The sequence below is a fragment of the Oncorhynchus mykiss genome, chromosome 25 (assembly GCF_013265735.2).
Source record: "Oncorhynchus mykiss isolate Arlee chromosome 25, USDA_OmykA_1.1, whole genome shotgun sequence".
In the NCBI taxonomy this organism is placed as follows: domain Eukaryota; kingdom Metazoa; phylum Chordata; class Actinopteri; order Salmoniformes; family Salmonidae; genus Oncorhynchus; species Oncorhynchus mykiss.
The window spans coordinates 36,015,744-36,159,922 of record NC_048589.1 but is presented as its reverse complement, the minus strand read 5'-3'; the positions used below and the strand labels follow the sequence as shown (position 1 = coordinate 36,159,922).

The following is a 144,179-nucleotide window of genomic DNA, read 5'->3' as shown; positions in this document are numbered from 1 at the left end:
AAGCTTTTCTGTTTTAAAGCTAATACCATGCAATTCTACACATTTTGCCATGAGGCAGAAAGAAAGCTTTTCCATTTTAAAGCTAATACCCTGCAATTCTACACATTTTGCCATGAGGCAGAAAGAAAGCTTTTCTGTTTTAAAGCTAATACCCTGCAATTCTACACATTTTGCCATGAGGCAGAAAGAAAGCTTTTCTGTTTTAAAGCTTAAATTACAGTGCATTTACAGTTGAAGTCGGAAGTTTACATACACCTTAGCCAAATACATTTAAACTCCGTAGTCTGGCTTTTTATGGCGGTTTTGGAGCATTGGCTTCTTCCTTGCTGAGCAGCCTTTCAGGTTATGTCAATATAGGACTCGTTTTACTGTGGATATAGATACTTTTGTACCTCTTGTACCTTTGCTGTTGTTCTGGGATTGATTTGCACTTTTCGCACCAAAGAACTTTCATCTCTAGGAGGCAGAACGCGTCTCCTTCCTGAGAGGTATGACGGCTGAGTGGTCCCATGGTATTTATACTTGTGTACTATTGTTTGTACAGATGAACATGGTACTTTCAGGGGTTTGAAAATTGCTCCCAAGGATGAACCAGACTTCCCATGATGTTAAGCAAAGAGGCACTGGGTTTGAAGGTAGGCCTTGAAATACATCCACAGGTACACCCCAGTTGACTCAAATGATGTCAATTAGCCTATCAGACGCTTCTAAAGCCATGACATCATTTTCTGGAATTTTCGAAGCTGTTTAAAGGCACAGTCAACTTAGTGTATGTAAACTTCTGACACACTGGAATTGTGATACAGGGAAATCTGTCTGTAAACAATTGTTGGAAAAATGACTTAAAGTAGATGTCCTAACTGACTTGCCAAAACTATAGTTTGTTAACAAGACATTTGTGGAGTGGTTGAAAAACGAGGTTTAATGACTTCAGCCTAAGTGTACGTAAACTTCCGACTTGAGCTGTATGTGAAAATAAAATCATTTTGGGGGAATACAAGAACTATTAAGTTGAAAAATGTATAAATGGTGGAGTAACTGTGGATACCAATATCCCTGTGAGCCTCCCAGGCCCATGTTGCCCAGGGTTAAGAACATACATTGTAGATGAATAATATGACATTGTATTGTATTACACCCTGTAAACTTATTCCACGGATCCCTTAGCCAAGATTTGTTTAATCTGCTGTTGCTAATGTAAAAACAAACATATTAATATATGCATTTGGAGATCTGGCCTCGGACCCCCTGCAGTACCTCTGCAGACCCCCTTTGAGGAATCCCTGATGTAAAGGGGAATGTACAGTATAATGCTTTACTGTGCACAGCAGATTATAACAGTGTGTAAATGAATAGTAATAGTTTGGCCCTGGAGCTCTGTCTACTCACTCATCTCCATGAAGAGTTGTCTCCTCTCCACCATGGCCTTGCCTCGTTTACTGCGTTCTTCTATCATTCTGGGGGGGGGGGGGATACCACAACAGGCAATAAGCACACATTACCTTCTCACTATGTAATTACATCATCATTGTAGATACTATACATTATCAGTCTTCTCTGCCCTCTATCATTCTGGGGAAATAAACCAGCAAGCATTACTACCTTCTCACTCAGTAATTGCATAATTATTGTATACATTAGACATATTACTATTTTTTAGGGAAATAAACCAGCAAGCATGCATTACCTACTCATTACATACCTGTAATGACTATACATCATTGAAACCATTGTATACATTATCAAGGTCCATTATAGCCTTTGTACATTCAAGTTAAAGCAGTAGTGTAAAATATGAATCTAACTGATCCTGTATACTCTATACACTCATCACTCTAAGTATGTATGTATCATATATGGAATGTTCCATAATGTACAACACATACACTCTTAGAGAAAAAGGGTTCTTTGGATGTCCCCATAGGAGAACTCTTTGAAAAACCTGTTTTGGTTCCAGGTAGAACCCTTTCTGTGGAAAGGTTCCTACATGGAACCCAAAGAGTTCTACCTGGAACCAAAATGGTTCTACCTGGACCCAAAAAGGGTTATTCAAAGGATTTTCCTCAAAAAGAGTTATAGATCTGTAATTTTTCCATTGAAAGCAAGTCTAAGAAGCGGTAGAGCTGTTCTATGTGCGCTATTTCGATGTTTCCAGTTCTTAAGTTCTGTTTTTGCATCCTATACTTTCGGTTTTGTACACCAGCTACAAATACAATATTTTGGGTTGTTGAAAAATATATTTCACAGCAGTTTAGATGGTACAATGATTCTCAACACATTGGGAATACATTGTCACAAAGTGAAATTAGGCAAACCTTTAAGATATTTAGTAACCAGGAAATGGAGCGATTTCTCCATATTGCACCTTTCAGAAAAAGTGAACTTAATCTACTGATGATTTTATCAGATAAAACTCCCAGAGGTCTTTATTTACCTGTCGCTGTCTGAATATTAAACAAAGTGAAGCATTAACTGCTGCTTCCCCTGTGGAGAGAAGAACCATCAGAGAGAGTTAGCTAGTTGGTTCCTTAATATTCTGTGTCTGTTATGCTCTGTAGTAGGATAAGCAATCCTTCCAGACAAAATGGGTTTGACTTTTAACACCCTCCCTTCAAGGACTAAATGAGGGGGGGGGGGGGGGGGGGGGGGGTTCTTCCTGCGAAGGGGAACACACTTGAGTTATCCTGCTCTGTCTCTTTATAGTACACTACAGGGCCCATAGGGCACTGGTCAAAGGTAGTGCACTTTATAGTGAATAGGGTGCCATTTGGGGGACACACGTCCTGTCTGTACTCTACAAATGATAATTCTCCTTGACATCGCCCCTCAGCTAAAACCTGTGGATTAATGGTCCCGAAAGGCAGCCGGGGGTACAGACAGAGGAGACACTTAATGATGATAGACACAGAACACATTACAACTATTCAATGATTGGTTCTGAAACCCGGGAAATGACACGATAGGCTTGGATGGGACCAGACCTGGGTTCAAATACTTGCAGTGTTTCATCTAGCTTGCCTGGAGTGACAGGTGGATGAGGCTTGCACTGTTGGAACTTTTCTATTGGTTCAATTCAGCAAGGTAAGCTCAATGAAACCCAGAAAGTATCGAAAATGATTTCAAATAGTATTTGAACCCAGGGTTTGCTTGGCTGGCAGAGGGCTCTATTCAAATACAGTACCGTATCAACATCCCATCAGACCAGCCAGAGATCTTCATCAGCTGAACAGTTGAACGTAAGCAGTCAGTGCTTGCATATCCAATGGCACCCTATTCCCTTTATAGTGCACTACTTTAGACCAGAGCTCTATGGGGATAGCGTGCCACTTCGGGCACAGTCAGTGAAGCCAAGCCAAGGTTGAACCCTCAGGAACTCTGTTGACAGGGCCTTTATATGCCTCTCTTCTCACTCGTGTAGCTGGACAGCCATAGTTTCCAGTCCCATAAAGATATTAATATACAGATTAAATATAATAATAATAATCATAATAAATTGTTGTCCACATAATGTGCAAGAAATGGTTGTTAGATAATAGATTATGACATGTAGTAGATAGTATGTAGAATGGAAGTAAACACCAGCTGTCAGCAGTAATTGTACAATGGCCCTCTGTAATATTAAAATACGCAGTAGACCTACTGAAGACTAAGCTTGTCTGAGCGTTTCATATATAGGCAACTAAGACTCTGAATGAGAAAGTGGCTACCAAAACAAATAACTTCTGTTGATATTGAGGAAAATGTCAAACCTTGATTGGCCATTGTGAAATGTAATATACCTTAATAGGATATCAGAGCCTGACTGAACTCTTGTGGGCAGACAAGACATAACATTATACACAATATTTGGTTTTGGGAGGATGACAATATAGTTTGATAAATCATTGAAAGGCTTCTTAAAAATTGCACCTGTAGGCATTAAAAGTCAAGTAGCCTAATGAAGTTTAGATACTATATGTTGGATCATTAGTCACTTCTGAGTACAGTGGTGACAGGCCTGCAGGTGCACAATCATCAAATACCATGAAATTACCGAGGTAAAGACAGATTCAGATTGGACATTCGACTGTAGTTTTCCTTACGTCCACCAACCACAGTTAGGGACCGTCAACATAGTGACAAATCATTATTTTCACATTTCAAAAGCTCTTTAACCATTACGCCTAAAAACTTTAAAAACTGGTTCTAGCTAACCCGATGGCATAGACACACATTTCACCCACTTTTTTTTGTTGATTTACATCTCGCACTATTTAAAATGAATTATTTTAATTTAAACAAGGTTCAGAATGTCCACTGCACTATCCTTGTATATTGCACACCCTTTAGGTTTGTCTATTTTTCATCTCACATGATTTTACATAAATGTTTCAAACTGTATCATTTCAATAGCTCCTTGGTAATATGACCTACTGACCTCAAACTACTTTCCAAATGTCCACTCACTGGCGGAAACGGCCACTGCTAGGCATCGAGTGCGGTAACGTCTACTAAGCCATCATAAGGGTAAAGCCGTGGTTATTATGAAATTGATCGTAGTAATGGTTAGAGGTCGACCGATTAATCGGAATGGGCGATTAATTAGGGCTGATTTTCAAGTTTTCATAACAATCGTAAATCGGTAATTTTGGGCGCCGATTTTGCAGATTTTTTTTTTTTTTTACACCTTTATTTAATCTTTATTTAACGAGGCAAGTCAGTTAAGAACACATTCTTATTTTCAATGACGGCCTAGAAACGGTGGGTTTAACTGCCTTGTTCAGGGGCAGGACGACAGATTTGTACCTTGTCAGCTCAGGGATTCAATCTTGCAACCTTACGGTTAACTAGTCCAACGCTATAACCACCTGCCTCACGAGGAGCCCGCCTGTTACGTGAATGCAATAAGAAGCCAAGGTAAGTTGCTAGCTAGAATTAAACTTAATCAATCATAATCACTAGTTATAACTACACATGGTTGATGATATTACAAGTTTATGTAGCGTGTCCTGCGTTGTATATAATCGATGCAGTGCGCATTCGCGAAAAAGGGCTGTCGTTGCTCCAATGTGTACCTAACCATAAATACCAATGCCTTTCTTAAAATCAATACACAAGTATATATTTTTTTACCTGCATATTTAGCTAAAAGAAATCCAGGTTAGCAGGCAATATTAACCAGGTGAAATTGTGTCACTTCTCTTGCGTTCATTGCAGGCAGAGTCAGGGTATATGCAACAGTTTGGGCCGCCTGGCTCATTGCGAACTAATTTGCCAGAATTTTACGTAATTATAACATTGAAGGTTGTGCAATGTAACAGGAATATTTAGACTTATGGATGCCACCCATTAGATAAAATACGGAACGGTTCCGTATTTCACTGAAAGAATAAACATCTTGTTTTCGAGATGATAGTTTCCGGATTCGACCATATTAATGACCTACGGCTCGTATTTCTGTGTGTTATTATATTATAATTAAGTCTATGATTTGATAGAGCAGTCTGACTGAGCGATGGTAGGCACCAGCAGGCTCATAAGCATTCATTCAAACAGCACTTTTGTGCGTTTTGCCAGCAGTTCTGCTGTTTATGACTTCAAGCCTATCAACTCCCGAGATTAGGCTGGTGTAACGATGTGATGTGAAATGGCTAGCTAGTTAGTAGGGTGCGCAATAATAGCATTTCAAACGTCACTCGCTCTGAGACTTGGGGTAGTTATTCATCTTGCTCTGCATGGGTAACACTGCTTTGAGGGTGGCTGTTGTCGATGTGTTCCTGGTTCGAGCCCAGGTAGGAGCGAGGAGAGGGACGGAAGCTATACTGTTAAACTGGCAATACTAAAGTGCCTATAAGAACATCCAATAGTCAAAGGTATAAGGAATACAAATGGTATAGAGAGAAATAGTCCTAGAATTCCTATAATAACTACAACCTAAAACATCTTACCTGTGAATATTGAAGACTCATGTTAAAAGGAACCACCAGCTTTCATATGTTCTCATGTTCTGAGCAAGGAACTTAAACGTTAGCTTTCTTACATGGCACATATTGCACTTTTACTATCTTCTCCAACACTTTGTTTTTGCATTATTTAAACCAAATTGAACATGTTTCATGGCTCTCAAGAGAAGACAGGCTATGTGCTCACTGCCCACAAAATGAGGTGGAAACTGAGCTGTACTTCCTAACCTCCTGCCCAATGTATGACCATTTAGAGAGACATATTTCCCTCAGATTACACAGATCCACAAAGAATTCGAAAACAAATCCAATTTTGATAAACTCCCATATCTCCTGGGTGAAATTCCACTGTGTGCCATCACAGCAGCAAGATTTGTGACCTGTTTTATTGTTTATTTCACTTTTGTATATTATCTACCTCACTTGCTTTGACAATGTTAACACATGTTTCCCAAGCCAATAAAGCCCTTGAATTGAATGGAGATCCCATTGGCCAATGAACCTGCAAAACGTTTAACGCCCCACTCAGTATACTGTCGACCAATCGCGTTCACGTTGTCATGCCAGGTACCACGGTTGCTAAGCCTATCGTCATTCAACCCCCTACTCAGAGTCGAGGTATGAGTCGATTAATGTGCATATTTTCCTCGAACGTACGTAATGTCAGGATTACAAAGCTATACGATATTACAAAGAACAAGAAAATGATCTCAAATCTCGGAAAATATTTGTAATGTTATACTTTTTGTTGGGTTTTTGAGCTAGTGCCCAAATGACTCCCATTCAATCCTTGGACACTCCTTGTCCCAGAATGCAACGCGCGACCCATTGACGACGTCTGGGCAACGTACACAATGGACGTGAATACAATTCCAACGGAGTGTCCTATCTCCTCAAAGTATCTGTGGCTCGGGGCAAAAGGCCTACTATCTAGCTGCTTTAGTTCGTTAACTAGCTAGTTATTTTCATGAATGGAAGTTCGATTTTAATAGGAGAACAACACGCCTAAGTAATACCATTGCTAAGAATATTGACAATTATTGTAGTTTCTGCTCATTGTTTTCAGGCTGTTTACATTGAGTGTTAACTAGGTACCCCCAATAAGTTGCTAAAAACATCTGCATCAAAGATATGTGAGTGACTTTGTCATACTGCAAACCGAAGTCAACGCAGCAGAGAAATAGCCTACCTCCAGTTTCCAAACGGTCATCAATGTTGACAAAATCCTTATTTATTCTGCATTTTGACTAGCTAGGATTAATTATATGCAACGGTTTGAGATATGGCTGGCAGAAGCTGCAGGATCAATCTTTTCTCCCCGTGTCTGGTTGCATGTCGGGGAGAATGTTGCACTACTTGGCTAACATTTCAGATGCTCACACAGACGTTGTCCCATTCGATCGAACAAATAATGGTTTATTACCAACACCGTACTGTAAACACATCGTGGCCTGCGTGTGCTTGTTTGCAGACTTTTTGTTTCACTTTGACAGTGCTACAGACCACAGTGCTTGCGCATGCAAATTCAGCGCACAAGACAGTCTAAAATATAATTTTGTTATTTGACTCTTCAAAATAAAAGCTTATTTGACACGTCAATTAGTGTTATTTGAGGTATATATTTTTTGTCCAACCCAAACTGCGCTCCATAGATGACGGTGATGATCACGTACCATCAAATGCCAAACGGCCTGGGCTATATCATCTGCATTATTAGGCATATCAGCGTTTTTAATATAATAAGGTCAACCTAAACGAAATGCAAATACATAGGTGATATTAGGCCTATCGCCAAGCATTACGTCATTCCACGGGTTTCATTTGCAATGAATTAACTCAGGTGCATCAGCCTCTATAGGAGCATCACAGCACACACTAAAATAATACGTGTCAGTTGAATAACGCAGTGATATATCTATCGCACCTTGCCGAGTAGGTAGCCTAGCTAATGACAACATCATTTTAAGTGAGTCAACATACGGAGGACTAGGGCTTATAGGGCTCGAAAGGCGAAAACATCATCCACGCTCTCGGTGACGAATCATTAGCTTTACAAAACTTTATGCGTCTCAGATCTGGAAGGAACCGAACGACCTACGCGGCCATATTGCTGTTTTAACTCTCTATTTACATTGTTTCCGCAATATGAGTTTGTCGTGTGAAGCATCTTAAAGGAATATGCGAAATGATAATGTACCCTAAATATCTACCCTAATAAATGTGTAGTAGCCTAATTTAGATGTGCCTTCTCCACTCTATAGGCTATTTAAATGATAATTGTACATACAATTAGCCTTACCAGTTTGAAAATCACGCCAGTGACGTTAATAGCATCAACATCAGATGAAGAGGATATAAGTAGTCAGGATATTTCCTTCGTGAATCATCGCTGCACTCAGTCTCACTTGTCTGTCCGCATTCGTTCGTTATTGCTGTCCGAGCAATGCAAAACGATTGATATTATACAAACACTGTACCATATCCAGTGCGTTTCCTGTTTCATAGCCTACGACTCAGAATTACGGTGGTGGCACAGATAGAACAATGAGACACATATTTCACCGGATGTATAAATGTGAAGCATCCGGTTGGCGTTACCAAATATGGTGATGAGAGGAATCCCGGTGGTTGGCAGTAGGAGCCTTTGCCAAAGTCTCTAAGAATGCCGCTGTTTAGGTCGAATTTAGTTACTGCACACGCGCACTTCACACAGTATGAACAGTCTAGAACGCACAAATAGAATCTCACTAGCTCGTGCTTAGCTCTGCCCACTATGATTCATTGGAAACGACAGGCTCTGGTCTATCTTGTGTTAGTTGTAAACATCTTCGGTGATGGCGTCTCATAAAAATGTACGAGCGCCGCGCTCTCTCCTCAGCATCATGAACAACCGAACACCCGAATAATTGTATGATATATGGGATAGTCAGCAGGTATGCTACAACATTCTAATCAACAATATACTTTCTCTGTAGCATATTTTTATCATGTGTAATATGGAAACAACATGCATCTGAACTGGGGATTGTATCTCTTCTTAGTGGAGTGTGAAAAAGATGAGGCAAGTGTAAAAGCCTACTGTCATAATGTGATGTGGTACTGATAGTATGCCTATCGTGTAAGTTGTACTAGTATTAGAGTAGAGTCACATTACAGATATAGCCAGAAGAGTATGCTCCACCCATGAGTCTGGTTCCTCTCTTGGTTTCCTCCTCGATCCCTTCCACCTAGGGAGTTCTTCCTGGCCACTGTGCTTCTGCACTGCTTTCTCTTCGGGGTCTAGACCGGGTCTCTGTCAAGCACTTTGTGACAACTGTTGATGTAAAAAGGGCTTTATAAAATATGTTTGATTGAATTTGATTGACATACACAAAATGTTTTCTCATTGTTATTTATTCTTTGTTGACAAGTGCTGATTACTATATTACATTCACCTGCATTTAAAAATGGAGAGTTTAAAATCTAAAAACCGCAAAAATGACACAGACTGATGGGACTGCACCCTTCACAAGACAAACAGACAGATATTTTCAAACCATTATTGATTGCCCGATGACACTTAGAAAACACTTTTCCTCCAAATCTATCCTCAACCTTTATTTGTTGTCCTTAGGTTTCAAAATTAATCTAATCAATATATCCCTCTGAATTTAGGCTATCAATTGCTTTAAAAAAAAGTCAATCAAGGTTTGAGAAAAAGGACAAAGTTGAGTAGGCTACTAAACCAATTATTCATCAATAAAGACGTTAGCTGCCTGTTTACAAAATGTACTGTAGGTAAAAACAACTTTCTCTTTGCAATCCAGTCACCATCACAAGTCAGTCAACAGAACTTTTGTTGTTTTTAAAACCATTTTTACTCAATACTAAACTTAATTAAAAAGTTTGCAACGATAAGAGGGGAAATCATAAATATAAGGTCTCTTTTATATCCTTACAAAATATGAACCCTCCATTTATGAATCATTTGGTTGCTTCCCAATTGGCGCCCTATTCCCAACATTATAAAGGAATAGGGTGCTATTTGAGACGTAGACTTCGAACCTTTTGAGAATCATGTGACACACACGCACACACAGGGCCTGGATCCAATCCACCGACCACTTACAAACGGTGCCATGAAATTGTATTGTTAATTTACAGGCATTAATTTTTCCCTAAATAAAGCACATAGTTAATGCAGAAAATATGTGTAAGACATAAAACAAAGACCCTTATTAACCAAAGTCATTACAAGAGCATTCAGTTCAGAGGGTTAAATTATTCCAGGCAGGACTTCAGTGGAAAAGGCCATACAGAATCAGAAAACCGGGGGATTTTTTTTGTTACAAAAGTAATTGGTCTGTCCACTCAAACAAAAACGTTTAAAAAAAATACCCTGTTCTTAAAAAAAAAAAGATTTGTAAATAGATTTTTTATATTAAAATATATGACTTAAAATATATTAATTTCTTTAACTAGTCAGACATTTTAAAAAACGAGATCTGATCTTTTAGTTTTCATGAGGTGACTTTGGCATGTTACCATGGAAATTATTTCTATAAAATATACGGTACTCAGCAACTATCTTTAGTTTTAGTCAGATCATTCAAAAATGTGATTGATACATTTAGATTTTATAATTGCAATCACCATGCATACCAATATTATGTGCCTTTGCTTTATATGTAGTAAACTGTACCTCTCTATCACCTATACTTTGAATGGTTTCTTGATAGTACAGCATTTAGCGTTTAAATACACATTTTTGCGTAGTTTCTTTTAGAGATATAAACTGTTTTGCAATAAAAACATATAACATTGGATATAATGTTGGATATGCTTAAGCAACGTACATAAAGCTTAGATAGAGAATTCATTTCTAAATATAGCTTAAAGACAATATTTACAAAGCAAAATAATAATACATTTTACTCCCTTCTTTCTCTGAGTGTTTTAACTGTACAGCAGGGCTAATGGTTACGTTGCTATCCACAAACAAGCATCCACGTATGAAACATAATGAGACAGAATATCTTTCAGTTCGAGGTTTAATGAAGGTTCACGGTGTCGGTAAAACTTCACCAATGACCTTAGACTGAAATGGGAAAGATCTTAGTTCGTAGCCTTGCCGCAGATCTGTTAGTACTGTTAGTACTCCTATGGCCACTGTCATAAAACAATACAAACAGATCTGGAACCAGGCTACTCAGCTTGCTCCTCGAAGGGCACTATTTATCAGTGAAGTGCTTTAACTTTTCAACACCATGTTAGAGTACGAAGGCTGTACACTACTTGTATAGTGTGCACTACATGTACAGTGTACACTACATGTATAGTGTACAGTATACAAACAGTAGAGCTGTCATTCAAGTCCTTTGCCCAGTAAGTGTTAGTACTTAGAAAAGCTAAGTGCAATAATTGTGACATGTTTTTTATAATCAAAATAATAATTTCAAATATCTATTCTCTTGTTATATATCTGTAAGACTGTTTCTAGTACTGTAAATATGTAAATGATTGATTGCAACCTTTAAAATCGATATAAATCAGTATATTTGTACTCCCTCAACTACACGCAAACCCCATTGAACTCCCTTCTTCACCTTTTAAAACATCATAACGTAAACTCCACAACAAGGAGTGGCCGTCTTTAACATAACAACAGTGTTATTACGTTCTACAAAAATAGCAACATTCATTTTTTTCTTTCCTTTTAAAAATCTAAACTATCTTTACAAAAATATAGAACAATAACATGTCCAAGTGCAAAGTATTGCCAAGATTCAACATGTCTCCTAGTCTGAAAGGTGCAGATTTGATTTGCATTGCCCAAAACAAACCAGCCTTTTTCAAATGGAACAGATTAAACAAGACTATGATCGTCTAGCGTAAATGCTTTGCCTCCCCACTGAAAACCATGGGTTGGGTTTAGTATGGCCACTGTGCATTTTACCCTGGTAACCATGGTTCGGGTCAATTCCACTTCAATTTAATCAATTCAAGAAATAAACTGACTTTGCAATTCCCCCTTTTTTCTGTGAGAAAATTAGAATCGGAAATCAAATCAGTTTACTTCCTGAATTGAAATCGAATTGACCCCAACCCTGCTGGTAACTACTTCTTGACAATGGTAGATTACTTGATGCTGACTTGTTCCTTGGTGCAACAATAAAGATTTGAAACAAATCATTTCTACATTTCTAACATTCGTTTTATCGTACCACTAGACATGAGACACAGAGTTTCGAAGGGCCAATGCAATCGTCATGGCAGAAGGCCCCACACCCTTTACACATGATCATAGCTTTGAGTCGGCAGTAGCATTTCGACTGAACGTCCTCTATACCAGATCCCTCCATACACCCCTGCTCTGGAGACCCCTCCCCCTGGTTTATGTGGTCCAAAGGGCGACCGGCAGGTATGGTAGTGACGGTCACTGAGAAAGACATGACACTGCCGGTGCCACTGCCGCTGTCCCCACCACTACCTGACACAGAGAGGGAGGTGCTGGAAGCGCTACCTGAAACAGCAGCACTGTGGTTCAGACTCAGAGTGTGAGGTACAGACATGCTGATGGTGCCACTGTAGCAGGACCCCACCATGGATTCCTGATTATTGATTGGAGGTCTCTGGGTTTGAAAGGCAGACGGATGCTGGTAAGTACTGGTGTGACTGGGGTCCACGGTCCCCATGTGGGGAGATACAGATACCCGATATGGCTCAGAATGACCACCCTGTTTACTATTGCAAAGTTCCAGGTGCCTCCTGTGCTGTGATTGGGTGAAAAGGTTGGTTTCTTTGGCTCTTGCAGAAGTGCCACTGTCTCTCTCTGTACTGGCTAAACTGTAGTCCTTCCGTTCCGGTAGACAGCCCTCCACCGATGGAGACTCAGACTTTATCCTGGAACAGCGCTGAAAGCCCAGAGCTTCACCCATTTTTGTGATTGAGAAGCCCTGCTGTTCCATCTTGACTCCTCCGGCTGAGTTAGAATGAGAATGAGGCTTATTCTCCACGGACTCCTCCCCATCGTTAGCCAGCTCCTCTCCCTCTGTGTGTTCTCTCTTCAGATTGGCCAGAGGGGTCAGTGAGGTGTTGGCGGTAGCCAATGGGTGGGAGCGTTTACTGCTCTCTGAGCCTCGCCCGTACGTGGAAACATTGAGGAGATAGTGCCCTGACATGGCAGGCCTGGACATCCTCTTCCTTCCAGGGAACCCCGCGGAGAACCGGGGATGGTCCCCACACTCCTCCTGGTGCCCTAGATTGCAGGCTCCAAACTGGGCACGCTGAGCCTCGCTTGAGACCCCATACAGCTGGTTCTGGTGCTGCTGGGTGGCCCTCTGCATCAGAGCCCTGAGGATCTGCTCCTGGATGTCTTTGTTAGGTGTTTCTCTTTGATGGTGCTGGAGCTCTGCCAACTTACCTGCCCTTGTTCCAGGTATGGTGGAGGGGGAGGGGCCTATAGATCCTTGCTGTTTGGATCTACTGTTGTCCTCCACACCACCAGAGTGCAGGTACTGACTCTGGCTTTCACCACTGGCTGTCCCAGCTGTGCTGTGGGACTTTATCTTCCATTTGTCATCATGGGAGGGTTTGGCCTGGGTCAGCTGGACCTCTGCCTTGTCCAGCGGCTTGGGGAGGATCTGTTCCAGAGGGACCTCTTTCCCCTGGAGGAGAGACGTGACCAGGGGGTTGTTGGCTGGGATGAAGTGGCTAGCCCTGGCTGCCATGGAGCCTCCAGATACATACTGGCTCTTCACATCACACACAGATGAAGTGAGGCTAGAGGTTGACTGGGGACCTGATGGGTGTGATATAAGTTGAGTGTTCCCATGTTGAGGCCTCATCAGAAAACCTGGGCTCATGTTACCAGCAGAGTAGCCTCTCTGTCGGTCATCAGTGAGAGACGCTCTGCTGGTGTTGGAGCATCTTTGAGACAGGCTAAGGTCAAAGGGCACAGAGGAGCCTGATTGGACAGAACTGGAGTGGGCTGGTGTGGTGACTGCATCGGGTGATTGACAGGTAGATTGACCAATGGTGCTGCTTGCTGGCAACTTGGTGGTTGACTGAGATTGGGTGGAGCTTTGGGTGGAGGAGGAGGGTCTGGAGTGGAGGGTCTGGGCTGAAGCTCTATGGTTTCCTTGCTCTCCACTGCCTCCTCCTGGTCCTGGGCCTGGTACTGCACCTTTAGAGAAGGAGCTCGCTGCAGCTGCTGCTGCACGTTGGGTCCGGGCTAGCTGGGCTTTAGCCTTGATGTCAGCCAGAGTGCGAGCACCAATGCGTCCAGGGCTAGGACCAGGGCTAGGACTAGGACTGAGGGAGACAGGGAGAGGAGTCCTAGGGGACACCTGGGTTGGAGACGCAATGGCTGGGACTGATAGGATTTGCGACACAGTAATCTGAAAAACAAAGTGAACAAGACATTTTAAAAAAAATGTGTGGGCCTTCCTGGTGTTAGTAGACACATTTGGTCTAAATTTACCTGACGCTTTTATTCACCACAAATACATTCCAATATACAATATTAAATTGTTACCTGAAGCGGAGGCACTCTCTGTGCTGTTGTTACTGTGGCTGCTGGAGAGGTTACCACAGATACTGCTGGTGGAGTGATGCGGGCTCTCTTCTCTGGAGTCAGCTCTACTTCCTGTTCACTGGACGAGGACTTCCTTTTCAACGGCTCCGGGGATGGTGTGGTGGGTACAGGTGTGGTTCCAGGGGTGGATACAGGGGCGGATACAGAGGTGACTGACACAGGGGCTGAGGCTCCTCTCTCTGGTGTAACGTCAACATCTTCCCTCCTCTCCCCACTATGCTTGTCCACGCCCAGAGGCTCTGGAAGGTCGATAGGCAGTGATGAACTGAGCTTAATCTGGGGGCAGACCTCTGGAGGACTCTCCTGGGCAGGGGATGGTGGGATCTCAGGGGACGGGGGGATCTCAGGGGACGGGGGGATCTCAGGGGACGGGGGGATCTCAGGGGACGGGGGGATCTCAGGGTACTGGGGGGTGTCTGGCTGGGCTTCTTTCAAATCCTGCTCCTCATCTTCCTCCTTCTGCTTCTCTCCAAGTGGAGTAACCGTTGAGGTTGAATCCACCACATCATGTCTCCGCACAAGAGCTGCCTCCACTGCCACTATAGGTAGGGATAAACCTCTACTACGAGTCCTGTGTCTGGGGTACTCAACCTCCAGTGTCTTCTGAACGATCTTTGCTGGCAGCACCGGTAGTACAACAGGTGGGACTGCTACTGTTTCCTCTTGAACAGGCTCTGGCCTTGACTTGGTAGGTTCTATGGGTTTAAATGTCGGGTTTATGGGCAGTGATGATGATCGGAGCCTCCTCTCTGAAGAGCGAGTCTGGCAGCTGTTCGATGGGATCTTGGTGTCTTGCAGTACTTGGCCAGCAGGACGTGGCTGTGATGGAGGAGACGACTGGGCTTTGGTGGCTGAGAGCTCCAAACTGAGACCAGACTCAAGCAGCTCTTTGGATTCCTCTAAGCTGAGTCCAGAGCTGGATAGAAAGAGAGGGAGGGAGACAGAGAGTGAGAGATCAGCCAACTGCATAAAGAAAGGATAACTCAAGAATGTTTAAAGTATATAAATTACAAGTAGCAAGTTTGGTCTCTGAGGAATAAAGCTTGATATAACAATAATTGCTTTATATTTTAAAGATTCCAGCCCTGAAAAAAATGACTTACTTTTCACCATAGTAGTTCTCAAAGAAGCTCTCCTTCCAATGCTCCACCTTCTTCCCCTTCTCAATCTCCTGACGCATTCTCAGCTGCAACTCAGGAGTGAACTCACCTGGGTGGTTTGGAAAATATAAAAAGGTTTACGAGACATTTTTTTTTAAAGTTACTAGAAATATGAAAAATAGCAATTTTAATGAAAACTTTAAAAGTTGAGTATTAACACATTTTATCCATGTTCTATTTTGAAGCAGAAACACAATCACCTGGTCCAAGATCTGTTTGTGCGCTCTTGCCAATGGTCATTATCAAGCCAAAGACCATCAAGCAAGAGAGCACAAACAGATCTCGGATCAGGTTAGAAGCACTGACCTTCAGCCAGTCGTTCCTTCCAGGACTGAGCTGCTGATGTGAAAAACTCATTGTTTAAGGCAGAACTGGTTACCTTCAACAGACCATCCATACAGGCCTAGAGATACAGACAGAGACGCATTATGTACATCATCATCATGACAAACTGCATCATCATAATCATTACTATAATCCTCATTATCACTATCATCATCACAATCATCATTATCACTAATCAACATCATTATCACTATAATCATCATCATCACTATCATCATCATCACTAATCATCATCATCACTATCATCATCATTATCACTAATCATTATCACTACAATCATCATCACAATCATCATTATCACTAATCAACATCATTATCACTATAATCATCATCATCACTATCATCATCATCATCACTAATCATCATCATCATCACTATCATCATTATCAGTATCACTATAATATCATCACTGTCATCATTATCACTATAATCATCAACACAATCATCATTATCACTAATCAACATCATTATCACTATAATCATCATTATCACTAATCATCATCATCACCACTAATCATCATCATCACCATCATTATCACTACAATCATCATCATCACTATCATCATTATCACTATAATCACCATCACTATCATCATCATCACTATAATCACCATCATCAGTACATAAAGAGAGACTCACCATGCGATTATGTCCTGCAAATACCTGGGGTGTATTCATTAGTCGGATCCTGTTGCAAAATGTTTTGTCTGTTGCAAAACGCTTTGCAACAGAAATCATTTACCGTTTACCCCAGGAACCAAACAGAGCAAACGGAAGGAAACGGGGAGGAACCTACCTGAAAGTGTCCACCATAAACTTTAGTTTTCTTTGCAAAACATTTTCCATTTGGAGTAAACGGTTTCCATTGCAAAATGTTTCGCAACAGACTAAACATTTTGCAACGGAATCCGAATAATGAAAACAGGAATTATACAGATGGACGATTACAGGAATTAATCGCATGTTGAGTCTCTTGGTTTTAAACCTCTCTGTCGCTAGAGACCTGATGATATCTAGTATGGCCCCACCTGTTGGTCGACCTCAGGCAGTAGCGTCAGTAGCCTCTCTTGGCACTCTGTGGGCAGAACAGAGAAGGTGTGTTTGTTGATCAGGGCACGCAGATTGGTGTTAACCAGGATAGAGTCTGGTGTCTCAACGTCTATCTCTGCACACTTGGTACGCTTCAGTTGCCCTGGAGACAACAACACAAGAGAAGAGTAAAATCATACAAAACAACAAGAGAGGATACAGAGACTTGGTACTATACTGAGCCTGGTCCCAGATCTGTTTGTGCTGTAGACAACTCCTATGGTTGTTGCTATGTTTGACGTGTCATTAACCATAGGAGTTGGCACGACAGCACAAATAGATCTGGGACCAGTCCAACAGACTGGCATGTATACTGGCCTGCTATATGTAAATGACAAAGACGAGCTGGATGAGTCTACTACTGACGTGCACTGAGTCGACTGGACCTCTGGGACATCTTCCTGGTACCAGCAGCAGGACAGGAGTCTGCTTGGTCAGACAGAGAGAGAGGAACACGATTCGATTTAAACACAATTTAGCCACACAAGTGGATACACTGCATTTAAAATGTTTCCCACCCTTTTTTAGAACTTGGATAAGAAAGCCATAACCACACTGCTTTGTATAAGGGTAGAGACTAGTGTTAGACTTGAGATGACCACTGATCATCATCGACAGTGATTGTTTGTGTTTCCTGTAGGCTTCTACTAAGGATGTATATCAACAACGTAGTGTACTGGAGATGTGAAAGTCTGTCACCTACCGGACTTAGTGGCAATGGTGTCAGTCTTAAGCAGTAGTCTAGGGCTGGAGGTTGTGGGCATGCCCCCTTGTCTCCGCTGGTTCCTCTGCTGCTGCTGCTTCAGGGCCTGGGGGACAGAGAAGAGGAAGAAGGAAAATTATAGATTATTTACCAGTGCCAAGATGAATGTCAGCTCCTGTCTTAGACTCTACGTGGCATAATTAAGCATTAAGGCCCAAGTGGGTGTGGTATATGGCCAATATACCACAGCTAAGGACTGTTCTTAGGCAAGACGCAACGCGGATACAGTCCTTAGCTGTGGTATATTGGCCATATACCACAAACCCCCAAGGTGCCTTATTACTATTATAAATGGGTTACTAACATAATTAGAGCGGTAAAAATAAATGTTTTGTCATACTCGTGATATACAGTCTGATATACCACGGTTGTCAGCCAATCAGCATTCAGGGCTCGAACCACCCAGTTTATAATTAACATTTTGAACCAAATGTGTAGTGTATATCATGTGATGTATTCTAAACTCAACAAAAAAATAAACGTCCTCTCACTGTCAACTGCGTTTATTTTCAGCAAACTTAACAACGAGCAGTATGTCTGGTGGCATTGTCATGCTGGAGGGTCATGTCAGGATGAGCCTGCAGGAAGGGTACCACATGAGGGAGAAGGATGTCTTCCCTGTAACGCACAGCTTTGAGATTGCCTGCAATGACAACAAGCTCAGTCCGATGATGCTGTGACACACCACCCCAGACCATGACGCCACAGACCATCCACCTCCAAATCGATCCGGCTCCAGAGTACAGGCCTCGGTGTAACGCTCCATCCTTCGACGATAAATACGAATCCGACCATCACCCTTGGTGAGACAAAGCCGTGATTCGTCAGTGAATAGCACTTTTTGCCAGTCCTCTCTGGTCCAGCGACGGTGGTTTGTGCCCATAGGCGACGTTGTTGCCGGTGATGTCTGGTGAGGACCTGCCTTACAACAGGCCTACAAGCCCTCAGTCTAGCCTCTCTCAGCCTATTGCGGACAGTCTGAGCACTGATGGAGGGATTGTGCATTCCTGGTGTAACTCGGGCAATTGTTGTTGCCATCCTGTACCTGTCCCGCAGGTGTGATGTTCGGATGTACCGATCCTGTGCAGGTGTTGTTACATGTGGTCTGCCACTGCGAGAACGATCAGCTGTCTGTCCTGTCTCCCTGTAGCACTCTTAGGCGTCTCACAGTACAGAATTGCAATTTATTTCCCTGGCCACATCAGCAGTCCTCATGCCTCCTTGCAGCATGCCTAAGGCATCTTCATGCAGATGAGCAGGGACCCTGGGCATCTTTCTTTTGGTGTTTTTCAGAGTCAGTAGAAAGGCCTCTTTAGTGTCCTACGTTTTCATAACTGTGACCTTAATTGCCTACCGTCTGTAAGCTGTTAGTGTCAAAATGACCGTTCCACAGGTGCATGTTCATTAATTGTTTATGGTTCATCGAAAAAGCATGGGAAACAGTGTTTAAACCCTTTACAATGAAGATCTGTGAAGTTATTTGGATTTTTATGAATTATCTTTGAAAGACAAGGTCCTGAAAGAGGGACGTTTCTTATTTTGATGAGTTTAGAATCATCACTATCGCAAATTAGTCGTACTGTCTATCAGGTAAATGATTTAAAAAAATTACACAATGAAATAAGTTGCATTAGCCTAAATTTTCACGAGACCAAATCATTCACTATTCTTCATTCTTTCTATTTTTACAGTATTTATTATTTTATTTATTTATGTATTTATTTAACCTTTATTTAACTACGCAATTCAGTTAAAAACTTTTACGGCTAGGGGTTCCGCAAGCGGAACGTTTCGACAACATCTGGTGAAATGGCAGAGCGCGAAATTCAAAAAAAAATATTAGAAATATTTAACTTTCATACATTCACAAGTGCAATACACCAAATGAAAGCTTAACTTCTTGTTAATCTAGCCATTGTTAATCTAGCCATCAGATTCCAAAAAGGCTTTACGACAAAAGCACACCATGCGATTATGTTAGGACAGCGCCTAGCCACAAAAACCATACAGATATTTTCCAGCCAAGGAGAGTCCTCACAAAAGTCAGAAAAGGCGATTAAATTAATCACTAACCTTTGATGATCTTCATCTGGTGGCACTCCCAGGACTCCATGTTACACAATACATGTTTGTTTTGTTCAATAAAGTCCCTCTTTATGTCCAAAAACCTCAGTTTAAATTGGCGTGTTATGTTCAGTAATGCATTCTCAAATAACATCTGGTGAAATTGCAGAGAGCCAAATCAAATTACAGAAATAATCATCATAAACATTGATGAAAGATACAAGTGTTATACATAGGATTAAAGATAAACTTCTTGTTAATCCAGTCGCTGTGTCAGATTTCAAAAAGGCTTTACGGCGAAAGCAAACCATGCTATTATCTGAGGACAGCACCCCATCAAACAAAGACAGACAATCATAATTCAACCCGCCAGGCATGACACGAAACTCAGAAATAAAGATATAATTCATGCCTTACCTTTGACGAGCTTCTTCTGTTGGCACTCCAATATGTCCCATAAATATCACAAATGGTCCTTTTGTTCGATTAATTCCGTCGTTATATATCCAAAATATCAATTTATTTGGCGAGTTTGATCCAGAAAAACACAGGTTCCAACTCGCGCCACATGACTACAAAATATCTCATAGGTTACCTATAATCGTTGTCCAAACATTTCAAACAAAGACGGGATAAACTGTGTTCAATACCGGAGGAAAACAAAGTGGAGCGTGCTTTTCAGGTCACGAGCCTCTATCAAACAGTACACTTCACTCGACCCTCGTCCTGAAAAGGGCTACTTCTTCATTACACAAAGGAAAAACATCAACCAATTTCTAAAGACTGTTGACATCCAGTGGAAGCGATAGGAACTGCAAGCAACTGCCTCAGAATTCTAGATTCCCAATGAAACCCCATTGAAAAGAGAGTGACCTAAAAATAATATTTCCTGGATGGTTTGTCCTCGGGTTTTCGCCTGCCAAATAAGTTCTGTTATACTCACAGACATCATTCAAACAGTTTTAGAAACTTCAGAGTGTTTTCTATCCAGATCAGATCAGAGTGTTTTCTATCCAGATCTACTAATAATATGCATATCCTAGCTTCTGGGCTTGACTAGCAGGCAGTTTACTTTGGGCATGGTTTTCATCCGGACGTGAAAATACTGCCCCCTAGCCCGAAAAGGTTAACAAATTCTTATTTTCAATGACGGCCTAGGAACAGTGGGTTAACTGCCTCGTTCAGGGGCAGATCGACAGATTTTTACCTTGTCAGCTCAGGGATTTGATCTTGCAACCAGCGCTCTAACGACTAGTATACCTGCCGTCCCAGTATATAACAGTTACAGATGGAAAATAAACCCAATGTCTACTCTGTATGCCTCACCTTGGAGCCAAATCTTCATCTGACTAGGGTTTCTTTTTGTCTAATAAACCCCTAAAACTGTTCTTACACACACAGCTGAAAATTCCACAGCATTGCAGATGGAACTCATTACAATCTGCAATCAACTGAAATCTAATTATGCAGAGCACAAAAGGCTAATGGTGCGACCAAAATGGCACCCAATATGGTGCGCTACTTTTAACCAGGGCCAGCAGGGCTCTGGTAAAAAGTTGTGCACTATATAGGGAATAGGTTGCCATTTCAGATGCAAGCTAAGGAAGACCAATGGGAAGGTTTGTGAGGAAATTAATACAACTCAGAAAAAGGTGTTTATTTTTCCCTCTCACCCACATCCCATTGTGTTTTTCAAATAACTTACACAATATGTTTTTGTAACAAAGAAGCGGTTAAATTTAACAAGCACCGTGAACGTCATGTCTGCATTTATTTGACAAAACTGGTATTTTATTAGCCACATTACAGAAATTAGAGCTATATTAGCACAGGGAGCATCACTGAGACACTGATAGGCACTCAGGAGGCAACAGGTCAGCAGCAGTACCTTGTTTAACCTTTATTAGGTTAGTCTTTTTGAGAAAATATCTCTTTTACATCTCTATTAATCAGTGAAATTGAGACCGAAGACGATGGAGCATCAGCACACTAGCCTACTGTACCTGTTTGAGGGCCTTCTTGCAGTGTTTCTGTGAAGGAGAGATGAGCTTGCTGCTGGGGACAGAGGGAGATGAACAGCGTGGCTGAGGAGACAACGGATCGGGCGGCAGCTTGGAAGGCCCTGGGAAGGAAACACAACATAGCACAACTTAGATAGACAGTCAACAACACATTATTAGGCTTAGAAATGTTCACATCCAAAAAGCCCGATTTCCTCAACATGAAATTGATGTTATTTTAGTGTTTCAGTTCATCTTTAAGATGGATACACCAAAGTAGATGTTTTTTTGAAATCATACACTATCAAATATGTTGCATCTAGTTAATGAATTCATCAAAAAATGGATGAAAACATACACAACAGTTTGCCTTTTTAAATGAAGAATTGTCTTTTCAACCACCAAAAACCCACCTGCTAGTAGCAATATTACTTAAAACAACAGCTATTTCCTGTTTTTTTTTTTTACAAGGCTTGCATGTTCATTTCTCACTCACCGTAGCTGTAACCCTTTGACTTGTGTCTCTGTGGTTCTTTTGATAGCATTTGCTCTGATTGATTTTTTTTGTTGCAATGGTTTTAAAAACAATAACAATAGAAAACAAAAACAGAAAACAAGATGTCCTTGTGTTCAGAAGATAAGCTATTACTTCCTTAACTCATTCATATGTGTACATGAGGAAGTGTGGCTCAAACGTAATTTAAAAAAAAACTATTTCCTGTTATAACAGGAAAGAAATAATGACAGAAATGGCCGAAACTTACAACTCCTTCTAAAGTGTTACTAAGATGGGAAACAGTCTGATGTATGTACAGTATTTATCACAAGATGTAAAGCTGCAAACTCAATAGGGAAAATAGAAACACCACAATAACTTCATATTTGGGTGGGCCTGGCACCCAAAAAGAGTAACGGTCTGCACCCAAATGAGCATCAGCACCCATTTCAGTCAATTTCAAGTAGTGCAATTATATAGCCTAGTCATCATGGGAAAAGGTGAAGCTGACATATAGGCAACTGCCAAAATAATGGAAACACTTGAGAAAACGACAGATACAAAGTATATTGAAAGAAGATGCTTTCCACACAGGTGTGGTTCCTGAGTTAATTAAGCTTAACATCCCATCATGCTTAGGGTCATGTATAAAAATGCTGGGCAGGACAAGTTTGTCTATTATATTGACAAGATATTAGAGTGACCACTCTAATAATGTAAATACATGTCCTCAAAGATGAAAGAGGCGAGATCAGGTGGGACCACTCTAGCCAATGAGAGGGCAGATACATGTGTACACACCAGGCCATAGAGATAGACAGAGGAATCATCTTTGTATCTGTGCCATTATAGCTATAACAGTTGAGGATGCCTGGTTGTTCTTTAAAAGTAATTTCCCCCCCCATCTTAAATAAGCATGCCCCTTTCAAAAAATGTAGATCTAAGAACAGATATAGCCCTTGGTTCACTCCAGACCTGACTGCCCTCGACCAGACAAAAGCATCCTATGGCGTACTGCACTAGTATCAAATAGTCCCTGCGATATGCAACTTTTCAGGGAAGTACGGAACCAATACACACAGTCAGTTAGGAAAGCAAAGGCTAGCTTTTTCAAAAAGAAATTTGCATCCTGTAGCTAACTTCAAAAAGTTCTGGGACACTGTAAAGTCCATGGAGAATAAGAACACCTCCTCCCAGCTGCCCACTGCACCGAGGCTAGGAAAAACTGTCACCACCGATAAATCCACGATAATCGAGAATTTCAAAAAGCATTTCTCTACAGCTGGCCATGCTTTCCTCCTGGCAACCCCAACCCCAGCCAACAGCTCCACACCCCGCACAGCTACTTGCCCAAGCCTCCCCAGCTTCTCTTTCACCCAAATCCAGATAGCAGATGTTCTGAAAGAGCTGCAAAACCTGGACCTGTACAAATCAGCTGGGCTAGACAATCTGGACCCTCTCTTTCTAAAATTATCCGCCGCCATTGTTGCAACCCCTATTACTAGTCTGTTCAACCTCTCTTTCGTATCGTCTAAGATTCCTAAAGACTGGAAAGCTGCCGAGGTCATCCCCCTCTCCAAAAAGGGGGAGACACTCTAGACCCAAACTGTAACATCCTACCCTGCCTTTCTAAAGTCTTCGAAAGCCAAGTTAATAAACAGATCACCGACCATTTTGAAACTCACTGTACCTTCTCCGCTGTACAATCCGGTTTCCGAGCTGGTCACGGGTGCACCTCAGCCACGCTCAAGGTACTAAACGATATCATAACCACCATCGATAAAAGACAGTACTGTGCAGCCGTCTTCATCGACCTAGCCAAGGCTTTCGACTCTGTCAATCACCGTAATCTTATCGGCAGACTCAACAGCCTTGGTTTCTCAAATGACTGTCTCACCTGGTTCACCTCAGATAGAGTTCAGTGTGTCAAATCGGAGGGCCTGTTGTCCGGACCTCTGGCAGTATCTATGGAGGTACCAGAGGGTTCAATTCTCAGGCTGACTCTTTTTTCTGTATATATCAATGATGTCTCTCTTGCTGCGGGTGATTCCCTGATCCACCTCTACGCAGACGACACCATTCTGTATACATCTGGCCCTTCTTTGGACACTGTGTTAACAAACATCCAAACGAGCTTCAATGCCATACAACACTCCTTCCGGGGCCTCCAACTGCTCTTAAACGTTAGTAAAAACTAAATGCATGCTCTTCAACTGATCGCTGCCCGCACCCGCCCACCCGACTAGCATCACTACTCTGGACGGTTCTGACTTATATGTGGACAACTACAAATATATAGGTGTCTGGCTGGACTGTAAACTCTCCTTCCAGACTCATATTAAGCATCTCCAATCCAAAATTAAATCTAGAATCAGCTTCCTATTTTGCAACAAAGCCTCCTTCACTCACACTGCCAAACACGCCCTCGTAAAACTGACTATCCTACCGATCCTCGACTTCCGCGATGTCATCTACAAAATAGCCTCCAACACTACTCAGCAAACTGGATGCAGTCTATCACAGTGCCATCCGTTTTGTCACCAAAGCCCCAAATACTACCCACCACTGCGACCTGTATGCTCTCGTCGCCAGACCCACTGGCTCCAGGTCATCTATAAGTCTTTGCTAGGTAAAGCTCTGCCTAATCTCTGTTCACTGGTCACCATAACAACACCCACTTTGGCCGCCTTTCCTTCCAGTTCTCTGCTGCCAATGACTGGAACGAATTGCAAAAATCACTGAAGTTGGAGACATATCTCCCTCACTAACTTTAAGCATCAGCTATCTGAGCAGCTTACCAATCATTGCAGCTGTACATAGCCCATCTGTAAATAGCACACCCAACTACCTACCTCATCCCCATATTGTAATGCGGTGCGTGCTGGTGGCAGGGAAGTCAGGCGCAGGAGAATGAACTTGGCAAAAATGGAGCTGTTTAATAAACATTTTTAAAAAACTCAGAAAACCAAAGTATACAAAATAACATAATAGGGTGCAAAACCCGTCTCACACCAGAACAAATAACACACCTACATACAACAAACAATCTCTGACAAGGACATGAGGGGAAACAGAGGGTTAAATACACAACATGTAATGAATGTGATTGGAACCAGGTATGTAGGAAGTCCAAGACAAAACCAATGGAAAATGAAAAATGGATCAATCAATGATGGCTAGAAGGTCGGTGACGTCGACCGCCCGAACACCACCCGAACAAGGAGCGGGACCGACTTCAGCGGAAGTCGGGACAGTACCCCCCCCCCCCCCCCCCCCCCCCGATCGAACACCGGGGCTTCACTGCGGTGACGGTCTGCGCCCACTTTCTGGCTCCTCCGCGCGCCGGAACCAGTCGTCCACCGCAGGAGCCTCGGTCTGACTCTGATGCCAAGGAAGGGAGTGAGGTTTGTGGAGGAGTCACGGAGCGAGTTCTGGGCCATCTCGGCCCAGGGCATGAACGCTGCCCATTCCCCCGGCCGGTCCTGGCAATAGGACCTCAGAAACCTACCACAACCTGGTTTACTCTCTCCACCTGCCCGTTACTCTCGGGGTGAATACCTGAGGTAAGGCTAACCGAAACCCCAGACCCCTTCCAGACCCTTGAAGTGAACTGGGGACCTCGATCAGACACTATATCCTTAGGCACCCCGTAGTGCCGGAAGATGTGTGTAAACAAGGCCTCCGCAGTCTGTAGGGCCATAGGGAGACCGGGCAGAGGGAGGCCGCGGCAGGACTTAGAGAAATGAACCACAACGACCAGGATAGTGGTGTTTCCCTGTGAAGGAGGAAGATCAGTCAGGAAATCCACTGACAGGTGCGACCATGGCCGTTGTGGAAAGGGTAAGGGTTGTAACTTACCTCTGGGCAGGTGTCTAGGAGCCTTGCACTGAGCGCACACTGAGCAGGGGGTAACATAAACCCTCACGTCCTTAGCTAAAGTGGGCCACCAGTACTTCTCACTCAGAAAGCGAACCGTCCGACCGATACCAGAATGACCAGAGGAGGGTGACGTATGGGCCCAATAGATTAGCCGGTCGCGGACAGCAGACAGAACGTACATACGCCCAGCCGGACACTGAAGGGGAGCGGGCTCTGTACGTAACGCCTGCTCAATTTCCGCGTTCAGCTCCCACACTACCGGTGCTACCAGGCAAGAGGCGGGGAGTATGGGAGTGGGATCCATGGGCAGCTCCTCTGTGTCATACAGCCGGGACAATGCATCTGCCTTCGCGTTCTGGGAGCCTGGTCTGTATGAGGTCTGTATGAGGGTTCAGTCTCCTCGCCGCCCAGATGTACTCCAGATTACGGTGGTCAGTCCAGATGACAAAAGGGTGTCTAGCCCCCTCAAGCCAATGTCTCCAAATGCCTTGACGACAGCCAACAGCTCCCAGTCCCCCACATCATAGTTTCGCTCCACCGGGCTGAGTTTCTTCGAGAAGAAGGCACAGGTGCGGAGCTTCGGTGGCGTACCCGAGCGCTGAGAGAGCACAGCTCCTATCCCAGCCTCAGACGCGTACACCTCCACTATGAACGCCAAAGAGGGATCCGGATGGGCCAGCACGGGAGCCGAGGTAAACAGAGCCCTTAGGTGACCAAAAGCCCTGTCCGCTTCAACTGACCACTGCAAGCGCACCGGGCCCCCCTTCAGCAGTGAGGTAATGGGAGCTGCCACCTGACCAAAACCCTGGATAAACCTCCGGTAGTAATTGGCAAACCCTAAGAACCGCTGCACCTCCTTTACCATGGTGCGAGTCGGCCAATTACACACGGCTGCAATGCGGTCACTCTCCATCTCCACCCCTGAAGTGGAAATGGGATACCCTAGGAAGGAGACGGCCTGCTGGAAAAACAGGCATTTCTCAGCCTTGACGGTCATGCTCCAGCAGGCGACCAAGCACTCTGCGCACCAGGGACACATGCTCAGCGCGTGTAGCGGAGTATATCAAGATGTCATCAATATACATCACTACACCCTGCCCGTGCAGGTCCCTGAAAATCTCGTCTACAAAGGCTTGGAAGACTGATGGCGCATTCATCAACCCGTACGGCATGATGAGATACTCATAGTGCCCTGAGGTGGTACTGAAAGCCGCCTTCCACTCATCTCCCTCTCAGATACGCACCAGGATGTAAGCGAAGTGAAGTGAAGAAGTGCGCCTGTGCATTGACTCTATCACTGTAGCTATGAGCGGTAGCGGGTAACTATACCTCACAGTGATCTGATTCAGACCCCGATAGTCAATACACGGGCGCAGACCCCCATCCTTCTTCTTCACAAAAAATTAACTCTGAGGCGGGTGAAGTGGAGGACCGAATGTACCCCTGACGCAGGGATTCGGTTTCCATAGCCTCCGTCTCCGCCTGTGAGAGGGGATACATGTGACTCCTGGGAAGTGCAGCATCTACCAGGAGGTCTATCGCACAATCGCACCGTAGATGAGGTGGTAATCGAGAGGCGAGAGTCAAATCGTCATATTCAGGGGGAATGTGCACGGTGGAGACCTGGTCTGGACTCTCCACCGTTGTAGCACCTACGGAAACCCCTAAACACCTACCTGAGCACTCTCGCGACCACCCCGTGAGAGCCCTCTGTGGCCAAGAAACTGTGGGGTTATGACAGCACCACGGGAAACGCAGGAGAGTCAATAAGAAAGAGACTAATTCTCTCCGTATGACCCCCCTGCGTCACCATACCCAATGGCGCGGTGACCTCCTTAATCACCCCTGACCCTAATGGTCAACTCTCTAAGGCGTGAACGGGGAAGGGCACATCCACGGGAAAAATGGGGTCCCTATCAATAAAATTCCAGCCGCGCCTGAATCTATGAGCGCCTTATGCTGGGAATATGGGGAAAACTCAGGAAAAGCGACAGACAAACATATGTGCAACAGAGGGCTCTGGGTGAGAATGGTGCCGGCTCACCTAGGGTGACGCCAGAGCGCCCTGCCTGCTGCCTCGATTCCCAGAGGAACCAACCCGGCACCGACAGGCAGTGTGACAGATGGTGCACGAGCGGGATCCCCCTCCGGTCTCCCTGCGTACCGCCCCTCCCAGCTCCATAGGTATCGGAGAGGGTGTGCGGGAGGATGGAACTACCAAACCCCGATCTGGACGTCTGCGAGTAGCCAGCAGGTTGTCCAGCCGGATGGACAGATCCACCAGCTGGTCGAAAGTGAGGGTGGTGTCTCTGCAGACCGTTATCGCCGGACTTCCTCGCGCAGACTGCAACGATAATGGTCGGTCAGGGCCCTGTCATTCCATCCCGCGCTGGCAGCCAGTGTCCTAAACTCCTGGGCGCTCCTCGTATCCTGCCTCAGATGGTAGAGGTGCTCCCCCGCCGCTCAACCCTCGGGCGGGTGGTCGAGAACTGACCGGAAACGGCGGGTGACCTCCTCAAACTGGTCCAACGCCACATCTCCCTCTCTCCACACAGCATTGGCCCATTCCAGGGCTGTCCCGGTGAGGCAGGAGACGAGGGCCGACACCCTCTCCCGGTCCGATGGAGCCGGGTGGACAGTGGCCAGATAAAGGTTCAACTGCAACAAAAACCCCTGGCAGTTCGCAGCCCTCCCATCGTACTCCTGGGGTAAGGAGAGACGGATTCCACTTGGATCAGGCGGGAAAGGGGCGCTCAAGAGAGACCCCGGTTGGGGTGGTGGAGGCGAGGAAAAACTCCCTGTCTCTCCCAGCGGTCCATAGTCTGGATAACGCGATCCATGGCGGTGCTAAGTTGGTAAAGCATTGCTGCATGCTCCTGAATGCGCTCCTCCACCTCAATGGCCGGGGTATCCTCTCCTGCTGACTCCATAGTGTGGTCAGAGATTCTGTAATGCGGTGCGTGCTGGTGGCAGGGAAGTCAGGCGCAGGAGAATGAACTTGGTAAAAACGGAGCTGTTTAATAAACATTCAAAAAAACTCAGAAAACCAAAGTATACAAAAATAACATAATAGGGTGCAAAACCCGTCTCACACCAGAACAAATAACAAACCTACATACAACAAACCATCTCTGACAAGGACATGAGGGGAAACAAAGAGTTAAATACACAACATGTAATGAATGGGATTGGAACCAGGTGTGTAGGAAGACAAGACAAAACCAATGGAAAATGAAAAATGGATCAATGATGGCTAGAAGGCCGGTGACGTCGACCGCCGAACACCACCCGAACAAGGAGAGGGACCGACTTCGGCGGAAGTCGTGACACATATTGTTTTTATTTACTTTTTTGCCCTTTTGCACACCAGTATTTCTACTTGCACATCATCATCTGCACATCTATCACTCCAGTGTTAATTTGCTAAATTGTAATTACTTCGCTACTACGGCCTATTTTATTGCCTTACCTCATTACTCCATTTACACACACTGTATATACATTTTTCTATTGTGTTATTGACAGTACTTTTGTTTATCCCATGTGTAACTCTGTGTTGTTTTTGTCGCACTGCTTTCCTTTATCTTGGCCAGGTCGCAGATGTAATTGAGAACTTGTTCTCAACTGGCCTACCTGGTTAAATAAAGGTTGAAATTGAATTATTTTTAAAATAAAAATTGCATCTGTGACAGCATGGGCAGCACCATGATGTCACGTATTCTTCTTCATTGGCTGATTGCTCCCAACTCATAGGAATCCCCACCCTAGTTGACTACTTTAAAATGGTGGAAGCCCTCATTGGCAATGCCCATGCTAAAACGGGTTATATCCATGAAGAGTCCTCTATCTATCTCTACGACAACAGGCACAACTCCGATTATAAAGCCGTTTTTTTTTTGTCAAGTTGCTGAAATGCCACGTGCGTCCACTTATGTCAGTGCATTCGTAACAACCTAACCATTTCAAAACTTTTATTTGACCAAATAAGCGTCACGTAGCAAATTAGCATTTTTTTTAAATACCAAATTCCACTCTCTATCATTGACCTCCATACAAAGACTCTTCATTTTGTGGGCTTCTTTTCATGGACAGATTTTTGGTGGAGTAAAACCTCTCGCTTCGCCACTTCCTCTCTGGGGCAGGCTATGCCCACATAGGATGACCATGCCCCGTTCCACAGGACACGAGTGGTCACAGAATAGTTTGATGAGCATGAAAACAATTTAAACAATATGCCATTTCCATCTCAGTCACCAGATTCTGGAGCTGTGCCTAAGACAGTGTTTTCCACCACCATCAGCAAAACACGTAATTATGGAATTTCTCATGGAAGAATATTTTCGCATCCCTCCAATGGAATTCCAGGAACCTGTACAGTATAATCTATGCCAAGGTGCATTGAAGCTGTTCTAGCTCGTGTTGGCCCAACTGTATGTTGGTGTTTCCTCTGTTTTGTCAGGTATCTGTATATCCTAACTATCCTCCTCCCCATTGCCTCATTAAAAGGAGAGTGATGTTGTAAATATATTGTGACATAGTAGCATACCTCTCCTCCTCCACCTTCCCCTCCTGCCCTCCTGGTTGTTAGCGTTGTAGTTGTTGTTCTCTGTGCTTCTCTGGGAATCAGACAGATTATCACTACCGCCCTCCTCCGACCCCTCCTCAGACAGCTCCTTCACCTCCGACCCCTCCTCAGACAGCTCCTCTGACCCCTCAGACAGCTCATTCACATCCGACCCCTCCTCAGACAGTTCCTTCACCACGTCCCCAATGTCCTTCTATTCACAGACACACAACATACACATATACAGTTGAAGTCAGAAGTTTACATACACATAGGTTGGAGTCATTAAAACTCGTAAAACCACTCCACAAATTTCTTGTTAACAAACTATTGTTTTAGCAAGTCGGTTAGGACATCTGCCATTTTGCCACAAGTAATTTCTCTGAACAATTCTTTACAGAAAGATTATTTCACGTATAATTCACTGTATCACAATTCCAGTGGGTCAGAGGTTTACATGCACTAAGTTGACTGTGCCTTTAAACTGCTTGGAAAATTCCAGAAAATGATGTCATGGCTTAAAAAGCTTCTGATAGGCTAATTGACATCACTTGAGTCAATTGGAGGTGTACCCGTGGATGTATTTCAAGGCCTACCTTCAAACTCAGTGCCTCTTTGCTTGACATCATTGGAAAATCAAAAGAAATCAGCCAAGACCTCAGAATTGTTTTTTTGTAGACCTCCACAAGTCTGGTTCATCCTTGGGAGCAATTTCCAAATGCCTGAAAGTACCACGTTCATCTGTACAAACAATAGTACGCAAGTATAAACACCATGCGACCATGCAACCGTCATACCGCTCGGGAAGGAGACGCTTTCTGTCTCCTAGAGATGAACGTACTTTGGTGCGAAAAGTGCAAATCACTCCCAGAACAACAGCAAAGGACCTTGTGAAGATGCTGGAGGAAACAGGTACAAAAGTATCGATATCCACAGTAAAACGAGTCCTATATCGACATAACCTGAAAGGCCGCTCAGCAAGGAAGAAGCCACTGCTCCAAAACCGCCATAAAAAAGCCAGACTAAGGTTTGCAACTGCATATAGGGACAAAGATCATACTTTTTGGAGAAATGTTCTCTGGTCTGATGAAACAAAAATAGAACTGTTTAGCCATCATGACCATCGTTAAGTTTGGAGGAAAAAGGGGGAGGCTTGCAAGCCGAAGAACACCATTCCAACCATGGAGAACGAGGGTGGCAGCATCATGTTGTGGGGGTACTTTGCTACAGGAGGGACTGGTGCACTTCACAAAATAGATGGCATCATAAGGCAGGAAAATTATGTGGATACTATATTGAAGCAACATCTCAAGACATCAGTCAGGAAGTAAAGCTTGGTCGCAAATGGGTCTTCCAAATGGACAATGACCCCAAGCATACTTCCAAAGTTGTGGCAAAATGGCTAAAGGACAACAAAGTCAAGGTATTGGAGTGGCCATCACAAAGCCCTGACCTCAATCCTATAGAAAATGTGTGGGCAGAACTGAAAAAGTGTGTGTGAGCAAGGAGGCCTACAAACCTTACACCAGCTCTGTCAGGAGGAATTGGCCAAAATTCACCCAACATATTGTGGGAAGCTTGTGGAAGGCTACCTGAAACGTTTGACCCAAGTTAAACAATTTAAAGGCAATGCTACCAAATACTAATTGAGTGTATGTAAACTTCTGACCCACTGGGAATGTGATGAAAGAAATAAAAGCTGAAATAAATAATTCTCTCTACAATTATTCAATTATTCTGACATTTCACATTCTTAAAATAAAGTGGTGATCTTAACTGACTTAAGACAGAAAATTCTAACTAGGATTAAATGTCAGGAATTGTGAAAAACTCAGTTTAAATGTATTTGGCTAAGGCGTATGTAAACTTGCGACTTCAACTGTACATATGCCACTTTAATGACTCCAACCTAAGTGTATGTAAACTTCCGACTTCAACTGTACAGTGGGGCAAAAAAGTATTTAGTCAGCCACCAATTGTGCAAGTTCTCCCAGTTAAAAAGATGAGAGAGGCCTGTAATTTTCATCATAGGTACACTTCACCTATGACAGACAAAATGAGAAAAAAAAATCCAGAAAATCACATTGTAGGATTTTTAATGAATTGTTTTGCAAATTATGGTGGAAAATAAGTATTTGGTCACTTACAAACAAGCAAGATTTCTGGCTCTCACAGACCTGTAACTTCTTCTTTAAGAGGCTCCTCTGTCCTCCACTTGTTACCTGTATTAATGGCACCTGTTTGAACTTGTTATCAGTATAAAAGACACCTGTCCACAACCTCAAATAGTCACACTCCAAACTCCACTATGGCCAAGACCAAAGAGCTGTCAAAGGACACCAGAAACAAAATTGTAGACCTGCACCAGGCTGGGAAGACTGAATCTGCAATAGGTAAGCAGCTTGGTTTGAAGAAATCAACTGTGGGAGCAATTATTAGGAAATGGAAGACATACAAGACCACTGATAATCTCCCTCGATCTGGGGCTCCACGCAAGATCTCACCCCGTGGGGTCAAAATGATCACAAGAACGGTGAGCAAAAATCCCAGAACCACACGGGGGGACCTAGTGAATGACCTGCAGAGAGCTGGGACCAAAGTAACAAAGCCTACCATCAGTAACACACTACGCCGCCAGGGACTCAAATCCTGCAGTGCCAGACGTCTCCCCCTGCTTAAGCCAGTACATGTCCAGGCCTGTCTGAAGTTTGCTAGAGAGCATTTGGATGATCCAGAAGAAGATTGGGAGAATGTCATATGGTCAGATGAAACCAAAATATAACTTTTTGGTAAAAACTCAACTCGTTGTGTTTGGAGGACAAAGAATGCTGAGTTGCATCCAAAGAACACCATACCTACTGTGAAGCATGGGGGTGGAAACATCATGCTTTGGGGCTGTTTTTCTGCAAAGGGACCAGGACGACTGATCCGTGTAAAGGAAAGAATGAATGGGGCCATGTATTGTGAGATTTTGAGTTAAAACCTCCTTCCATCAGCAAGGGCATTGAAGATGAAACGTGGCTGGGTCTTTCAGCATGACAATGATCCCAAACACACCGCCCGGGCAACGAAGTAGTGGCTTCGTAAGAAGCATTTCAAGGTCCTGGAGTGGCCTAGTCAGTCTCCAGATCTCAACCCCATAGAAAATCTTTGGAGGGAGTTGAAAGTCTGTGTTGCCCAGCAACAGCCCCAAAACATCACTGCTCTAGAGGAGATCTGCATGGGGGAATGGGCCAAAATACCAGCAACGGTATGTGAAAACCTTGTGAAGACTTACAGAAAACGTTTGACCTCTGTCATTGCCAACAAAGGGTATATAACAAAGTATTGAGATAAACTTTTGTTATTGACCAAATACTTATTTTCCACCATAATTTGCAAATAAATTCATAAAAAATCCTACAATGTGATTTTCTGGATTTTTTCCCCTCATTTTGTCTGTCATAGTTGAAGTGCACCTATGATGAAAATTACAGGCCTCTCTCATCTTTTTAACTGGGAGAACTTGCACAATTGGTGGCTGACTAAATACTTTTTTGCCCCACTGTATATATATATACGTGTATATACAGTACACACCACCATAAGATAGTACACACTCCCATAACACGGACTGCTTTGAGTGCCTCCTAACATTCAGAGCAATGAACAATGATTCATGTGAATGTCTAATTGTCTGATAAGCTCGCTGTGTGAGTCATAATGTTGCTCTACTTTTAAAATGTCTTTCCAAAGAGAAGCAGTGTCATCATAAATGATTTTAACATATCATTTTGTACAATGTAGCACTGACTATTAGTAAAAAATCTAGGGCATATCTGAAAACTCTATGTAAATCTCACTTGTCAGCATTCATTTGTTACATGCGTTTGATTCATAGAAATTACAAACTGACCTTCAGTGTGTAGACCCCCATTCGTCCAGGTACTTTGTAAAAGATCCCTTCTTCACTGCGAGAGTTGGTGTGGAGCATAGCATTAAGACATGCCAGCGGGGAAGTACCACTAGGTAACAGGGGAAAAGGGAACACAGCCAGTTACACTCAATGAAGCAGACAGCTGACTGGCCACCGGATGGAGGAACAGTAATGCCTGATTCACAATAAAGAGATGACTTGAACTGTACTGTGCTCGCTCTGACCTTTTGATTTCACATTGCCCTTTCCAGCATAGTTTCAGCAACTATGGTGGAACCATAGCCAGGCCAAGCAGGTCAACCCAGTACAGCTCGGCTTGGCCTGGCTCAGTTTGGCCCTATAGTGTGAATCAAGCACCAATGTACTGTATTCTGAGTATAACAGCAACTGATGAAATTATTAGGCTGTGTTGGCTGAAATAACAATACCTAACATGCAATAACATGTTCGTAATGCCATGCTGAAACTTGGTTGTTACAAGTTGTAAATAACATTCAATAACATGTTCGTAATGCCATGCTGAAACTTGTTGTTACAAGTTGTAAATAACATGCAATAACATGTTCGTAATGCCATGCTGAAACTTGTTGTTACAAGTTGTAAATAACATGCAATAACATGTTCGTAATGCCATGTTGAAACTTGTTGTTACAAGTTGCAAATAACATGCAATAGGAAAAATAAAACAACATTTTAGTGAGTTTGTCAAGGGACGGGGGTTGGGCACAACTAGCTTTCTCTTACCTTCTGGATGACAAGAATGAAAAAAATTCAGCAAAAAAAGAAATTAAATAATTAGAATTATGTGAATGTAATAATTACCAACAAGAAAATAAACATAAAAAGAGAAAGAACATGAGCAATCAATCATACAATAGGAAATGATTCATAAAACGTCTCAGAGTAGGAATGCTTATCTAGGATCAGGTCCCACCCTGTACATGTAATCTTACTCATTGTGATCTAAAAGAACAAAACTGATCCTAGATCAGCACTCGTACTCAATACACTTTATGAATACGGGGCCCCGATCCTGTGTATCAAAACTGAAGTCCAAACAGAGATGGGGACTAAAGGAAGCTAAAGAAGGCATCTAAGAAGTAGTCTAAGGTACCTTTCCCTTTGAGAACACACAGAAAACATGAGAACCGGTTCATTTACCTGATCTCTTTCAGTCTCTCCCTCTGGATCACCTGTAGGATCTCTTTGTGGCTCATGGGTGTGTTCGGGTACTTTTCCAATACCTGAAAAAATACAGCACAAAATCTATCAATGGATTGCAGTGTAATACATGCTTAAAACCACTTGAGGAATGTAAACAACATCTAGCCTATAGACAACAACATACTTCCACCTGTCCTAGTATTCACATTGCTTACGGTGTTACTACACATTATCATCAACCCACGATTCTATAGTTGTACCTAGGAGTATGAAATTGCTCTGACGTATGAGGTCAAATGAAAAACGCTACAGCATGCCCAAATGAGCAAGCTTCTACTGAGCTGTTCTATAGTTTCACTGCTGTCATGTTATAGCTCTGACTATGAATACAAGTACTGATTTAGAATCAGTTTAGCCTTTTAGATCACAAGGAATAATATTAGGCAGAGAGGGAGGGCCTGATCCTAGATAAGCACTCCTTCGGATACGACCCATGAGTTTTTAAGTCATTAGTGGTGTGGTTGATTTAGACAAAAAGTCAACCTCTGGGACTGAGCCTGTCGACAACTCCCGCCCAATGATGTAGCTATGTACTGCATGCCTTTGCCCAGTGTCGAAAGAATAGATGTCTTGCTGGGAATAAGACAGAGCTAAATGACCTCATCAAAACATGATTCACTTCCTTTGTGTGTGTATTTGTGTAAGAAGTGAAAGACTAAGCACGACCATCACACCACCCACCACCATCATAGCCATGAGATGTCACAAAGATTTTCATATGAATAGTAGTCATGTCAGCTACCTAGCAAGTAGCCTGAAACCAGACGTTGAATTGCATTGAATTGTATGTCAGCAGAAATGAGTGTTTGAATCAGGAAAGTGTCCTCTCATGACATCTACATGTCAACATGTTGAATAAAATAATATTTTAAAAGCACTTTACCGGTTGTTGGTGCGGTTGGTTCTTTTGGGGGGGGTTGGAATGTGAGAAAAGGAATCCACAGGAAAGTATAATTACATAAAGTTCATGTAATCATACTTTCTTGTTGATATTGTCTCACATTCCTACCAGCAAAAGGAACAACAGCAAGGACAACCAATAAATTACTTTAAAATATCATTTTATTAAACATTCTGGCTTGTAGAGGTCATGAAAGGAAAGTTTAATGGTTCAAACACAAATTTCTACCCAATGTAGAATTCAATCCAATTCAACGTCGGGTTTCCAGACAACTAGCTAGTAGAAGTAGCTACACTACATGACCAAGAGTATGTGGACACCCGTTCGTTGAACATCTCATTCCAAAATCATGGACATTAATATGGAGTTGGTCCCCCTTTCACTGCTATAACAGCATCCACTTTTCTGGGAAGGCTTTCCACTAGATGTTGGAACAGTGCTAGGGGACTTGCTTCCAATCAGCCACAAGAGCATTAGTGAGGTCGAGCACTGATGTTGAGCGATTAGGCCTGGCTCACAGTCGGCGTTCCAATTCATCCCAAAGGTGTTCGATGTGGTTGAGGTCAGGGCTCTGTGCAGGCCAGTAATGGTCTTCCCCACTGATCTGGACAAACCATTTCTGTATGGACTTTGCTTTGTGCACAGCTGAAAAGGGCCTTCCCCAAACAGTTGCCTCAAAGTTGGAAGTACAGAATCGTCTAGAATGTCATTGTATGCTGCAGCGATAAGATTTCCCTTCACTGGAAATAATCCATGATAATTCATGATCCATGAAAAACAGCCCCAGACCTTTAATCCTCATCCACCAAACTTTACAGTTGGCACTATAAATTGGGGCAGGTAGCGTTTTACTGGCATCCACCAAACCCAGATGGTGAAGCCTGATTCATCACTCCAGAAAACGCATTTCCACTGCTCCAGAGTCCAATGGCGACAAGCTTTACACCACTCCAGCTGATGCCTGGCATTGCGAATGGTGATCTTAGGCTCCCGATGAACAATTCTTGTTCTGACATTGCTTCCAGAGGCAGTTTGGAACTCGTTCGTGAGTGTTGCAACCGAGGCAGATGATTTTTACGCGCTATGTGCTTCAGCACTCGGCGGTCCCGTTCTGTGAGCTTGTGTGGCCTACCACTTCGCGGCTGAGCCGTTGTTGCTCCTAGACGTTTCCACTTCACAATAACAGCACTTACAGTTGACTGGGGCAGCTCTAGCAGGGGAGAAATTTGACAAACTGACTTGTTGGAAAGGTGGCATCCTATGATACCACGTTGAAAGTCACTAAGCTCTTCAGTAAGGACATTCTACTGCCAATGTTTGTCTATGGAGATTGCATGGCGTTGTGCTCGATTTTATACACCTGTCAGCAACGGGTGGGGTTGAAATAACCGAATGCAGGGCTGTCCACATACTTTTGTATATATAGTGTGTGTCAGTGTGTTTTGCTTACAATGTAACAGCAATGATTTGCTAATACATGTAGCTATAGCTAAGCATTTTACTATTACTGAATGGCCAATACAGTGACCAGGTAGCTAAAACACCTTTATAAATTGTTTAGAAACACTACTGATGTACTAACGTTAGCTAGCTAGCTAGAGTTAAGTTACTAGCTAGCCAACTACTGTAGCTTAGCAATGCTGGCTACCATGCTAGCTGTCTTTCATCGGTCATTATTCAACATTAGAGCTTGTGTCCACCAACATAGGGCGATTAGAGCTAAGCTGGAGATCTAACTTGGACACTTGACAACGGGCATGTTTCAATATATTTTATTAATTCTGAACAAGCTGTCAAATTGAATTTCAGAGCTAACATAGCTTGCTAACTGGCTAGCTCTACGCTAGCGCAACACTTTGGTGTTTACTTTACAGCGCAAGACAGACGTTATTTTCTCAATAATACGTAGGTATGCGGTCGAAACAAGAATTATGTCTCTTCGCAATTTCCTATCTACAATTGTAAGCTACATGGACACATTGATATAGCTATTTGCTGTAAATGAAGCCACAAGACTATCAAGCAAATCTTTATGGACTTCCAGTGCTTATCTAGCCGACAAGAAGGCCTTGCATTGCATAAGCAACATTTCGTCTGCACCAGTGGGTCATGAACTCATAAACACAGTTGTACTAGTGGGAGCGAAGGGAAAACAAGCACAACACACGTTGAATAGAACGAGAGTAAATACCGTTTTAGCAGCTTCTGCCCATGTCCTCCCCTTCTTTTTCTTCTGTCTCTCCCTCATCGCTGCGGTCTTGTACTGATTAGTGTTGAATTTGACAGTGTGCTCCTGTGTTATGTTGCTTTAGTTACCGCGCAAGACCCACCGCTTCTGCCATATTGGTATTTTACTGTAAGGAGAGTGTCATGTGACCCCGAGAGAGATGTCATCTTACTGTACAAATGGAGCTGTCACTAAACACTGGAATTTTGATAGAATACACATTTGTTTTACATCTTAAAGATGATCTTTGTTATATAAAAAATAATACCGTTATTTTCTCACAATAATTAATAGTGTAATTACTGTGAGAAAATTAGAACATTTTGGGGAGATTGGGTGCTCAGACTCAAATATAATATAATAAAATAGAATTTTACCGAGTAAATCCTCAACAAAAGAAAAACGTTAAGGCAGGTGTTTTTCCCTTTCTCCCTATTTGTTGTGGCCAATGGTAGTTCATTCAATTTGAAAGACAGGTATTTTCTCTATTCCCTAAACAATGTAGGCTCATACAAGTTATGTTATGTAACAGTTTGTACCATTTATTCTGATGTTTCTGTACATCAAAAGCTAAACATTACTTTAGTCATATACTTTAGTCAAAGTTCAGCGGTGCAATATTTTCCACAAATGCTAATTACTTTTGGTTACAGACCAATTGTGTTTGGTGAAATAATACACTATGAAATTGTTGATAATGCAGACAGGTCAGATATACAGGTTAGGACAAGAGGATTCTAAAATCCCATGAATGTCTCTATAAATGCAAAAGGATTATAAACAATGGGACTAGCAATCTATTGTACCTCATTGCTAGCAATGCGAGTGAACATGACTGGAAGTGAATGTTAGCAGTACAGAAAGTTTGTCATCAAACTTGGAAAATAACCACAATCGTAGTACATTTCAGCTAACTACTCATCAAACACATAGCATAACTGTTTTACTGTCATTCTATTAATTCAAACGTTTAAATTATCTACGTTTCAAATGATCTACAGTCACTTTACTACTTGATTTCCTGGCCACTGGTCACATTTTTTTATGCTAATCCTGTAGGCGCTGGTCCAATGAAATTGTTTATTTTCTAACACTGCTGCATGGAATTATTACATTGTCCTAACCTGTATATTTTCGACCTAGCAAATAAGCATATATGATATACATTGGAATGTTGGAATGTTCTAGAATCTGGACTCAGGGACCCCCTGGAATGGAACCTTCCAATGGAGTGTATATGGCTGAGGAGGGTCTCTGGGGGTGAGGAGAGCACTGGGTCGGGGGCCCTGATGTTATAGAGCTGGATGATGAAGAGGATGAGACGCATGAAGAGGATGAGCGTGGTGCCTGGTACCTGGGAATAAAGAAGAGGGAATACATGTTACATATTCAGCTGGCAACTTGAGTGTCTTATATGGATCCTTTCATATGGAATTGTTTTAACTGCAACGAAGATTGTCACAAAAATGCTGTCCCAAGAGTAGGCCTAACATAGCAAATATAGTTGTACATCTATTCTGTTTTGTAGAAACGTGTCAGAAATCAAATTACGATATGCATGGTTCTAAACGCTGCCAATTATTAGTAAAGTAGATAGGACAAATCACCCAACAGTTAATCAGCAAATACTGAAGGAACTCTGAGTGTCCTCCTCTACAGTTTTAAATCATCAGGTTACTACAGGTAACTCACCAGGTTATTATAGGTACTGTAACTCACCAGGTTACTACAGGTACTGTAACTCACCAGGTTATTACAGGTACTGTAACTCACCAGGTTACTACAGGTACTGTAACTCACCAGGTTATTACAGGTACTGTAACTCACCAGGTTCCTACAGGTACTGTAACTCACCAGGTTATTACAGGTACTGTAACTCACCAGGTTACTACAGGTACTGTAACTCACCAGGTTATTACAGGTACTGTAACTCACCAGGTTACTACAGGTACTGTAACTCACCAGGTTATTACAGGTACTGTAACTCACCAGGTTACTACAGGTACTGTAACTCACCAGGTTACTACAGGTACTGTAACTCACCAGGTTATTACAGGTACTGTAACTCACCAGGTTACTACAGGTACTGTAACTCACCAGGTTACTACAGGTACTGTAACTCACCAGGTTATTACAGGTACTGTAACTCACCAGGTTACTACAGGTACTGTAACTCACCAGGTTACTACAGGTACTGTAACTCACCAGGTTACTACAGGTACTGTAACTCACCAGGTTATTACAGGTACTGTAACTCACCAGGTTACTACAGGTACTGTAACTCACCAGGTTATTACAGGTACTGTAACTCACCAGGTTATTACAGGTACTGTAACTCACCAGGTTATTACAGGTACTGTAACTCACCAGGTTACTACAGGTACTGTAACTCACCAGGTTATTACAGGTACTGTAACTCACCAGGTTACTACAGGTACTGTAACTCACCAGGTTATTATAGGTACTGTAACTCACCAGGTTACTACAGGTACTGTAACTCACCAGGTTATTACAGGTACTGTAACTCACCAGGTTACTACAGGTACTGTAACTCACCAGGTTATTACAGGTACTGTAACTCACCAGGTTACTACAGGTACTGTAACTCACCAGGTTCCTACAGGTACTGTAACTCACCAGGTTATTACAGGTACTGTAACTCACCAGGTTACTACAGGTACTGTAACTCACCAGGTTATTACAGGTACTGTAACTCACCAGGTTACTACAGGTACTGTAACTCACCAGGTTATTACAGGTACTGTAACTCACCAGGTTACTATATGTACTGTAACTCACCAGGTTATTATAGGTACTGTAACTCACCAGGTTATTACAGGTACTGTAACTCACCAGGTTATTACAGGTACTGTAACTCACCAGGTTACTACAGGTACTGTAACTCACCAGGTTATTACAGGTACTGTAACTCACCAGGTTATTACAGGTACTGTAACTCACCAGGTTATTACAGGTACTGTAACTCACCAGGTTATTACAGGTACTGTAACTCACCAGGTTACTACAGGTACTGTAACTCACCAGGTTACTACAGGTACTGTAACTCACCAGGTTATTACAGGTACTGTAACTCACCAGGTTACTACAGGTACTGTAACTCACCAGGTTATTACAGGTACTGTAACTCACCAGGTTACTACAGGTACTGTAACTCACCAGGTTATTACAGGTACTGTAACTCACCAGGTTACTACAGGTACTGTAACTCACCAGGTTCCTACAGGTACTGTAACTCACCAGGTTACTACAGGTACTGTAACTCACCAGGTTCCTACAGGTACTGTAACTCGCCAGGTTCCTACAGGTACTGTAACTCACCAGGATCGTGACTTCCGGACCCTTCCTGATGCAGTGGTCCTGTCCCTGAATGGGACGTTGGCTAGCAGGTCTCTCCTGGGACTGCCGTGACCTCCAAAGTTCTGTTCCAGGTGTGCTCCGTTAAGGTTGAGGTTGTACATGCTGGGTGGGCTCATATCTAGCTCCAGGAGCATCACATTCTCAGCCTACAGAAATAATGAATGAGCGCGAAAGAGAGAGGGAGTTTAATATAATGAACAATGACGATGGAAACCATCTGCAATTGATGATAAATAAATGTGTGGAAAGTGATTTCTTAACACTAATCAGTTCAGTATGTCAATGGCCCTCAATTAGTTTGGAATGACACAATTTCATGTGTACCACATCTAAACCTGCATCACTATACTGAGAGCTTTACCTTTTCTAAAAAAATACATATTTGTGTGTTTTTGGAGTCTGTTCATGTTTTTTTAGGGGCCCCATACTCCACAACGAGGATGAGGAAGTGATTTGCCGTTTGGGGTAAGATTCTCAAAAACAAGTGAAATCAAAAAAAGGTGCCCTTCTATAACATTCCATTTACATAAGACGTTTAGATTCGGTTGTAAAAAAAGAAAACTTTTCCTTTATGTTCAATCTCAGATATGAAAAATGTACCATGGATTAAAAAAAACAAGTATCAACCCACCCGGTATCGACATGGAGCTCCTGCTGTGACAGCCATCTGTGCATATTGGCTGATTGGTCTCTTGTATCCCACCACAGACGTGGGCCTTCGCTTCACCTGTTGGGACGATTTACTGCAATAAGATGTGCAAGGGAGGAAAATCTAGTTTAGGAGTTCGTTTAGGAGTGCAAAGAAAATAATAGACAGTATCTTAACGTGACAAAGTAACTTCGATTTCATAAACATGTGAAACAAGGAAATAATTGACCCTGTACCATTGATTCTGTACCGATACCCCCTGTATATAACCTCGCTATTGTTATTTTACTGCTGCTGTTTAATTATTTGTTACTTAAATTTTTTAATTTAGCACTTTTTTTCTCTTAACTTCTTAAAGCATTGTTGGTTAAGGGCTTGTAAGTAAGCATTTCACTGTAAAGGGCTACACCTGTTGTATTCGGTGCATGTGACAAATACAAATTTGATTTGGATTTGAATCAAATTGTGACCCTCATCAGTGACATTATTGTAACTGGCTTTGCAGAGCTGTCCTTCTAGCACCACAATGTTTGCCCTGACCACCTATACCTTTATGCAGTGGCTGGCCGATTAGCAGGGCTGTCCTTCCAGCACCAGTCAATAATATATTTGCTACCATTGCAATACTTAATACTTAATGAATATTAAGCTCATAAGACTAGTATAGAATAGTATAGACTAGCGTAGACTATGTGAACTCACTGACCTTTCGGAAGGAACGAAGGGCCTAAACCTCCACTGGTCCTCGTCACTGTCAAAGTGAAGCCGGTTCATAATTTTGTTCTTATCTTTGGGAGGGATGAAATTCTCAATTAAGAGATACCTGCAGGTAACACATAAAACAATATTATGAAAAGTGAACCAATTGGAGTAGTGTGTTTGTGTGTGTCTGTGTGATTATACGTTGTTAAAACTCACTTGAACTTGAGTTCTCTGGTGAGTTCATTCTGTGTCTGCTCAAGCTCCTGTCTAGTAACTACATGCTCATCAATGACATCCCCAATCTCTGCCTTCACCAACTGCAGCTTGGCATACAACTGGATCAACAAGTTAGGAAACACAATGGGAGAGCACAACCATTAAATGTTAATATCCTAATCAAAATAACCAGAAATTAGGGAAAAGGGTTTTGTATCAGAACACTGTCTAAAATCCCTTTATATTAAACATAATAATGATAATGATCCCTGATGGGCTTTAGGGATATGGAAGGTTGGAGTCAATTCCATTTAAATTCCAGTCAATTCAGATTTACACTGAAATGTAAATTATCTTCAATGCTTTTCAATTAGGACAATTTGGAATTGGAGTTTGGTTTACTTTCTGGATTGACTGGAATTGAAATGGAATAGACCCCAACCCTGCTGGTTAGTAATCCATCTTACCCTCTTTAGCTTCTTGGTCTTGAGATCCACCTCCTGCTGCAGAGAGGAGAAGGTCTCTCTCAGCTCTCCCGTCTCCTCATCCTGAGCCATCACCTGCTGCTGGATCTCTCTCTCCCGTCTTATCTAAATACAAATAAAAATTACTTGTATTTTCCAGTGTGGGAACTTCCTTTGTGTAGTCGTGTTTCACAATAAAGTGAGGACTAGCCTGCACGCAAACAATACAACATTTTGTTTTTCATATCATAGCCGCACTCCAAGGTGCTGACCAAAATCTAAGATACGTAAACACAGAGATACTAAACAATGAATAAACCTGCATGTACAGTACCAGTCAAAAGTTTGGACACCTACTCATTCAAGGGTTTTTCTTAATTTTTACTATTTTCTACATAGACTAAGACATCAAAACTATGAAATAACACGTATAGAATCATGTAGTAACCAAAAAAGTGTTAAACAAATCTAAGTATATTTTATATTCTTCAAAGTAGCCAAGCTTTGCTTTTGATGTCTTTCTACAATGTAGAAAATAGTAAAAAATAAAGAAAAACCCTTGAATGAGTAGGTGTGTCCAAACATTTGACTGGTACTGTACATTGAGAAACATGAAATAATATTGAATTACCACTTTCATCAGGGTCATCAGACACAGCACTATTTGTGTTATAGTAGAGTGATAGCCTAGTTGTTTTTTGCCTTCTCCATGACTCCCTCAATCTATCAAATGAACATACCCTATTGGTTTGTAGACGATCGCTCACCTGTTCTGCAATCTCTTGCCTCTTCAATTCCAGCATCTTCTGTTGCTCATTAGTGTGGTCAATAATGTTCTTTCCCCCAGCCAATATTTTGCTCTCCATTGCCTGGAGAGAAAGACACATGGCCATATGGATGGCTGATTATTGGAAGGACGGACGCTCTGTATCACCAATAAATAATGTATCATATTAAACATATCAAAATGCACATTATTGTCTCATACAGAAACAGAGAAAATAATGTATTGTCACCTTATATTTCTCAATAATCTTTTCCATAGCTTCCTGTTCCTTCTGCATGTCGTCCATCATCCTTTCCTTTTCCATCTGTTCTTTTTCACCAAATGGCTTCCATTTCTCTCTGGCCCCTGGGCTGCTATGGGTGCTGGTGGGAAAAGCCTTTTTGGGGCTATCATCCACAGATCTATGTATCGGTATTCTGGAGGTTACAGTTTTTTGGGGACTGGCCTCTACAGAGTTATCCATGGAGTTGAATCTCTCTACCCCCTTTTCATCCTCTTCTATCATCTTGCTTTCTTCTTCTTCCTTTATATAGTATTCCTCATTCCGCTTCCATTCTGCTTCCAGTGCCTTCCACAGCTCTGCATCCCTTTCTCTGTGGGCTACATCCTCAACAATCATACTTTTAGTCAGCCTTCTGCTATTCCTCCTTCTCCTCCTCTCCTTCGCCAGCGTCCCTCGCTCCTCCAGCTGGGCCTTCAGGCGGGCAATCTCCTCCTGGAACTCTCTCAGCAGAGCATCCTTTGGATCCTCATTGATTTTGGGTTTGTTCTTTATATTTTTGGCTCGGTTTGCGTACCGTAGGGTGGTCAGGGATTCTTCATAGTGCTTGGACGCTGGTCCCAGAGTGGCTACCATGACTGTCTTAGCATTGCCACCCAGTGAATCCTGGAGTAGACGGGTCAGTTTAGAGTCCCTGTAAGGGATGTGGGTGCTCTTCCCATCCACCAGAGCTGAGATGACATTACCCAGTGCTGAGAGGGACAGGTTGATTTTAGTGGCCTCTTTCAGGCGCTCCCCTTTAGCACCCGTCTTGCTCTGGCGTTCGCTGCCAGCCAGGTCAACCATGTTCAGCTTCCCAACCCGTATGTGGTCCTCTCCATCTGCACCTTTCTCACTGCACTCCACCGTGATCATGAAGATGGCATGGGACCGCGAGCTGCGTTCGTTCATATTGGTGAACCCCACAGACCTGGACTCATCTCCTATGTTCATGACATGTTCGAGCTCCATCACATTCTTGGTGACAACCGAAGACAGATCTTTGACATAAACCCCTGAATCTGGGTTCTCTTTGAGATCTAGTTTCTTGTTGTCTTTACATAACAGATCCCTGACCTCCTCCCGATAGATCTCTAGATAGGATGCCCTCACTAAATATTGCTGATTCTGAGACCTGGAGATCTGTGTAAAAATGTGGTTAAATGAATTTGGGATGATCCCTCTTTCATTGTCTGTGGGCATACCTAGCATCGTGTATGTTTTACCTGTCCCAGTCTGTCCATATGCGAATATTGTACCATTGAATCCCTGTAACACGGAATCTACAAGAGGTCTGACGGTATCGTCATAAATATCGCTCTGTTTCGACTCAAAGTCGTAGACCGCATCAAAGGTGAACGATTTCATGACTTCTTCAGGTGACGCCCTCGGGTTCCTCAATGTGATCTGGCCCAGTTTTGAATTCACATCCAATATGTTATCGTTGTCCATAGTCTCCTCTCTCCTGTTAAAAGGGCGGCATCGCACCACTACCTTTACTGCCTCGCACGGTTTCGGTCTCGACATATTTATTCCTTTGATCCTTGACCATAAAAATTGATTTCTCCGCAACACAATTAAAAGCCACTGTATCTGTCGTTAATCGCGCATCATGACTCATGTTGCCCCTCTTTCTCGAAGCATCCTCCGCCGAGCGGTACCCAGGTAAGCCAATTCATAGCTCTCGCAGAAAATGGTAACATTCTGTACTTGGGCACACCTAATCACACGGACATAGCCTATACCACGTAGACTACATGTACTTCCTCCGACTGATGAATATCCTTGATCCTGGCAACGATAACTGTCTCCACCCTTAATCCGCACGCACCGCACCAAGGCTACATGATACAAAGGATGCTGCGCCACCACTGCTAGAAAACACTGCCGTCAGCCAGCCAGCCCACATCCCCAGTACACACCCTTCTCTCTGCTGCAGACAATAGGAACAAGGCATGTGACCAACAAAACGAATTGGATTAAAGCGAAACCTTGTAAACAGGTGTAGCCTAATGCAATTATTTAATACATGTGATTTAATAGGCATAACAAATTAACCGATTAGCACAAAATGTTCATTAATTGAAAACAAAGAATATACATAAGGCATGTGAATGTACTTCAATATCATTATTTATTAATTTACTGGCTCTAAATATGACATACATCACTACCCAAACCATGGCATAAAGACCAAAAAAAAATCATAAATGTAAAAAAAAAAAGAAAAGAAACATTCACCTCAGATGAATAAACATGACTGAACAGCCCAAGACTGGTCACTTATGAAAGCTGAAATGGCACCCTATGTAGTGATCCTGGTCAAAAGGAGTCCACTTTTGAGATGAAGACATGGATTTAAATTTACATTGAGAAGACTAGGATTGCCAGTTGGGTCTACACCTGCCTCAGATGGATATTACAGCAGAATATTATAAAAAAAAGGGAACTTTCAAATCATGTTAAAACATAAAAATAAAAAAAACACCCCTCAAAAAAAGAACTGTTAGTTATGAACTTGAAACATTTTGTGATTTGTAAAAACAGGCCCCTCATGATTTCTCTTCTGCAAACTTTAAAGAAATAAGCACTGAGCTTAAGTTAACAGACAAATACACAGCCTAGGCACATTCTAATGGCAGCCTGCTATTAGATGGTATCAGTAGATGATGAAAGTCACTTGTGGAATCGCTTGTTGGAGTCCTTGGCGTGATCCAGCAGTAGCTGACAGGGGGTGAAGTGGTTGCCATAAACCTCCTCATACCTCCTCATCTTCTCTACTAGCTTATCGGCACCGAAGGTATCCACAAACCGGAAAGGACCTGAACAGAGAAGGTTAAAAACGTTTGTAGGATTCAATCTTTCAAAAGGACAAATAATGGATAGCACGATTTCGGATAGCTGTCTAAAATACCGAAATTCGATAAATCAAATTTAGTCAAGTCCGGTTCCACAAACTGGAATGGACTAAACAAGGAAGTTGAAAGAAAAGTCCTAATTGTAGCACAACAAAAAGGCTGTGCCGGCTGTTAAACCTGAAAAGAGTTCAGCAACGCATGCAATGTCATTAGAGCCGTTTATGCTTATGTCATGTGATCATCCTGTATGTGTGGCTGGCTCAGCTGGTAAAAGGTCATGGGTTCAATTTCCACAGGGATTAGATACATAGCAAAAATGTATGCAGTCACTACACTGTAAGTGGCATATAGTATTAGACCAGTGGAGGCTGAAGGGAGGACAGCTCATAATAAAATGGCCAGAATGGAGTAAATGGAATCAAACATGGTTTTCATGTTTGATGCCATTCCATCCACTCCATTCTAACCATTATTTTGAGCCGTCTAGAAAAGGAACATTTAAGCTCCACTGCTGATTTTCATTCTTGTCCTTTAGTCAGGGACCAACTTAGACCTGGAACACTGGTTGGTGCAATTCATTATAGAACAGCAACCCAGCAGTACTCCGTCCAGACCTCCAGACTCATTTGAATACCCTTGCTATAGAGTTAATCCCTACCTCCAAGGCAGGGGGGGAATCCCAGTCCGAACACAGCGCCTATATCTCCCTCTACAGGGCCGTTCAGGATCCCCTCCTGCAGACACATCACTGCCTCGTTCACAAACCGCGAGACCAGACGGTACTGGACATCAGAGTCTGAAGACCTGGAGAAAAAAGACCCAGACGGTTAAGTGGTGGTGTGGAGAGTAGATGATCCTGTGTGGCTCAGTTGGTAAGAGGGTTGAGCTAGCAAATGCCATTCCCACTGGGATCACACACAAAACATGTATGCATTCACTGTACTGCAAGTCACTTTACAGCAAGTCAATTTAGAGGAGACATTTCCACAGTGGTTGCGACTTACACTGAAGGGTTTGGTGTCAACTTGAATTTTTCCAGGAGGTCGTCAATATCGGGGTTGACATCTTTGCTTTTGAGTCCTGGCGTATACACGTAGCAGCCCTTTCCTGATTTGCGGCCTGTTGATGGAAAAAACATCTAATTGGGTATCAGATAAAAACCAATGAGGATCATGCGCTTCCCATTACATCATTTTTCTCCCAAAATTTCCTTGATTCTTCACATACTCTCCTTCTCAAACCTCATTGGTGGAGAAGTTCCAAAGTTCCGCCCCTCTTACCTTCTCCAATGTATTAAGAAAGCAAGATGAAGGGATGCAAGAAATCGAGGGAAGTTTAAAACATTTAGAAAGAGTCTTTGTCTCAAAGTCCTACAAACAAGAATTTACCCTTGAATCCTCTCTCCACCATGGTCTTCAGCACGTCAACGTTTCCACCGCCGAACCTGGAGCCGAATGCTTTGCCGAGGTCCTCAGCCACATGGGCAGCCACGTCAATGCCCACCTCATCAGCCAGTGTAGCTGCACCCACTGGGAACCCAAAACCTGTGGTCAGGGCATCCAGCTTCTTGGGGTTAACACCCTCCTGAGAACACACACACACACAGAGCACAGAAATACAGGTACATTATTTGAGTTTTTTGGAGACAATACCCACGCCATTCCAACATTGTAGATGAAGAGACAGTGTATGTGACAACACTAACCTGTAGTACTCGCACTGCCTCAGCTAACATAGGAGCCAGACACCTGGTGGTGTAGAACCCAGGTCCATCCTACAAACAAGCACAAGTTATTATAGGCCCATGAAAAGCACTACAGTATACACTATATCAAACTCATGTATTAGTGTCGTTATGTTAATCAACAAGCTAAGGGAGAACATGGGAAGTGGGCACTGAGCAGAAGCGCGTGCACTCACTCCAACAACGATGATGACTTTCCCCTGCTTCAGGCCTACAGCAACAGCAGAGGCAGTGGTGTCTTTAGAGGTCTTATCGGTCGTGATGATCTCCAACAGCTGCATCTTGTCCACTGGAGAGAAGTAGTGCATACCAATAACCTACAGGAATAGAAAATACAACTCTATTTATTGCAATGGCTCCAGTTATACAGGCAAAACTACTCGGTGGCCTTGTGGTTAGTGTCCACCCAGAGATTGGGGGACAGGAGGACCTGCCTTCTCTCTGCTTGGCACTCCGTATTAAAGGGATTTTGGCAATGAGGCACTTCATCTACTGCCCCAGAGTCAGATTAACTAGTGGATAAATGTTTGTCTCGGGGGTGTCCAGTATGAAGGAAGTTAGAGGAAGTTTTGCGAGCCAATGCTAACTAGCATTAGCACAATGGCGAAGTCTACAGATATCTGCTAACAGATACCATAGACTTCCAGTCATTATGCTAACCCTAGTTAGCAATTGCGCTAGCTAGCAACTTTCTTCAAACTGCCTGCATAGACATAAAAATGTTATCGACCAGTTCACCCAACTCTGGGGAAATAGACAAAATCCCAAAGTATCCCTTTAAGGAGGTGATTGGGGGGTAAGGCCCTGAAACAGACTAGCATCCTGTCCAGGAGGTGTACTTGTACATCAAGCTGCCTCACGTGACAGAAACAGGAGATTGGCTGCTGCCTCTATGGGATGTTCTGGCTTGGACATGGCTTACTTATACAGAGACAATAACCAGCCCAAAGCACACAAAACATGTAGCCTGAGAGGTTATTGTGGACAAGGGATTCTAGTGAGTGGTTTGAATCTGGCTTGAAGGAGCAATAAGGCCTTTTTTAACAGGAATGTTAATCCCATTGAACTCTTACTAAACCTACCTTTTCTGGCCTCATGCTAGCAGCAGCAATATCTTTGATGGGGAGAGCAGACGTGTTGGTGGCAAATATACAGTGAGGTGGAATCACCTGTAATCAGAAAAAAAAGTTAATTTAGAACAATGTTTTCCAATAAGAAACACTTATTTTAGTTTTGTATTAGAAAAAGCTTTGTTGTGTGCCGTAATTTTAAAATTCTGCACTACTTACAGCTTCCACCTCCTTGATGACTCTGTGTTTGATGTTGATGTCCTCAAACACAGCTTCGATGACCATGTCAGCCTTCTCAAAACCACTGTAGTCCAACTGGCCAGTTAAACTGGACAGTGTGGAGTCCCTCTCAAATGACGTGATGGCCTTCTTTTTGATTTTGTCATTGAGGCTGGTGATGAAAGTGGGGGCAGGTTTAATCTCTGTACTAGCTACCCAATCAACATTTATGTTAAGTCTGTCGAGAGAGATTAGGGCAGGTTCAACAATATTTAGTTTCTTCTTTATCAACAACTCCAGCTATGCTTTAAGGGTCAGATCCCCAGACACAGATTAAGCCTAGTCCTGGACTAAAATGCAATCTCTTAATCTGTAGGAAACCGTTCCTAGGAGTTTAACCCCCAATATGCCAGACAACCAGGAGATTGTGTAGCTGAAATAGTCAATAGCTAATTAGTGGTGCGCTATTCGTCTTTCTGTATAGACCGACAGCAACTTCTGGTGCTTCATTATATATTCTGATTGACTGGCTTGTTCTTGTTTCAGGAAACTAAATAATACATTAAATCAGATAATATATCTGGCCATTACAACAAATTAAAGACTTCTGACCAAATACATAGTTACTGCACCATGCCTTTGTAGGGCAGTAATGCGCTCTGGTAAACCCACCCTTTGTAGACCTGCTGCTGACCCCTGCTCAACCCTTCCACGGTGGTGTCCTTCAGGACAGTGTGGATGCCCTTGTCCACAGTCACCTGGGCAATGCCTGCACCCATCAGACCTGCCCCCAAGATAGCCAGGTTCCTGGTGGATGCAGAATGAAGAAACAGGCTGTTACAATAGAATGGAATTATTGTCCACCAAGGATTCCCACCCCCCAAATCATTGTTTGTACCATATCTCCAGTTACAAGGTTAACGTCATGACCTCTCTAATAATGAAATCAGCATAAGTGGTTTGATCTTCAAGAAACTCTGAATCATGTGACAGGTATTACAATATTTGTAATAAGGTTAGCATTTTTCACTGATTGAAACATGAAAATAGCCATTTAACTGGTTTTGGGTCAAAGGTCATCACTTACTTGACCGGTCTCTCAGGGACTCCAAAGCGGTTCTTCTTGCATGCCACTTGGCCATGGTAAAGTCCAATCAGGGCATGTGATTCAGAAGTCATTGCCAGTTTGCCAAAGTTCTGTAAAGAATGAATAAGAAAGATAAAACAGTGACGGAAAGAAACCATGTTCCATACAAAACCATTACATTTACTGATAAGCATATGATTCAGAAATTTATTTAACTCAATGTATACTCTCTGACCTGTGCTTCTGCCAAATAGCCAGAATCTGGGCCCTGTTCCAAGCCAGTCTTCACACTCTGAGGGAGAGAGTGGAACAAATATTAATATTTTTCAATAGAACCATGAGAAAGAAGTTTCATCTGGAGCTCTGTGTCCATTTTTTGCAAAATTGCTGCCAATTCATATACTTCACTCACTAAAAATCATCATTAAAATGGATAAGTAGATTTGTCAAAGTCCTACCTCAATGATTTTCAAGGGGGCAGGATACAGTCCCTTGCTCATCTTCATGACTTTGCCATTAACATTTTTGTAGATCTGTTGCCGCACAAACGCAATGCCCATTACGTAGTCTTGGACTTCTGCAGAGGAAGGAGAGAAAAACAAAATCCCCAAAAAGGTTGTGTACATGCATAAAAACAAGGACTGAAAGTGTGATGTAACATATTGTAAAAGGTTGAAAAACAACAAACATGAGAAGCTTACAATTCTAAACCTGCCTTCATATTAAATATATAGTAGAGTCTGTTTTTTTGCACTATACCAAGAGCACTGTATATCTATCTACATGGTACTGGCCTCTAATACGCAAATACTTACTCTGCATCATGCCTTTCTTCTTGGTGAGAGAGATCTTCTTGTGGACAATTCCTCTGGCACACTGTATGGCAACCTCCTCCAGGTACTCAATGGTCCTCTCCTCTGGACTCTTCAATCCAGGTCCTGGAATATCAAAGAGAGGGCTCAATAAGCAGCAGTTAAGACACCTTCACTGACGGTATCTAACCTGGAAACAATTTCCAGCTATTGGAATCTCAGAACATTCTATGAATACTGGTATGCTCTTATCAGTAACTTTGATTGATTATAATATTGATTGCATTAGTGCAGTGGTTACTATACCTAGTGGGTCCACTAGCTGATGGACCAGACCCATCTTCTTGGCTTTGTCTGCCTTGATGTTTCTTCCTGTCAGCATCATGTCAAAGGCACCAGGAATACCAACCTGAAGACAACATATTTTACACTACTAAGACAGCATTCCGTTTATTTTTAACTGCTGACAACAAATCAAGAAAATTAAACACTACTACTACAACAGGCAAAGAGTGCTGCAAATCAGATCAATGTATTAAAAAAAATACTGTAGCATTATGCAGTACAGTCAGTGTACATACTGTAGTGACTTAGTTTCACTCGACCAATATCACTGAAACACAACACTGACCAAAAATAAACACAACATGTAGGGTTGGTCCTGTGTTTCATGAGCCAAAAGAAAAGATCCCAGAAATGTCACAAATTGTGTGCATCTCTGTTAGTGAGCATTACTCCTATGCCAAGTTCCAGCCACCTGACAGGTGTAGCATATCAAGAAGCTGATTAAACAGGTGCACCTTGTGCGGGCGACAATAAAAGGCAACTAGAATGTGCAGTTTCACACGACACAATGTCACAGATGTCTCAAGTTGAGGGAGCGTGCAATTGGCCTGCTGACTGCAGGAATGTCCACCAGAGCTGTTACCAGAGAATTGAATGTTAATTTCTCTACCACAAACCAACTCGAACGTCGTTTTAGATCATTTGGCAGTACGTCCAACCGGCCTCACAAAACCTCAGACCACGTGTAACCAGGCCTGCCCAAGACCTCCACAGCAGTCTTCACCTGCAGGATCGTCTGAGACCAGCCAGCCAGACAGCTGATGAAACTGTGGGTTTGCACAACCAAATAATTTCTGTACAACCTATCAGAAACCATCTCAGAGAAGCTCATCTGCGTGCTCGTCATCCTCACCAGGGTGTTGACCTGAATGCAGTTCGGCGTCGTAACAGACTTCAGTAGGCAAATGCTCACCTTCAATGGTACACTGGCACGCTGGAGAAATGTGCTCTTCACGGGTGAATCCCGGTTTCAACTGTACCGGGCAGATAGTGCGTATACAGTCGTGTGGGCGAGCAGTTTACTGACGTCAATGTTGTGAACCACGGTTGTGGTGTTATGGTATAGGCAGGCATAAGCTACGGACAACGAACACAATTGCATTTTAACGGTGGCAATTTGAATGTACAGAGATACCGTGACGAGATCCTGAGGCCCCATTGTTGTGCCATTCATCCCCCACCATCACCTCATGTTTCAGCATGATAATGCACAGCCCCATGCCACAAAGATATTTTACTGTGCTGTTCAGGTAGGGTTTCTGAACGTATAAAGTATTTTCCCCAGATACTGACCATCTTAGGGAGTCTCTGTGTTCCTCCAGCTCCAGGTAGAAGACCAAGCATCACCTCAGGGGTTCCCAGCACGGTCTTCTTACTCTTAGTAGCAACTCTGTACTGGCAGGCGATGGCAAACTAAAGACAATACATTGAAACAAAACGTTAAGAAAATCAATAACTTTGAAAGAAAGGAAGTCAAATGTCTTGTTGCCCGAGATTATTTTGTAATTTGTTACGATACTGAGTAATACTAGACAAGGTAAAATTGTGGGACTTGCTTTAGCTCTTTAAAAGTATTTTTTTGTGGTAGTGGAAGAAGTGTTCGGATTATAGATTTGAAAAGCAGACTAAGATGCCATATATTGTAGGGAAAGTGGTCAACATTTTAACACAAAATGTGAAGGGATATTTTGGCAATGAAGCCCTTTACTTACCCCGAGTTAGATGAACTCGTGGATACCTTGTGTGCAGTTTGAAGGAAGTTGCTTGCTAGATGTTACCATAGACATCAGGTCATTGTGCTAATGCTAGTTAGCATTGGCTCACGAAACTACCTCCAACTTCCTTCATACAGGATGCAGAGACATAACAATGGTATCCACAAGTTGATCTGACTCTGGGGAAATAAAGGGCTTCATTGCCTAATTCCTGAAGTATGGCTTTAAAAAAAAGTAGCCCTTTAAAAGGTTAGATTAAATGTAGTTGATGCAGTTACTAAAACTGCTGTATCTTTTGATCGGTAGAATATATTTCTGTTCCGATTTAAGATTTGAATAGCAGAGAAGTAGACCAAGATGTCATGCCCTCTAAGTATTTGTCTACGTTGTTGGAAAGTGGTCAGAAGCCGGTGTCAATCACAATAGGCCTTTTCACATTGCTTTGTCCTTAGCCCCAGGCTGTCCTTAGCCCCAGGCTGTCCTTAGCCCCAGGCTGTCCTTAGCCCCAGGCTGTCCTTAGCCCCAGGCTGTCCTTAGCCCCAGGCTAGGCTATGAATCCTTGGCAATTTGCTGAGGCAATATTACAGCAACATTTTAAAATTATGTTTCTAACGGAGTAGCATGCCAAATAAAAAGTTTATAGTATGACAAAGATTTAAACTGGGACGTTTGCAGTTGCAAGTCGCTTAGAATAGTATTTTTTCAATAATGATGATGTATTAGTGTAAATGAAGTAATTTTGTTCACCTCTAAGCCTCCTCCTAAGCAGGAGCCGTTGATGGCCGCAACAATGGGCTTGGGCGATTTCTCAATCCTCTCAAACATCTTCTGTCCCTCCTGAGATAGCTTTGTGACCTCCTCGGAGGTGTTACAGGCCTGGATCATGCTGCAAAGGAGAGACATGGAAATTAGGACCCTAGAACACCCAAACCTTGCATAGTGGTGAAATGCACTACGCTAGACTGATATGCAACATTGAGAATCATGTAAACCTGAACTAGGTTCTACTTTCTAATCTGAGTACAGCATTTTAATTACACAGCATGTAAGCCAAGGTGGCACCAAATATTATCATTTATATATTTATATCATATAATGTGAAAGGTGTGACTGACTTGATGTCAGCTCCTGCAATGAAGCAGCCAGGCTTGGAAGAGATGAGGACAGCACTCTGGACTGCATCGTTGGCCAAGACCTCATCAAATACTTCTATCATCTCATTTTGCATCCGGACCGACAGAGTGTTGACCTGCAAAAACATAGATAGACATACAATACTGGGGCCTCCTGAGTGGTGCAGCGGTCTAACACGGAACCCAAACCGGCTGCGTGCGTGCGCCATCGTGCATACATTTATTTTGTCCCCTTACACCAAACGCGATCACGAAACCCAGGTTAAAATATCAAAACAAACTCTGAACCAATGACAATTTGGGGACAAGTCAAAAAGCATTAAACATGTATGGCAATTTAGCTAGGTAGCTTGTTGTTGCTAGCTAATTTGTCCAGGGATATAAACATTGAGTTGTTATTTTACCTGAAATGCACAAGGTCTTCTACTTCGACAATTAATCCACACATAAAACGGCCAACCAAAGCGTTTCTAGTCATCTCTCCTCCTTCCAGGCTTTTTCATCTTTGAACTTATATGGTGATTGGCATCTACACTTTTACCACGACAGTCCGGCAAAACATTTCATCTTTCAATCCCCCATGTGGGTATAACCAATGAGGAAATGGCACGTGGGTACATGCTTCTATAAACCAATGAGGAGATGGGAGAGGCGGGACTTTCCTGCGCGATCTGCGTCAGAAATAGAAAGGAGTTCTATTTTAGCCCTTGGCATCGCAGACGCCCGTTGGCGTGCGAGAGCAGTGGGGGTGCAATAATTGAATAAAATTGATTTCTAAATGTATTTTGCGACGCACGGGAAATGTCTGGTCTGGTCAGCATGTAAGGCGCTGCAGTGCTTGAGGGGTCACTACAGACCCGGGTTCAATCCCATAGGGCAGTTTAAAAAGGGATTTATAAATACATTTGATAGATTGAAATTTGATTGGTACTGTATATGGAAAATGTATTTTTAAATACATTACCTTAGAATTTGGGTCATTCATCCGAATGACCGCCACATCCTCTTTCACTTCATAGTTGACATGGGTTCGGGCTAAGAAGAAAGAGAGATCAAATGAACTCCATACTTCTATTTTATAATCAAGTTATTATCACAAGTAGTCGTTCAACTTACCTGACATGGCAAGGGCAACTGAAAAGGTACGGCATGAGATACCTAAAAATACAAAATAAGAAGAGGGTTAATGTTAACTAAATTCAACACATTAGCTACTGATAAGGAGCTAGCTAGCAAAAACTAGCTAAGGTTGAGGGGGTGTGTCTCTGTAGGGAGTGAAATATTTAGGCCACGCTTTATTTATTCTAGGCCTGGGGCTGCAACAGATAACTCATGGGGGGGGGGGGGGGGGGGGGGGGGGTTTGTCTGACCTCAAAGACAGACACTGAACTTCCACCTAGATTCCCAGTCTACACAGCAAATTAGACAATGACAACTGGAAGCATCTAATGTAAAGTGTAGATTTATCAAGAAAACAATTAAATTGAATGGAAAGTTTGATTTTAGCGATGAGTGGGTGTTCATATCTAGCCATCTAGACTAACGTTAACTAAGTTATTTAACTTAATTCATGTGACGTAGCTAGTTTGCTCACTCGGTGAAAGTTCACTCGCATCGGTTAACTGCTAACTATCTAGCCATGTGTTAATGAATTACAAATAAGGACCTAAAGCCAGATGTGTGTACCAGTAAAGTTGCGTTGCTAAATTAGTTAGTAAACTGTGTTAGCTAGCTACCGGTAGACTTCTGACAGCTAAGTTAATGTTTGCTAGCCAAGTTAGCTGCACCATTAGCATTAGCTAGCATCTCAGACAGTAGAAAGGCGCCGGTTTACAAAATGTGGCTGAACAATCGAATAACATTTGACTTTGGCATCAATTACACACACTTCAACACAATTTTACCTGAGAGGACATATCTCCTTGCTGTAATTCTGGACAGCGCACCCAGGGCTCGAACACCAGCCATTTTAGGAGGTCAAGAACACCGAAACAACCTGACTGCTGACAACCAGTGATTTATAGATACACTAGTTGACTAATAAGGGGGCGCAGTGTTAAAGACACCGTGCCTCCATCTTGGCACTCCCCCACGTTGTAAAAAAAATAATTTGGAAGCTATAGAAATGCATTTCTTAATTTCTACTTTCGTTTTTGACACATTTATTTTTTTACAGACACATTCATCCATACTTTGAAATTATATTATGTGAGCTGAACATAAATATATATATAAGCATTTTCCTTTAAGTATATATTTTTAGAAATGAATAATGTTACTGTCCCCACTACAACAACAAAAATAGCTAAATACATTTATTTTTTGTCTTTGAAACATTTAATTAAAATACTGTAGAATTCCATTCGTTCCCATGGACGACTGCTTCTACCGGGGAGTGACAATATGGCCGACCGGTGGCTTCAATCCAGGGTTTATATACTTCAACGCCGACAACCGAAAGACATGCGGGAGCACATGACAGAAGTGTGGGGGGGATCAATAGCGAGAAATAAATATTTATAGCGTATTTATACGCAGTAACAAAGTTTATGGGGAAAATGTATGGCGTTTTTTTTAGATAGTCTTCATCAGCTAACATCACTTTTTGTGAATTTTGAAGAATTTATGTAATGAAGAAAAACATGAAGCACATAAATGCTTCCTAATTAATAATGTCATGTTAAATGGCTTCTATTATCTCATAAAACGAAACGTATAAAACCTCTGTTAACCTCAGACCTTATTTTCGGCGTTTATTCCAAAACCATATCCATTCCCCATATTTTTTTTAAATAGGGACGATGAACGAACCGGAGCTAATTTATTTCCGGGTTTTTTGAACTACAAACTGTCGAGCTCTTATGATCCGTACATAATCCAATAATTTATAAATACACTAGATGACCAATAGGGGGCACTGTGTTGAAGCCACCGCGCCTTTGTCTTGGCACTCCCTCACCATTGAAAATCATATTTTGGAAGCTATAGAAATGCATTTATTAATGTCTACATTCATTTTTCAACGCGTATACTATTAAAGACACCTTAATGCATACTTTTAAATTATATTATATGAGATAAACATACAGATAAAACATGAAATAATATACAAAAACATTTGCCTTGTTCACATTAGCAGTTTGAAGTGACTCATATCCAATTTTTTGGCATATCCGATTTGTATCTGTTATTTTTCTGGAAGTCTGAACAGCATAAAGCCACAATGAATCGGATATCTCAAGCCACATTTCAAACCACCTTACAAATCTTATCCCTGGCCATGCGACTTGTGTCTGAATGGTCAAATCTGCCCTCAAGTGTTTTTTGGAGTGTTATTTGGCATATCTTGTTGCTTGCTAGTTACTCTGTTGACAGTTTGACAAGAACATGAAGTGGTAGCTAAGTAGCTTGTTAATTGTTTACAAACAAATGCATAAATGTGCTAGAAAGCTAAATAGCTACCTACTGTAGCTAGTTGAATGCTGTGGCTAGCTTAAAATGACTTGTTTTGAAAGTTGGATCATCTTATCCTTTGAGGCTTTAAATGTGTTCTTACACTACGATTTTGAACATTCACAGCAACTGGGAAATGACCATGGTAGGCATTGTTGTCATATAGCTGCTACATAACTCCTTAGTGAGTTAATTTTTTTTAAAGCAAAACTGATTTGAGCCTTACATAGCAATACATAGTATCAGCAATCAAGGGTTAAAATGTACATCGTTGGACAAAAATAAAGTCTGCTGAGGCCCTAGCAGACAGGCGAGACGTAAAATTATTTATATTGTCAGAAAAATGTGTATCATTTTGACACTTGTAGCTGATATGTGCAACAAATCATGAACGGTTATGAAAAATGTAACATTCATCATTTCACCTCATTTCAATAATTTTGAAGGGGCATGTTTTGAAGGGGCATGTTGGACCTATCCTTACAATAATAGGTATTTTCTAATAGAATGCTGTGAAAGACACTAGGACTCAGTGTTGTCTTTATACTCAGTGGGCCACTATGGTGATTATGTCAAGTTTTGATCCTTGAGCATAGACACACATTCCTACCTGTTGTATGTGTCGAACTGCTTTGCTTTATCTTGGCCAGGTCGCAGTTGCAAATGAGAACTTGTTCTCAACTAGCCTACCTGGTTAAATAAAGGTGAAATAAATCAAATAAATAAATACTCACAGATAGAAACAGGTACAATTTGTACAGAACAGAGTTGAATATTTTCAAACTGTTGCTTAGCAAGTGTTAAAGTGATAACAGTTTAAGAAAATAAGGAGGTATTTAGTCCTTGCCTCTTGGGTTATGCGTGTGTGTGTGAGTATGTGTGTGCATGTGTGTGCGTGCGTGTGTGTGTCAGACCCTGAGAACAGTGTACAGTAGTATCTGAATCCTTACAGCTGAGACTGGTCTCTGTTTGTCTGTATTGTTGTGAATACAGTGACCTAATTGCTGGCACAATTCTAAGAGTTGCATACTCAAGTTGCCTGCAAAGCCTACAGACACAACGGTGACTTACTATTCAATGACAAAATCAGCTAAAGAGCTCATGAAGCCATGGCAGATGTCACAACTCTCCTGTGACGTTCTGAATAATCCTTCCAAGTTGAATCCACCAGAGGGGGACTGTCATAACTCTCCTGTGACGATCTGAATAATCCTTCCAAGTTGAATCCACCAGAGGGGGACTGTCATAACTCTCCTGTGACGATCTGAATAATCCTTCCAAGTTGAATCCACCAGAGGGGGACTGTCATAACTCTCCTGTGACGATCTGAAGGATCAGGTTACAGTGGGTCCTCTCTACAGCGTGTTCTCTCTCGTAGAGGGGAATGTCATGACTCTCCTGTGACGATCTGAAGGATCAGGTTACAGTGGGTCCTCTCTACAGCGTGTTCTCTCTCGTAGAGGGGAATGTCATGACTCTCCTGTGACGATCTGATCTCTCGTAGAGGGGAATGTCATGACTCTCCTGTGATGATCTGAAGGATCAGGTTACAGTGGGTCCTCTCTACAGCGTGTTCTCTCTCGTAGAGGGGAATGTCATGACTCTCCTGTGATGATCTGAAGGATCAGGTTACAGTGGGTCCTCTCTACAGCGTGTTCTCTCTCGTAGAGGGGAATGTCATGACTCTCCTGTGATGATCTGATCTCTCGTAGAGGGGAATGTCATGACTCTCCTGTGACGATCTGAAGGATCAGGTTACAGTGGGTCCTCTCTACAGCGTGTTCTCTCTCGTAGAGGGGAATGTCATGACTCTCCTGTGACGGTCTGATGGATCAGGTTACAGTGGGTCCTCTCTACAGCGTGTTCTCTCTCGTAGAGGGGGATGTCATGACTCTCCTGTGATGATCTGAAGGATCAGGTTACAGTGGGTCCTCTCTACAGCGTGTTCTCTCTCGTAGAGGGGGAGAGCGGGAAGTCGGCTGTTTTATGGTGGTCATATAATACACTGCCCCTATGCTCTGGTGGTTAAATGGTTAATAACTAAAACTATATAGGCCACGGAGACCATACTGCTGTAGTTTTGGCTACACGGCTGGAAATGGTTCAACTCTGAGACTATTGATCACTACAGAATAAGAGTAAATCCTAGACGTATAATTACTAGTCTGCAGCTGGAAATTATGTAAGTCTAGGACAAGAATACCGACAACCGCCGAAACATCTATTCTATGCGTCAACCACGGGTACACCTGACGTATCCATTATGAACACAACCGGATTCCAACAACCGGATTCCAACAGAGAAGACAACAACGACATACGGGCGTAAATATATACATTGCAATTATTCTCAAATGAGCGGTGGTCTATGTGCAAAGGATTAGCATTTCAATTAATACAATTATTAACTGTGTGTAGTGAATTCATTTTGTCTTTCCCGCTCTTTCTCAGTCCCCACCCTTCCTTTGTCTACCAAGCCGTCATATCAGCTTTGTCTGCTAGGGACTTTTTCTTTGTATCATGTAGTAACCCAGATATCTACTGTTTGTTTGTTATGTAATTCTGTGTGATTATTTACTTAGTTAGTAAATAAATAATTATGCCAATTTGTATATCGCTGATTCGTGATTTAGGCTAGGGTTCGTGCAGATATTCAAGGGTTTGTGACGTTCAGTAATGAGAACTGATGAGCTAATAATAATAATACATGAATGAGAATGACTAATCGATAAGATATGAAAATATCTGAAGAGTTATATTTGGGAAATTGACACTTTGTAAACATAATTTTTCCATGGTGCCCCGACTTCCTAGTTAATTAAAGTTACATGATTAGTTTAATTGCGTAATTAAATTACACAGAGAATTTATTTGATAAAATAACAGTCTTCACTTTTAATGATAGTCCAGACATGACACAGAGAATGTAATACTACTTGTTCACTCAGTCTGCACCAACTGCTTCACATAAGACACACTAGGCAGAATATCCAGACACTAGGAATGTAGTTGGATGAGTATCACTTACGATGCCTCCTGCTGTGGCACAAAGTATACTATATAAAGTTCAATTGAACCTCTCAACATGTTTCAAGTTCCCAATGTATAATCACATTCATTGTGACTCTGAGGATTTTGCCTCTGTATAAATGGCAGCCTTGGGGCTCTGCGTGGCAGTTACAGTAGCTTGATGGTCACTGCAGAGGGTGACTGTTGTATTGAGGTTGGCGTGTTGTATTGAGTGATACTGATAAGAAACAACCTCTTCTCTAACATGTCCTCCCAGTCCTGTTCTGTCAAAGTTTCCACAGCACAGCTTCGGGGCACACTGCTTCCCACAGGACAGATCACAGACGTAAATATTAGATTCAAAGTTAACAGTAACAAACTCTGGTTGAACTGTCGTGGCATGGATACCCTCATCGTGAAAGAGGCCTTTGATTCGCATGGCCACATCCATGTAGGAAGCTGGGTTTAGGCATTTGATGTGTGCCGTGGCAATGATCCTGCTCCCTGCCAGCTGCCAGATGTGTAGGTCGTGGACAGCCAACACACCATCCAGGCCCCTGAGCCTCCCCAGCAGCTGGGGCATGTCTATCTGTTTAGGAACAGTCTGCAGGAGGATGAGGACTGACTCCTTCAGGAGAGGGAAGGTGGTATAGAGTAAGAAGCCCGCCATAATGATGCAGAGTGTGGGGTCGAGGTAGAGCACCCAGCAAGGGCCAGCGAGGTGCACTGTAGTCTGGGTACTACTACCAAGCATGGTGATCAGTGTAACATTGACATGTTGTTGGTGGTGGTCAGTGTAGTCGTGGCTGTTGTAGCATGGGTTGACACAGGTCTCTCCAGCATGGCAAGGCTGCCACACGTAGGTGAAGGTTAGAGCGTTGACCACAACAATTACAGAGCCGAGGGCATCACCCAGCATGTGGAGGAAGACACCCTGCATGTTGAGCTGTGAAGCAGAGTCATGATGGCTCTCGTTCCAATCCTCCAGGGTGATGTCCTTCATGTGGACCACAAGGTTGTCCTTATTGGGGATTTCTGTGGAGTATTGAACATAAAAGACCTGATTGGTGATAACATATGACATGGAGTACAAGGAGTAGAATGTTAACACAAATAGACTGGTACCCAGGCTAAGCATAAGAATCCTGAATGATGAATAATACAGGCCTTTATACAAAGACCTTTCTATACGTTCTTATTTATATATGCCTACCCTCATTTTCCCTCTAACTATTAGGCTACCTTGTATTCATCTACAAACAGATTAGGGCAACAGATTAGACCAGCAGGTAGTTTAGCAGTTAAGAGCGATAGGCCAGTAAACAAAATGTTGCTGATTTGAATCCCTGAGCTGGTGAAAAATCTTTCAATGTGCCCTTGAGCAAGGTGTTTAACCCTAATTGCTCATGTAAGTTGCTCTGGATAAGAGTGTATACTAAAAATGTAATACAAATTAATTTGCAGGATTGTGACCTCTGTTGGATTTTTAACTAACATGCTAGCAGTTACCATAAACTTCCAGTCATTGTGCTAACGCTAGTTAGCAACGTCCTTCAAACTGCACGCAGAGACATAAAAATGCCATCCACGAGTTCATCTGACTCTGGGCAAGTAGATAAAGGGCTTCACTGCCAAAATCCTGAAGTATCCCTTTAAACAGTGGTACATTCATTTCCCTTCACTAAACATTGTGTTAATTGATGATCACAAAGAACATTACTCATACAGCAACAATTATCAAACAACTACAGAAGAAAAGGTAAATACAACAGACATACCGTGATCTCCTCCTGGACCTGCTCTGAGATCCCCTGTCTTCAGACTGCAATCAAACAGGATAGGCCTACTGGTTTCATCGTCAAAGGATTCTCTCCCCACTCTCTCGGATTTGTGAAGTGTGTTAATTCCATGAGAGCCACCATGCGAGTGACTGTATCCTGCGTGTTCGTGGAACAACAAAAGACCGAGCAAGTTTACAAGAAGTCCCGCAGCTCCAACTCCAATAACCACTCGGGGACTTTCAATCTCGTGAGGCACTGTGAACCGCTCGCCTGCCTCAATACTGATGGTAAAGCACATGGCAGTTAGGAATACGGCGTTGACCAGAGCACCCATCACTTCTGCTCTGATCCATCCGAAAGTATTTTGACTCGTTGCTTGAGTTTTCTCAGAGAAGTGCACAGCAATCAGGGCCACAACCAGGGCAATGACACCCGGCAGCATATAAAGAGTATGACAGCATTGACAGGGAAGCAGTCATACGGCTGACGACAACCTCAACAATGAAAAACGCAAAAGTAATGGACAGCATGCAGAGCAGTCGGAGACGATTTCGTTCCCAAGCCATTTTCACCGCAGCAATACAAGAGTCGAACAAAAATTGGTCGAGTATCTTCAAACTATCTTGCGAGTTGTAGTGGCAAACTAGCACCTTGGACAGCAACCAAACCGGTCGCCAGGGGCAACTTGTAGAAGCAACGGCTTGTTTCCCTCGTGCTTCATTGATCAAATGGCATGCAACCATGTTAGTAACTATATGTTCTAAATGTGATGTTTTAGTGCCTCTAGGGTAATTCAGAAACCTGGTTGAGGACCTTATTACTGATGAATGTGTGTTTTTTTATGACCATGTTTTTCTTTTTGCTTGCATTTATATTTTGATGTGTGTATTTTCTGTAATTTATGTAATTCGGGGTTTATCTGTAAAAGAGACCTTGGTGTCAAGACTCCCTGATAAAATAAAGGTTAAATAAAATACAAAATGTTACACAACTGAAGTGGATTAGTGCTGTTTGCTGAGAGCTGATGCACCAAAATAATCATCCATTACACTTTTTGTTGCAGTATTTGATGAAGTTTCAATTTGTTAGTTCGTATAAATCACAAATTACACAATCTATCATATGGGTTTAGTTAGGCTATATGTTGATTATCAACATTTATTTTCATTTCACCACCACAAGGTGGTGGCAAAAGACAACTACGAGAGATGTTTGAGATGCTGTTCTCTGTTCGTCTATATTTCCAGCCGGCGTTGCTCTCGTCTCGTGAGGAGGAGGACACTGATATTCGCTGTCAAGTATTTGACCAATAAGGGGGCAGGAAGTGTGGCCTATCGGTCGCGTAGAGCTAAATGGGCCCAATCAGATGTTAATACTCCACATAGCAACCCCAATCACAGCTGAAGGGGGGCTTGGTCTTGAAGGTGTAGTAGTGGTTACCCCTCCCCCTCTATGCTGTCTTGTTTTGACACATTTTTGTTTTGCTTGACAAGCTAACCCAATTTTTTTCAATCAAAGCTAGCTGGTCAACACCACATTGAAACTAAATATAGCTAGCTACATGTGTTTCTGTAATTTCAAACGATCTAAGTAATGTTACTGATGTGCTAGCCAGCAAGTGTATCGTTGGGCACATTTGGAATACAATGCCATCTTCGATGGAAGGATCTTCTAGAGAAGGTGAACCGTTTACTGTGAAACATGAGCTGAAAAATGGTAAGTTGTCCAGCTAGCTATATTTCTAACTAGCTAACGTTAGATAATAATGTTAGATTAATTTATCTAGCTACTAAATTTGCTGACGGTGATTAACGTTAGCTATCTAAATAACCGGTTAGCTAGTTAATGAAATGGCAACGGTTAGCTAATTTAGCTAGCTACACTAGCTAACGTTACTCTGCCGCTGGGATTTGCAAGTGCAGTCTGTCAAATCCCAAAAAGGCAGGTAAAGTATCAAGCCATGCGATTTGCTAAGCAAACTAAGTTAACTTGACCGTCGCCATGCAGGCTCATGTTTCAAAACTGTGACATTAGTTATCATTCAGTCCACAAAATGACAAGTACAAAACATCAAACATTAGCTAACCCTTGGAAGTAGAAGACCGACGTGCGCTTGACAGGGGAGTGTTGGCCAATAGCTCATGTTTGCTAGCTAGCTGTATGTGTAAACCTGTTTTCCATTCGTTGCGGTAGTTACATAACAGTAGTAGGTAATATGCCTATTCGCGTCTTGTGTTCCGCCATGGTGGTTGTTTTGTTCGGCTGTCATTATTCCATGGATGTCAGGCGAGAGAACCTTGAGTGAGACCTGTCATCTGAGTTGCATCTTCAGTTGTTGCATACACTGCCCTGTCTGTCTTTCAAGTTTCCATTATCACACCCCATCATGGATTTTGGAGGATGTCACAATGGAATCATTTATTGCAAGTAAAATTGAACGGTTTTCTGTTGCTACTAAGAATGTCATCTTTATTAGCTTCATGTGATGTTACTCTGATTATGCCGACCAATGCTTGGCAGTGTAATTACTATTAATTGATAGTCATATCCATGATCCAACATACATATGAATACTTAATTACAGCATTTTCCAAATCTTCCATCTAGCTCACTTCACTAAGCGTTGAGATCGCAGCGACTGTAAAGTAAAAAACAGCCCTCTGAGGAAAGCCTGACTAGTGAAGGGCACCGCACCACCAATGCATCCATCCTAGTAACACACATGCACTCCAATTAAACAAGATAAATAGAGGATGCCCCTGTGAGGTTCTCGAGGCACATCACTCTGTTTCCTCTAGATAGGAAGGTGGCCCCATTTCTGCCAAATATCTATCTACGATGCTAGCTCAATCTCAGCACTATGCAGCCTCAGCATTATTGCTGAGTCGTTTCTTAGCTGAGCAGCAGTCCACACTGTGTGAGAGTGATGTGCATGGGCTTATTAGGCTAAGGCTACATACAAGCTTCCCTCTCTCACCTATCCCTGTCTCTATCTCTTATCTCTCCTCTCTTATCTCTCCTCTCTCTCTCTTATCTTTCCTGTCTTTCTATCTCTCTCGCTTGCTCCCGCTCTCTCTCTGCCCTTAATGTGTTTGTGCACAAAGCATTAGTAGCAATCATTGTTGATCTCTCTCTCTCTCCCCTCCCCCTCCCCTTAATGTGTTTGTGCACAAAGCATTAGTAGCCAACATTGTTGATATCTCTCTCTCGCTCCCCTCCCCTCCCCTTAATGTGTATGTGCACAAAGCACTATCAGCCATCATTGTTGATATCTGCATGCAAAGTGTAGTGATCTATTCCAGGCTGTGTCTGAATATAATATGCCCGTGTTCTAGATTAGAGGTCAGTTTAGTTGGTACCAATGCTTTAGCCAGCTGTAAAAACACAGAAAGAAGTTGTCATGCAGGAACCCAGGAGGAATAATAAATAAATCAAGTGTTTTCAAAAACAGGGGTGTTGAAGAGCGAGAAATAAATTGTCTCACTGAAAATAAAAAAAAATGTTTTAGCTCACAGCTGTGTCTGTTTTCTGCTTTAGATAGCCTGTGCTACAGCAGTCCTTCCTATTTAGCCTATTTTGTTACAATGTGCCCTGTCCTTGAATGTTGTTTTAATGGGTGAAGTTGCATCACACATGTTCTGTTCTCATACACTAGGTGGCTTCCCAGTTTATAACTCTGACCTTGCCTTTAATGATCATCATCAACCTGTGGGTCATGTGTTTGTATGAGTTTTGTGTTGATTTTAAGGATGGGCCGAGGACTGAAGTCTCCACAAAATATACAGTGCCTTGCAAAAGTATTGAGACCCCTTGGATTTCTTCACAGTTTGTGTTAGAAAGTGGGATTAAAATTGATTTAAATGTAAAAAAAAAATCTACACAAAAAATGAAAAATATACACCTACTCATTCAAGGGTTTTTCTTTATTTTTACTATTTTCTACAGTTGATGTTGAGATGTGTCTGTTACTTAAACTTTGACATTTCTGAGGCTGGTAACTCTGCTGCAGAGGATAAGTTCATTAGAGGTAACTCTGGGTCTTCCATTCCTGTGGCGTTCCTCATGAGAGTTTCATCATAGCGCTTTATGGTTTTTGCGACAGCACTTGAAGAAACTTTCAAAGTTCTTGAAATGTTCCTCATTGACTGACCTTCATGTCTTAAAGTAATGATGGACTGTCGTTTCTCTTTGCTTATTTGAGCTGTTCTTGCCATATTATGGACTTGGTCTTTTACCAAATAGGGCTATCTTCTGTATACCACCCCACAACACAACTGATTGGCTCAAACACATTAAGAAGGAAAGAACTTCCACAAGTTAACTTTTAACAAGGCACACCTGTTAATTGAAATGCATTCCAGGTTGAAGAGAATGCATGAAGCTGGTTGAGAGAATGCCAAGAGTGTGCAAAGCTGTCATCAAGGCAAAGGGTGGCTACTTTGAAGAATCTAAAATATACTTTGATTTGTTTAACACTTTCTTTGGTTACTACATGATTCCATATGTGTTATTTCATAGTTTTTATGTCTTCACTATTATTCTACAATGTAGAAGATAGAAAAGAAAAATCCTTGAATGAGTTGGTGTGTCCAGACTCTATAAGTAACATCATAGAGATTTGAACATACATTTTTGATGATTTGGACATGAAGTGTGAAAATGCGAGTATAGGTACAATTGACTTACATTGGATTTGTGCTAAAAAGAGAGCATTTGAAATATTGGACAACAAAAGCAAAGCATGGATTTCTGTCATACCTTGTCCAAAAACTGCTTACAGGGTAAGGAAACCAATTTGTCATTTTGTAATCTGGTTTAACTATCCCTTTAACATCGAGGGGGAGGGGTGGTCAGAACCTGTGAATATCAGGATGTAGGATGGGACATAAACCGATCAACTTAAATGACACATTTTTTTGAACAATGTGGGGGAAAAAACATCACCAAATTCACTGGGAATACATTACATAGGTTTAAGAGACAATACTTTTCAAATCAAATCAAATTTTATTTGTCACATACACATGGTTAGCAGATGTTAATGCGAGTGTAGCGAAATGCTTGTGCTTCTAGTTCCGACAATGCAGTAATAACCAACAAGTAATCTAACTAACAATTCCAAAACTACTGTCTTATACACACAAGTGTAAGGGGATAAAGAATATGTACATAAAGATATATGAATGAGTGATGGTACAGAGCGGCATAGGCAAGATACAGTAGATGGTATCGAGTACAGTATATACATATGAGATGAGTATGTAAACAAAGTGGCATAGTTTAAAGTGGCTAGTGATACATGTATTACATAAAGATGCAGTAGGTGATATAGAGTACAGTATATACATATACATATGAGATGAATAATGTAGGGTGTGTAAACATTATATTAGGTAGCATTGTTTAAAGTGGCTAGTGATATATTTCCCATCATTTCCCATCAATTCCCATTATTAAAGTGGCTGGAGTTGAGTCAGTGTGTTGGCAGCAGCCACTCAATGTTAGTGGTGGCTGTTTAACAGTCTGATGGCCTTGAGATAGAAGCTGTTTTTCAGTCTCTCGGTCCCAGCTTTGATGCACCTGTACTGACCTCGCCTTCTGGATGATAGCGGGGTGAACAGGCAGTGGCTCGGGTGGTTGTTGTCCTTGATGATCTTTATGTCCTTCCTGTAACATCGGGTGGTGTAGGTGTCCTGGAGGGCAGGTAGTTTGCCCCCGTGATGCGTTGTGCAGACCTCACTACCCTCTGGAGAGCCTTACGGTTGTGGGCGGAGCAGTTGCCATACCAGGGGGTGATACAGCCCGCCAGGATGCTCTCGATTGTGCATCTGTAGAAGTTTGTGAGTGCTTTTGGAGACAAGCCGAATTTCTTCAGCCTCCTGAGGTTGAAGAGGCGCTGCTGCGCCTTCTTCACAATGCTGTCTGTGTGGGTGGACCAATTCAGTTTGTCTGTGATGTGTATGCCGAGGAACTTAAAACTTGCTACCCTCTCCACTACTGTTCCATCAATGTGGATAGGGGGGTGTTCCCTCTGCTGTTTCCTGAAGTCCACAATCATCTCCTTAGTTTTGTTGACGTTGAGTGTGAGGTTATTTTCCTGACACCACATTCCGAGGGCCCTCACCTCCTCCCAGAAGGCCGTCTCGTCGTTGTTGGTAATCAAGCCTACCACTGTTGTGTCATCCGCAAACTTGATGATTGAGTTGGAGGCGTGCGTGGCCACGCAGTCCTGGGTGAACAGGGAGTACAGGAGAGGGCTCAGAACGCACCCTTGTGGGGCTCCAGTGTTGAGCGGGGTGGAGATGTTGTTGCCTACCCTCACCACCTGGGGGCGGCCCGTCAGGAAGTCCAGTACCCAGTTGCATGGGGCGGGGTCGAGACCCAGGGTCTCGAGCTTGATGACGAGCTTGGAGGGTACTATGGTGTTAAATGCCGAGCTGTAGTCGATCTGACGTTAGGCACTATATTTATGGAATACTATATGAATCCTATAAATGAAAATAGCTTTGAGTGCAATCAATTATCTTAATTTCTCAGAGATAAAATTATATTTCAACAAAATGTTGCAGGAATGCTTATCCTAACATAAACAATTTCAGAAAAATCAGAGATTATGGGTATCGATCCACCTTATGCTTTTAGAGGTGGAACAACCCTTTACCGACTGGACCCGATTGTGCCCTTCCTCTGTTAATTTTATGTGTGAAGGGATGAGAACTGCGCAAGCTTATCATCTGTGTCAGCCAATTGCAACTCAATAAAACTTAGCGCTTATGTCCAGCTGAAACTGGTTCTGGCCACTCGCATGGCATGTGCCTGCTGCTGAGGACAGAGGGAGAGCAAGTGAGAGCAGCCTTGTCCTTGGCTACTGTTGATTGCGAAGATGGAAGCCTTTTTCATTGAAGTAAAACAAAAGTTAGAAAGAGTATAGTAAACAGAAGCCAGCAAGGGAAATGACCTCCGTGGGGACACGTTTTAATATTGTATTGGACAAAGATGAGAAGAACATTGGTGCTGTCAAGTAGACTGTATGCAACTCGATATTCAGGTTTGATGCAAAAAAATTTTTTAAAGTTTGTTTTCATATTTATTATCATTTGTTTTCTCATTATTATTATTGTATATCATTATTGTTATTATTGAAGACCTATTTAAGAATCAAATCAAATTGTATTAGTCACATGCTCTGAATACAACAGTAGACCTTACAGTGAAATGCTTACTTACGAGCCCCTAACCAACAATGCAGTTAAAAAATAAAAAGTAACTAACAAGAATTAAAAAAACAAGTAGTTAAATAACAGCTGTAAAATAACAATAGCAAGACTATATACAGGGGGGTACCGGTACAGAGTCAGTGTGCGGGGGCACCGGTTAGTCAAGGTAATTGAGGTAATATGTACATGTAGGTAGAGTTATTGTGACTATGCAAGTGACTATGCATAGATAACAACAACAACAACAACAACAACAACAGAGTAGCAGCGGTGTAAAATATGGGGTTGGGGGGCAATGCTAATAGTCTGGGTAGCCATTTGATTAGATGTTCAGGAGTCTTATGGCTTCGGGGTATAAGCTGTTTAAAAGCCTCTTGGACCTAGACTTGGAGCTCCGGGTACTGCCTGCCATGCGGTAGCAGAGAGAACAGTCTATGACTAGGGTGGCTGGAGTCTTTGACGATTTTTACAGGCCTTCCTATGACACCGCCTGGTATAGAGGTCATGGATGGCAGGAAGCTTTGCCACAGTGATGTACTGGGCCGGCCATACGCACTACCCTCTGTAGTGCCTTGCGGTCAGAGGCCGAGTAGTTGCCATACCAGGCAGTGATGCAACTAGTCAGGATGCTCTCGATGGTGCAGCTGTAGAACCTTTTGAGAATCTGAGGACCCATGCCAAATCTTTTCAGTCTCCTGAGGGGGAATAGGTTTTGTCGTGCCCTCTTCATGACTGTCTTGGTGTGCTTGGACCGTGTTGGTACGTGTTGGTAATGTGGACACCAAGGAATTTGAAGCTTTCAACCTGCTCCTCTACAGAGGATGGGGGCGTGCTCGGTCCTCATTTTCCTGTAGTCCACAATCATCTCCTTTGTCTTGATCACGTTGAGGGAGAGGTTGTTGTCCTGGCACCACACGGCCAGGTCTCTGACCTCCCTACAGGCTGTCTCGTCGTTGTCAGTGATCAGGCCTACCACTGTTGTGTCATCGGCAAACTTAATGATGGTGTTGGAGTTGTGCCTGGTCGTGCAGTCATGAGTGAACAGGGAGTACAGGAGGGGACTGAGCATGCACCCCTGAGGGGCCCCTGTGTTAAGGATCATTGTGGCGGATGTGTTGTTCCCTACCCTTACCACCTGGGGGCGTCCTGTCAGGAAGTCCAGGATCCAGTTGCAAAGGGAGGTGTTTAGTCCCAGGGTCTTTAGCTTATTGATGAGCTTTGAGGACACTATAATGTTGAATGCTGAGCTGTAGTCAATTAATAGCATTCTCACATAGGTGTTCCTTTTGTCCAGGTGGGAAAGGGAAGTGTGGAGATGCAATCTCTATTGCACATCTCTGGATCTGTTAGGGCGGTATGCAAATTGAAGTGGGTCTAGGGTTTCTGGGATAATGGTGTTGATGTGAGCCATGACCAGCCTTTCAAAGCACTTCATGGCTACAGATGTGAGTACTATGGGTCGGTAGTTATTTTGGCAGGTTACCTTAGTGTTCTTGGGCACTGGGACTATGGTGGCTACTTAAAACATGTTGGTGTTACAGACTCGGACAGGGAGAGGTTGAAAATGTCAGTGAAGACACTTGCCAGTTGATCAGCGCATGCTCACAGTACACGTCCTAGTAATCCGTCTGGCCCTGCGGCCTTGTGAATGTTGACCTGTTTAGAGGTCTTAATTACATCGGCTGCGGAGAGCGTGATCACACAGTCTTCCGGAACAGCTGGTGCTCTCATGCAATTTTCAGTGTTATTTTCAGTGTGCTTCCCTTTGTAGTCTGTGATGGTTTGCAAGCCCTGCCACATCCGACGAGCATCAGAGCAGGTGTAGTTTGATCTTTGTCCTGTAATGACGCTTTGCCTGTTTGATGGTTCGTCGGAGGGCATAGCGGGATTTATTATAAGCTTCCAGGTTAAAGTCCCGCTCCTTGAAAGTAGCCTTTAGCTCAGTGCGGATGTTGCCTGTAATCCATGGCTTCTGGTTGGGGTATATACGTACAGTCACTGTGGGGATGATGTCATCGATGCACTTGTTAATGAAGCCAATGACTGATGTGGTGTACTCCTCAAAGCCATCGGAGGAATCCCGGAACATATTCCAGTCTGTGCTAACAAAATATTCCTCTAGCTTAACATCTGCTTCATCTTCAACATCTTCAACTTTTTATTGATCGAGTCACTGGTGCTTCCTGCTTAAATTTTTGCTTGTAAGCAGGAATCAGGGGGATAGAATAATGGTCAGATTTGCCGAATGGAGGGTGAGGGAGAGCTTTCTATGCGTCTCTTTGTGTGGGGTAAAGGTGGTCCAGTTTTATTCCCCTCTGGTTGCACATTTAACATGCTGATAGAAATTTGGTAAAATGGATTTGTTTCCCTGCATTAAAAGTCCCTGGCCACTAGGAGCTCCTCCTCTGGGTGAGCGTTTTCCTGTTTGCTTATGGTGGAATACAGCTCATTGAGTGCGGTCTTCGTGACAGCATAAGTCTGTAGTGGTATGTAGACAGCTACGAAATATACAGATAAACTCTCTAGGTAGATAGTGTGGTCTACAGCTTATCATGAGATACTCTACCTCAGGCGAGCAAAACGTACAGACTTCCTTAGATATTGTGCACCAGCTGTTATTTACAAAAATAAATAGTCCGCCGCCCCTTGTCTTATCAGAAACTGCTGTTCTATCCTGCCGACACAGCGTACACAAGTTCTTTAAATATTCAAAAAGTGTTTTGTTTAATTTTGTTGAGACAATTTCATTGGCTAAATTAAGTTAGAACTTTGTATTTATCATTAGTTTATCAAGTCAAATGTATTTATATAGCCCTTCGTACATCAGCTGATATCTCGGTGCTGTACAGAAACCTAGCCTAAAACCCAGCAAGCAATGCAGGTGTAGAAGCACGGTGGCAAGGAAAAACTCCCTAGAAAGGCCAAAACCTAGGAAGAAACCTAGAGGAACCAGGCTATGAGGGGTGGCCAGTCCTCTTCTGGCTGTGCCGGTTGGAGATTATAACAGAACATGGCCAAGATGTTAAAATTTTCATAAATGACCAGCATGGTCAAATAATAATAATTACAGTAGTTGTCGAGGGTGCAGCAAGTCAGCACCTCAGGAGTAAATGTAATTTGGCTTTTCATAGCCGATCATTACCCCTCTACCACTCCTGCTGTCTCTAGAGAGTTGAAAACAGCATGTTTGGGACAGGTAGCACGTCCGGTGAACAGGTCAGGATTCCATAGCCCCAGGCAGAACAGTTGAAACTGGAGCAGGAGCACGGCCAGGTGGACATGAGGCATGGTCCTAGGGCTCAGGTCATCCGAGAGAGAGAAAGAAAGAGAGAATTAGAGAGAGCATACTTAAATTCACACAGGACACCGGATAAGACAGGATAAGTACTCCAGATAAAACAAACTGACCTTAGCCCCCCGACACATAAACTACTGCAGCATAAATACTGGAGGCTGAGACAGGAGGGGTCAGGAGACACTGTGGCCCCATCCGATGATACCCCCGGACAGGGCCAAACAGGAAGGATATAACCCCGCCCACTTTGCCAAAGCACATCCCCTACACCACAAGAGGGATATCTTCAACCACCAACTTACCATCCTGGGACGAGGCCGAGTATAGCCCACAAAGATCTACGCCACAGCACAACCCAAGGGGGGCCGCCAACCCAGACAGGAAGATCACGTCAGTAACTCAACCCACTCAAGTGACGCATCCCTCCTAGGGACGTCATGAAAGAGCACCAGTAAGCCAGTGACTCAGCCCTTGTAATAGGGTTAGAGGCAGAGAGTCCCAGTGGAAAGAGGGGAACCGGCCAGGCAGAGACAGCAAGGGCGGTTCGTTGCTCCAGAGCCTTTCCGTTCACCTTCACACTCCTGGGCCAGACTACACTCAATCATATGACCTACTGAAGAAATTAGTCTTCAGTAAAGACTTAAAGGTTGAGACCGAGTTTGCGTCTCTCACATGGGTAGGCAGACCATTCCATAAAAATTGAGCTCTATAGGAGAAAGCCCTGCCTCCAGTTGTTTGCTTAGAAGTTCTAGGGACAATTAGGAGGTCTACGTCTTGTGACTGTAGCGTACGTGTAGGTATGTACGGCAGGACCAAATCAGAGAGATAGGTAGGAGCATGCCCATGTAATACTTTGTAGGTTAGCAGTAAAACCTTGAAATCAGCCCTTGCCTTAACAGGAAGTCAGTGTAGGGAGGCTAGCACTGGAGTAAAATGATCACATTGTTGGGTTCTAGTCAGGATTCTAGCAGCCGTATTTAGCACTAACTGAAGTTTATTTAGTGCTTTATCCAGGTAGCCGGAAAGTAGAGCATTGCAGTAGTCTAACCTAGAAGTAACAAAAGCATGGATACATTTTTCTGCATCATTTTTGGACAGAAAGTTTCTGATTTTTGCAATGTTACGTAGATGGAAAAAAGCTGTTCTTGAAACAGTCTTGATATGTTCGTCAAAAGAGAGATCAGGGTCCAGAGTGACACCGAGGTCCTTCACAGTTTTATTTGAGACAACTGTACAAACATTAAGATTCATTGTCAGATTCAACAGAATATCTATTTGTTTCTTGGGACCTAGAACAAGCATCTCTGTTTTGTCCGAGTTTAAAAGTAGAAAGTTGGCAGCCATCCACTTCCTTATTTCTGAAACACAGACTTCTAGCGAGGGCAATTTTGGGGCTTCACCATTATTCATTGAAATGTACAGCTGTGTGTCATCCGCATAGCAGTGAAAGTTAACATTATGTTTTTGAATGACATCTGATTTGATTTACAGTTGATTTGTCAGAGGACAAACCATTCACAGAGACAAACTGATATCTTTCCGACAGATAAGATCTAAACCAGGCCAGAACTTGTCCGTGTAGATCAATTTGGGTTTCCAATCTCTCCAAAAGAATGTGGTGATCGATGGTATCAAAAGTAGCTCTAAGGTCTAGGAGCACGAGGACAGATGCAGAGCCTCGGTCTGATGCCATTAAAAGGTCATTTACCACCTTCACAAGTGCAGTCTCAGTGCTATGATGAGGTCTAAAACCAGACTGAAGCATTTCGTATACATTGCTTGTCTTCAGGAAGGCAGTGAGTTGATGCGCAACAGCCTTTTCTAAAATTTTTGAGAGGAATAGAAGATTTGAAATAAGGCCGATAGTTTTTTATATTTTTTGGGTTTGGCTTTTTCAAGAGAAGCTTTATTACTGCCACTTTTAGTGAGTTTGGTACACATCCGGTGGATAGAGAGCCGTTTATTATGTTCAACATAGGAGGGCCAAGCACAGGAAGCAGCTCTTTCAGTAGTTTAGTTGGAATAGGGTCCAGTATGCAGCTTGAAGGTTTAGAGGCCATGATTATTTTCATCATTGTGTCAAGAGATATAGTACTAAAACACTTGAGTGTCTCTCTTGAACCTAGGTCCTGGTAGAGTTGTGCAGACTCAGGACAACTGAGCTTTGAAGGAATACTCAGATTTAAAGAGGAGTCTGTAATTTGCTTTCTAATAATCATGATCTTTTCCTCAAAGAAGTTCATGAATTTATTACTGCTGAAGTGAAAGCCATCCTCACTTGGGGAATGATGCTTTTTAGTTAGCTTTGCAACAGAATCAAAAATACATTTCGGATTGTTCTTATTTTCCTCAATTAAGTTGGAAAAATAGGATGATCGAGCAGCAGTGAGGGCTCTTCGATACTGCACGGTACTGTGTTTCCAAGCTAGTCGGAAGACTTCCATTTTGGTGTGGCGCCATTTCCGTTCCAATTTTCTGGAAGCTTGCTTCAGAGCTTGGGTATTTTCTGTATACCAGGGTGCTAGTTTCTTATGAGAAATGTTTTTAGTTTTTAGGGGTGCAACTGCATCTAGGGTATTGCGCAAGGTTAAATTGAGTTCCTCAGTTAGGTGGTTAACTGATTTTTGTCCTCTGACGTCCTTGGGTAGGCAGAGGGAGTCTGGAAGGGCATCAAGGAATCTTTGTGTTGTCTGTGAATTTATAGCACAACTTTTGATGCTCCTTGGTTGGGGTCTGAGCAGATTATTTGTTGCAATTGCAAACGTAATAAAATGGTGGTCCGATAGTCCAGGATTATGAGGAAAAACATTAAGATCCACAACATTTATTCCATGGGACAAAACTAGGTCCAGAGTATGACTGTGACACTGCCACAACCCACTGAGTCGATGATGGCTCCGAAAGCCTTTTGCAGTGGGTCTGTGGACTTTTCCATGTGAATATTAAAGTCACCAAAAATGAGAATATTATCTGCTATGACTACAAGGTCCGATAGGAATTCAGGGAACTCAATGAGGAACGCTGAATATGGCTCAGGAGGCCTGTAAACAGTAGCTATAAAAAGTGATTGAGTAGGCTGCATAGATTTCATGACTAGAAGCTCAAAAGACGAAAGCGTAATTTTTTTTCTGTAAATTGAAATTTGCTATCGTAAATGTTAGCAACACCTTCGCCTTTGCGGGATGCCGGCGGGATATGGTACTAGTGTAACCAGGAGGTGAGGCCTCATTTAACACAGTAAATTCATCAGGCTTAAGCCATGTTTCAGTCAGGCCAATCACATCAAGATCATGATCAGTGGTTAGTTCATTGACTATAACTGCCTTTGAAGTAAGGGATCTAACATTAAGTAGCCCTATTTTGAGATGTGAGGTATCACGATCTCTTTCAATAATGGCAGGAATGGAGGAGGTCTTTATCCTAGTGAGATTGCTAAGGTGAACACTGCCATGTTTAGTTTTGCCCAACCTTGGTCGAGGCACAGACACTGTCTCAATGGGGATAGCTGAGCTGACTACACTGACTGTGCTAGTGGCAGACTCCACTAAGCTGGCAGGCTGGCTAACAGCCTGTTGCCTGGCCTGCACCCTATTTCATTGTGGAGCTAGAGGACTTAGAGCCCTGTCTATGTTGGTAGATAAGATGAGAGCACCCCTCCAGCTAGGATGGAGTCCGTCACTCCTCAGCAGGCCAGGCTTGGTCCTGTTTGTGGGTGAGTCCCAGAAAGAGGGCCAATTATCTACAAATTCTATCTTTTGGGAGGGGCAGAAAACAGTTTTCAACCAGCGATTGAGTTGTGAGACTGCTGTAGAGCTCATCACTCCCCCTAACTGGGAGGGGGCCAGAGATAATTACTCGATGCCGACTTATCTTTCTAGCTGATTTACACGCAGAAGCTATGTTGCGCTTGGTGACCTCTGACTGTTTCATCCTAACATCGTTGGTGCCGATGTGGATAACAATATCTGTATACTCTCTACACTCGCCAGTTTTAGCTTTAGCCTGCACCATCTTCAGATTAGCCTTAACGTCGGTAGCCCTGCCCCCTGGTAAACAGTGTATGATCGCTGGATGATTAGTTTTAAGTCTAATACTGCGGTTAATGGAGTCGCCAATGACTAGGGTTTTCAATTTGTCAGAGTTAATGGTGGGAAGCTTCGACGTCTCAGACCCCGTAACGGGAGGAGTAGAGACAAGAGAAGGCTCGGCCTCAGACTCCGACTCGCTGCTTAATGGGGAAAACCGGTTGAAAGTTTCTGTCGGCTGAATGAGCGACACCGATTGAGCATTCCTACAGCATTTCCCTCCAGAAGCCATGAGAAAGTTGTCCGGCTGCGTGGACCGTGCAACAATTGTTTTGTTTCATTATTTTATTTTCTTTGGCCAAATGAAGTTCCAAATGTAATGTTTGCCGCAATATAATATAATTACCGCTAGGTCTATCTGGCTACTATAGGGCTACTTGCACTCAAACCATGAAGAGGAAAAACCAAAGATACAAAACGTAATTTAATGCTGCAATATAATAACCTGTTCACATTTCCCTATAAACTATGACTTGACTTACTTTTTGATATTTCCCTAATAAAGTTAACATTTTGTGAATGTTTGATATTGTATGGCTATTAGTAGGCTTACAAGTAGATACTGCAGCTCTATGAAGGCAGTGTGCAATGGTGCGCCAACTGACTCCAACAGGTGTAAAAGAATGGTTTAGGCCAGGGCTATTCAACTGTAGTCCTGGGTTATTCAACTATAGCCCCTGCTATATTGTGAATCGAGAGTTACCTGTAACAGAACACAGTGGGTGTTCTTTAATGGAAGCCTCTCCAAAATTATCCAGGTAGTCAGGCATTTCCCAGGACAGCAGTCTAGGCCCCTTACTTTTTTCAATCTTTAACAATGACCTGCCACTGGCTCTGTAAAATAGGTATCAATGACCTGCCACTGGGTCTGTAAAGCAGGTATCAATGACCTGCCACTGGCTCTGTAAAGCAGGTATCAATGACCTGCCACTGGCTCTGTAAAGCAGGTATCAATGACCTGCCACTGGCTCTGTAAAGCATGTTTGTCTATGCATGCTTGTGTGTCTGTGTGCCTTGGCAGCAGCTAATGGGGATATATAGTGATTGATCCACATGTGATTATTCTTCCGAAGAACTGTATAAATAAAAAGCAATGCACACACACCAATATATCACTTTTCTTAAAATGTAAATGTTGCTAAAAGTAATTAGGAAAGAAGTGGAAAACTCAACCAATGTGAGTCGAGGTGCAACCCCAAAAATGTGATGATCATTGAAAAGTGAAAAACCTCAACGCTCACTTTTTTTTAAACAAATATTAAAAGCTTCTTATTAAAAGTAATTTTAAAATCATCTGAAATCTGAGCATCTCAATAAATAATACAAAGATATGTCAAGTCAGGTAATGCCAAATTCCAGTCTGAAGGAAGTACGCATTTAATTTCCCTCAGTCATTAGGTGCATTTATTTTGTCACAATCCTTTCTAAAAAAGTCCTTGTGAGCATCAGAGAGGATAATGGAGAGAGTCGTAGCTTTCAGGAATGGGGTCATAATATTTTGTAGCTTAAACACGAGCTAAATTCGTATGAAGAAAAAATCAACGTAGGTGTTAAAAAACGTCAGAAACCACACTAAAGACAACCACAATAGTGGATTCTGTCAGGGATTTGTTTGCAGGTCTTTTGTTAATGTTCAGAATTAATCAAATGGCCAGTCTACCCTAATAAACGGGCCGGATCTAGCTCGCAGTTGAATGGCCCTGGTTTAGGCCTACCGGAGTTACTCCTTTAATCTAACAATATGATGCTTATCTTTATAAAAAAAATATTCTTATCGAAAATGTTTGAATTAGTCTCCTTCTATATGCCCATATCTGTAGGGCAGTAGTAGCCTCTTTGATAAAGAAATGGGAACATGGTGCCGGCATATCTCTGTTTCCTTTGGTCTCTCTAGGGCTAAGCCTAAGCTTCTCTCCTTTTTATATATATTTTTTATTAAATGGTTTTATTGAATGTTTAAATCATACAATATACCTGCAGTGAAGCCGCTCAACAACTACAGCACGTTAGTCATCTAACGGACTCCCATCCAGAGCGACACACAGAAGCTACCAGGTTCAACGCCCCACTCAAGGGCACGTTGACAGATCCCCCTACAAGGGCAAAAAAACGGGGACCTGAACCAGGGATCCATCAGCCACCGGCCCAAGCTCCCAACCGCCAGCCCTCTAAGATCCCCACCACAGTACCCCATGAGCTGACCCTCAAACATCCGAGCCCCCCCCCCCAGGAAAAAAATGAATAATAGTAATAATTAAAAATATATATATTCCATTCCCCACCCCCAAGAGCCCCCCCTATGCACCAACAAAATGAACGCAAAGAGAGAGAAAAAGAGAAGACAAATGAAAACAGAAAACAACAATGCAAAAACACAACAAAGACATCAAGGACAACAAAAATCATAACAGCAAGGCCAAATGAATATGTTTGAGTGTATGTATGGCACTATTTACCTGTGTGTGTGTCCGTGTATGTGCACGTGTGCATTTGAATGAGAGTGTGTGTATATGCATGTGTACTAGAGGTCGACCGACTATGATTTTTCAACGCCGATACCGATTATTGGAGGACCAAAACAGCCAATACCGATTAATCGGCCGATTTAAAAAAAGAATATATATATATATATATATATATATATATATATATATATAAAATAAATAACATTTTTTTTTTTTTTTTTATAATAATAATAAAAAAATAAAAAAATAATAATAATATATATTAAAAAAATATTTATTTATTTATTTATTTGTAATAATGACAATTACAACAATACTGAATGAACACTTATTTTAAGTTAATATAATAATACATCAATAAAAATAAATTTATCCTCAAATAAATAATGAAACATGTTCAATTTGGTTTAAATAATGCAAAAACAAAGCGTTGGAGAAGTAAAAGTGCAATATGTGCCATGTAAAAAAGCTAACATTTGAGTTCCTTGCTCAGAACATGAGAACATATGAAAGTTGGTGGTTCCTTTTAACATGAGACTTCAATATTCCAAGGTAAGAGGTTTTAGGTTGTAGTTGTAGTATTAATAGGACTATTTCTCTCTATATCATTTGTATTTCATATACCTTTGACTATTGGATGTTCTTATAGGCAATTTAGTATTGCCAGTGTAACAAACAGTATAGCTTCCGTCCCTCTCCTCGCCCCTACCTGGGCTCGAACCAGGAACACAACAGCCAGACTCGAAGCTGCGTTACCCATCACTCCACAAAAGCCGTGGCCCTTGCAGAGCAAGGGGAATAACTACTCCATGTCTCAGAGCGAGTGACGTTTGAAATGCTATTAGCGCACACCCAGCTAACTAGCTAGCCATTTCACATCGGATACACCAGCCATTAGGCTGATAGACTTGAAGTCGTAAACAGCGCTGTGCTTGAAAAGAGCTGCTGGATAAATTCACGAAACTGCTGTTAGAATGAACGCTTACGAGCCTGCTGCTGCCTACCATCGCTCAGTCAGACTGCTCTATCAAATCATAGACTTAATTATAACATAATAACACACAGAAATACGAGCCTCAGGTCATTTAATATGGTCGAATCCGGAAACAATCATTTCGAAAACAAAACGTTTATTATTTCAGTGAAATACGGAACCGTTCAGTATTTTATCTAACGGGTGGCATCCCTAAGTCTAAATATTCTTCTTACATTGCACAACCTTCAATGTTATGTTATAATTACGTAAAATTCTGGCAAATTAGTTTGCAGAGAGCCAGGCTACCCAAACTGTTGCATATACCATATACATATAAGTGACACAATTTCAACTGGTTAATATTGCCTGCCAACCTGGATTTCCTTTAGCTAAATATGCAGATTTGGTTAGGTACAGTCGTCCAACGATTGTGCTTTTTTCGCAAATGCGCTTTTGTTAAATCATCCCCCAGCGTTGCATCGATTATATGCAACGCAGGACATGCTAGATAAACGAGTAATATCATCAATGATTATGATTGATTGATTGTTTTTTATAAGATAAGTTTAATGATAGCTAGCAACTTACCTTGTCTTCTACTGTATTCTCGTAACAGGCAGACTCCTCATGGAGTGCAATGAGAGGCAGGTGGTTAGAGCGTTGGACTAGTTCACTTTAAGGTTGCAAGATTGGATCCCCCGAGCTGACAATGTGAAAATCTGTCGTTCTGCCCCTGAACAAGGCAGCTCGGTGCTCTGTCTACAGCTCCACTTTCAGCCAGGAGAGATTTACATGCATATTATTAATATTAGCTCTCGGTGTACATCCAAGGGCCAGCCGTGCTGACCTGTTCTGAGCCAATTGCAATTTTCTTAAGTCCTTTTTTGTGGCACCTGACCACACGACTGAACAGTAGTCAAGGTGCGACAAAACTAGGGCCTGTAGGACCTGCCTTGTTGATAGTGTTGTTAACTTCTTAGGGCTGAAATCCCAAAGTCACAAAAAGCACAAATAGAGATACAATTAATCACTAACCTTTGATGATCTTCATCAGATGACACTCATAGGACTTCATGTTACACAATACATGTACATTTTGTTTGATAAAGTTCATATTTATAAAAATATGAGTTTACATTGGCGCGTTACATTCACTAGTTCCAAAAACATCCAGTGATTTTGCATAGCTACATCATTCAACAGAAATACTCATCATAAATGTAGATGATAACAAGTTATACACATGGAATTATAGATATACCTCTCCTTAATGCAACCAATGTGTCTGATTTCAAAAAAACTTTACGGAATAAGCAAACCATGCAATAATCTGAGACGGCGCTCAGAAAAATAGTCACAATAGCCGCCATGTTGGCGTGAACATAAACAAGAAATTACATGATAAATATTCCCTTACCTTTGATGATCTTCATCAGAAAGCACTTCAGGAATCCCAGGTCCACAATAAATGTTTGTTTTGTTCGATAGTGTCCGTTATTTATGTCCAAATACCTCCTTTTGTTAGCGTGTTTGGTATACATATCCAAACGCTCATTCTGGTCAGCGTTACGTCAGACAAAAACTTCAAAAAGTTATATTACAGGTCGAAGAAACATATCAAACTAAGTACAGAATCAATCATTAGGATGTTTTTAACATATAGCTTCAATAAAGTTCCAACCGGAGTATTCCTTTGTGTCTTGATGAGCAATGGAACGGAAGTGGATACCATGAGGAATGCGCGTGATCAGAAAATGGCTAACTGCCAGTCACCTGATAGATTCTGCTCTCATTCAGTCCCACAACACAGTAGAAGTCTCATTCAAATTTCTATTGACGGTTGACATCTAGTGGAAGCCCTAGGAAGTGCAACATCATTAATATCTCAAGGGGATTTCAATGGGAACTGTGGTGAATACATACCAAGCTCAGATTTCTCACTTCCTGTTTTGATTTCTCCTCAGGATTTTGCCTGCCATATGAGTTATGTTATACTCACAGACATCATTCAAACAGTTTTAGAAACGTTCGAGTGTTTTCTATCCAATACTAATAATAATATGCATATATTAGCAACTGAGACTGAGGAGAAGGCCGTTTACTTTGGGCAACTTATTCATCCAAGCTACTCAATACTGCCCCCCAGCCATAAGAAGTTAATTAACTTCTTGTGACTCGCAAACCCGGGTCCGGGAGCGTCATCATCGCTTGACACTAATTAGCATAACGCAACAAACATAAATCTTCCTAGAAAATCTTCCTATTCATGAAAATCACAAGTGAAATATATTGGAACACAGCTTAGACTTTTGTTAATCACCCAGTCATCTCAGATTTTCAAAATATGCTTTACAGACAACGCTAGACAAGCATTTGTGTAAGTTTATCATAGACTAGCATAGCATTATGCCTTGCTAGCAGCAGGCAACCTTGTCACGAAAATCAGAAAAGCAATCAAATTAAATCGTTTACCTTTGATGAACTTCGGATGTTTTCACTCACGAGACTCCCAGGTAGATAGCCAAAGTTCATTTTTTCCCCAAATATTATTTTTGTAGGCGAAATAGCTCCGTTTGTTCTTCACGTTTGGCTGAGAAATCGCCCGGAAATTGCGGTCAAATTCCAAATTAGCTCCATAATATCGACAGAAACATGGCAAACGTTGTTTATAATCAATCATCAAGGTGTTTTTCTAATATCTATTCGATAATATATCCGTCGGGACAATTCCTTTTTCAGTAGGACCGATTGGAGTAATGGCTACCTCTGTATTTTACGTGAGAATCTCTCTCGGAGCCACCATGTGACCACTTACGCAATGTAGCCGCCTACAGCTATTCTTCAACATAAATGCGTAAAACTACGTCACAATGCTGTAGACACCTTGGGGAATACGTAGAAAGCGTAAGCTCGTTGATGGCACATTCACAGCTCAATAGGGACTCATTGGAACGCAGCGCTTTCAAAACCTGGGGCACTTCCGGATTGGATTTTTCTCAGGCTTTCGCCTGCAACATCAGTTCTGTTATACTCACAGACAATATCTTTACAGTTTTGGAAACGTTAGAGTGTTTTCTATCCACAGCTGTCAATTATATGCATATTCTAGCATCTTGTCCTGACAAAATATCCCGTTTTCTTTTCAAAAATGAAAATACTGCCTCCTAGTACCAACAGGTTAAGAAGGCAGAGCATGCTTTATTATAAACAGACTTCTCCCCATCTTAGCTACTACTGCGTCAATATGTTTTGACCATGACAGTTTACAATCTAGTGTTACTCCAAGCAGTTTAGTCATCTCAACTTGCTCAATTTCCACATTATTTATTACAAGATTTAGTTGAGGTTTAGTGAGTATTTTGTTCCAAATACAATGCTTTTATTTTCAGAAATATTTAAGGCTAACTTATTCCTTGCCACCCACTCTGAAACTAACTGCACCTCTTTGTTGAGTGTTGCAGTCTTTTCAGTCGCAGTAGTAGCTGACGTGTATAGTGTTGAGTCATCCGCATATATAGAAACTCTGGCTTTACTCAAAGTCAGTGGTATGTCGTTAGTAAAAAATTTAAAAGGCAAGGGGCCTCAACAGCTACCCTGGGGAATTCCTGATTATATTTGATTACATTTGATAGGCTTCCATTAAAGAACACCCTCTGTGTTCTGTTAGACAAGTAACTCTTTATCCACATTATTGCAGGGGGTGTAAAGCAATAACACATACGTTTTTCCAGCAGCAGACTATGATCAGTAATGTCAAAAGCTCCACTGAAGTCTAAGTCTAGCCCCCACAATCATTTTATCATAAATTTCTCTCAGCCAATCATCAGTAATTTGTGTAAATGCTGTTCTTGTTGAGTGTCCTTCCCTATAAGCATGCTGAAATTATGTTGTAAGTTTGTTTACTCTAAAATAGCATTGTATCTGGTCTCAATTTTTTCCCCAGAAGTTTACTAAGGGTTGGTAACAGGCTGACTGGTTGGCTATTTGAGCTAGTAAAGGGGTTTTTACTATTCTTGGGTAGCGGAATGACTTTAACTTCCCTCCAGGCCTGAGGGCACACACTCTAGTAGGCTTAAATTGAAGATGTGTCAAATAGGAGTGGCAATATTGTCTGCTATTATCGTCAGTAATTTTCCATCTAGCTTGTCAAACCCTGGTGGCTTGTCATTGTTGGTAGAGAACAATTTTTTCACCTCTTCCACACTGACTTTACAGAATTCAAAAGTACAATTCTTGTCTTTCATAATTTGGTCCGATATACTTGGATGTGTAGTGTCAGCGTTTGTTGCTGGCATGTCATCCCTAAGTTTGCTTATCTTGCCAATGAAAAAGTCATTAAAGTAGTTTGCAATATCAGTGGGCTTTGTGATGAATGAGCCATCTGATTCAATAAATGAAGGCGCCGCGTTGTCTTTTCGCCCCCAAAATTTCATTTAAGGTGCCCAAAGCTTTTTACTATCATTCTTTATATAATTTATTTTTGTTTGATTAGTGTAGTTTCTTTACTTTTTATTTAGTTTAGTCACATGATTACTTAATTTGCAGTATGTTTGCGAATCAGTTAGGCTGCCAGACTTAATTGCCATACCATTTGCCTCATCCCTCTCAACCATGCAATTTTTCAATTCCTCATCAATCCAAGGGGATTTGAGTTTTTACAGTCATTTTATTAATGGGTGCAGCTTAATAGTAACTGGAATAAGTGGTTTCATAAATGTGTCAATTGCACTGTCTGGTTGCTCCTCATTACACACCACAGACCAGCAAATATTCTAAACATCATCAACATATGAATCAATACAAAACTTATTGTATGACTTCTTATACACTACGTTAGGCCCAGCCTTTGAATCTTTGGTTTTCCTAGATATGGCTATTGTGATCACTACATCCTATGGATTTTTTATACTGCTTTAAGGCAAATATCTGCAGCGTTAGTAAAAATGCATGTTGATGATTTCATTCCTGTGCTGTTTGTAACTAACCAAGTAGGTTGACTGACAACCTGATCCAGGTTGCAGGCACTGGTTACAGATAGATTTTTTTTTCCTGAGTGGGCAGCTTGATGATAGCCAGTCAGTATTTAAATCACCCATAAAATATACTTTTCTGTTGATATCACATATATTATCAAGCATTTCACACATATTATCCAGATACTGATTGTTAGTACTTGGTGGTCTATAGGAGCTTCCCACAAGAATGGGCTTTAGGTGAGGCAAATGAACCTGTAGCCGTATTACTTCAACAGTATTTAAGATTAGATAGTCTCTAAGCTTTACAGGGATGTGGTTCCGAATATAGACAGCAACACCGCCTCCGTTGGCATTTCTGTCTTTTTGGTAGATGTTATAACCATGTATTGCTACCACTGTATCATCAAAGGTATTATCTAAGTGAGTTTCAGAGATAGTCAGAATATGAATGTTATCTGTTAAAAGTAAGTTATTGACTTCATAGGCCTTGTTTCTTAGGCTACATATGTTAATAAGGGGTATTTGTAGCACTGGTTGCAGAATCTTGTCAATTTTTACAAGTTTTCTATTGAAATTAATTGTGGAATGCTCTTTTATATATTTTGTGATATGAGTACCAAGTATGTCTACTTCACCGTCAGCCCATTTTATTGGTAAACTGCAGGGTAATGTAAAATGTTTTTTTTTTTAAGATCCAATACCTTATACCAGAAAAGTTATCTAGGTCTTCAATGAGACATTGCAGGAATCTAGCTTGCGGACTTAATATAAAACTTGAGTCAACGGCACACCTTTGTTTTGAAGCCTTGGATTTCTAATCCTCAAATGTTGTTGTTATTTGATCTGATTTTAATAACTAGCATTTTAATGGTCATAACGAATAGATATGGTGACAGGGGACACCCTTGTAGTAGTAGTCAAGACGACTAGCTTGATTATGTCTCCTCCATGTATATCTCACTAGGTTGTTTTTTTTAGTGTCCAAATATCAGTTTTTTTCTAATGTCCATAATATTTGTGATTTCCTTTAACTTCTCTAGGGTAGGGGGCAGTATTTGGAATTTTGGATGAAAAGCATGCCCAAACTAAACTGCCTTCTACTCGGGCCCAGAAGATAGGATAATTAGTAGATTTGGATAGAAAACACTCTAAAGTTTCCAAAACTGTTAAAATAATGTCTGTGAGTATAACATAACTGATTTGGCAGGTGAAAACCTGAGAAAAATCAATTCAGGAAGTAGGATTTATTTTTTTGTGTGTAGTTTTCTATTCAATGCCATTACAGTATCCATAGACTTAGGACTCAAATTGCAGTTCCTTTGCCTTCCACTAGATGTCTAAAGTCTTTAGAAATTGTTTCAGGCTTGTATTCTGAAAAATGAGGGAGTAAGACCACTCTGAATGAGTGGACACTGCCGTGTCACAGAGTTTTTTGATGCATGCGACAAGAGAGGGTGCCTTTCTTGTTTACCTTTTATATTGACGACGTTATTGTCTATATTATAGATACTTTAGGCTAAAAACAACCTGAGGATTGAATATAAACATCGTTTGGCATGTTTCGTTGAACTTTACAGATACAGTTTGGATTTTTTGTTTGCATGTTGTGACTGCGTTTGAGCCTGTGGATTACTGAAGAAAACGCACAAACAAAATTTAGGTTTTCGGATATAAAGAGAGACTTTATCGAACAAAAGGAACATTTATTTAATTAATTAATGTCTTCTGAGTGCAAAAATATGAAGATCATCAAAGGTAAGGGATTAATTTGATCTCTATTTCTGACTTATGTAACTCTTCTACTTGGCTGGTTACTGTTTGTAATAATTTGTCTGCTGGGCTATGTTCTCAAATAATTGTAAGGTATGCTTTCGCTGTAAAGCATGTTTGAAATCTGACACCGTAGTTGGATTCACAAGAAGTTCATCTTTAAACCTATGTTTAAGTAGTTGTATCTTTTCTGAATTTTTATAATTAGTATTTCTGTATTTGATTTTGGCGCTCTGCAATCTCACTGGATGTTGGCCAGGTGGGAAGCTAGTGTCCCACATACCCTAGAGAGGTTAATAAGGGAACGGTGATGATGGTTTGTAGAGTGATTTCCTTTACGGTCCATTGAGGTACTTAACACTGTGTTATAATCTCCCACCATAATGATTTGATCATTTGTTGCCTGTAAATTAAATAAATTGGTATAAATATTTTCGAAGAGTATGGATGATCCTGATTTGGACCATATAGATTAATGAGCCAAATCTCTTTTTCGTCCACTTTCATATTCAAAAAGATCCACCTTCCTTGCGAATCATTCTTGACACATTTTTTTGTTAATTAATATCATCACACCTTTTTGAGTTCCTTTGTCCATGACATAAAATTATTTCACCACGCCATTCCTTTTCCCACGCAACTTCATCTAAGGATGTGGATTGAGTTTCCTGGAAACAACTTCATCTAAGGATGTGGATTGAGTTTCCTGGAAACAACTTCATCTAAGGATGTGGATTGAGTTTCCTGGAAACAGTATATGTTATATTCCTTTTCTTTTAGCCGCTGTTAGGTTCTAATTTTCAGAGTAAAAACACAACGGACACTATGAAAGCTTAACCAGGTTTATTCTTCCCAGAGGATCAATACAGCAGCATTTAGACACAAACTTTTTCACACAAGCCCTGATTTTTAACCCTTTCTCCAAGGCTGAGTCTCCTCCTGCACGTCTGAATAGCCAATGCATCTCTGTTGCTAGACAGAACCTTAGTGATATCTATTCTTCCTCACTTCATCTGACCTGACCTCTACACCAAAGTGCTCACTCCTCCCCAACTCAAGGTTGTCATGGTGATTGGTAGCAGACTGTGTCTCTTCCCTCCAATAGGATCCCTGATGGCTAACAATAACAAACCTGACATAATGTAAACGTTATACATTACCCTCTCTTCCTCAGTGACATGAATATTATAATGTAAACAGTATATATATATATAAACACGTATTTATGTCATATTCACAGAACCCAACACCACGTAAAGACTGATCTGTTTCTATAATCTGCTAAAGCGTTACAATTAAAACTGGCTATACTTATTTCACCCCTTACCATAACTAGATACTGTTCTCAGTATAAATTGACCGTAATTATTGCTTGTTAAGTTACTGCCATCAAAGGTCTTATGACAGTCAACATTTGAGATTTTAAATGTCTGATATTCAAGAAACAGGTTCTAGCAATATTTGTTTTATTCCCTTGCCTGTTAGCCAATGTCACAGATGTTATAAAACTGGGTCAAGATATTATGTGTGTAGTAAATCTGAGTAGGTTGATGTGTGTGTGATATTGGATGTGATTTAGTGAGTGTGTATGATGTCTGGATAAGAGTAAGACTATAATGTGTGATGTCCAAGTAAATAATAATCCAGCCAATTTGCATGGTTGAGTGTCTGTGTGCATGGTTGAGTGTCTGTGTGCATGCTTGAATGTCTGTGTGCATGCTTGAGTGTCTGTGTGCATGCTTGAGTGTCTGTGTGCATGCTTGAGTGTCTGTGTGCATGCTTGAGTGTCTGTGTGCATGCTTGAGTGTCTGTGTGCATGCTTGAGTGTCTGTGTGCATGCTTGAGTGTCTGTGTGCATGGTTGAGTGTTTTCCTTTTTATAATTATTTAGAAATATGAATATCATACAGTGGATGCCTAGGCCTATACAGTAGGTCTATATGCATGCAATAATACATTGATGCATTTGCACATAAATCTCTAACAGCTGAACCGTGAGGTGGACAATTTCTTTTTTTAGGGAAGTTAAAACAATGGGCTATAAAGTTTTGAATATGCTACACAACAAAAAGCTTCTTTTTTGTGTGTAATTTGACATAGCCTAGGCAGTTAAGGACCGGTAACTGTGAATCATTTGGCCAATACCACTCGTTTATTGATGGCGCTGGTAGCACCCAGTCTGAGGTTTCTTTCGCTCTTTCTACTCTCGGATCTGAACGGGGCTCTCGCATCCGAACCGGTACGGGTCTGTTTTTCCACGAGCCTTTTCGGAATGGGTCTGACTCCTCAGGTCCATTCGGAACGGTCTCTATTTATATATATATATATATATATATATATATTTTTTAAAAGTTATGTATATTGGGTTGGGTGGAAAGCCATGGATCCATTTCAGAACGGTTCCAACGTTTTGGACCCGTGAAGACCTCTATTTCAGACCTTAATGTCAATCCCTAATAGGCATACTTGTTATGCCCTCCCTCTTTGTCACGGGGCCCTCTTTCTCATATATCAGCCTAGGCCAGGCTTACATACTGCTTTCAGAGTTGTGTTTACTGACATAACACACGTTAACATGATATTTGCAGAACAACTCAATAATGCAGTGTCCTAGTTTCTTTGGGATGAACATTATTTATATAATTTTTTTTTAGATCAAGGCCTATTTTATAGACCTGCAGCTGTGTGTATTTGTAAGAATTTGTGATACTTTCTTGTTTGTAAACTAAATATCTCACCATCTTTGTCATCCCACAGCCAACCTGACCGGCCACGTAGAGAGGGTGGGAATTGAGAACTTTGAGCTGCTAAAGGTGCTAGGAACTGGAGGTCAGTGACAGTTCTGAAACCCAATCCAATGATGGGATTGTCATAGATTTAAAAAAGGTACATTCATTTTATCTCTCCCGGGGGCGATGGGTGGGTGGTTTTGTACATTTGAGACCATTCCATTGGTCCTTCTGAAGTACAAACGTCTCCCATCTGGTCCTCCAGTTGAGCTAAAACAACTGCACTGAAAGCTTTTGGCTGCTGAGTTTTAATGTTTTTCTTGCTTCTATGTCAGCCTATGGCAAGGTGTTCCTGGTGCGTAAAGTGAGCGGTCATGATGCAGGTCAACTATACGCCATGAAGGTGTTGAAGAAGGCCACAATCGTACAGAAGGCCAAGACAGCAGAACACACACGCACAGAGAGACAGGTTCTGGAGCACATCAGACAGTCACCGTTCCTTGTCACCCTCCACTATGCCTTCCAGACAGACACCAAGCTGCACCTCATACTAGGTCTGGATCTCTCTCTACATTTCTTTCGGTCTTCTCTTCTATTTCTCTCTCTTTTTTACAGAAAGTTGTTATTTTTCAAGGAAGACATGAATAGGAAATAGGCTACATGAGTAAGAATATCAAGTAGAAGAAACCAAGATTGTTAAGAAAGAAATTCAGTTTCTTTCAGTTTGGCTGGCGGCTAGCCTTAGGCAGCTAGCTCGAGGCGAGGTGGCTAGGCCAAGGCGTGCAGCGGGGTAAGGCACTGCATCTCAATACTTGAGGAGTCACCTCAGACCCGGGTTCGATCCCAGGCGGTGTCACAGCTGGCCATGACCGGCAGACCCATGAGGGGACACACAATTGGCCCAGCGTCTTTCGGGTTAGGGGAGGGTAACTACCAATTTGATATCACGAAATTAGAGAGAAAAAGGGGTAAAAAAATGTACATATATACATACATACAGTTGAAGTTGGAAGTTTACATACACATAGGTTGGTGTCATTAAAACTTGTTTTTAAACTGCTCCACAAATGTCTTGTTAACAAACTATAGTTTTGGCAAGTAGTAGTTTTGTGTCATACTTTGTGCATGACACAAGTCATTTTTCCAAGAATTGTTTACAGACAGATTATTTCACTTATAATTAATTCACTGTATCACAATTCCAGTGGGTCAGAAGTTTACATGCACTAAGTTGACTGTGCCTTTAAACAGCTTGGAAAATTCCAGAAAATTATGTCATGGCTTTAGAAGCTTCTGATAGGCTAATTGACATCATTTGAGTCAATTGGAAGTGTACCTGTGGTTGTATTTCAAGGCCTACCTTCAAACTCAGTGCCTCCTTGCTTGACATAATGGGAAAATCAAAAGAAATCAGCCAAGACCTCAGATTTTTTTTTTTAAGATCTCCAAAAGTCTGGTTCATCCTTGGGAGCAATTTACAAATGCCTGAAGGTACCACGTTCATCTGTACAAACAATAGTATGCAAGTATAAACACCATGGGACCATGCAGCCGTCATACCGCTCAGGAAGGAGAAGCATTCTGTCTCCTAGAAATGAACATACTTTGGTGTGAAATGTGCAAATCAATCCCAGAACAACAGCAAATGTCCTTGTGAAGATGCTGGAGGAAACAGGTACAAAGTATCTATATCCACAGTAAAACGAGTTTTATATCGACATAGCCTGAAAGGCCGCTCAGCAAGGAAGAAGCCACTGCTCCAAAACCGCCATTAAAAAAAGCCAGACTACGGTTTGCAACTGCACATGGGGACAAAGATCATACTTTTTGGAGAAATGTCCTCTGGTCTGATGAAACAAAAATAGAACTGTTTGACCATAATGACCATCGTTATGTTTGGAGGAAAAGGGGGAAGCTTGCAAGCCGAAGAACACCATCCCAACCGTGACAGGCAGCATCATGCTGTGGGGGTGTTTTGCTGATGCAGGGACTGGTGCACTTCACAAAATAGATGGCATCATGAGGTAGGAAAACTATGTGGATATATTGAAGCAACATCTTAAGACATCAGTCAGGAAGTTAAAGCTTGGTCGCAAATGGGTCTTCCAAATGGACAATGAGCCCAAGCGTTCTTCCGAAGTTGTGGCAAAATGGCTTAAGGACAACAAAGTCAAGGTATTGGAGTGGCCATCACAAAGCCCTGACCTCAATCCTATAGAACATTTGTGGGTGGAACTGAAAAAGCGTGTGCGATCAAGGATCCTACAAACCTGACTCCGTTACACCAGCTCTGTCAGGAGGAATGGGCCAAAATTCATCCAACATGTGGGAAGCTTGTGGAAGGCTACCCGGAACGTTTGTCCCAAGTTAAACAATTTAAAGGCAATGCTACCAAATACTAATTGAGTGTATGTAAACTTCTGACCCACTGGGAATGTGATGAAGGAAATAAAAGCTGAAATAAATCATTCTCTCTACAATTATTCTGACAATTCACATTCTTAAAATAAAGTGGTGATCCTAACTGACCTAAGACAGGGAATTTTTACCCTGATTAAATGTTTGGAATTGTGAAACTGATTTTAAATGTATTTGGCTAAGGTGTATGTATACTTCCGACTTCAACTGTACATACATATATACAGTTGAAGTCGGAAGTTTACATGAACCTTAGGCAAATACATTTAAACTCAGTTTTTTTCCCCCATGTGCAGTTGCAATCCGTAGTCTGGCTTTTTTATGGCGGTTTTAGAGCAGTTGCTTCTTCCTTGCTGAGCGCCCTTTCAGGTTATCTTGATATATAGGACTTGTTTTACTGTGGATATAGATACTTTGTACCCGTTTCCTCCAGCATCTTCACACGGTCCTTTGCTGTTGTTCTGGGATTGATTTGCACTTTTCTCACCAAGGATGAACCAGACTTTTTTTCTGTGGTCTTGGCTGATTTCTTTTGATTTCCCCATGATGTCAAGCAAGGAGGCACTGAGTTTGAAGGTAGGCCTTGAAATACATCCACAGGTACACCTCCAATTGCCTCAAATGATGTCAATTAGCCTATCAGAAGGTTTTAAAGCCATGACATCATTTTCTGGAATTTTCCAACCTGTTTAAAGGCACAGTCAACTTAGTGTATGTAAACTTCTGACCCACTGGAATTGTGATACAGGGAAATCTGTCTGTAAACAATTGTTGAAAAAAATACTTTTGTCATGCAAAACTTGCCAAAACTATAGTTTGTTAACAATCACAGACGAAGGGGCTTACACTTCGGCTACTAACTTTGAATTGCCTCAATCATTTTTGTGTTTGCTTAAACAACCGCAAAAACCCTTACCAAAGTCCAAAACAATCAAACATCACAAAATGACGTCATAATATACGCACAAACTCCTCTGAACTGTTTTGGCTGGGAAGCATGTAAACGCCTTTACAGTGAATTGGACTGACCAATTGGACTTTGGATTTATACCTGCTATGTTGAAATAAAATATCCAGCCAGGCAAGACATCCAGGATTGTTCATAGCTGTTTCTTTATTATTATGACAGATTATGTGAACGGTGGGGAGCTCTTCACACACCTGGTACAGAGGGTTCGGTTCAAAGAGCAGGAGGTATCTCTGTATAGTGGAGAGATAGTCCTGGCGCTGGAGCACCTACACACGGTGAGTGTCTGTAGATGTTGTCTTTTTTCCGTTTTGGCATTCCTGAGGTACAATAGGTTTGGAATTTTTGCCTATATGCAATTGCAGTAAATGGTGCAGTTTTCTAGAATCATTAATCATCGTGTGTAATCTCAACTGCTATACTTAAAGGGGCCCGTTTCCCGGAAACAGATGAAGCATAGTCCTGGAATAAGAATTTATTTCAATGGAGAGTCTCCATGCAGTTTAGTCCAGGACTAGGACTATGTTTAAACCGGCCCTAAAATACTTTTTGGATCGATCTCTGGCTGTTTCTTCTACATTGTTGTCACAGTCAAGCCTTGTAAATTAGCTGACTGTTTCCCAGCTGGGGATAGTCCTGAAGCCAGTCCTCCTGTACCCCCAACGCCAGTCCTCCAGTACCCCCAACGCCAGTCCTCCAGTACCCCCAACGCCAGTCCTCCAGTACCCCCAACTCCAGTCCTCCCAACGCCAGTCCTCCAGTACCCCCAACGCCAGTCCTCCAGTACCCCCAACGCCAGTCCTCCAGTACCCCCAACTCCAGTCCTCCAGTACCCCCAACTCCAGTCCTCCAGTACCCCCAACGCCAGTCCTCCAATACCCCCAACTCCAGTCCTCCAGTACCCCCAACGCCAGTCCTCCAATACCCCCAACGCCAGTCCTCCAGTACCCCCAACGCCAGTCCTCCAGTACCCCCAACGCCAGTCCTCCAGTACCCCCAACGCCAGTCCTCCAGTACCCCCAACGCCAGTCCTCCACTACCCCCAACGCCAGTCCTCCAGTACCCCTCCGTTACCCCCATCTCCAGTCCTCCGTTACCCCCATCTCCAGTCCTCCGTTACCCCCATCTCCAGTCCTCCGGTACCACCATCTCCAGTCCTCCGGTACCACCATCTCCAGTCCTCCGGTACCCCCATCTCCAGTCCTCCGGTACCCCCCTCTCCAGTCCTCCGGTGTCCCCACCTCCAGTCCTCCGGTACCCCCAACGCCAGTTCTCCAATACCCCCAACAAAAAAGTGAAATGTGTACTGTTGGGGTTACTGGAGGACTGGCGCTGGGGGTACTGGAGGACTGGCGTTTGGAGGACTGGAGAGGGGGTTACTGGAGTTGGAGGTACCGGAGGACTGGAGATGGGGGTACCCGAGGACTGGAGATGGGGGTACCCGAGGACTGGAGATGGGGGTACCCGAGGACTGGAGATGGGGGTACCCGAGGACTGGAGATGGGGGGGGGGGGGGGGGGGGGGGGGTACCGGAGGACTGGCGTTGGGGGGTACCGGAGGACTGGAGGACTGGCGTTGGGTGGTACTGGAGGACTGGCGTTGGGTGGTACTGGAGGACTGGCGTTGGGTGGTACTGGAGGACTGGCGTTGGGGGGTACCGGAGGACTGGCGTCGGGGGGTACTGGAGGACTGCCGTTGGGGGTACTGGAGGACTGGAGGTGGGAAACACTGGTCTACAGAGACATGGACCTAATTTAGAACTGTTGCGTAAAACGTATTAGATTTATAATCCTGACTCACGTCAGACATACGCATGGTTCCCGATTAAACATCAGACCTGTTGTAAAACTGTGCACGTGTGTGAACAAGCATTATAACTCCGTCTGAAAAACGCCCATCATTCACCTTTTATGGTGACAATAATACTTTGGAACTGTTGGAATTAGGCCAACACAGTATATCTGAAGGAAATATGAATGGCGAACTTGATCAAATGTCTTTGGAGGTGTTGACAGGTTTTCTTTTGCAGTGACATTTGACAGTTTCTGCAACACAAAAATAATTGCAAATTGTTGTGGTTCTGTCAACCGATTGTTTGAATTCAATAATGTTTTGAATTTACTTTCTCCTGAACCTAAATATGCGGCACCGCCCGAGAATTCTGGAACATTGTCTACTCTGAAAAAGATTTAGACTACAGGAGGCCTACTTACAGTGGTAACCTACACACTTTAATTCACCAGTTAATTTCTACTGCATGTTATAAAGCGTGCTCCATTTCAGATGCATCGAGCGAAAGCGTGTAAATACAATAGCCTATTTAAAAGGCCCAATTAGAGATGGTCATTTGTTTTATGGCTACTTTGGGAATATTGTCTTATCATGGCAAGAAAAGGCACAATGGTTATAATATCTGTATTATATTTATATATTAAATATTGTCTAGGCTACTGGAGAAATTTGACATTACAGTATTCATACGTAGTCTACAAACATCAATGGAAAAGGTGAACAGTCTGTTCTACCTTTTAAACTGTGTATCGGATCGGATCGCATAGAGCAAAATACATGAAATACTGGTATCTTATCTGTTTACTACTGTGAAGTGAGTCCAATTAAATAGGCTATTTTGCGTGTATAAAACCATCACAGTCAGAAAAGGTGAGGAATTTATTCTGCAATGATCATAGGAGTGAAATGAATCATCGTAAATAGATTTCTAATTATTTTAGAAAGCAGAGATAGAATAAATAGATTTCTAATTCTTTTAGAAAGCAGAGATAGAATAAATAGATTTTCTCACTAACAGCCAACAATGGAGTCTTGTTATTATATTTAGCTACCTGTTTTTTTGTTATTGTGAATTAGTCATCATGTGTTCCCCATTCCCACAAGGCTACAAAGCTACTAGGCTACTTTTGCCTTCTTGCAATGCAGTACTTCAACCACTAGAAACTGTGTGTACGCATGGTCTAAAGTTTCCGGAAGGATAAGCACAAAAAGTCCAGTTTTTATAAATGCCAACTTTTGCGTGAAAAAGCGCATATGTTTTGGGGCAAGATTTTGTGCAACTATGCAACTTTTTATAAATGAAGCCCCTGAAGCCTGGTAATTGTCTGAATGTTTTCCAGCTGGGTATAGTCTACAGAGACCTGAAGCTGGAGAACATCCTCATGGACTCCAGCGGACACATAGTGCTCACCGACTTTGGCCTCAGCAAAGAGTTTGATGAGGTATGTATTACAGATGTATGGAGCAAGAGGTCTACACCGTACATCCATATGATCATTATCGCACAGAGGAGTCTTGTACTTTAAAATGGTTAGGTTACTTGTAGTGTTATGGTGCATTCGCGCTGGTGACGCATCCCACGCAGTCAATGGAGGAGTGTGTGCTGTGTGTGTTTTTAGGCCGTGTTTGATGTGCAACCTGACGCGACTACCCTTCAGGTGCCCTACCCTGCCACCCTGCAGGTCCCCTACCATGCCACCCTCCAGGTCCCCCTACCATGCCACCCTCCAGGTCCCCCTACCATGCCACCCTCCAGGTCCCCCTACCATGCCACCCTCCAGGTCCCCCTACCATGCCACCCTCCAGGTCCCCCTACCATGTCCCCCTACCCTGCCACCCTCCAGGTCCCACTACCCTGCCACCCTCCAGGCCCCCTAACCTCCCACCCTCCTACCATCCAGGCTTCCCACCCTTCTACCATCCAGGCTTCCCACCCTCCTACCATCCAGGCTTCCCACCCTCCTACCATCCAGGCTTCCCACCCTCCTACCTTCCAGGCTTCCCACCATCCTACCTTCCAGGCTTCCCACCGTCCTATCCTCCTACCCTTCTACCCTGCCACCCCCCCACCATCTAGGCCTCCCACCCTCCTACCATCCAGGCCTCCCACCCTCCTATCCTCAAGGCTTTGTTTTATGTCCGGTCCTTTTGAGAAGATGTTATGCAGCTGGTGGTTATGCGCTGGATGCGTTCCAAATGGCACCCTATTCCTTATATAGTGCACTACTTTTAACTGGGACCCGTTTGGGCTCTGGTCAAATGTAGTGCACTATATAGGTGGTCTTCCAAGATGGCGTAGCAGTAGGACGTGTTGTCGTGTTCCTTGTATATATCGTTTGTTTTCGTTTCGTTTTCGTTTTTTTCTTCACATATCTTTAAAACTTTTTGCTGAACCTCAACTTCTTCTAAATACTCTCCTGCAACCCGCCTCACCCAACGTAGCTTTTTTTCCTAAAGTATTTATATTTACTTCGGATCTGGAACCCCTCAACTGAAGCTAGCCAACTAGCCAACTAACTACCAGCTTCAGCAAAACATTGCTAGCGGTCTTCAGCTAACCGGTCAGCTAACCGGTCATCAGCTAACCTTTAGCTCGGAAAGCTCTCGCCAGTTCGAACAACGCGACTCTAACCAGAGCATAACGGACCTATCCTTTATTTTATTTTTCACCCCCGGATTCCCATCGCAAACGGAACATTTTGAGCTCCTGGGCTACAATATCCAGACCCACGACCGGTCCATTGATGTCACCGCATGAAGAGGAATAAACAGACTCCCCCCATCGCGACGTCCCCAAAGGCTAACTCTCTAGCCCTTGCTATCTCCTTGCTTGCAAATTCGGCCTGCTAACTGCTAGCTTGTTTAGCCCGGTCCGCTAACTGCTACCGTGTTTAGCACCGTCTACTAACTGTTAGCTTGTTAGCACAGGCCTGCTAACCATCTGAATCGCCGCGTCCCAAACACTCACTGAACCCATATTTACTTTCTATCCCTTTTCGATTTTTAATTTGTTTATACCTTCCGGTAACCTGCCTCACCCAATGTGATACGGAACCGCTATTACCTTTACATTTTTAGAACACACTCAAGAACCTTCAGAAGCTAACCAGCTAACTGGCTACAAGCTATTTAGTCATTGTTAGTTTTCTAACCTGGATAACACTCGCCAGTCCAGCTTCCCTGCCCCATCCACCGCTGCCCCTTGGACACTGATCACTTGGCTACATAGCTGATGCAGGCTGGACTGTCCATTAATTCACGGTAATCCATTCTGCTTGTTTATGTTTTATCTGTCGGCCCCAGCCGCACTTAGGCTCTGTGTGTAGTTAATCCGACCCTCTCTGCCTAATCTATCGCCATTCTACCTGCTGTTGTTGTGCTAGCTGACTAGCTGTTGTTGTCTCACCTACTGTTTTAGCTAGCTCTCCCAATTCAACACCTGTGATTACTGTATGCCTTGCTGTATGTCTCTCTCAAATGTCAATATGCCTTGTATACTGTTGTGCAGGTTAGTTATCATTGTTTTAGTTTACAATGGAGCCCCTAGTTCCACTCTTTATACCCCTGATACCTCCTTTGTCCCACCCCCCACACATGCGGTGACCTCACCCATTACAACCAGCATGTCCAGAGATACAACCTCTCTCATCATCACCCAGTGCCTGGGCTTACCTCCGCTGTACCCGCACCCCACCATACCCCTGTTTGCGCATTATGCCCTGAATATATTCTACCATGCCCAGAAACCTGCTCCTCTTATTCTCTGTCCCCAACGCCCTAGGCGACCAGTTTTGATAGCCTTCAGCCGCACCCTCATACTACTCCTTCTCTGTTCCGCGGGTGATGTGGAGGTAAACCCAGGCCCTGCATGTCCCCAGGCACCCTCATTTGTTGACTTCTGTGATCGAAAAAGCCTTGGTTTCATGCATGTCAACATCAGAAGCCTCCTCCCTAAGTGTGTCTTACTCACTGCTCTAGCACACTCTGCTAACCCTGATGTCCTTGCCGTGTCTGAATCCTGGCTCAGGAAGGCCACCAAAAATTCTGAGATTTCCATACCCAACTATAACATCTTCCGTCAAGATAGAACTGCCAAAGGGGGAGGAGTTGCAGTCTACTGCAGAGATAGCCTGCAAAGTAATGTCATACTCTCCAGGTCCATACCCAAACAGTTCGAACTACTAATTTTGAAAATTACTCTCTCCAGAAATAAGTCTCTCACTGTTGCCGCCTGCTACCGACCCCCCTCAGCTCCCAGCTGTGCCCTGGACACCATTTGTGAATTGATCGCCCCCCATCTAGCTTCAGAGTTTGTTCTGTTAGGTGACCTAAACTGGGATATGCTTAACACCCCGGCAGTCCTACAATCTAAGCTAGATGCCCTCAATCTCACTCAAATCATCAAGGAACCCACCAGGTACAACCCTAACTCTGTAAACAAGGGCACCCTCATTGACGTCATCCTGACCAACTGGCCCTCCAAATACACCTCCGCTGTCTACAACCAGGATCTCAGCGATCACTGCCTCATTGCCTGTATCCGCTACGGAGCCGCAGTCAAACGACCACCCCTCATCACTGTCAAACGCTCCCTAAAACACTTCTGTGAGCAGGCCTTTCTAATCGACCTGGCCCGGGTATCCTGGAAGGACATTGACCTCATCCCGTCAGTTGAGGATGCCTGGTCTTTCTTTAAAAGTAACTTCCTCACCATTTTAGATAAGCATGCTCCGTTCAAAAAATGCAGAACTAAGAACAGATATAGCCCCTGGTTCACTCCAGACCTGACTGCCCTCGACCAGCACAAAAACATCCTGTGGCGGACTGCGCTAACATCGAATAGTCCCCGCGATATGCAACTGTTCAGGGAAGTCAGGAACCAATACACACAGTCAGTCAGGAAAGCTAAAGCCAACTTCTTCAGGCAGAAGTTTGCATCCTGTAGCTCCAACTCCAAAAAGTTCTGGGACACTGTGAAGTCCATGGAGAACAAGAGCACCTCCTCCCAGCTGCCCACTGCACTGAGACTAGGTAACATGGTCACCACCGATAAATCCATGATTATCGAAAACTTCAACAAGCATTTCTCAACGGCTGGCCATGCCTTCCGCCTGGCTACTCCAACCTCGGACAACAGCCCCCCCCCCCCCGCAGCTACTCGCCCAAGCCTCTCCAGGTTCTCCTTTACCCAAATCCAGATAGCAGATGTCCTGAAAGAGCTGCAAAACCTGGACCCGTACAAATCAGCTGGGCTGGACAATCTGGACCCTCTATTCCTGAAACTATCCGCCGCCATTGTCGCAACCCCTATTACCAGCCTGTTCAACCTCTCTTTCATATCGTCTGAGATCCCCAAGGATTGGAAAGCTGCCGCAGTCATCCCCCTCTTCAAAGGGGGCGACACCCTGGACCCAAACTGTTACAGACCTATATCCATCCTGCCCTGCCTATCTAAGGTCTTCGAAAGCCAAGTCAACAAACAGGTCACTGACCATCTTGAATCCCACCGTACCTTCTCCGCTGTGCAATCTGGTTTCCGAGCCGGTCACGGGTGTACCTCAGCCACGCTCAAGGTACTAAACGATATCATAACCGCCATCGATAAAAGACAGTACTGTGCAGCCGTCTTCATAGACCTTGCCAAGGCTTTCGACTCTGTCAATCACCGTATTCTTATCGGCAGACTCAGTAGCCTCGGTTTTTCGGATGACTGCCTTGCCTGGTTCACCAATTACTTTGCAGACAGAGTTCAGTGTGTCAAATCGGAGGGCATGCTGTCCGGTCCTCTGGCAGTCTCTATGGGGGTGCCACAGGGTTCAATTCTCGGGCCGACTCTTTTCTCTGTATATATCAATGATGTTTCTCATGCTGCGGGCGATTCCCTGATCCACCTCTACGCAGACGACACCATTCTATATACTTCCGGCCCGTCCTTGGACACTGTGCTATCTAACCTCCAAACGAGCTTCAATGCCATACAGCACTCCTTCCGTGGCCTCCAACTGCTCTTAAACGCTAGTAAAACCAAATGCATGCTTTTCAACCGTTCGCTGCCTGCACCCGCACGCCTGACCAGCATCACCACCCTGGATGGTTCCGACCTTGAATATGTGGACATCTATAAGTACCTAGGTGTCTGGCTAGACTCTAAACTCTCCTTCCAGACCCATATCAAACATCTCCAATCGAAAATCAAATCAAGAGTCGGCTTTCTATTCCGCAACAAAGCCTCCTTCACTCACGCCGCCAAACTTACCCTAGTAAAACTGACTATCCTACCGATCCTCGACTTCGGCGACGTCATCTACAAAATTGCTTCCAACACTCTACTCAGCAAACTGGATGCAGTTTATCACAGTGCCATCCGTTTTGTCACCAAAGCACCTTATACCACCCACCACTGCGACTTGTATGCTCTAGTCGGCTGGCCCTCGCTACATATTCGTCGCCAGACCCACTGGCTCCAGGTCATCTACAAGTCCATGCTAGGTAAAGCTCCGCCTTATCTCAGTTCACTGGTTACGATGGCTACACCCATCCGTAGCACGCGCTCCAGCAGGTGTATCTCACTGATCATCCCTAAAGCCAACACCTCATTTGGCCGCCTTTCGTTCCAGTTCTCTGCTGCCTGTGACTGGAACGAATTGCAAAAATCGCTGAAGTTGGAGACTTTTATCTCCCTCACCAACTTCAAACATCTGCTATCCGAGCAGCTAACCGATCGCTGCAGCTGTACATAGTCTATTGGTAAATAGCCCACCCATTTTCACCTACCTCATCCCCATACTGTTTTTATTTATTTATTTTTATTTTTCTGCTCTTTTGCACACCAATCTCTACCTGTACATAACCATCTGATCATTTATCACTCCAGTGTTAATCTGCATAATTGTAATTATTTGCCTACCTTCTCATGCCTTTTGCACACAATGTATATATAGACTCCCCTTTTTTCTACTGTGTTATTGACTTGTTAATTGTTTACTCCATGTGTAACTCTGTGTTGTCTGTTCACACTGCTATGCCTTATCTTGGCCAGGTCGCAGTTGCAAATGAGAACTTGTTCTCAACTAGCCTACCTGGTTAAATAAAGGTGAAATAAAAATAAAAAAAATAGGGAATAGGGTGCCATTTGGGATGTAACCATTCTGTCTGATTGTTACATCACGTATACGCAGTGTCTGATTGTTGGGGCGGCAGGTAGTCTAGCGGTTAGACCGTTGGGCCAATAACCAAAAGGTTGCAAGATCGAATCCCCGAGCTGACAAGGTAAAAATTGTCTTTCTGCCCCTGAACAAGGCAGTTAATACACTGTTCCCAGGTCGTCATTGAAAATAAGAATTTGTTCTTAACTGACTTGCGTAGTTAGATTCTTATTTTTTTTACGCATTGCCTGATCGTTACGTGGCGTAGACACATTGTCTGATCGTTACGTCGCGTAGACACATTGCCTGATCGTTACGTCGCGTAGACACATTGCCTGATTGTTACGTGGCGTAGACACATTGCCTGATCGTTACGTGGCGTAGACACATTGCCTGATTGTTACGTGGCGTAGACACATTGCCTGATTGTTACGTGGCGTAGACACATTGCCTGATTGTTACGTGGCGTAGACACATTGCCTGATTGTTACGTGGCGTAGACACATTGCCTGATCGTTACGTCGCGTAGACACATTGTCTGATCGTTACGTCGCGTAGACACATTGTCTGATCGTTACGTGGCGTAGACACATTGTCTGATCGTTACGTCGCGTAGACACATTGTCTGATCGTTACGTGGCGTAGACACATTGCCTGATCGTTACGTCGCGTAGACACATTGCCTGATCGTTACGTGGCGTAGACACATTGTCTGATCGTTACGTGGCGTAGACACATTGTCTGATCGTTACGTCGCGTAGACACATTGTCTGATCGTTACGTGGCGTAGACACATTGCCTGATCGTTACGTGGCGTAGACACATTGTCTGATCGTTACGTCGCGTAGACACATTGTCTGATCGTTACGTCGCGTAGACACATTGTCTGATCGTTACGTCGCGTAGACACATTGCCTGATCGTTACGTCGCGTAGACACATTGCCTGATCGTTACGTCGCGTAGACACATTGCCTGATCGTTACGTCGCGTAGACACATTGTCTGATCGTTACGTCGCGTAGACACATTGTCTGATTGTTACGTCGCGTAGACACATTGTCTGATCGTTACGTCGCGTAGACACATTGTCTGATCGTTACGTCGCGTAGACACATTGCCTGATTGTTACGTCGCGTAGACACATTGCCTGATCGTTACGTCGCGTAGACACATTGCCTGATCGTTACGTCGCGTAGACACATTGCCTGATCGTTACGTCGCGTAGACACATTGCCTGATCGTTACGTCGCGTAGACACATTGCCTGATTGTTACGTGGCGTAGACACATTGCCTGATCGTTACGTGGCGTAGACACATTGCCTGATTGTTACGTGGCGTAGACACATTGCCTGATTGTTACGTGGCGTAGACACATTGCCTGATTGTTACGTGGCGTAGACACATTGCCTGATTGTTACGTGGCGTAGACACATTGCCTGATTGTTACGTGGCGTAGACACATTGCCTGATCGTTACGTCGCGTAGACACATTGTCTGATCGTTACGTCGCGTAGACACATTGTCTGATCGTTACGTGGCGTAGACACATTGTCTGATCGTTACGTCGCGTAGACACATTGTCTGATCGTTACGTGGCGTAGACACATTGCCTGATCGTTACGTCGCGTAGACACATTGCCTGATCGTTACGTGGCGTAGACACATTGTCTGATCGTTACGTGGCGTAGACACATTGTCTGATCGTTACGTCGCGTAGACACATTGTCTGATCGTTACGTGGCGTAGACACATTGCCTGATCGTTACGTGGCGTAGACACATTGTCTGATCGTTACGTCGCGTAGACACATTGTCTGATCGTTACGTCGCGTAGACACATTGTCTGATCGTTACGTCGCGTAGACACATTGCCTGATCGTTACGTCGCGTAGACACATTGCCTGATCGTTACGTCGCGTAGACACATTGCCTGATCGTTACGTCGCGTAGACACATTGTCTGATCGTTACGTCGCGTAGACACATTGTCTGATTGTTACGTCGCGTAGACACATTGTCTGATCGTTACGTCGCGTAGACACATTGTCTGATCGTTACGTCGCGTAGACACATTGCCTGATCGTTACGTCGCGTAGACACATTGCCTGATCGTTACGTCGCGTAGACACATTGCCTGATCGTTACGTGGCGTAGACACATTGCCTGATCGTTACGTCGCGTAGACACATTGCCTGATCGTTACGTCGCGTAGACACATTGCCTGATCGTTACGTCGCGTAGACACATTGCCTGATCGTTACTTCGCGTAGACACATTGCCTGATCGTTACGTGGCGTAGACACATTGTCTGATCGTTACGTCGCGTAGACACATTGCCTGATCGTTACGTCGCGTAGACACATTGCCTGATCGTTACGTGGCGTAGACACATTGTCTGATCGTTACGTCGCGTAGACACATTGCCTGATCGTTACGTCGCGTAGACACATTGTCTGATCGTTATGAGAGCCAGTGGCGCTTGGTAGGTTCTTCTCCACAACAATGTCTGTTCTACCCTGAACTGATCAAATGTGTCCTAGTCTCAAGCTTCCTTCCTGTCGATTCCAGTGTGTTTCAACATGTCAGGGATGAGAACGACAAATAAGGAGAGGGGGGACAAATCTAACCTGGGTTATTTCTCTTTGTTTTGTCCGTTTGTTGTTGTCCAGTTGGAGAGGACTTACTCTGTCTGTGGCACCATTGAGTACATGGCCCCAGAGATCGCAGAGGGAGGAGCGGCTGGCCATGACATGGTAATTTGTCATTTAGAACCCCCCCCCCCCCCCGCCCCCCCCAGGTCTTGTTATGTTGTACTGTACTTGACCCAAATGCACAATGGTACACAAACAAATTATGTGTAGCTCACTAATAACTGGGTGTAGTCTGCTGCACACCTGTGAAGGCTGCCTCTGGTGTCTGGGGTGCTGTTCCAGACTGCCTACAGTGCATCATTTGTACAACGCGTCTGCAATGTAGGCAGTCTGAAACGTATGTAGGCCTGTATCATATTCTGTCATAATAATAATAATAATAATAATACACTTTATTCATCCACATGTACCTGTGTTCCAGGCTGTAGACTGGTGGAGCCTTGGAGTATTAATGTATGAACTTTTGACGGGTGGATCACCATTCACTGTCGATGGAGACCAGAACTCTCATACAGATATCGCCAAGTAAGTATCCCAGATCTATCTCCTAACATGTGGACCCCTGAAATAATTTATGCTGCATCAGCAATGGCTATTAGGGATGCTAATAAACTGAACTCGACATCCATTCCATTTCCCGATACGCTGGAAAACAAAACAATCTTTCACTTGTCTTCTTTACCAAGTGAGAAGTACTTTGTGTGTGTGTGTGTGTGTGTGTGTGTGTATAATCAGTTTGGTCTGATCAAACAAATAGACACATTTCCAAGTTCTCCAAAAAAAAAGGACAATACAGTATTCTTCTGTATAGAACGGTAGCTGTGTTGTTCTCTTTCTGGATTGTCTCAACCACTTGGAAATACTGTAAGTTCTTTCATGTGTTTCCTCTGGAATTAAATACTCATCCTGTTGATGTACTGTATGTCAGTGAGGGGTATTCAAATCCGTGCTGCTGGTTTTCTGCTTTACATGGTGTCCCAGGTCTAAATCAGTCCCTGATTCCAGGGGAAGAAGGAAAATCAGCAGTGGAACTGCCTTCAAAGGTCCAGATTTGAATTTGCTTGATGTATGTATTATTATAATATAAATACTGTCCAACCTGGACTTCTGTCACCTCTCAGGAGGATCTCGAAGAAGGACCCTCCGTTCCCCAAAGACATGAGCCCTCTGGCCAAAGACCTCATCCAGCGCCTCCTCATCAAAGACCCAAAGAAGAGACTGGGCTCTGGGCCTGACGGAGCTGACAACGTTAAGAAACATCCATTCTACCAGGTACCAGAGCCATTTCCTTAGCCTGATCTCAGATCTGTTTGTGCTGCTTATCCAATTCCTATGGACATTGTCATTGCTAAGGACCATTTGAGTTAGCTATACAGCACAAACAGATCTGGGACAGAGCTAGTATCTCCTCTAACACATTGAGAACATCTTGTCTAGATACATTGTAGGTCGATTGGTACATACCATACAGTATATTTGCCTTTGTTGATAAAATGGTGCTTGAAGGAGAAATGGTTTCTGATTTTATAGCGTTCTGTTGGGTTTCGTCTTCTCTCCTTTTAGAATATAAACTGGGAGGACCTGGCAGCTAAGCGGGTGCCCGCCCCGTTCAAGCCGGTGATCAGGGATGAGCTGGATGTCAGCAACTTTGCGGAGGAGTTCACCGAAATGGACCCCACCTACTCCCCTGCAGCGATGCCTCAGAACTGTGACCGCGTCTTTCAGGTGAGACAGAAGTGTCCTCAATAGCTCGTTTAAGGTCAATACCAGCCTGTCTGTGTGCACATTGGTATTCAAATTGACTAAAGGGCTTTTCATTCAAAGCATAATTATAGCCATACGCAGTTTGGATAGGCCTAACAGATGTGAATGACTATTTATGCTATAGCTTTGAACCATAATGTGGCTTTCACACCCTATTCATAAAGCGTTTCACACAGAGCATATGAGTGCTGATCTAGGATCAGTTTTTCTTTTTGGATCATAATTATAGGACAGAGGGACCGGATCGTAGATCTGCACTCCTACACTTAGGCGCTTTATGAATACAGCTGTATGCCAGCTTATGGTCGCGTGTCTGATTGATGTAGTCTATTGCGTGAGATCTCAGCTGTGATTGCCATGCCTTCTGGCTCCTCGAGCCTGGCTGATCAATAGGCCCATTAAAAGGGGCTTCTCTCTCTTTTCTCTGCTGGTATAAAAGGTTATGGTTCCAGAGAATCACCATGTCTGCCTTAATTACGCCTTAAACCTCTGATTGCCAACTTTATCTTGGCTTGTCTTGTTTTATTTCCCCACTTTCACAAATACTGGAATTTGTAGGCTAGTCTTTATCATTTACAGCCATGCCTTAGTGTTAGATAGAGCTAGTGGCTGAGATCACAACGTTTAACTCTGGGGTCTGCTCTCCCACTCGCCTCACAAAACAAAATTAAATTGCGTTATAAACTGGGGTGTTCGAGCCCTAAATGCTGATTGGCTGACAGTCGTGGTATATTAATTATAGCCCCGACGAGTTGTAATTTCACAGCAGAGCAATCAGATATTGAAGCCTGGCAATTTGGGCATTCTCATGCTTCCATCCCCATTCATCCATCCATCAATCCTTCCGTCCATACATGGTTGTGTGTGTGTGTGTGTGTGTGTGTGTGTGTGTGTGTGTGTGTGTGTGTGTGTGTGCGTGTGCGTGTGCGCGTGTGTGTGTGCGCGCACGCACGCACGCACGCATATAAGCGTGTAAACCCTGGGCCCTGCACAGCTGGAGCCAGGCAGCACATCCCAATCTCATCAGAGATGACAGTTCTAACAATGAGCACAGATGGACAACCAATGAATGGCAGCCATTGTCACGCTCACTCCAGTTTTTACAGTATTGACAGGTTATAATTAGTTCTTGACTGAGCTGTAATGGGATGTCCTGGTTATACAAAAAACTAAGTCTCTGGTTGGCACTATACTGTGAAGGGTATACCAGTCTCTGGTAGGCACTATACTGTGAAGGGTATACCAGTCTCTGGTTGGCACTGTACTGTGAAGAGTATACCAGTCTCTGGTAGGCACTATACTGTGAAGGGTATACCAGTCTCTGGTTGGCACTGTACTGTGAAGGGTATACCAGTCTCTGGTAGGCACTGTACTGTGAAGGGTATACCAGTCTCTGGTAGGCACTGTACTGTGAAGGGTATACCAGTCTCTGGTAGGCACTATACTGTGAAGGGTATACCAGTCTCTGGTTGGCACTGTACTGTGAAGAGTATACCAGTCTCTGGTAGGCACTATACTGTGAAGGGTATACCAGTCTCTGGTAGGCACTGTACTGTGAAGGGTATACCAGTCTCTGGTAGGCACTATACTGTGAAGGGTATACCAGTCTCTGGTAGGCACTATACTGTGAAGGGTATACCAGTCTTTGGTAGGCACTATACTGTGAAGGGTATACCAGTCTCTGGTTGGCACTATACTGTGAAGAGTATACCAGTCTCTGGTAGGCACTATACTGTGAAGGGTATACCAGTCTCTGGTTGGCACTGTACTGTGACGGGTATACCAGTCTCTGGTAGGCACTGTACTGTGAAGGGTATACCAGTCTCTGGTAGGCACTGTACTGTGAAGGGTATACCAGTCTCTGGTAGGCACTATACTGTGAAGGGTATACCAGTCTCTGGTTGGCACTGTACTGTGAAGAGTATACCAGTCTCTGGTAGGCACTATACTGTGAAGGGTATACCAGTCTCTGGTAGGCACTGTACTGTGAAGGGTATACCAGTCTCTGGTAGGCACTATACTGTGAAGGGTATACCAGTCTCTGGTAGGCACTATACTGTGAAGGGTATACCAGTCTTTGGTAGGCACTATACTGTGAAGGGTATACCAGTCTCTGGTTGGCACTATACTGTGAAGGGTATACCAGTCTCTGGTAGGCACTATACTGTGAAGGGTATACCAGTCTCTGGTAGGCACTGTACTGTGAAGGGTATACCAGTCTCTGGTAGGCACTATACTGTGAAGGGTATACCAGTCTCTGGTAGGCACTGTACTGTGAAGGGTATACCAGTCTCTGGTAGGCACTATACTGTGAAGGGTATACCAGTCTCTGGTAGGCACTATACTGTGAAGGGTATACCAGTCTCTGGTAGGCACTATACTGTGAAGGGTATACCAGTCTCTGGTAGGCACTATACTGTGAAGGGTATACCAGTCTTTGGTAGGCACTGTACTGTGAAGGGTATACCCGTCTCTGGTAGGCACTGTACTGTGAAGGGTATACCCGTCTCTGGTAGGCACTGTACTATGACGGGTATACCAGTCTCTGGTAGGCACTGTACTGTGAAGGGTATACCAGTCTCTGGTAGGCACTGTACTGTGAAGGGTATACCAGTCTCTGGTAGGCACTGTACTGTGAAGGGTTTACCAGTCTCTGGTAGGCACTGTACTGTGAAGGGTATACCAGTCTCTGGTAGGCACTGTACTGTGAAGGGTATACCAGTCTCTGGTAGGCACTATACTGTGAAGGGTATACCAGTCTCTGTCCTGCGTATTAAACCTTGTCTTCCTATGTATGTGTCAACTCGTTCATGGCCCCCTCCTGCTTCATCTCTCTCTGTGTCTCCTGGTTACAGGGTTACTCGTTCATGGCCCCCTCCTGCTTCATCTTTCCCTCTGTGTCTCCTGGTTACAGGGTTACTCGTTCATGGCCCCCTCCTGCTTCATCTCTCTCTGTGTCTCCTGGTTACAGGGTTACTCGTTCATGGCCCCCTCCTGCTTCATCTCTCTCTGTGTCTCCTGGTTACAGGGTTACTCGTTCATGGCCCCCTCCATCTTGTTCAAGAGAAATGCTGTGATGGATGACACGCTGCAGCTGTGTGGAGGATCAAGATCACAGAGACCAGGGTCTGCTGCTGTGGCCCGCAGCGCCATGATTAAGGTACAACACACACACACACACACACACACACACACACACACACACACACACACACACAGCTGGGTGGGGGTTCAGGATTGCTGTGGCCTGCAACACCATGATGAAGGTACAACAAACACACACACACACACAGCTGGGTGGGGGTTCAGGATTGCTGTGGCCTGCAACACCATGATGAAGGTACAACACACACACACACAGCTGGGTGGTGGTTCAGGATTGCTGTGGCCTGCAACACCATGATGAAGGTACAACACACACACACACACAGCTGGGTGGGGGTTCAGGATTGCTGTGGCCTGCAACACCATGATGAAGGTACAACAAACACACACACACACAGCTGGGTGGTGGTTCAGGATTGCTGTGGCCTGCAACACCATGATGAAGGTACAACAAACACACACACACACAGCTGGGTGGGGGTTCAGGATTGCTGTGGCCTGCAACACCATGATGAAGGTACAACAAACACACACACACACAGCTGGGTGGGGGTTCAGGATTGCTGTGGCCTGCAACACCATGATGAAGGTACAACAAACACACACACACACAGCTGGGTGGGGGTTCAGGATTGCTGTGGCCTGCAACACCATGATGAAGGTACAACACACACACACACACAGCTGGGTGGGGGTTCAGGATTGCTGTGGCCTGCAACACCATGATGAAGGTACAACACACACACACACAGCTGGGTGGGGGTTCAGGATTGCTGTGGCCTGCAACACCATGATGAAGGTACAACACACACACACACACACAGCTGGGTGGGGGTTCAGGATTGCTGTGGCCTGCAACACCATGATGAAGGTACAACACACACAGCTGGGTGGGGGTTCAGGATTGCTGTGGCCTGCAACACCATGATGAAGGTACAACAAACACACACAGCTGGATGGGGGTTCAGGATTGCTGTGGCCTGCAACACCATGATGAAGGTACAACAAACACACACACACACAGCTGGGTGGGGGTTCAGGATTGCTGTGGCCTGCAACACCATGATGAAGGTACAACAAACACACACAGCTGGATGGGGGTTCAGGATTGCTGTGGCCTGCAACACCATGATGAAGGTACAACACACACACACACACACAGCTGGGTGGGGGTTCAGGATTGCTGTGGCCTGCAACACCATGATGAAGGTACAACAAACACACACAGCTGGGTGGGGGTTCAGGATTGCTGTGGCCTGCAACACCATGATGAAGGTACAACAAACACACACAGCTGGGTGGGGGTTCAGGATTGCTGTGGCCTGCAACACCATGATGAAGGTACAACACACACACACACAGCTGGGTGGGGGTTCAGGATTGCTGTGGCCTGCAACACCATGATGAAGGTACAACAAACACACACAGCTGGATGGGGGTTCAGGATTGCTGTGGCCTGCAACACCATGATGAAGGTACAGCACCGTTACTGTGTGTGTGTACAGTACAGTTAGATGGATAGTTCTGGATCTCTTCCCTCCACACACACACTTAGGTTAGGCAGCATTAACTAAGTTTTTTCTTCGGGGGGGGGGGTGGTGGTTGTTATCTCCTCTGCTCTCTCATCCTTGCTTCATTAAGCTCTATAATGAGTCTTGATGCGTGTGGCTGTGTACTGTGGTGTGTCTAATATAACATATATATAACATAGTTACAGCACTGGATCATATTGAAAACAGGATTGTTACTCAGTTGCTTGGTCTGAGGCGTGATGAGGTATAGACAAACTTTGTAATAAGATGGCTTTGATTTGACCTAAACAATGATTTCCCTTCCTTTAGGACTCTCTGTTTTATATGAACTATGAGATGGACCTGAAGAACAGTGCCCTTGGTGAAGGAAGCTTCTCTATCTGTAGGCAGTGCACCCACAAGAAGACTGGACAGATGTACGCTGTGAAGATCGTCAGTAAGAGGTACTGTTACCATAGTCCTGCTTGATCCCAGATCAGTTGGTGCTGAATGGTCTGCTTATACAGTATGATCATTGTCAAGCCAAACTGACACGTACCAGGCCCAGACCAGTGTGGTCCTCTGGAGGTCCGTGTGGTCCTCTGGAGGTCCGTGTGGTCCTCTGGACGTCCGTGTGGTCCTCTGGACGTCCGTGTGGTCCTCTGGAGGTCCGTGTGGTCCTCTGGAGGTCCGTGTGGTCCTCTGGAGGTCCGTGTGGTCCTCTGGACACCAGTGTGGTCCTCAGTAGGTTGGTAGAGCCTATTGGTAGAGCTTATTGGTAGAGCCTATTGGTAGAGCCTATTGGTAGAGCCTATTGGTAGAGCATGGCTCTTTAGTGGGTTTGACTGGCCAGTCCACCCAGACATAAAACGTATATATATATATATATATATATATATATATATATATCAATTCCAGGCCAGCAGACTATTACAGGAGACTGCTCTGTGATTATAACACCTCTTGGCTGACAGGAAAATGCTGTAGTGGTGAAACTGACCTTGCTGTTCAGGGATGACATTCTTATTTTTGATTTTATATATACAGTACCAGTCAAAAGTTTAGACACACCTACTCATTCAAGAGCTTTTCTTTATTTTTTACTATTTTCTACATTGCAGAATAATAGTGAAGTCATCAAAACTATGAAATAACACATATGGAATCATGTAGTAACCAAAAAATTGTTAAACAAATCTAAATATATTTTAGATTCTTTAAAGTAGCCACCCATTGCCTTGATGACAGCTTTGCACAGTCTTGGAATTCTCTCAACCAGCTTCATGAGGAATGCTTTTCCACCAGTCTTAAAGGAGTTCCCACATATGCTGAGCACTTGCAGCTGTTTTTCCTTCACTCTGCAGTCCAACTCATCCCAAACCATCTCAATTGGGTTGAGGTTGGGTGATATCTATCCTACCATGCCTTTCTAAGGTCTTCGAAAGCCAAGTCAACAAACAGATTACCGACCATTTCGAATCTCACCATACCTTCTCTGCTATGCAATCTGGTTTCAGAGCTGGTCATGGGTGCACCTCAGCCACGCTCAAGGTCCTAAATGATATCTTAACCGCCATCGATAAGAAACATTACTGTGCAGCCGTATTCATTGATCTGGCCAAGGCTTTCGACTCTGTCAATCACCACATCCTCATCGGCAGACTCGACAGCCTTGGTTTCTCAAATGATTGCCTCGCCTGGTTCACCAACTACTTCTCTGATGGAGTTCAGTGTGTCAAATCGGAGGGTCTGCTGTCCGGACCTCTGGCAGTCTCTATGGGGGTGCCACAGGGTTCAATTCTTGGACCGACTCTCTTCTCTGTATACATCAATGAGGTCGCTCTTGCTGCTGGTGAGTCTCTGATCCACCTCTACGCAGACGACACCATTCTGTATACTTCTGGCCCTTCTTTGGACACTGTGTTAACAACCCTCCAGGCAAGCTTCAATGCCATACAACTCTCCTTCCGTGGCCTCCAATTGCTCTTAAATACAAGTAAAACTAAATGCATGCTCTTCAACCGATCGCTACCTGTACCTACCCGCCTGTCCAACATTACTACTCTGGACGGCTCTGACTTAGAATACGTGGACCACTACAAATACTTAGGTGTCTGGTTAGATTGTAAACTCTCCTTCCAGACCCATATCAAACATCTCCAATCCAAAGTTAAATCTAGAATTGGCTTCCTATTTCGCAACAAAGCATCCTTCACTCATGCTGCCAAACATACCCTTGTAAAACTGACCATCCTACCAATCCTCGACTTTGGCGATGTCATCTACAAAATAGCCTCCAATACCCTACTCAACAAATTGGATGCAGTCTATCACAGTGCAATCCGTTTTGTCACCAAAGCCCCATATACTACCCACCATTGCGACCTGTACGCTCTCGTTGGCTGGCCCTCGCTTCATATTCGTCGCCAAACCCACTGGCTCCATGTCATCTACAAGACCCTGCTAGGTAAAGTCCCCCCTTATCTCAGCTCGCTGGTCACCATTGCATCTCCCACCTGTAGCACACGCTTCAGCAGGTATATCTCTCTAGTCACCCCCAAAACCAATTCTTTCTTTGGCCGCCTCTCCTTCCAGTTCTCTGCTGCCAATGACTGGAACGAACTACAAAAATCTCTGAAACTGGAAACACTTATCTCCCTCACTAGCTTTAAGCACCAACTGTCAGAGCAGCTCACAGATTACTGCACCTGTACATAGCCCACCTATAATTTAGCCCAAACAACTACCTCTTTCCCTACTGTATTTTATTTATTTATTTATTTTGCTCCTTTGCACCCCATTATTTGTATTTCTACTTTGCACATTCTCCCATTGCAAATCTACCATTCCAGTGTTTTACTTGCTATATTGTATTTACTTTGCAACCATGACCTTTTTGCCTTTACCTCCCTTATCTCACCTCATTTGCTCACATCGTATATAGACTTGTTTCTACTGTATTATTGATGGTATGTTTGTTTTACTCCATGTGTAACTCTGTGTCGTCGTATGTGTCGAACTGCTTTGCTTTATCTTGGCCAGGTCGCAATTGTAGATGAGAACTTGTTCTCAACTTGCCTACCTGGTTAAATAAAGGTGAAATAAATTAATAAATAAAACATTGTGGAGGTCAGGTCATCTGATGCAGTGCTCCATCACTCTCCTTGGTCAAATAGGCCTTACACAGCCTGGAGTTGTGTTTTGGGTCATTGTCCTGTTGAAAAACAAATGATAGTCCCATTAAGCACAAACCAGATGGGATTGCATATCGCTGCAGGATGCTGTGGTAGCCATGCTGGTTAAGTGTGCCTTGAATTCTAAATAAATCACAGTGACACCAGCAAAGCACCATCACACCACCACCTCTATGCTTCACGGTGGGAACCACACATGCAGAGATCATCCGTTCACCTACTCTGCATCTCACAAAGACACGGCGGTTGGAACCAAAAATGTCAAATTTGGACAGATTTCCACCGGTCTAATTGCTCGTGTTTCTTGGCCCAAGCAAGTCTCTTCATCTTATTGGTGTCCATTAGTAGTGGTTTCTTTGCAGCAATTCGACCATGAAGGCCTGATTTACTCAGTCTCCTCTGAAACAGTTGATGTTGAGATGTGTCTTACTTGAACTCTGTGAAGTATTTATTTGGGCTGCAATTTCTGAGGCTGGTAACTCTAATGAACTTATTGTCTGCAGAAGAGGTAACTCTGGGTCTTCCTTTCCTGTGGCGGTCCTCATGAGAGCCAGTTTTATTTTGACGCTTGATGTTTTCCATATTGACTGATCTTGATTTTTTTAAAGTAATGATGGACTATCGTTTCACTTTGCTTAATTGAGCTGTTCTTGCCATAATATGGACTTGGTCTTTTACCAAATAGGTCTCTCTTCTGTATACCACCCCTACCTTGTCACAACACAACTGATTGGCTCAAATGCATTAAGAAGGAAAGAAATTCCACAAATTAACTTTTAATAAGGCACACCTGTTAAATTAAATGCATTCCAGGTGACTACCTCATGAAGCTGGTTGAGAGTATTCCGAGAGTGTGCAAAGCTATTATTAAGGCTACTTTGAAGAATCTCAAATATAACACTTTTTGGGGTTACTACATGATTCCATATGTGCTATTTTGTAGTTTTGATGTCTTCACTATTATTCCACAGTATAGAAAATAGTAAAAATAAAGAAAAACCCTTGAATGAGTAGCTGTGTCCAAACTTTTGACTGGTACTGTATATACATAATGTGTTTTACTCCCTTTTCGTCATAACTAATTAGGATCTTGTCTCATCGCTGCATCTCCCCAACGGGCTCCAAAACATGAGCCGCCAGACCTCACTCCTTAACACCCGCAAGCTTAACCTGGAAGCCAGCCCACACCAATGTGTCAGAGGAAACACTGTTCAACTGACGACCGACGTCAGCCTGTAGACCCCCAGCCCAGCACAAGGAGCCGCTAGAGCATGATGTGTAAAGATGCTGTGCTTTAGACCACAGCGCCACTTGGGAGACTGATGACACTCTCTGTCACCATGTGGCTCCTTTCTGTTCAGGGATGACTCTGTGTCCTGTCTCTCCCCTCTAGGATGGAGGCTCCTTTCTGTTCAGGGATGACTCTGTGTCCTGTCTCTCCCCTCTAGGATGGAGGCTCCTTTCTGTTCAGGGATGACTCTGTGTCCTGTCTCTCCCCTCTAGGATGGAGGCTCCTTTCTGTTCAGGGATGACTCTGTGTCCTGTCTCTCTCCTCTAGGATGGAGACTCCTTTCTGTTCAGGGATGACTCTGTGTCCTGTCTCTCCCCTCTAGGATGGAGGCTCCTTTCTGTTCAGGGATGACTCTGTGTCCTGTCTCTCCCCTCTAGGATGGAGGCTCCTTTCTGTTCAGGGATGACTCTGTGTCCTGTCTCTCCCCTCTAGGATGGAAACTCCTTTCTGTTCAGGGATGACTCTGTGTCCTGTCTCTCCCCTCTAGGATGGAGGCTCCTTTCTGTTCAGGGATGACTCTGTGTCCTGTCTCTCCCCTCTAGGATGGAGGCTCCTTTCTGTTCAGGGATGACTCTGTGTCCTGTCTCTCCCCTCTAGGATGGAGGCTCCTTTCTGTTCAGGGATGACTCTGTGTCCTGTCTCTCTCCTCTAGGATGGAGACTCCTTTCTGTTCAGGGATGACTCTGTGTCCTGTCTCTCCCCTCTAGGATGGAGGCTCCTTTCTGTTCAGGGATGACTCTGTGTCCTGTCTCTCCCCTCTAGGATGGAGGCTCCTTTCTGTTCAGGGATGACTCTGTGTCCTGTCTCTCCCCTCTAGGATGGAAACTCCTTTCTGTTCAGGGATGACTCTGTGTCCTGTCTCTCCCCTCTAGGATGGAGGCTCCTTTCTGTTCAGGGATGACTCTGTGTCCTGTCTCTCCCCTCTAGGATGGAGGCTCCTTTCTGTTCAGGGATGACTCTGTGTCCTGTCTCTCTCCTCTAGGATGGAGACTCCTTTCTGTTCAGGGATGACTCTGTGTCCTGTCTCTCCCCTCTAGGATGGAGGCTCCTTTCTGTTCAGGGATGACTCTGTGTCCTGTCTCTCCCCTCTAGGATGGAGGCTCCTTTCTGTTCAGGGATGACTCTGTGTCCTGTCTCTCCCCTCTAGGATGGAAACTCCTTTCTGTTCAGGGATGACTCTGTGTCCTGTCTCTCCCCTCTAGGATGGAGGCTCCTTTCTGTTCAGGGATGACTCTGTGTCCTGTCTCTCCCCTCTAGGATGGAGGCTCCTTTCTGTTCAGGGATGACTCTGTGTCCTGTCTCTCCCCTCTAGGATGGAGGCTCCTTTCTGTTCAGGGATGACTCTGTGTCCTGTCTCTCTCCTCTAGGATGGAGACTCCTTTCTGTTCAGGGATGACTCTGTGTCCTGTCTCTCCCCTCTAGGATGGAGGCTCCTTTCTGTTCAGGGATGACTCTGTGTCCTGTCTCTCCCCTCTAGGATGGAGGCTCCTTTCTGTTCAGGGATGACTCTGTGTCCTGTCTCTCCCCTCTAGGATGGAAACTCCTTTCTGTTCAGGGATGACTCTGTGTCCTGTCTCTCTCCTCTAGGATGGAGGCTCCTTTCTGTTCAGGGATGACTCTGTGTCCTGTCTCTCCCCTCTAGGATGGAGGTTCCTTTCTGTTCAGGGATGACTCTGTGTCCTGTCTCTCCCCTCTAGGATGGAGGCTCCTTTCTGTTCAGGGATGACTCTGTGTCCTGTCTCCCCCCTCTAGGATGGAGACTCCTTTCTGTTCAGGGATGACTCTGTGTCCTGTCTCCCCCCTCTAGGATGGAGGCTCCTTTCTGTTCAGGGATGACTCTGTGTCCTGTCTCCCCCCTCTAGGATGGAGGCTCCTTTCTGTTCAGGGATGACTCTGTGTCCTGTCTCTCCCCTCTAGGATGGAGGCTCCTTTCTGTTCAGGGATGACTCTGTGTCCTGTCTCCCCCCTCTAGGATGGAAACTCCTTTCTGTTCAGGGATGACTCTGTGTCCTGTCTCTCCCCTCTAGGATGGAGGCTCCTTTCTGTTCAGGGATGACTCTGTGTCCTGTCTCTCCCCTCTAGGATGGAGGCTCAGACACAGAAAGAGATCACAGCTCTGAAGCTCTGCGACGGCCACCCCAACATCATCAAGACTCACGAGATTTACCATGACCAGGTAAGGATTTTTCACCTCAATATTTATTGGATTCAGCTGAAGTAAGCAAAGCAACCACATATTTTCATTTCACTTTTATTTATACAGGTTCTTCTCATTGTGCTAAAATCTATTTTACAAGAGAGACCTGGTATCCCAAGCATTGCCAGTAAAAGCCCATCTTCAGAAATAGTCGCTATCTGACGGAGCCAGTGATGGAGACAAGACTAACGTCAGACAGGCAGCCTAATTAAGTCACTGATAGAACAGAGCAGAAGAATGTGGATACTAGATTCCTCTGGGACATTCTCCCTCTGTTCTCTCCTCCTGGGACATTCTCCCTCTGTTTTCTCCTCCTGGTACATTCTCCCTCTGTTCTCTCCTCCTGGGACATTCTCCCTCTGTTCTCTCCTCCTGGGACATTCTCCCTCTGTTTTCTCCTCCTGGGACATTCTCCCTCTGTTCTCTCCTTCCGGGACATTCTCTTTCTGTTTTCTCCTCCTGGGACATTCTCATTCTGTTCTCTCCTTCCGGGACATTCTCCGTCTGTGCTCTCCTCCTGGAACATTCTCCTTCTGTTCTCTCCTCCTGGGACATTCTCCTTCTGTTCTCTCCTTCCGGGACATTCTGCCTCTGTTCTCTCCTCCTAGGACATTCTCCTTCTGTTCTCTCCTTCCAGAACATTCTCCCTCTGTTCCCTCCTTCTGGGACATTCTCCTTCTGTTCTCTCCTTCCAGAACATTCTCCCTCTGTTCTCTCCTTCCGGGACATTCTCCTTCTGTTCTCTCCTTCCGGGACATTCTCCTTCTGTCTCTCCTTCCGGGACATTCTCCCTCTGTTCTCTCCTTCCCATTATCCTATAATAAAGACTATACTATCCCCCTCATAGTTCAGGTTGTATTTGTCTCAGTACAGTACAGCTCCTGAACCATATATAGGTGCATCCCCACTATAGGTATAGATTCATCAAACCCACATGAAACATATTTCTGTATGTGGGCCTTGAGTTTAGTGAACAAAAAAAAACTACTTTCTCCAAATTGGGTCAAACAAGTGTGTGTGTGTGTTCATGTCTCTGTGTGTGTGGTTGATATTTCTGGGGTTCATTAGCTGGGGCACTTCAGGCCTAGGAGCACCACTAGCTCTGATGAGCTCTGCTGGATTGTTACTGTACTGGTACCTCAAGAGAGGGTTGAGACTCAAATGGCACCCTATTCCCTTTATAGTGCACTACTTTAGACCATAGCCCTATGGGCCCTGTGCAAAATAAGTACACTATAAAAGGGAATCGGGTGCCATTTGGGATGCAGGCAGAGTGAGGGCTTTGACCTAGATCAAAGCAAAGCCCCCTCGCTGCGCCTTTCAACCCCCCCCCCCCCCTCCCAATCTGCCTCCCGATTTTCCACCATGCATTTCACCCGCCTTCCCGCTCCCCACCCACCCCCCCGCCCGCTCCCCACCCCCCTTCCGCTCCCCACCCCCCCGCCCGCTCCCCACCCCTCTGTTCCTCATCTCTCAGTCACTGTAAGAGCTGGATTGTTGTTAGGAATATGTAAATGTGGATTCAGGGTTTCTACTGTTAGATTTTCCGAAACTATTTCAGCTATTGTATAACTACATCCTTGGCTCAGAGCACTCCGAGCAGGACGGCTCATATTAACTCAGTAAAGCATATGATTTCATTACAAATCTAATATAATTACAAAATAATTACATATAATTGCAAAATCTATAGGAATATTTCCATGCATATATTAACTATTAATACATAGTAAACATGACTCATTATATTGTACTGTACACTGTAATGCTTCTCTCTGGAGACACTAGGAGTAACTCTGTCCATCTTTCTGTCTCTCTCTAGCTGCATACGTACCTGGTGTTGGAGCTGCTGCGTGGTGGAGAGCTGCTGGAGAGGATCCGGAGGAAGCAGCACTTCAGTGAGACTGAGGCCAGCCGCATCATGAGGAGACTGGTGTCAGCCGTCAGCCACATGCACGATGTAGGAGTGGTACACCGAGACCTCAAACCAGAGGTACTATTGAAGCTGTGTGTGTGTGTGTGTGTGTGTGTGTGTGTGTGTGATCAATACATAAAATTGCAGTGGCAAGTGGATCTGAAACTGACATCTCAGAAGTGTTGCTTCTCATCCTTCCCCGTCACAAGGCTAGAAAATGCCACCTATGTGCCATTACTAAATGGCAGTGATACATTTAGACAGAGTAGAAATAACACAAACATGTTTCTCTCTTGCAACCCATTTTTCAGAACCTGCTGTTCACAGATGAGAGTGAGAACGCAGAGATAAAGATCATAGACTTTGGGTTCGCCCGGCTGAAGCCTCCAGACAACCAGCTGCTGAAGACACCGTGTTTCACCCTGGCCTACGCCGCGCCGGAGATCCTCAAATACGACGGCTACGACGAGTCATGTGACCTCTGGAGCCTGGGGGTCATCCTGGTGAGTGGAGGTCCGAGGGGGTACAGAGGAGTGAATACATACAGTAGGGAGAACAAGTATTTGATACACTGCCGATTTTGCAGGTTTTCCTACTTACAAAGCATGTAGAGGTCTGTAATTTTTTATCATAGGTACACTTCAACTGTGAGGGATGGAATCTAAAACAAAAATCCAGAAAATCACATTGTATGATTAAGTAATTAATTTGCATTTTATTGGATGACATAAGTATTTGATACATCAGAAAAGCAGAACTTAATATTTGGTACAGAAACCTTTGTTTGCAATTACAGAGATCATACGCTTCCTGTAGTTCTTGACCAGGTTTGCACACACTGCAGCAGGGTTTTTGGCCTACTCCTCCATACAGACCTTCTCCAGATCCTTCAGGTTTCGGGGCTGGGCAATACGGACTTTCAGCTCCCTCCAAAGATTTTCTATTGGGTTCAGGTCTGGAGACTGGCTAGGCCACTCCAGGACCTTGAGATGCTTCTTACGGAGCCACTCCTTAGTTGCACTGGCTGTGTGTTTCAGGTCGTTGTCATGCTGGAAGACCCAGCCACAACCCATCTTCAATGCTCTTACTGAGGGAAGGAGGCTATTGGCCAAGATCTCGAGATACATGGCCCCATCCATCCTCCCCTCAATACTGTGCAGTCGTCCTGGCCCCTTTGCAGAAAAACATCTCCAAAGAATGATGTTTCCACCTTCATGCTTCACGGTTGGGATGGTGTTCTTGGGGTTCTATTCATCCTTCTTCTTCCTCCAAACACGGCGAGTGGAGTTTAGACCAAAAAGCTCTATTTTTGTCTCATCAGACCAAATGTCCTTCTCCCATTCCTCCTCTGGATCATCCAGATGGTCATTGGCAAACTTCAGACGGGCCTGGACATGCGCTGGCTTGAGCAGGGGGGCCTTGCGTGCGCTGCAGGATTTTAATCCATGACGGCGTAGTGTGTTACTAATGGTTTTCTTTGAGACTGTGGTCCCAGCTCTCTTCAGGTCATTGACCAGGTCCTGCCGTGTAGTTCTGGGCTGATCCCTCACCTTCCTCATGATCATTGATGCCCCACGAGGTGAGATCTTGCATGGAGCCCCAGCCCGACGGTGATTGACCGTCATCTTGAACTTCTTCCATTTTCTAATAATTGCGCCAACAGTTGTTGCCTTCTCACCAAGCTGCTTGCCTATTGTCCTGTAGCCCATCCCAGCCTTGTGCAGGTCTACAATTGAACACTGATGTCCTTACACGGCTCTCTGGTCTTTGCCATTGTGGAGAGGTTGGAGTCTGTTTGATTGAGTGTGTGGACAGGTGTCTTTTATACAGGTAACGAGTTCAAACAGGTGCAGTTAACACAGGTAATGAGTGGAGAACAGGAGGGCTTCTTAAAGAAAAACTAACAAGTCTGTGAGAGACGGAATTCTTACTGGTTGGTATGTGATCAAATACTTATGTGATGCAATAAAATGCAAACTAATTACTTAAAAATCATACAATGTGATTTTCTGGATTTTTGTTTTAGATTCTGTCTCTCACAGTTAAAGTGTACCTATGATAAAAATTACAGACCTCTACATGCTTTGTAAGTAGGAAAACCTGCAAAATTGGCAGTGTATCAAATACTTGTTCTCCCCACTGTATACCCTTCAAATGCATTGAAGGAGAATGTCCTTCCCTCAGAACTTCTCCTCCAATGCGTTTTGAGAAGGAGGTTGGGGAACCAAGGGAACCGAGTTTCACACAAACTCAAGCTTATTTAATCCGGCCGCAGGTGGTTTGAGTAAAATATAAATAAATACATTTTTTATAAAAAAAATGTATTGGGTGGAGAAAACTACCTCAATCTATTTTTCAAATACTACAACCAAATTGAAACTGTAGAAATAATAATGGACTTACATTTTATACAGTCTCTTCACTTTCCAGCTCGCTAAAAAACACAAAAATGAAAGCTAGACAGTCAGGGAGCATCGAAAATTGGACAGAGGTCTGTGTTTTGCACATTTTGATAGCAAGAAAATCTAACACATTTTCAGTGCGGCTGCTGGAGCTAGGTGAAGACTGAATGCAGCCCGTGGTCAAAATGAGCTCGACACTCCTGCTTTATACCTATTAGCTGCACTTCGCGTAGATCTGGCATTTCATTGACGCGTCGATACAGCTACAGAAATTCCAGCTTGATTCAGCAGTTGTGAGTCAACATTCTGTGTGACCAGGCCATTCACATGTGGAGCTGTTCTGGTGTTCTCTGCATGCTGTGGTATTGTGTTATGTGGTTAGGGCCTGTCTGATATCCGTCTGTCTTATTCAGTACAGTTACCATGCTCTTATCCTGTGGTGCTCTGCTCTACTCTGTTCTGTTCTGCTGTGCTCTGTTCTGCTCTACTCTGTTCTGCTGTGCTCTGTTCTGCTGTGCTCTGTTCTGCTGTGCTCTGTTCTGTTCTGCTGTGCTCTGTTCTGCTCTACTCTGTTCTGCTGTGCTCTGTTCTGCTCTACTCTGTTCTGCTGTGCTCTACTCTGTTCTGCTGTGCTCTACTCTGTTCTGCTGTGCTCTGTTCTGCTCTACTCTGTTCTGCTGTGCTCTGTTCTGCTCTACTCTGTTCTGCTGTGCTCTGTTCTGCTCTGTTCTGGTCTACTCTGTTCTGCTCTGCTCTGTTCTGCTGTGCTCTGTTCTGCTCTGCTCTGTTCTGCTCTGCTCTGTTCTGCTGTGCTCTGTTCTGCTCTACTCTGTTATGCTCTACTCTGTTCTGCTCTGCTCTGTTCTGCTCTACTCTGTTCTGCTGTGCTCTGTTCTGCTCTACTCTGTTCTGCTCTACTCTGTTCTGCTCTACTCTGTTCTGCTCTGCTCTGTTCTGCTCTACTCTGTTCTGCTGTGCTCTGTTCTGCTGTGCTCTGTTCTGCTCTGCTCTGTTCTGCTCTACTCTGTTCTGCTCTACTCTGTTCTGCTCTGCTCTGTTCTGCTCTACTCTGTTCTGCTGTGCTCTGTTCTGCACTGAAACCCTTTAATATTCATAAGTAAATGAAGCACTACGAGCAGCACTCTGCACTCCAGCTGCAGTCCTACTCAGAGTGGAGTTGGTTAATGGCCTAGGCTACAGTCTGCCGGTTGGCAAGCTTTTCAATGCTCATTTAAATTGTTGATTTTTATCATAACCCAAAACATGAGGTTTTCTTAATGTAAACAATGTGTAGCGTCTAAAGATGGATAAATCATCTCTGGGATGTCATGGACTGTCCGTCGTTACATTTAAAGTGCTGTCTATGAATTTGAGACGGGTTTCATTTCTCTAGCCCCATCCCTCAGCAGATGTTGTTGTTTTTATTAATCAGACTGAGCTTGAGGTAGAGAGGGGGAGGGAGGAAGAGCGATTTCTCCGCTTGGCCTCTCTTGTGTGCAGCCTCTCTCTCTTTTCTCTTCTCTCTTTGCGTCGCCCCCTGGGAGTACAGTATAGTAGTGTGCTGGCTGGGCTGAATGTGTGTACAGAGCCGTGATGTGATGCTTCCTGACAGGCCAGGCTCTGTACGGCAGAGTACCCTGGAAGCATAGTGAGCCGAGGAGCGGACACGCACACATGTCACAGAGCCACAGAGACAAACAGGCAATGGAAAAATGTTGTTTGCTTAATGAGGAATTAGAAACCAGGCCAACCTCAATCAGGCTTAGATCAGGTGAGAGTACACCTGGTACATTATTTACTAAGCTAACGGTTTAAAGATGTGTACACATGCATGGAGAACATGCATACCATAGTATACACAATATCGACATATAGGCTACATGTAGGATTACGGAACATAATATTTATTGTTATATTGGATCATATATTTATTATTATTATTATATTTCAGTACACCATGCTGTCGGGTCAGGTGCCGTTCCAGTGTCAGGGGAAGAGTCTGGCCCGCACCAGTGCTGAAGAGATAATGAAGAAGATTAAACAGGGAGACTTCTCTTTCGAGGGAGAGGCTTGGCGGAGTGTCTCACAGCAGGCCAAAGACCTCATACAAGGTGAGCCTGGGAAATGGAACATCAGGGGCAGGGTTGGGGTCAATTCGAATTGAAGTCGGTCAATTTAGGAACTAACTGAAATTCCAATTCAATAATTGAGAAAATTGAAAAGGATTTATTTATTAAAGTGGAATCTATTGATCTATTGAAGTCTCAATGGAAAGTTATTCCTCGCTTCTCTATTTATCGAGTTATTACTTAAAAGCGATCAAAATGAAGAAGAATGATGAAGTCATGTCAGAGAATGAGGTGATTTAATATGGAGCCAAGCCAGCCTGTTCCCTATAAAGTAAACAACAGAAATAACTTCAAATGTATAACTTCAGCCTTAACCAAATCGTTTGCATGACTACTGATTTCAATTACAATTTCAGCCAACTTACAAGGAAATACTTTATGAAGTTATTGTTACAAATTAACTTTCAAGGTTTCTAGCCCTTACTAGCCTGCAAACGTTAGCCCTACTAGCCTGCAAACGTTAGCCCTACTAGCCTGCTAATGTTACATTAGCACTACATGAGACAACTAGTTGCTATCAACACCTAACTTACAGCTACATTAAAGTAAACCAAAGTTTTGGAAATGCATAACGCCATCTAACCAGTAATCAAATAATATTAGAGCAGTCTTACAGGTTGATGGCTGGGGCCCATCCGATGATAAAAGCTTGCAGGCTGGGTTAGCTACCAAAGCCAGGGGGGGGCGGGCGCTTCACCGGCCGATGGTGAAGGGAAAATCCCAAATAGATTGATTCCAGATGTCCGTCAGCTAGCGCGCTAGCACTAAGACGAGGTGGAAAAAGTGACATAACTCCCGCAGCCTACTTAAACAGAGAACATGCCGAAAAGTTGACCAAACAAAAAGGACAACAGACGAGGTACTACACAATTAGAGCAGGTATGATTTTCTCTTTCGTTTTAAGCCCACGGGAAGAAATGCTGTATGGCCGCACGTGCCCCATCTGCGTCTTGTTTACGTCACACTTCCTGCGATTGGTGGATTGTAGTTCGCCACCGCCAACACTTTGTCCAGAATGTAATTACATGCTAGCATGGCTAACTGCTAACGTTAGCCAGCTTCAGCAAGCTACCGAGTTAGCATACGAACTCGGTAGCACAGATCATCCATATGACATTGAGAAATAGCGCGTTGTGGGTAGTTTCAAAGATATCCAGAAATAAGTAAATAAATATGTAATAACCCAGAAACATAACTATGTTTGTACTTCTAGGTAACCAGATTGTGACATCAAATAAGTTACTAAGTCTTTGACCACACTGTGTTGTTACATTGGTGAGTAAAAAGTCATGCTTCCTACCCTTTCAATTCGAGTTGACCCTGATCAGGGCTTTTGATATGAACTTCAGGCATGCTTTGCTACAAGGTGAAGGTTGCACCTTGCTTCAATGGTTCAACTTACTGAATAACTAAAATAATTATTCTGCATGTCCGGCCAGTTAAACATTTGTTTTTCTTGTCTTTCACCCCTAGTTTGGTAAAAGTTTTGAATGACAGCGTTATTGATTGAGTTGATGTATTAGTTTTCATTTGGTGTTGTCTGGTAGGAGTTGTGGATCTTCTAGTGTGCAGGTGATGCTGCTCAGTGTTCACCACAGGTTCTGTCTGTCATGTTCACCACAGGTTCTGTCTGTCATGTTCACCACAGGTTCTGTCTGCTCCAAGGCTCTCCAACCCTGTTCCTGGAGAGCTACTGTCCTGTAGGTTTTCATTCTAACCCTGATCTAGCACACCTGATTGTTATAATAACTGATTGATAAGCCGAATCAGGTTAGTTAGAACTGGGTTGAGGTGTCTAATTGTGTGTCTAATCTACAACGTTTGTGTGGTACCTATAGAGCTCCTGACTGTGGACCCTGACAAGCGGATCAAGATGTGTGGTCTGAGGTACAACGCCTGGCTCCAAGACGACAGCCAGCTCTCCTCCAACCCTCTGATGACACCTGACATCCTGGGTTCTTCCACCACCGTGTCTGTACACACCTACGTCAAGGCTACCTTCAATGTGAGCTTTATTCATTCATTCAGGAGAGCGTGGCATGGTGAGAGGGAGGGCCAGGTTTGCATTAGAGGATGCTGCAGGAAGAGTTTGAGAATATCAGATATCCCCTATTCAGTTGTTCTCATCAGCTCTTCCAAAGGGGATGGTGTTGGTGGGTGAAGATCCAAACATGTTTTTATTTCAGTATTTTTACTCTATTTTTAGTGAATGTTTATTGTGTTGTAGGTTACTGTTATTCATGTGAATGTGTTTTGTTGTGCTCTGCTTCTCCAGGCGTTTAACAAGTGTACGCGGGAGGGTTTCCGTCTGCAGACGGTGGACAAGGCCCCGCTGGCCAAGAGGAGGAAGTTGAAGAAGACCAGCACCAGCACAGAGACCAGGAGCAGCTCCGGAGAGAGCACCCGCTCCTCCTCCTCCTCCTCTCAGTCCCACCCGGACACCCGCTCCTCCTCCTCCTCCTCCCAGTCGCACCAGGACACCCGCTCATCCTTCTCCACCTCTTCCTCCTCCTCCTCCAGCTTGTCTCACCACAACACCCACTCCTCATTTTCCTTCTCCCAGTCTCACCAGGACACCCTCTTCTCCTCCTCCTCCCTGTCCCACCAGGACACCCTCTTCTCCTCCTCCTCCCTGTCCCACCAGGACACCCTCTTCTCCTCCACCCTGTCCCACCAGGACACCCACTCCTCCTCCACCCTGTCCCACCAGGACACCCACTCCTCCTCCACCCTGTCCCACCAGGACACCCACTCCTCCTCCACCCTGTCCCACCAGGACACCCACTCCTCCTCCACCCTGTCCCACCAGGAGAAGACTGGGGGAGACGGTATCGCCAACCCTCCACCCCAACCTTCCATCAGCTCCACCACCACCCCTGTCACCACACCCCTCTCCATGGGCTCAGACAACGACCCCGCCCCGGAACGCTCGCCGCCTCCAGCCTTCTACTTCTCAGACTGAGAGAGAGAGACTGAGAGAGAGAGACTGAGAGAGAGAGACTGAGAGAGAGAGACTGAGAGAGAGAGACTGAGAGAGAGAGACTGAGAGAGAGAGAGACTGAGAGAGAGAGAGACTGAGAGAGAGAGAGACTGAGAGAGAGAGAGACTGAGAGAGAGAGAGACTGAGAGAGAGAGAGACTGAGAGAGAGAGAGACTGAGAGAGAGAGAGACTGAGAGAGAGAGAGACTGAGAGAGAGAGACTGAGAGAGAGAGAGAGACTGAGAGAGAGAGAGAGACTGAGAGAGGGAGACTGAGACTGAGAGAGGGAGACTGAGACTGAGAGAGGGAGACTGAGAGAGGGAGACTGAGAGAGGGAGACTGAGAGAGGGAGACTGAGAGAGGGAGACTGAGCGAGAGGGAGACTGAGAGAGAGAAAGAGAGACTCAGATGGACAGCATGTAGATCTCGCTCTCTCCCTCCATGGCAGCTCCCAGTCAATTGTTCACAATCAGCCACATGCATGGACCACAAGTACCTACACGCCTCCAGGCTGAGCATGCAGCAGGAACAGGACCCACCTCTCAATCATCACTAGCAATAGACACACAGTAAATGAAAAGGACTGCCCTACCGATCCAGAGCCAGACAGCGGAGAGACCCCTCTACAACCACACCTCTGTTTCAGTCATGTCTTCCTGTTTGTCTGGAAGGTAGGTCATAGTCCTGGTTGTTTGCTTTTGTTTACACTGTGGTGTATTGCATTAGTAAAGACATTTTACTTTCAGCCACAAATACTGCAGCTTATCACATTGGGAGGAACCTGTTGTTGGAGCACACTTCTAGTGGAGCATATATTTTGCGGTATTTATATATGACAATAATGCAGACTGAAATTATTTCTGATTTGTTTTTATGTTAACTTATTAATGGTTCACAACTGTTTATGATAGATACAGTTGAAGTCAGAAGTTTACATACACTTAGGTTGGAGTCATTAAACCTTGTTTTTCCACCACTCCACAAATGTCTTGTTAACAAACTATAGTTTTGGTAAGTTGGTTAGGACATCTACTTTGTGCATGACACAAGTAATCTTTCCAACAATTGTTTACAGACAGATTATTTCACTTATTATTCACTGTATCACAATTCCAGTGGGTCAGAAGTTTACATACACTAAGTTGACTGTGCCTTTAAACAGCTTGGAAATTTCCAGAAAATTATGTCATGGCTTTCGAAGCTTCTGAGGCTAATTGACATAATTTGAGTCAATTGGAGGTGTACCTGTGGATGTATTTCAAGGCCTAACTTCAAACTCAGTGCCTCTTTGTTTGACATTATGGGAAAATCTAAAGAAATCAGCCAAGACCTCAGATTTTTTTTTGTAATTTCCAAACGCCTGAAGGTACCGCGTTCATCTGTACAAACAATAGTACGCAAGTATAAACACCATGGGACCACGCAGCCACCATACCGCTCAGGAAGGAGACACGTTCTGTCTCCTAGAGATGGATGTACTTTGGTGCGAAAAGTGCAAATCCCAGAACAACAGCAAAGGACCATGTGAAGATGCTGGAGTAAACAGGTACAAAGTGTCTATATCCACAGTAAAATGAGTCCTATATCGACATAACCTGAAAGACCGCTCAGCAAGGAAGAAGCCACTGCTCCAAAACCGCCATTAAAAAAAGCCAGACTACGGTTTGCAACTGCACATGTGGACAAAGATTGTAGTTTTTGGAGAGATGTCCTCTGGTCTGATGAAACAAAAATAGAACTGTTTGGCCATAATGACCATCATTATGTTTGGAGGAAAAGGAATAGATGGCATCATGAGGTAGGAAAATTATGTGAATATATTGAAGCAACATCTCAAGACATCAGTCAGGAAGTTAAAAGCTTGGTTGCAAATGGATCTTCCAAATGGACAATGACCCCAAGCATACTTCCAAAGTTGTGGCAAAATGGCTTAAGGACAACAAAGTCAAGGTATTGGAGTGGCCATCACAAAGCTCAATCCTATAGAACATTTGTGGGCAAAACTGAAAAAGCGTGTGCGAGCAAGGAGGCCTACAAACCTGACTCAGTTACACCAGCTCTGTCAGGAGGAATTGGCCAAAATTCACGCAACTTATTGTGGGAAGCTTGTGGAAGGCTACCCTAAACGTTTGACCCAAGTTAAACAATTTAAAGGCAATGCTACGAAATACTAATTGAGTGTATGTAAACTTCTGACCCACCGGGAATGTGATGAAATAAATAAAAGCTGAAATAAATAATTCTCTCTACTATTATTCTGACATTTCACATTCTTAAAATAAAGTGGTGATCCTAACTGACCTAAGACAGGGAATGTCTACTAGGATTAAATGTCAGGAATTGTGAAAAACTGAGTTTAAATGTATTTGGCTTAGGTGTATGTAAACGTCCGACTTCAACTGTATATATGCTTGGACCTAGAACTTTAGAACCCTTGAGCTCTAGAACCCTTGAGCTAAAGAGGCAGTTTCAAGTCATCGCAGAAGGTTTGCAATGGCAGGTTGATGTTGTTTCAGGATGATTCCTACAATAGATATTTCAAACAGCCACTTCAGTGCTTCAACCTCTCATAATGAGATCATGATGCAATTGTTTGTTGATCAGATCATGTAAGCATGTATTTATGGGGGTTTTATCCAACGAGAAAAGAGGGTCTCATGCTGATCTGAACGCATGTGACCAATCAAATGATGTGTCATTGTTGTCACAATGTAAGACATCAGTATGTCAAGTATATTTCTTTGACAATGGCTCTTTTGGATGGCCTTTATGAGAAGTCAGTTTGGAGAAAGATCACTTGTTCATCTCCCTGCTGTAAAACAATATATAGGCGGATATATCGGTAGGTTTTCTCCCCCCAAAAAACCTGTCGCTCCGTCTCTAGTGATGTTACTGTTTTTATGGGTGTATTGTAGCTTGTTCTGTCTCGGCTCCTGATGGAATAGTTATTGTTTCTCTTGGAAAGAGGCAAAGGAGTACTGTACCAAAAATCTCTGCCTTTTCTCTTTTGGATGGCTTGCCCTTGTGTATGCTTCAGACTAGAGACATATATACAGGTAACTGCCAAAGTAAAGGAAACGCCCAACATAAAGCATCTTAATAGGGTGTTGAGCCAGAACAGCTTCAATGCACCTGGCATAGATTCTACAAGTGTCTGGAACTGTTGGATGTGAAGACATTCTTCCACCTAGAAATTCCATCATTTTGTGTTTTGTTGATGGTGGTGTTAAACTCGTGTCTCAGGCTCCGCTCCACACTCTCCCCCGTAAGTGCTCAATTGAGTTACGATCTGGTGACACACTTTAAACCGCCAATGATCCTTTTTAGACCACTGTTTCAAAGTCACTGAGATCTCTTCTTCTAGCCATGGTAGCCAAAATAATGGTCAACTGGGCATGTTTATACATGACCCCTAAGCATCATGGGATGTTAATTGTGTAATTAACTCAGGAACCACACCTGTATGGAAGATTTGCTTTCAATATACTTTGTATCCCTTGTTTATTCAAGTGTTCCCTTTATTTTGACAGTTACATGTATATACAGTCTGTATGGCTCTGCTTTAGACTATAGTAAACAGTTGACTGGTTATCATGTTTCGTCTGTCTGTCTGTCTCTCTCTCTCTCTGTATCTCTCTCTCTCTCTCTCTGTCTCTCTCTCTGTCTCTCTCTCTCTGTATCTCTCTCTCTGTATCTCTCTCTCTGTATCTCTCTCTGTATCTCTCTCTGTATCTCTCTCTCTGTATCTCTCTCTCTCTCAGGTGGTTTGAACTCTTGCCACTTACTGTCATGTTTGTTTTCTGCTCTTGTGATACACACCTTGACATGTTGCTTTATAAGAGAGCGAGAGAAAAAGAGGCTTTGGTAAAGGGCTTCATATGATATATTGGTTCATGCTGAAACTATGCATATATTCTGGCTCTATCCATCATGTCAAGCTGTCCAATAAGATCTTATAGCTTGATATGTCAAGAGAACACCGTGGTCACACACACCAAACCCCCAAGAACATGGCTTTCCATGAAATAAAAAGGCTGAACCCTTCCCTTGAAGCTAAACGGTACAAAGCTCATCTCTGACTTCAGTCTGCATGAGTTCCCTTCCTGCTTCTCTTCTGCCTCATTAAACCTCAAGCCTTTTGTTTGGATCTATTAATAGACTACAGCACAACCACAGAAGAGAAGAAGCAGGGGATGAGAAGATAGGATGGGGGGGCAGTACCGTAACGGTCTGTCCCTTCAATAGTACCGTAATGGTCTGTCCCTTCAATAGTACCGTAACGGTCTGTCCCTTCAATAGTACCGTAACGGTCCGTCCCTTCAATAGCACCGTAACGGTCTGTCCCTTCAATAGTACCGTAACGGTCTGTCCCTTCAATAGTACCGTAACGGTCTGTCCCTTCAATAGTACCATAACGGTCTGTCCCTTCAATAGTACCGTAACGGTCTGTCCCTTCAATAGTACCGTAACGGTCTGTCCCTTCAATAGTACCGTAACGGTCCGTCCCTTCAATAGTACCGTAACGGTCTGTCCCTTCAATAGTACCATAACGGTCTGTCCCTTCAATAGTACCGTAACGGTCTGTCCCTTCAATAGTACCATAACGGTCTGTCCCTTCAATAGTACCGTAACGGTCTGTCCCTTCAATAGTACCGTAACGGTCTGTCCCTTCAATAGTACCGTAACGGTCCGTCCCTTCAATAGTACCGTAACGGTCCGTCCCTTCAATAGTACCATAACGGTCTGTCCCTTCAATAGTACCGTAACGGTCTGTCCCTTCAATAGTACCGTAACGGTCCGTCCCTTCAATAGTACCGTAACGGTCTGTCCCTTCAATAGTACCGTAATGGTCTGTCCCTTCAATAGTACCGTAACGGTCCGTCCCTTCAATAGTACCATAACGGTCTGTCCCTCCAATAGTACCGTAACGGTCTGTCCCTTCAATAGTACCGTAACGGTCTGTCCCTTCAATAGTACCGTAACGGTCTGTCCCTCCAATAGTACCGTAACGGTCTGTCCCTTCAATAGTACCGTAACGGTCTGTCCCTTCAGTAGTACCGTAACGGTGGCTCCCTTCAATAGTACCGTAACGGTCTGTCCCTCCAATAGTACCGTAACGGTCTGTCCCTTCAATAGTACCGTAACGGTCTGTCCCTTCAATAGTACCGTAACGGTCTGTCCCTTCAATAGTACCATAACGGTCTGTACCTTCAATAGTACCGTAACGGTGGGTCCCTTCAATAGTACCGTAACAGTCTGTCCCTTCAATAGTACCGTAACGGTCTGTCCCTTCAATAGTACCATAACGGTCTGTCCCTTCAATAGTACCGTAACGGTGGTACCCTTCAATAGTACCGTAACGGTCTGTCCCTTCAATAGTACCGTAACAGTCTGTCCCTTCAATAGTACCGTAACGGTCTGTCCCTTCAATAGTACCGTAACGGTCTGTCCCTTCAATAGTACCGTAACGGTCTGTCCCTTCAATAGTACCGTAACGGTCTGTCCCTTCAATAGTATCGTAACGGTCTGTACCTTCAATAGTATCGTAACGGTCTGTCCCTTCAATAGTACCGTAACGGTCTGTCCCTTCAATAGTACCGTAACGGTCTGTCCCTTCAATAGTACCATAACGGTCTGTCCCTTCAATAGTACCATAACGGTCTGTCCCTTCAATAGTACCGTAACGGTCTGTCCCTTCAATAGTACCGTAACGGTCTGTCCCTTCAATAGTACCGTAACGGTCTGTCCCTTCAATAGTACCGTAACGGTCTGTCCCTTCAATATTACCGTAACGGTGGGTCCCTTCAATAGTACCGTAACGGTCTGTCCCTTCAATAGTACCGTAACGGTCTGTCCCTTCAATAGTACCGCAACGGCGGGTTGCTTCAATAGGCTGTAGCCTAAGTATCCAACCTAACATGCAAATCAGCTTTAATATGAACCTTTGCACTTTTGATTTACTTTGGCCCTTGTTTTTCCAAATCGTTTTTTTGAAGGTTCAATTGATATTTTGTCTCTGTAGACAGGTTCATGGACACAAATTGTCCTTCATTTGGATTATAGGTAGACTACATGTAAAGAATGCCACTACTGTTTACTCCTTTAGTTACTGCAAGGACATACGTAGCCTAGCCGTCACTGTGAAAACAAAACCTGTGTGTTTGGTCCATTGACATATATGGATTGGTCACTGTGAACAACCATTCAGGTGTGCAGGCCAGCTGTACCATATGGCTGCTATTAGATAAGGCATTATGTTATGAATTGAAGCACATAGCAGTGGTCTGGGTCTTTTGGTCAAGAGAAACCTGTTCCTATAATATATATTGTATGTATTGGCACATGTAGTTGGCGATCCATGTCACATGGTGTGTGTGTGTGTGTGTGTGTGTATATGAGCTGTTTTTCTCTGTCAACCGGATCCTATTGTTGTCTTGTTAAAAAGAAATGACTCTTACATGCATCCATTTGTTTTGCTGAGATGTGTTGGTGATTTTTGTTTGACGAGTTTCATAAGTAATGACAGATTTACAAACAGTTGTTCTAATTCTAAAATCAAGTTACAAGGGACCTTTTTTACTTCATAAATCCTACGTATCGCTTTAAATAGCTTTAGCATTATAGAACATTTTATTTGTATTTATTTGGGTTTGTCTATAAAATGAAAATGTAAATAATTTTTGTATTTTAATTTAAAGTAAAAGAAACTAAATTATTTCAAAGGGCACTGTTTGTCTCTTCCAAGGTGCCGTAGTTTCAGGGTGACATGTCCAGCCACATGGGGGCAGTGTTGACCAGAGCCTGGCTCTACTGAACTACTACTGAGGGACTGTCCTAAACCTCTTCTCTGTAGCTCATCATCCACTCACTGTGCAACATTCGCTACTATATATTTGATATTTATCCATAGAAAAAGGATTTTAGAAAATATTTGAAAGAAGTTATTTCATGACTATTATATATCAAATATATATTCTTTCTTGTTTTGTCATCTAGCTGGGCTAGAATTGTACATTTATTAAGTTATTTACATTGGAATCACGGTAGCTAGTGGTTTGGTGGATAAGTGTACATGTAAAAAATGAACCAAAATAATGATCTTATTTTTCTTTGGTGTGTCTTAAGGCTTTAAATACTGTAATTATGGTATGGCATAAGATTCTAAATAGTATGACATTTAAAAAAAAATATCACTCAACTGCATGTATGCAATGCAGTGGGCTGTCTTGAAGTGGGAACTTTATAGAGGGAAAAGGACATTGTACTAATGAACAGTGTGGCAAAAGAAGAATTGATGTATTTTGTTTGTCTGGAAAATAAGGTAAAAGCTTTGGTGTGTAAGTCTTGTATTGGATTGTTTTGTGTGAGAACGAGTTGAATCAACTCGTATCATTAAATCGGAGTTTAAGGGAGGGTGTCATAGGAGGTTGGTGGGAACCTTAATTGGGGAGGACAGGCTCGTGGTAATGGCTGGAGCAGAATCAGTGGAATGGTATCAAATACATCAAACACATGGTTTCCATGCCATTCCATTTGTTCCGTTTCAGAGATTATGAGCCGTTCTCCCCTCAGCAGCCTCCACTGGGGTGTTTAGTTTTTATAAATCAATACTGTTTGTATTGTTTGTATTTGCAGATTTTGCTTGTCTTGTGAATTGTTGAAAATCTCTGTGAAGAAATGTTTATAAAAAAAAAATGTAAGGGCTTTAAGGTTTTCAAATCCTTTATATAGAAAATATAATACTGTTAATGTTTGTCACATGTTCAATAAAGTTTCTAAGTTCACAATTTCTTGTGGTGAGGAGGTCTTGATATTGCTGGGTGGGCTAAATCTGACTGATACATGATTTAACACATTTTCCAGAGATGAATATAAGGATTTGTTATAAGGAATAGATCTCTATATGATTATTAAATTATGTCATGGTGACTCGATTTAATAGAGATTGTTGCACATTTTCAGTTGGTCTTTTAAACGGTATTTTCCTGCCAATAGTTACTGTTCAGTATTGGAACAGCAGATGGGTCTGTGTCAGTGGTAGTTCCAGTGAGTGCTGTGTGAGCTGTAGTGGCTGTCAGTCCACGACAATCCATGACAGACTGACTGTCAGGATTGGTATCCGCAAGGTGAATATTATGGCAGCATCATTCTACCATGTAAATGCAATGCACACACACACATTTGATGGTTCCTTCAGCTTAGCAGGTGCCTCTGACTGAAACGTTGACATAATATTCATAAAAGAAGCTTCTACACACTGCTTGCAATGAATCACTTTTATGTGACCGTTTCAGCCTAAATTCCTTGTTCAGTCAGGATCTGAATTCTTCTATTTTTTTCTTGCGACACGTACAGTACTTAGTTGTCAGCACTTGTTCAATAAAGGTAAACCTTATTCAATGAATAAATATTGGTCACATTTGTGCCATTTTGAAACTGATGCCGAAAAGAAAGCGAGAGAAAGACGGAGTGACGGAGAGAGAAAGACGGGTTGACGGAGAGAGAGACGCAGAGAGAGACGGAGAGAGAAAGACGACGTGACTGAGAGAAAGACGGAGTGCCGATGAGAAAGACGGAGTGACGGAGAGAGAGACGGAGTGACGGAGACAGAAAGACGGAGTGACGGAGAGAGAAAGACGGCGTGACGGAGAGAGAAAGACGGCGTGACGGAGAGAGAAAGACGGAGTGACGGAGAGAAAGACGGAGTGACGGAGAGAAAGACGGAGTGACGGAGAGAAAGACGGAGTGACGGAGAGAAAGACGGAGTGACGGAGAGAAAGACGGAGTGACGGAGAGAAAGACGGAGTGACGGAGAGAAAGACGGAGTGACTGAGTGAAAGGCGGAGTGACGGAGAGAGAAAGACGGAGTGACGGAGAGAGAAAGACGGAGTGACGGAGAGAGAAAGACGGAGTGACGGAGTGAAAGACGGAGTGGCGGAGTGAAAGACGGAGTGGCGGAGTGAAAGACGGAGTGGCGGAGAGAAAGACGGAGTGGCGGAGAGAAAGACGGAGTGACGGAGAGAAAGACGGAGTGACGGAGAGAGAAAGACGGAGTGACGGAGAGAGAGACGGAGTGACGGAGAGAGAAGGACAGCGTGACGGAGAGAGAAAGACGGAGAGAGAAAGACGGAGTGACGGAGAGAGAAAGACGGAGTGACTGAGAGAGAAAGACGGAGAGAGAAAGACGGAGTGAAAGACGGAGTGACGGAGAGAGAAAGACGGAGTGAAAGACGGAGTGACGGAGAGAAAGACGGAGTGACGGAGAGAAAGACGGAGTGACGGAGAGAAAGACGGAGTGACGGAGAGAAAGACGACGTGACGGAGAGAAAGACGACGTGACTGAGAGAGAAAGACGACGTGACGGAGAGAGAGACGGAGAGAGAGACGGAGTGACGGAGAGAGAAAGACACCGTGACGGAGAGAGAAAGACGGAGAGAGAAAGACGGAGTGACGGAGTGACGGAGAGAGAAAGACGGAGTGACGGAGAGAGAAAGACGGAGTGACGGAGAGAGAAAGACGGAGTGACGGAGAGAACGACGGAGTGACGTAGAGAAAGACGGAGTGACGTAGAGAAAGACGGAGTGACGTAGAGAAAGACGGAGTGACGGAGAGAAAGACGGAGTGACTGAGTGAAAGACGGAGTGACTGAGTGAAAGACGGAGTGACGGAGAGAGAAAGACGGAGTGACGGAGAGAGAAAGACGGAGTGACGGAGAGAGAAAGACGGAGTGACGGAAAGAAAGACGGAGTGACGGAGAGAAAGACGGAGTGACGGAGAGAAAGACGACGTGACTGAGAGAGAAAGACGGAGTGACGGAGAGAGAAAGACGGAGTGACGGAGAGAAAGACGGAGAGAGAGACGGAGAGAGAAAGACACCGTGACGGAGAGAGAAAGACGGAGAGAGAAAGACGGAGTGACGGAGTGAGAAAGACGGAGTGACCGAGAGAGAAAGACGGAGTGACGGAGAGAGAAAGACGGAGTGACGGAGAGAAAGACGGAGTGACTGAGAGAAAGACGGAGTGACTGAGAGAAAGACGGAGTGACTGAGAGAAAGACGGAGTGACGGAGAGAAAGACGGAGTGACGGAGTGAAAGACGGAGAGAGAAAGACGGAGAGAAAGACAGAGAGAAAGACGGAGTGACGGAGTGAGAAAGACGGAGTGACGGAGAGAGAGACGGAGTGACGGAGAGAGAGACGGAGTGACGGAGAGAGAGACGGAGTGACGGAGAGAGAGACGGAGTGACGGAGAGAGAGACGGAGTGACGGAGAGAAAGACGGAGTGACGGAGAGAAAGACAGAGTGACGGAGAGAAAGACGGAGTGACGGAGAGAAAGACGACGTGACTGAGAGAAAGACGACGTGACGGAGAGAGAAAGACGGAGAGAGAGACGGAGTGACGGAGAGAGAAAGACACCGTGACGGAGAGAGAAAGACGGAGTGACGGAGAGAAAGACGGAGTGACTGAGTGAAAGACGGAGTGACTGAGTGAAAGACGGAGTGACTGAGTTAAAGACGGAGTGACGGAGAGAGAAAGACGGAGAGAGAAAGACGGAGTGACGGAAAGAAAGACGGAGTGACGGAGAGAAAGACGGAGTGACGGAGAGAAAGACGACGTGACTGAGAGAGAAAGACGACGTGACGGAGAGAGACGGAGAGAGAGACGGAGTGACGGAGAGAGAGACGGAGTGACGGAGAGAGAGACGGAGTGACGGAGAGAGAGACGGAGTGACGGAGAGAGAGACGGAATGACGGAGAGAGAGACGGAGTGACGGAGAGAGAAAGACGGAGTGACGGAGAGAGAAAGATGGAGTGACGGAGAGAGAAAGATGGAGTGACGGAGAGAAAGACTGAGTGACGGAGAGAAAGACGGAGTGACTGAGAGAAAGACGGAGTGACTGAGAGAAAGACGGAGTGACTGAGTGAAAGACGGAGTGACGGAGAGAAAGACGGAGAGAGAAAGACGGAGAGAGAAAGACGGAGTGACGGAGTGAGAAAGACGGAGTGACGGAGTGAGAAAGACGGAGTGACGGAGAGAGAGACGGAATGACGGAGAGAGAGACGGCGTGACGGAGAGAAAGACGGAGTGACGGAGAGAAAGACGGAGTGACGAAGAGAAAGACGACGTGACTGAGAGAGAAAGACGACGTGACGGAGAGAGAGACGGAGTGACGGAGAGAGAAAGACACCGTGACGGAGTGACGGAGTGAGAAAGACGGAGTGACGGAGAGAGAAAGACGGAGTGACGGAGAGAACGACGGAGTGACGGAGAGAAAGACGGAGTGACGGAGAGAAAGACGGAGTGACTGAGTGAAAGACGGAGTGACTGAGTGAAAGACGGAGTGACGGAGTGACTGAGTGAAAGACGGAGTGACGGAGAGAGAAAGACGGAGTGACGGAGAGAGAAAGACGGAGTGACGGAGAGAGAAAGACGGAGTGACGGAGAGAGAAAGACGGAGTGACGGAGAGAAAGACGGAGTGACTGAGAGAAAGACGGAGTGACGGAGAGAAAGACGGAGTGACGGAGTGAAAGACGGAGAGAGAAAGACGGAGAGAAAGACGGAGAGAGAAAGACGGAGTGACGGAGTGAGAAAGACGGAGTGACGGAGTGAGAAAGACGGAGTGACGGAGAGAGAGACGGAGTGACGGAGAGCGAGACGGAGTGACGGAGAGAGAGACGGAGTGACGGAGAGAGAGACGGAGTGACGGAGAGAGAGACGGAGTGACGGAGAGAGAGACGGAGTGACGGAGAGAGAGACGGAGTGACGGAGAGAGAGACGGCGTGACGGAGAGAAAGACGGAGTGACGGAGAGAAAGACGGAGTGACGGAGAGAAAGACGACGTGACTGAGAGAGAAAGACGACGTGACGGAGAGAGAAAGACGGAGAGAGAGACGGAGTGACGGAGAGAGAAAGACACCGTGACGGAGAGAGAAAGACGGAGTGACGGAGAGAGAGACGGAGTGACGGAGAGAGAGACGGAGTGACGGAGAGAGAGACGGAGTGACGGAGAGAGAGACGGAATGACGGAGAGAGACGGAGTGACGGAGAGAGAAAGACACCGTGACGGAGAGAGAAAGACGGAGTGACGGAGTGAGAAAGACGGAGTGACGGAGAGAGAAAGACGGAGTGACGGAGAGAAAGACGGAGTGACGGAGAGAAAGACGACGTGACTGAGAGAGAAAGACGACGTGACGGAGAGAGAGACGGAGTGACGGAGAGAGAAAGACACCGTGACGGAGTGACGGAGAGAGAAAGATGGAGTGACGGAGAGAGAAAGACGGAGTGACGGAGAGAACGACGGAGTGACGGAGAGAAAGACGGAGTGACGGAGAGAAAGACGGAGTGACTGAGTGAAAGACGTAGTGACTGAGTGAAAGACGGAGTGACTGAGTGAAAGACGGAGTGACAGAGAGAGAAAGACGGAGTGACGGAGAGAGATAGACGGAGTGACGGAGAGAAAGACGGAGTGACTGAGAGAAAGACGGAGTGACTGAGAGAAAGACGGAGTGACGGAGAGAAAGACGGAGTGACGGAGTGAAAGACGGAGAGAAAGACGGAGAGAGAAAGACGGAGAGAAAGACGGAGTGACGGAGTGAGAAAGACGGAGTGACGGAGTGAGAAAGACGGAGTGACGGAGAGAGAGACGGAGTGACGGAGAGAGAGACGGAGTGACGGAGAGAGAGACGGAGTGACGGAGAGAGAGACGGAGTGACGGAGAGAGAGACAGAGTGACGGAGAGAGAGACGGAATGACGGAGAGAGAGACGGAGTGACGGAGAGAGAGACGGCGTGACGGAGAGAAAGACGGAGTGACGGAGAGAAAGACGGAGTGACGGAGAGAAAGACGGAGTGACGGAGAGAAAGACGGAGAGACGGAGAGAAAGACGACGTGACTGAGAGAGAAAGACGACGTGACGGAGAGAGAGACGGAGAGAGAGACGGAGTGACGGAGAGAGAAAGACACCGTGACGGAAAGAGAAAGACGGAGTGACGGAGTGACGGAGTGAGAAAGACGGAGTGACGGAGAGAGAAAGACGGAGTGACGGAGAGAGAAAGACGGAGTGACGGAGAGAAAGACGGAGTGACGGAGAGAAAGACGGAGTGACTGAGTGAAAGACGGAGTGACTGAGTGAAAGACGGAGTGACTGAGTGAAAGACGGAGTGACTGAGTGAAAGACGGAGTGACGGAGAGAGAAAGACGGAGTGACGGAGAGAAAGACGGAGTGACGGAGAGAAAGACGGAGTGACGGAGAGAAAGACGGAGTGACTGAGAGAAAGACGGAGTGACGGAGAGAAAGACGGAGTGACGGAGTGAAAGACGGAGAGAAAGACGGAGAGAGAAAGACGGAGAGAAAGACGGAGAGAGAAAGACGGAGTGACGGAGAGAACGACGGAGTGACGGAGAGAAAGACGGAGTGACGGAGAGAAAGACGGAGTGACTGAGTGAAAGACGGAGTGACTGAGTGAAAGACGGAGTGACTGAGTGAAAGACGGAGTGACTGAGTGAAAGACGGAGTGACGGAGAGAGAAAGACGGAGTGACGGAGAGAGAAAGACGGAGTGACAGAGAGAGAGACGGAGTGACGGAGAGAGAGACTGAGTGACGGAGAGAGAGACGGAGTGACGGAGAGAGAGACGGAGTGACGGAGAGAGAGACGGCGTGACGGAGAGAGAGACGGCGTGACGGAGAGAGAGACGGCGTGACGGAGAGAGAGACGGAGTGACGGAGAGAGAGATGGAGTGACGTAGAGAGAGACGGAGTGACGGAGAGAGAGACGGAGTGACGGAGAGAGAGACGGAGTGACGGAGAGAGAGACGGAGTGACGGAGAGAGAGACGGAGTGACGGAGAGAGAAAGATGGAGAGAAAGACGGAGAGAAAGATGGAGAGAAAGACGGAGAGAAAGATGGAGAGAAAGACAGAGAGAGAAATACGGAGTGACGGAGAGAGAGACGGAGTGACAGAGATTGAGACGGAGTGACGGAGAGAGAGACGGAGTGACGGAGATAGAGACGGAGTGACGGAGTGACGGAGAGAGAGACGGAGTGACGGAGTGACGGAGAGAGAGACGGAGTGACGGAGAGAAATACGGAGTGACGGAGAGAGAAATACGGAGTGACGGAGAGAGAAATACGGAGTGACGGAGAGAGAAATACGGAGTGACGGAGAGAGAAATACGGAGTGACGGAGAGAGAAAGACGGCATAACGGAGAGAGAAAGACGGAGTGACATTGAGAAAGACGGAGTGACATTGAGAAAGACGGAGAGCGAAAAACGGACAGACAGAGAGGAAGATGGAATAACAGCGAGGAAGACGGAATAACAGAGAGGAAGACGGAATAACAGAGACAGTGAGAGAGAGAGAGAGAAAAAGAGAGAGCGGGAGA

At 43.8% G+C, this 144,179-nt stretch overlaps 6 protein-coding genes and 1 pseudogene across 25 annotated transcripts in view; 2 read left to right on the top strand and 5 right to left on the bottom strand.

Moving 5' to 3' along the window:
* LOC110505843 (dystrobrevin beta) overlaps positions 1-8,508 on the bottom strand; it is a 61,331-nt gene extending 52,823 nt beyond the window's left edge. For 11 of the 16 annotated variants that reach the window (XR_005039457.1, XR_005039458.1, XR_005039455.1 and 8 more), the window contains exon 1: positions 1,390-1,456. Coding sequence is in view for 13 of the 16 variants with exons in the window: in XM_036962292.1 (XP_036818187.1) it covers positions 1,390-1,456 (67 nt within the window). In the remaining 3 variants the exon portion in view is untranslated. Of the gene's footprint in view, positions 1-1,389; positions 1,458-2,434; positions 2,485-8,241 lie in introns of those variants that run through there. The other 5 variants (XM_036962287.1, XM_036962289.1, XM_036962290.1 and 2 more) reach the window with 5 other exon arrangements.
* Positions 8,509-9,319: 811 nt separating this feature from the next.
* On the bottom strand, positions 9,320-39,533 carry LOC110505839 (putative Polycomb group protein ASXL2). Of its 5 annotated transcripts, none has more exons than XM_021585293.2 (13): positions 39,110-39,533; positions 35,955-36,037; positions 35,538-35,540; positions 34,773-34,881; positions 30,860-31,091; positions 21,942-22,060; positions 17,815-17,920; positions 17,478-17,537; positions 17,051-17,214; positions 15,984-16,080; positions 15,621-15,726; positions 14,458-15,433; positions 9,320-14,320 (listed from the first exon to the last, which is right to left on the bottom strand). In XM_021585293.2, the coding sequence occupies exons 1-13, from the start codon at positions 39,164-39,166 to the stop codon at positions 12,137-12,139; spliced, it is 4,296 nt and encodes a 1,431-aa protein (XP_021440968.2). In that variant the 5' UTR covers positions 39,167-39,533; the 3' UTR covers positions 9,320-12,136. The 5 variants fall into 5 exon arrangements, 4 of the variants coding, with proteins under 4 accessions (XP_021440968.2, XP_021440970.2, XP_021440969.2 ...); XM_021585295.2 differs by having other exon boundaries at positions 17,051-17,097; XM_021585294.2 differs by lacking the exon at positions 35,538-35,540.
* A 133-nt stretch (positions 39,534-39,666) lies between these two features.
* On the bottom strand, positions 39,667-47,566 carry LOC110505840 (kinesin-like protein KIF3B). Its single transcript, XM_021585297.2, has 8 exons — positions 45,571-47,566; positions 45,322-45,423; positions 44,558-44,680; positions 44,091-44,209; positions 43,879-43,995; positions 43,155-43,266; positions 42,485-42,669; positions 39,667-40,499 (listed from the first exon to the last, which is right to left on the bottom strand). Exons 1-8 carry the CDS (start codon positions 47,125-47,127, stop codon positions 40,343-40,345), a joined length of 2,472 nt encoding a protein of 823 aa, XP_021440972.1. The 5' UTR covers positions 47,128-47,566; the 3' UTR covers positions 39,667-40,342.
* A 145-nt stretch (positions 47,567-47,711) lies between these two features.
* Positions 47,712-58,639, bottom strand: LOC110505842 (hydroxyacyl-CoA dehydrogenase trifunctional multienzyme complex subunit alpha). The gene is made up of 20 exons (XM_021585298.2): positions 58,488-58,639; positions 57,700-57,741; positions 57,548-57,618; positions 56,566-56,699; positions 56,198-56,336; positions 55,029-55,148; positions 53,697-53,799; positions 53,394-53,516; positions 53,037-53,155; positions 52,814-52,870; positions 52,579-52,688; positions 52,164-52,298; positions 51,492-51,663; positions 51,285-51,371; positions 50,379-50,519; positions 50,164-50,232; positions 49,847-50,042; positions 49,463-49,577; positions 49,117-49,262; positions 47,712-48,422 (listed from the first exon to the last, which is right to left on the bottom strand). Exons 1-20 carry the CDS (start codon positions 58,549-58,551, stop codon positions 48,277-48,279), a joined length of 2,289 nt encoding a protein of 762 aa, XP_021440973.2. The 5' UTR covers positions 58,552-58,639; the 3' UTR covers positions 47,712-48,276.
* Positions 58,640-62,848: 4,209 nt separating this feature from the next.
* LOC110504338 lies at positions 62,849-65,454 on the bottom strand (annotated as a pseudogene).
* Positions 65,455-66,273: 819 nt separating this feature from the next.
* Positions 66,274-128,166, top strand: LOC110504236 (ribosomal protein S6 kinase alpha-5). The gene is made up of 16 exons (XM_036962571.1): positions 66,274-66,542; positions 92,367-92,438; positions 92,674-92,892; positions 95,886-96,001; positions 98,855-98,956; positions 107,328-107,411; positions 107,731-107,834; positions 108,431-108,581; positions 108,873-109,034; positions 112,102-112,233; positions 114,020-114,153; positions 120,257-120,350; positions 122,194-122,364; positions 122,598-122,789; positions 126,640-126,799; positions 128,031-128,166. The coding sequence occupies exons 1-16, from the start codon at positions 66,473-66,475 to the stop codon at positions 128,069-128,071; spliced, it is 2,004 nt and encodes a 667-aa protein (XP_036818466.1). The 5' UTR covers positions 66,274-66,472; the 3' UTR covers positions 128,072-128,166.
* Positions 128,167-128,659: 493 nt separating this feature from the next.
* LOC118944267 (ribosomal protein S6 kinase alpha-5-like) lies at positions 128,660-129,779 on the top strand. Its single transcript, XM_036962732.1, has 3 exons — positions 128,660-128,822; positions 129,093-129,505; positions 129,680-129,779. The coding sequence occupies exons 1-3, from the start codon at positions 128,691-128,693 to the stop codon at positions 129,777-129,779; spliced, it is 645 nt and encodes a 214-aa protein (XP_036818627.1). The 5' UTR covers positions 128,660-128,690.
* The last annotated feature ends 14,400 nt before the right edge of the window (positions 129,780-144,179 follow it).

What these genes read in the sequence shown, in the direction of transcription:
- LOC110505839 (XM_021585293.2), bottom strand. Translation starts at nt 39,166, where the DNA reads ATGAGGGAGAGACAGAAGAAAAAGAAGGGGAGGACATGGGCAGAAGCT. An exon ending in GTCCAGTCGACTCAGTGCAC is followed by an intron (nt 17,215 to 17,477) that starts GTCAGTAGTAGA and finishes TGTTGTCTCCAG; the next exon opens with GGCAACTGAAGCGTACCAAG. An exon ending in AGAGAGTGCCTCCGCTTCAG is followed by an intron (nt 14,321 to 14,457) that starts GTAACAATTTAA and finishes TTTGTTTTTCAG; the next exon opens with ATTACTGTGTCGCAAATCCT.
- LOC110505840 (XM_021585297.2), bottom strand. Translation starts at nt 47,127, where the DNA reads ATGTCGAGACCGAAACCGTGCGAGGCAGTAAAGGTAGTGGTGCGATGC. An exon ending in AGACCAAGAAGCTAAAGAGG is followed by an intron (nt 44,210 to 44,557) that starts GTAAGATGGATT and finishes TTGTTGATCCAG; the next exon opens with TTGTATGCCAAGCTGCAGTT. An exon ending in CCCTTCGTTCCTTCCGAAAG is followed by an intron (nt 43,267 to 43,878) that starts GTCAGTGAGTTC and finishes ATCTTATTGCAG; the next exon opens with TAAATCGTCCCAACAGGTGA.
- LOC110505842 (XM_021585298.2), bottom strand. Translation starts at nt 58,551, where the DNA reads ATGGCTGGTGTTCGAGCCCTGGGTGCGCTGTCCAGAATTACAGCAAGG. An exon ending in ATTGCAGGAGCTGACATCAA is followed by an intron (nt 56,337 to 56,565) that starts GTCAGTCACACC and finishes TCTCCTTTGCAG; the next exon opens with CATGATCCAGGCCTGTAACA. An exon ending in CCCCCTTGAAAATCATTGAG is followed by an intron (nt 52,871 to 53,036) that starts GTAGGACTTTGA and finishes TCTCTCCCTCAG; the next exon opens with AGTGTGAAGACTGGCTTGGA.
- LOC110504236 (XM_036962571.1), top strand. Translation starts at nt 66,473, where the DNA reads ATGCCATCTTCGATGGAAGGATCTTCTAGAGAAGGTGAACCGTTTACT. An exon ending in CAAGCTGCACCTCATACTAG is followed by an intron (nt 92,893 to 95,885) that starts GTCTGGATCTCT and finishes TTATTATGACAG; the next exon opens with ATTATGTGAACGGTGGGGAG. An exon ending in GAGCGGCTGGCCATGACATG is followed by an intron (nt 107,412 to 107,730) that starts GTAATTTGTCAT and finishes CCTGTGTTCCAG; the next exon opens with GCTGTAGACTGGTGGAGCCT.
- LOC118944267 (XM_036962732.1), top strand. Translation starts at nt 128,691, where the DNA reads ATGTGTGGTCTGAGGTACAACGCCTGGCTCCAAGACGACAGCCAGCTC. An exon ending in ACGTCAAGGCTACCTTCAAT is followed by an intron (nt 128,823 to 129,092) that starts GTGAGCTTTATT and finishes CTGCTTCTCCAG; the next exon opens with GCGTTTAACAAGTGTACGCG. An exon ending in TCCCACCAGGACACCCACTC is followed by an intron (nt 129,506 to 129,679) that starts CTCCTCCACCCT and finishes ACCTTCCATCAG; the next exon opens with CTCCACCACCACCCCTGTCA.